This window comes from Chlorocebus sabaeus, chromosome 29, assembly GCF_047675955.1.
Source record: "Chlorocebus sabaeus isolate Y175 chromosome 29, mChlSab1.0.hap1, whole genome shotgun sequence".
NCBI classification, from domain to species: Eukaryota; Metazoa; Chordata; class Mammalia; order Primates; family Cercopithecidae; genus Chlorocebus; species Chlorocebus sabaeus.
Window position 1 is genome coordinate 15893860 of NC_132932.1, and position 125375 is coordinate 16019234.

Sequence of the window (125375 nt, forward strand, 5' to 3'; positions counted from 1 at the left end):
GATCCATTCGCCTCAGCCTCCCAAAGTGTTGGGATTACAGGTGTGGGCCACCGCGCCTGACAAATTGAGCACTTTCTTTTTCTTTTCTTTTTTTTTTTTTTTTTGAGATGGAGTCTTGCCCTGTCACCAGGCTGGAGTGTAGTGGCACAATCTCAGCTCACTGCAACCTCCACCTCCTGGGTTCAAGCAATTCTCATGCCTCAGCCTCCCAAGTAGCTGGGATTACAGGCACGCGCCACCACGCCCGACTAATTTTTTGTATTTTGGTAGAGATGGGGTTTCACCATGTTAGCCAAGATGGTCTCGATCTCCTAACCTCATGATCTGCCCACCTTGGCCTCCCGAAGTGCTGGGATTACAGGCGTGAGCCACCGCACCCGGCCAAATTGAGCACTTTCTAAGTGCCCACCTGTCAGCGTGACCCCAGGCTTTCCCATCTCAGCCAGTGGCTCCACTATCCTCTAGTTACTTTGGCCAAAACCACAGAGTCATCTTGGATCCCAATTTTTGCTTCACCCCCACATCCAACCTTTCAGTGAGTCCCATCTGCTTTACCTCGGCACGTCAACAGCAGTGTGCTCAGCACACTTCCCAGCCACCTCCCAGGCCAGGCTGCTCACCTTTTGCCTGGTCACCGTAACTACCAACAGCTGGACTCCTGACCCTTTGGCCTTGGTCTCTAAAACCCATTCTCCTCTCATCAAAGTGACCTCATCCCAGCATCATTCTGACCATTTCTCATCTTAAAGTCCTCAAAAGGGTCTTACCGGCTATTAAAATTTTTTAAAGAAATTAAGACAGAATGGCTTTGGCATCTGGCTATAAATAAAGAAGGGCCGGATGCAGCGGCTCACGCCTGTAAACTCAGAACTTTGGGAGGCCAAGGTAGGAGGGTCCCTTGAGCCCAGGAGTTTGAGACCAGCTTGGGCAACATAGAGAGACCCTGTCTTTACAAAAACAAAATTAGCTGGGTGTGGTGGCACATGCCTGTAGTCCTAGCTACTTGGGAGGCTGAGGTGGGAGGATCACTTGAGCCTGGGAGGTTGAGGCCGCATTGAGCTGAGATCATGCCACTGCACTCTGGCCTGGGTGACAGAGTGAGAGCCCATTTAAAAACAAAAAATAAAGGGGAAAAAAAGGACAGAACAGGAGCCGCAGAGACAGAACCTTGCATAAATGAGAATTTGCCGTATGACAGAGAGGCATCACCAACCAGTGGGGAAAAGACAGACTCTTTTATAAATGGCGTTGGGACAAGTGGTGATCCATATGGAAAAAGTAAAATTAGATCCCCACCTAACACCACACACAAAACTCCAGGTGGATTCAGGGCTTACATGTGAATAACAAAATTTTAACACATTTAGAAGAAAATGTAGAAGAATATTTTTGTGACCTCAGGGTAAGGAACAATTTCTTTTTTAAGTAAACTTTTTGTTTGATTACAACATGCATAGTGTACAAGTCATAAGGGTGCCGCTTGATGAAATTTCACAGTGACCCCAGCTATGTACCCAGCATCCAGACCAACCTTCCAAAGCCCCCACATGCCATTTTTTTTCTTTTTTGAGATGGAGTCTTGCTCTGTCACCCAGGCTGGAGTGCAGTAGTATGATCTCAGCTCACTGAAACCTTCGCCTCCTGGGTTCAAGCAATTCTCCTGCTTCAGCCTCCTGAGTAGCTGGGACTATAGGCACACACCACCCTGCCCGGCTAATTCTTTTTGTATTTTTAGTAGAGACGGGGTTTCACCAGTTGGCCGGAATGGTGTCGATCTCCTGACCTCATGATCCACCCGCCTCAGCCTCCCAAAGTTCTGGGATTACAGGCGTGAGCTACCACATCCAGCCTCTTTTTTTTTTTTTTTTTTTTTCCTGAGACGGAGTTTCGCTCTTGTTGCCTAGGCTGGAGTGCAATGGCGCAATCTCAGCTCACCACACCCTCCCCCTCCTGGGTTCAAGCGATTCTCCTGCCTCAGCCTCCCTAGAGTAGCTGGGATTACAGGCATCCACCACCATGCCCGGCTAATTTTTTTTTTTTTTTAGTAGAGACTGGGTTTCTCCATGTTGGTCAGGCTGGTCTCAAACTCCTGAAGCCAGGTGATCTGCCCACCTCGGCCTCCCAAAGTGTTGGGATTACAGGCGTAAGCCACTGCACCTGGCCTTTGTTTTCTCTTTTCTTTTCTTTTTTCTGAGATGGAGTCTCACTCTGTTGCCCAGGCTGGAGTGCAATGCAATGGCGTGATCTCAGCTCACTGCAACCTCTACCTCCCGGATTCAAGTGATTCTCCTGTCTCAGCCTCCCAAGTAGCTGGGATTACAGGTGTGTGCTACCACGCTCAGAAAATTTTCGTATTTTTAGTAGAGACAGGGTTTCACCATGTTGGCCAGGCTGGTCTCGAACTCCTGACATTAAGTAATCCACCTTCTTCAGCCTCCCAACGTGCTGGGATTACGGGTGCGAGCCACTGCACCCAGCTCCTCGTGCCTTTTGACAGGAAAGAATATCTTAGGCACAAAAGGTATCAGCTACAACGGAAAAAAATTGATGAGTCTGATGATATTGACATTTAAATCTTAAGTTCAGCAAAAAAATGCCACAAGATTAAAAGATATGCACAGCTGAGCACCGTGACTCGTACCTGTAATCCCAGCATTTTGGGAGGCTGAGGCAGGCAGATTGCTTGAACTTGGGAGTTTGAGACCAGCCTGGGCAACACGGAAAAACTCTGTCTCCACAAAAAATATAAAAAATAGCCAGGTGTGGTGGTGCATGCCTGTAGTCCCAGTTAGTTGGGAGGCTGAGGTGGGAGAATCACTGGAACCTGGGAGGCAGAGGTTGCAGTGAGCTGAGACTGGGCCACTGCACTCCAGCCTGAGTGACAGAGCAAAACCCTGTCTCAAAAATAAATAAATAAATAAAAGATATTTCACAATATGGAGGAAATAGCTGCAATATAACCAGCAGATTCGTATCCAGAATATGTAAAGGACTTCTGCAAATCAAGAAGAGAGACAACCAACCCAACAGAAAATTCGGCACAGGTTATGAACAAACACCTTACAAGAAAAAAAAGCCTACATGGCCAATAATCATATGAAAAAGAGACTCTGGGCTGGGCATGGTGGTTCATGTCAATAATCCCAGCAATTTGGGAGGCCAAGGTGGCAGGATCACTTGAGTCCAGGAGTTGGAGAACAGCCTGGGCAGCAAAGTGAGACCTCGTCTCTACAGAAAACAAATAATTAGCCAGGCATGATGGTGCATGCCTGTAGTCCCAGCTACTCTGGAGGCTAAAGCAGGAGGATGGCTTGAATCCAGCAGATGGAGGCTGCAGTGACCTATGATCATGCCACTGCATTCCAGCCTGGGCAACAGAGTGAGATCCTGTCTCAAAAACAAACAAACAAAAAAGGCTTTGTCTCAATGGTATCAGAGAAGTGTAAATTTTTTTTTGAGACGGTCTCTCCCTGTTGCCCAGGCTGGAGTGAAGTAGTACAATCTCAGCTCACTGCAACCTCCACCTCCTGGGTTCAAGCAATTCTCCTGCCTCAGCCTCCCGAGTAGCTGGGATTACAGGTGTGTACCAACACACCTGACTAATTTTTGTATTTTTAGTAGAGATGAGGTTTCGCCACGTTGGCCAGGCTGGTCTCGAACTCCTGACCTCAAGTGATCCACCCACCTCAGTCTCCCAAAGTGCTGGGATTACAGGTATGAGCCGCTGTGCCCGGCTGAGAAAGGTAAATTAAAACAACAAGGAAATATTATGTCTCACCCATCAGACAATTTAAAACGGAAGGAAAAATAAAGCTGATATTTTAAAATGTAGACCCAAACGAGACTCCTTAAAAACACCAGCTCTGGACTGGGCGCGGTGGCTCATGCCTGTAATCCCAGCACTTTGGGAAGCCGAGGTGGGCGGATCACAAGGTCAGGAGATTGAGACCATCCTGGCTAACACGGTGAAACCCTGTCTCTATTAAAAATACAAAAAACTAGCCGGGCGTGGTGGCACATGCCTGTAGTCCCAGCTACTCAGAAGGCTGAGGCAGGAGAATCGCTTGAACCAGAGAGGCAGAGGTTGCAGTGAGCTGAAATCGCATTATTGCACTCCAGGCTGGGCAAAAGAGTGAGACTTCATCCCAAACAAACAAACAAAAACCCACCAGCTCTGGAGAAGATTGGTAAAGTCACTTGGAAGGGACACAAAATGGCAGCTCGAAGGTCAGGTCGAGGTCAGGGTGAAGGTGAGCACATCTGTGAGCCTTCCTCTTCCAGGCAGAGACTCGACAGAAGCTCTATGAGTAACCCAGGAGGAAGGAATTGGAAACGTCATCAAGGAGATACACAAGGTATAATACACTCATACAATGGAAAATGGCCTGACAAATAAAAGAAACAACATAAAAGTGAATTATCAGTAAGATACACCAAGCAGGGCTGGGTGGGGCCAGGTTCACCTCCCCTGTTCCCCAGTCTTGAAGGTGGCAGAGGCCCTTCAAGCCACCTTGCTGGCCCACTGAGGAGTTGTGGCTGAGGAAGACACCCATCAGGGCTGACTCCTTGCTGAGAACTGGGGCAGGCGGATGGACGTGGTGAAGAGCAACAGTGAGGTTTCCCCCACATCCTTTCACCTGCCCTGCCATGTCTGCTGCTGAGTCAGGATCCATCTGGGGAGCCACTGTGGGATGTACGATGATGCGCTGGGCAGCCACCGAGGGCCAGGCAGGCTTTGAAGAGAGGCAAGAAGCTCAGAGGAAAATCAGAGGCACTCTGTCTCCACCTGCATCCACCATAAACTTAGCGGCTTAAAACAACATAGAGGGAGCCAGGTGGTGGCTCATCTCTGTAATCCCAACACTGTGGGAGGCCAAGGTGGGAGGATCACCTGAGGTCAGGAGTTCGAGATCAGCCTGGCCAACATGGTGAAAACCTATCTCTACTAAAAGTACAAAAATTAGCCGGGCACTCCAGCCTGGGCGACAGAGCGAGACTCCATCTCAAAAAAAAAGAAAAAAGAAAAAAAATTAGCCAAGCATGGCGGCGTGCACCTGTAATCCCAGCCACTCGGGAGGCTGAGGCAGGAGAATCATTTGAACCCGGGAGGTAGAGGTTGCAGTGAGCTGGGATCCTGCCATTGCACTCCAGCCTGGGTGACAGAGTGAGACTCCATCTCAAAAAAAAAAAAAAAAAAAAAAAGATATACTGAGCAGGAAAAGTTTGCAGAGGCTCTGTTAGAGAGCTGGGAGCAAGATCAGTGTCTTTGAGAGGAGAGGGAACTCCTTCTTCCAAAAGGGCTGACCCCTGGGAAGTGAGACACGGGCTGGGCCTTGAGCACTAGGGAGAACTGATGCAGAAAGAAAAAAAAAAAAGTCTTATTTAAAGGTAAAAAAGTTAAGCTCCAAAAAGGAAAAGGACTTGCCAAGTTGGTAACCAAGGTGAGATGATAACTGGATATTTGGGCCATTCTGTGCTCTTTCTCTTTTATTTCTTTTCTTTCTTTCTTTTTTTTTTTTTTTTTTTTTTTTTTGAGACGGAGTTTTACCCTTGTTGCCTAGGCTGGAGTGCAGTGGTACGATCTTGGCTCACTGCAACCTCCACCTCCCCGGTTCAAGTGATTCTCCTGCCTCAGCCTCCCGAGTAGCTGGGACTACAGGCATGTGCCACCACACCTGGCTAATTTTTGTATTTTAGTAGAGACGGGGTTTCTCCATGTTGGTCAGGCTGGTCTCGAACTCCCGACCTCAGATGATTTGCCTGCCTTTGCCTCCCAAAGTGCTGGGATTACAGGCATGAGCCACCGCGCCCAGCTTTTTTTTTTTTTTTTTTTTTTTGAGACAGAGTCTCACTCTGTTGCCCAGGCTGGAGTGCAGTGATGCAGTGGCGCAATCTCGGCTCACTGCAACCTCACTGCAAGCCTTGCAGGTTCAAGCGATTCTTCTGCCTCAGCCTTCCAAATAGCTAGGATTACAAGACAAGTAGCTGGGATTACAGCTGCCTGGCTAATTTTTGTTTTGTTTTTTGTTTTTTTTGAGACGGACTCTCACTCTGTCACCCAGGCTGGAGTGCAGTGGTGCAATCTTGGCTCACTGCAAGCTCCGCCCCTGGGGGATCACGCCATTCTCCAGCCTCAGCCTCCCCAGTATCTGGGACTACAGGGGCCCGCTACCATGCCCAGCTAACTTTTTTGTATTTTTAGTAGAGATGGGGTTTCACCATGTTAGCCAGGATGGTCTCAATCTCCTGACCTCGTGATCTGCCCGCCATGGCCTCCCAAAGTGCTAGGATTACAGGTGTGAGCCACTGCGCCCAGCCTTAATTTTTGTATTTTTAGTAGAGATGGGGTTTCACCATGTTGGCCAGGCTGGTCTCAAACTCCTGACCTCAGATGATACACCCACCTTGGCCTCCCAAAGTGCTGGGATTACAAGTGTGAGCCACCATGCCTGGCCAATTTTTCTATTTTTAGTAGAGACAGAGTTTCGCTGTGTTGTCCAGGCTGGTCTCGAACTCCTGACCTCAAGTGATCCGTCCACCTTGGCCTCCCAAAGTGCTGGGATTATAGGTGTGAGCCACCTTGCCTGGCCTCTGTGCGTTCTCTTGTGCCTCCCACCCCCCACCTTCCTTTCCTCTCTGCCCTAAGGCCCCTCCTTACTGGGGCCTGGACTGGTGTAGTGTGGCCTCACTGGCCTCCCTCTCTTCTGGGTCTCCGCTCTGCTCAGGAGCTCAGAGAGGCCAGCGCCGCAGTCACACTGCTTGAAAACATCCCGGCCGGGCGCGGTGGCTCAAGCCTGTAATCCCAGCACTTTGGGAGGCCGAGACGGGTGGATCACGAGGTCAGGAGATCGAGACCATCCTGGCTAACACGATGAAACCCCGTCTCTACTAAAAAAATACAAAAAACTAGCCGGGCGATGTGGCGGACGCCTGTAGTCCCAGCTACTCGGGAGGCTGAGGCGGGAGAATGGCGCGAACCCGGGAGGCGGAGCTTGCAGTGAGCTGAGATCCGGCCACTGCACTCCAGCCTGGGCGACAGAGCGAGACTCCGTCTCAAAAAAAAAAAAAAAAAAAAAAAAAAAAAAAAAAAAAAAAAGAAAACATCCCACAGCTCCTGACTCAAAGTCCAAACTCTTAGTAGCCTCCTATTCAAAGGAGTAAAAGAGCTGTTTATGAGGCTCACAGATTCTGTGAGCCAAGAATTTGGACAGAGCCCAGTGGGGCCCCAGCTGGAAGGCTGGAGCTGGAATCGTGAAGTTTGCTTGCTCACTTCACTGACTACCAATGCTGGTGATTGAGCAGCCGACGTCTCAGCTGGGCATTGGCTGGAACTTTTGCACATGGCTCCTGTTATGTGGCCTAGACTTCCTCACGACATGGCAGATGACTTCAGAGGTCAAACATCCTGAGAGACAGAGAGAGACGTCACCACCTTCGATGACTTGGAGGCCAAACAGCATCACTTCTGGCCATATTTTACTCATCAAGGCAGCCACAAAAGCCTGCCCTACTGCAGGGAGAGGGGAAAAAGACTCTATCCCCTATGGGAGTGTGGTAAAGTTCTAGAAGAACACATGGGACTGGAAATATTTCTGTGGCCATTTTAATTTTTATTTATTTTTTTAAGACAGACTCTTGCTCTGTTGCCCAGGCTGGAGTGCAGTACTGTGATCTCAGCTCACTGCAACCTCTGCCTCTGGGAGTTCAAGTGATTCTCCTACCTCAGCCTCCCAAGTAGCTGGGGATTACAGGCGTGCGCTACCATGCCCAGCTAATTTTTGTATTTTTGGTAGAGATGGGATTTCACCATGTTGGCCAGGCTGGTGTCAAACTCCTGACCTCAGGTGATCTGCCCAACTAGGACTTCCAAAGTGCTGGGATTACAGAGCTGAGTGACAGAGTGAGAGTCTGTCTCAAAGAAAGAAAGAAAGAGAGAAAGAGAGGGAGGGAGGGAGGGCGGAAGGAAGGAAGGAAGGAAGGAAGGAAGGAAGGAAGGAAGGAAGGAAGGAGGGAAAGAGAGGAATGAGTCAGGGCAGAATCATAGAATGTCTGGGTGCGAATTTCAATTAGGAATGCATTTGGCTGCAGGTAACTGCAAAGCTCCAACCTCCTGCAAAACAGCAGCTTTGTTCATTCATCTCGAAAACCTCAGCCATGTGTGGTTGCTGGTTTTGGTTCAGGAGGTCAGAGAGAGGATTCATCATCTTTGTCTTTTTTCTTAGAAAAACCTGTTTACCTGAAGACTTCCCCTCAATGTCACTGCCAAAGGGAAGCCTTGCAACCAGCCTGCTGGTTGCACAGATCCAACATTTGCTCAGTGGGTTTCAACCTGGGGCGAACTCTAAGGGATGTTTGGAAATGTGTGGAGTCATTTTGGGTTGTCACAATGATTTAGCTGCAACAAATGGAACAGTCTTACATGAAGAATTGTCCAGCCCTAGGAAAAAAAAAAATGTCCCATCCAAATGCCAAAATGTCTATACCCCACTGAAAAACTCCAGCCTCCATAAGTGGAGGCAGCGAGTAGGGAAGGGCTGAGATAGATGCAGGTCAGGCACCAGTACTTACTCCTGCCACATCCACCTTGTAGGGCTGTGCCAGGGAGCATGGGGATGTGCCCAGGCCAGCGCCTGGCATAAGCACATGTTGGAGTCCCCAAGGAGTGCCTAAGGGGTGCTTTGGCCAGAGCACTGTGGCAAGGTCTGAGACTGGCAAAGAATGACCCCTGGGACTGAGCAGTGGATGCAGATAGAAACCTTTGATTTTCCTCTGAGCTTCTTGCCTCTCTTCAAAGCCTGCCTGGCCATCGGAGGCAGCCCAGCGCATCACAGTACATCTCACGGTGGCTCCCCAGATGGATCCTGACTCAGCAGCAGACGCAGCAGGGCAGGCAAAAGGATGTGGGGGGAACCTCACTGTCGCTCAGCACTACGTCCATCTGCCTCACCCAGTTCCCAGCAAGGAGTCAGCCCTGATGGGGCGTGTTCCTCGCCACAGCTCCTTAGCGGGCCAGCAAGGTGGCTCCAAGGGCCTTTGCCACCTTTAAGACTGGGGAATAGGAGAGGTGGACCTGGCCCCACCCCAGTCTGTGGGTCACCACCCATGGCAGGGGAAGTGAGAAAAGTCGGCCCCGCTCACTGCTGGAGCCCAAACCACAGGTTTCATTTCCCCTGGATAAAAATGATGTTTGCTATTGTTGCATCTGATGGTAAAAGGAAGTTGTATTCACTATCAAAAAGTTTGAAAAGTGACCGGGCATGGTGGCTCACGCTTGTATTCCCAGCATTTTGGGAGGCCGAGGGGGGCAGATCACGGCTTGTATTCCCAGAATTTTGGGAGGCCGAGGGGGGCAGATCATGAGGTCAAGAGATCGAGATCATCCTGTCCAATATGGTGAAACCCCATCTCTACTAAAAATACAAAAATCAGCTAGGCGTGGTGGCGTGCGCCTGTAGTTCCAGCTACTTGGGAGGCTGATGCAGAAGAATCACTTGAATCTGGGAGGCGGAGGTTGCAGCGAGCCAAGATTGCACCACTGCACTCCAGCCTGGCAACAGAGCAAGACTCTGTCTCAAAAATAAATAAATAAATAAATAAAGGAAAATAAGAATCTAGCCTCAAGTCTGTCACCCCCAGGAACAATCACTCTAGTTGGCTGGTGTATTTCCCTCCAGTCTTTTTTTCAGTATATGTATATAAACTTTATTTATATATATTATTTTATAGCCAGCTGCTTTTTTTCTTTTAATTCTCAATGATGGGCTGTTTTTTGTTTTAAAACACTGTAGACCAGCCAAGTGTGGTGGCTCAAACTGGTAATCCCAGCACTTTGGGAGGCCGAGGTGGGCAGATCACTTGAACCCAGAAATTCAAGACCAGCCTGGGCAATGTGGCAAAACCATGTCTCTACCAAAAATAAAAAAAATTAGCCAGGCATGGCTCCATGCACCTGTATTCCCTGCTACTTGGAGGCTGAGGTGGGAGGATCACCTGAGCCCAGAGAGGTCGAGGCTACAGTGAACCATGATCATGCCATCACACTCCAGCCTGGGTGACAGAGTAAGACTCTGTCTCAAAAAAAAAAAAAAAAAAAAAACAGGCTGGGCATGGTGGCTCACACCTGTAATCCCAGCACTTTGGCAGGCCATCGTGGGCAGATCACCTGAGGTCAGGAGTTCAAGACCAGCCCGGCCAACATGTTGTCTCTACTAAAAATACAAAAATTAGCTGTGTGTGGTGGCGCACGCCTGTAATCCCAGCTACTCGGGAGGCTGAGGCATGAGAATTGCTTGAACGCGGGAGGTGGAGCTTGCAGTGAGCTGAGATCGTGCCATTGCACTCCAGCCTGGGCGACAGAGCAAGACTGCGTCTCAAAAAAACAAACAAAAACCAAAACCACTGTAGACCAAGCAAACTCAACTCTTCCTCCTCCCATCCAGTGCTCCTCTGTCCGTTTCCCCACATCACCTGTGTGATGGGGAGTGGGGGGTCACACAGTGGGGCTGAGGACTCATGGAATGACCCTTGGGAAGCCAGAATTGGGCACGGGTACACATTTCCAAGCAGGAGATTCACTGATCTGCCCACCCTGGGTCCCCAACTACACTGGGAATCTCCTCCATGAATGGGAGGAGCCTCTGTCTCACACACACACACACACACACACACACACACACACAGAGACAGAGAGAGAGAGAGAGAGAGAGAGAGAGAGACCACAGCGAACATAGGCACCGTGGGCAACTGTTTGGAAATTTCTGAGCTGCTTCTTGGAAAAAGAGAGCACTCTCATCTTCCTTGTCCTTCTCCAAAATCAGCAGAAATCAAGTTTCTCACCTTCCCAGCTCAGCCAAGATATTTCAGTTCCAGTGACGACAGAGCTGGTATGGGGCAGACGGTTACCATGGGAAGGTGTGGGTCACAGGCTGAGCTCTTAGAGCTGGGAAAGTCCCTAGGCCAAGTCAGAATCCCAGTTGTCCTCCCTGAGTACCTGCTGTGTGCAGGATGCCATGCCAAACATTTTATGAATTAGTTCATCCCATTCCTGCGATACCTCAGCAGGGGAGTTATCAGTATCCCCATTTAATGGATGAAGAAATGGAGGCCCTGCAAAGTTAAGCCACAGGCCAGCTTCCTCATGGATGGATCAAGCATCTGAAGCCAAGAGAGTGGAGATGGCCTGTCCAGACTGGGGACCAGCCGAAGGCAAGGTTTGTCCTGCTGGGCCAGGCCGGGTTGCCCCTCTCAGAGGGCACTGGGGAGTTTGCCCTGGACACAGGCTGGGGGCAAAGGCTCATATGGACATGTCGGGTTAGCTGCCAGATCCTGGGCTCTAGGCCTCCCCAACATCTTCCCAATGCACCCAGGTGACTCCTGGAGTCCAGAAAGTCCAAACTGTAGAAGGTCACCCCAACCGCCCTGAGTCTTCACACTCTGTACTTGCTGACATGTGGGGCTGCAATGGCTTATTCCACTGGGCGTGTGGGCATGGGAATGGACACATGTGCTCTGACTCCTGGCCCAACTGTCCAGTCACAGGCGACAGCACCTGGGCCTGTGGGAAGTTCAGAGCTCCAGACCTGCCTTCCCCGCTGATGCCCTGTGTGACCTGGGCCTGGTCTCACTCCCTCCCTGAGTCCCAGTTGCTCTTCTCTTCTGTGGAATCCTAACCCTGTGATTCCTGAAGGGGAGGGACGATAAAAACACATTTCTTTCCTTTTTCTTTTTAAGAGATAAGATCTGGTGGCCAGGCCCCGTGGCTCATGCCTGTAATTCCAGCACTTGGGGAGGCCGAAGCCGGTGGGTTACCTGAGGTCAGGAGTTTTGAGACCAGTCTGACCAACATGGTGAAACTGTGTCTCTACTAAAAATACAAAAATTAGCCAGGTGTGGTGGCAGGCGCCTGTAGTCCCAGCTACTTGAGAGATTGAGACAGGAGAATTGCTAGAACCCGGGAGGCGGAGGTTGCAGTGAGCCGAGATCATGCCACTGTACTCCAGCCTAGGTGACAAAGCGAGACTCTGTCTCAAAAAAAAAAAAAAAAAAAGAGGATCTGGCTATGTTGCACAGGCTGGAGTACAGTGGCTATTCACAGCACTATCCTACTATTGATCAGTACAAGAGTTTTGACCTACTCTGTTTCCTACCTGAGCCAGTTTACCCCTCCTTAGAAAACCTAGTAGTCCCCATTCCTGGGAGGTCACCATATTGATGCTGAAGTTAGTGTGGACCAGCATAGTGCATTATAGCCCAGAACCCCTGACTCCTGGGCTCAAGCCATCCTCCCACCTCAGCCTCCTGAGTAGCTGACTACAGGTGCATGACACCCCACCCTTTCACCTCTTGTGCTAATTCTTCTTGTTTTTTTTTTGAGGTGGAGTCTCACTCTGTCGCCCAGGTGGGAGGGGAGTGCAGTGGTGCAATCTCAGCTCACTGCTACCCCTGACTCCTGGGTTCAAGGGATTCTCCTGCCTCAGCCTCCCGAGTAGCTGAGATCACAGGCCTGTGCCACCATGCCCAGCTGTTTTTTGTATTTTCAGTAGAGATGAGGTTTCACCATGTTGACCAGGCTGGTCTCGAACTCCTGACCTCAAGTGATCTGCCTGCCTCAGCCTCCCAAAGTGCTGGGATTCCAGGCATGAGCCATGGCACCCGGCCTCATGCTAATTCTGATAGATTGGCAGTGACTATTTGGATCACTGTGGGGAGAAGGGCTCCGCAGCTGTGTGGTGAGTAGATTGGCAATGTTAGTGTCTGCCATGGGGTAGGAGGCAGCAGTGGTGGCTTCTGTGCTGTGTTTGCCATAAATGTAAACCCCCAAATGTCCTGTCCACGTGGACCCTGAGGGAGTTCCCCTTCATAGGACATAGGTGATATGTCCTAGTAACCCATTTCTATGAAGACTGAGCCCTTGGAAATGCTGTGGCTGTTGAGGGGTTTTACATTGGTTCTGCTTCTCATAGCCACTTCCTGTCCCAGATACCTGGCCCCAGTGTCTGTTCTGGGGTTTATCCGTGAGGTCACATCTGTTATCTTGAGGCCTTTGATCCTGAGGACTCCTATCACATAGAACAGTGGTCTCAGGCTGCCTCCTTTCCTGGCAGTGCTCCTGCTTCTAAATGCCCCCATTACCAAAACTCACACCCACTCCTGACCCAGTCAGGGGTGACATGCAAATTCAGACCTGGTTTATGTGGCTGTAATGTTGAATCAACTGACTTTCCAAACAGTGCATCTTTTTTTTTTTTTTTTTTTTTGAGACGGAGTCTGGCTCTGTCGCCCAGGCTGGAGTGCAGTGGCGCAATCTCGGCTCACTGCAAGCTCCGCCTCCCGGGTTCACGCCATTCTCCTACCTCAGCCTCCCGAGTAGCTGGGACTACAGGCGCCCGCCACTGCGCCCGGCTAATTTTTTTCTATTTTTAGTAGAGACGGGGTTTCACCATGGTCTCGATCTCCTGACCTTGTGATCCGCCCGCCTCGGCCTCCCAAAGTGCTGGGATTACAGGCGTGAGCCACCGCGCCCGGCCAAACAGTGCATCTTAAAAGCAGACACTGGGTTGGGTGTGGTGGCTCATGCCTGTAATCCCAGCACTTTGGGAGGCTGAGGTGGGCAAATTGCTTGAGCCCAGGAATTTGAGACCAGCCTGAGCAACTTATCAAGACCCCATCTCTATTTTTTAAAATAAAGAAACAATTAATTAAAAATTAAAATTAAAAAAAAAAAGCAGGCCGGGCGCGGTGGCTCAGGCCTGTAATCCCAGCACTTTGGGAGGCCAAGACGGGCGGATCACGAGGTCAGGAGATCGAGACTATCCTGGCTAACACGATGAAACCCTGTCTCTACTAAAAAAAAAAAAAATACAAAAAACTAGCCAGGCGAGGTGGCGGGCGCCTGTAGTCCCAGCTACTCCGGAGGCTGAGGCAGGAGAATGGCGTGGACCCGGGATGCAGTGAGTTGAGATCCGGCCACTGCACTCCAGCCTGGGCGACAGAGCGAGACTCCGTCTCAAAAAAAAAAAAAAAAAAAAAAAAAAAAAGGCAGACACTGAAGTCTCTGCAATGGCAAAGTTCCAGACATGTGCCAGGTGGATGGGGACACATCTGAGGATATAGGGATTGCCTGACATTCCTCACATCATCCTAGGCTGGTGTGTGTCCCGATTGGCTTCACCTCACCTTTGTCACTGTTTGCTAAGCCCTAAGCAGATCTCTGCTGTATTTCCTCCTGGAGAGTCTTGTTTGGCTGTGATAGGTGATTCTGCTCCATGCTGTTTCCCAAGCCTTCTGGGATGTAGGGCTCCCCACCCAGTGCTGAGGACCAAGGGAAAAGCCTGGTGCTTGAAGAGTCAGTCAGCGGTTCCAAAACTCCCAGACAATGACTGCAGGGGAAGACAAAAAGTATTTCTCAGGAGCTGAGGAAAACAGGAAAATTAGAGGTCCCATAATCCCACCTCTGCCCAGTACACATATCCTTTCCACAGCCCCTCACCAAATGGCTGGCCAGTTTCCACTTGAATGTCTCCAGAGACGGGGAGCTCAGTTGGAAAGGACGGAGGTTATAGATATTGTGTGTTTCTTCTTTGTGTTATGTAAATTCAAGTTTTCCAAAGTGAAACCATTCATTCCACAACTGTTGATGGAGCACCTACTAGGTGCCAGGCACTGTCTAGCCATTGGAGATACAGCAGTGAGAAAAACACAGAAATCCCTGCCCACCACATAGGCCTGATGTTCCCATGGGGGAAGAAAGGCAATAAATAAGTGACAGTACTGAGGATGTCCCATGGCAAAAAGTGCTATGGAGAGAAATGACACAAGGATGGGGGACGGGGAGTGCTATGTTTGCATTTCAGCATCCTGCAGTCAGCAAAAGTGATAGTCGAGAAAAGTCCCAAAAGAGATGAGGGAGCTAGGAGAAGCAGGTGTCATGGAAGAGAGGTCCAGGCAGAGGGATGGCCAGTGCAAAAGTGTGGTAGGAGGGAGGGGGAAACAGCAGGAAGGCCAGTGTGGCTGAGCTGGATGTGCCAGGTGGTGGACCGTGTGAATGTATAAGGAAGGCCGATGGAGCTTACATAGAAATGTCTTTCATAACACAAGGAACTAGATTTTGCCTGGGCACAGTGGCTCATGCCTGTAATCCCAGCATTCTGGGAGGCTGAGGCAGGCAGATCACTAGGTCAGGAGTTTGAGACTAGCCTGGCCACCATGGTGAAACCCCGACTCTACTAAAAATACAAAAATTAGCTGGGCATGGTGGCACTTGCCTGTAATCCCAGCTATTCGGGAGACTGAGGCAGAAGAATCGCTTGAACCCAGGAGACAGAGCTGAAGTGGGCTATCATGCCACTGCGCTCCAGCCTGGATGACAGAGTGAGACTCCATCTTGAAAAAAACAAAACAAAACAAAAAACAAATTATCCAGGCTTCGTGGCAGGCACCTGTAATCCCAGCTACTCGGGAGGTTGAGGCAGGAGGATTGCTTAAACCTGGGAGGTGGAGGATGCAGTCAGCTGAGATTGTGCCACTGCACTCCAGCCTGGGCAACAGAGTGAAACTCCAAAAAAGAAAGACAGAAATGTCTTTCATAATGTAAGAAACTATATATATATTTTTTTTAATAGGGAAGGGTTGAATTCTAGTAGAAGCTGAAACCCAGATAAAAAGATTGCGAATACCCAAATCCAATCATGGGGAGTCAAGTGAAGGCTATCCTGGGAGCCGCATGACCGGAGCACACAGCTGGAGTTCTAACAGTTCCGGGCACCTGGAGCCAAAGGGACAGGGGAACTAGGTTTTCACAATCAATTGTATTGATCTAGGAAAACTGAAACCAAATCACTATGTGGGGCAAGAGGCTTATCGGAAAGTGCTGGGCTGTCTGGTCCTAGTGGGGAGGGGGAAGGGTGTTTGTGTTCTTGGGCCTGGATCTGAGGAAGTGGGTGCAGAGATGCAATGGTGCCACCCTTGGCTGCTGGCTTGGGTGTGTGCGTACCTTCTCTGGGGACCCTTACCAAGACAGGGGCTTTGGCAGGCCTGGAAGTACCTGGGCATTGGAGAGGGTTTGGGCATTTGTTATGTAAATGCCTTAGTGTGAGTCAGTCCCCAAGAGCCTGGTTGGCCTCAGCTGCCCTGATCCTTGAGGGCCAAACTCCCACCCTGGAGCTGTTGTTAAGGAGGGTGGCAGCCAGGTCCCCACAGGACACTCCGGTCATTGTTTTGGGACTGGTACACTTACCACATGTGTTGCCCCAGCAGTGTGGGAAGCTCAGACCTGCTCTGTGACTTGGAAACTAAGCTTGGGCTGAGCCTCTGACTCCAGGCCTGCCTGGCCACCCTATCTCACCCTTCTCATTAAACAAAGTCGGAGCCACAGATTCCAGCTCTAACAGGGATTAAAGACAGGCCTAGGACAGGGAAAGAACAAATGGCAGTGACAGGAGAGGAAGTGGGAGATGAAGTAAGACAGGGCAGGACGGGAGGAGGATGAAAGGCCAGAGAGAGATACTGGCCACAAGTCTGCGCTTTCATCTTTTCTTTTCTTTTCTTTTTTTTTTTTTTTGAGATGGAGTCTCACTTTGTTGCCCAGACTGGAGTGCAGTGGCTCAATCTCAGCTCACTGCAACCTTTGCCTCCTAGGTTCAAGTGATTCCCCTGCCTCAGCCTCCCGAGTAGCTGGGATCACAGGCACACGCCATCATGCCAGGCTAATTTTTGTATTTAATAGAGATGGGGTTTTGCCATGTTGGCCAGGCTGGTCTCGAACTCCTGACCTCAGGTGATCCACCTGCCTCAGCCTCCCGAAGTGCTAGGATTACAGGTGTGAGCCACCACGCCCGGCATGTGCTTTCATCTTTTTAAAACAATTTTTTATAGAGGAGTTGTCATGCTTTGTTGCCTGGGCTGGTTTTGAACTCCTGACCTCAAGTGATCCTTCTGCTTCAGCCTTCCAAAGCACAGGGATTACAGGCAGAAGCCACCATGCCTGGCCCTGTGCTTTCATCTTGAACACTGCCCAGCTCCAGCCTAGGGTGGTCAGCCAGGGACACCACAGGAACATATGGAACTCTTAGTCCTTCATCAAGACCTGACAGAGTGGCATTGTTACAGTCATGGACATAGATCATTATCTTCCAAATGGTATCTTTGGTGTGTGTGTATTTATTCACTTTGATATTGGGTGAGAGGAATCAGGGTCACGAGGCCAGGTGTGGTGCAATTTCTCCCAGGACTTCAGGGAGAGGGGTCCTTGGGAGTCCAGGTCTCAGCAGGGACTGTGACCACCACACTCCCTTTCCACTCTCTGCCCCAGGCTCCACATACCTTCCTTGCCCAGCCCAGCAGACCTGGCCAAGGAGAGCAATTATGGCCAGGAACCGATGGCAAAAAGTTTAGTAAGGTCCATGCTCCCATCACAAACCCTTACTGGTCCCTGGGGTCAGACAGACATGGGTTCAAATGCTGCCTCTACCACTTCCTATACATGTGACCTTGAGCAAGTTATTTAATACCGCTAAGACTAAATGTTCTTTTCTATGAAATGGGTAGTGCTTACTTCATTACAGAGCTGCTGGGAGAATTAAATAAAACCTTGCATGTAAAACATTTAGCATGATGCCAGCACATAGCAAGTTGGCCATTACGATTATTTTTATTAGCATCACCATTGGCTTGACCACCTTACAATTTATTGTTGACACAGGATTTCACTGCTCAAGTTTGCATTTGTGTTTATGATTTTGTTGGCATCGAGCAGTCCTTTTTAATTGCTGCTGGCTAACAAGAAAAGAATAGAGGCGGATTTAATGCATAAATGATGCGTTGAAGCCAAGTGAAGGCCAAATGATGTAACAGCCCACTGTGCAAACAAAAATATTGCAGTAATTCAAGTAGAGAAAAGTTGGGGAGAACTGAGTCATTCCCCAGTGCATGGTAGCATGCATATACATGTCAAGCTCAAAAGCAGATCCGCTCTGAGTGGTCAGTCCTATATCGCTAAAAGTAGCAATGTGGTTTCAGGCAAACATTATCCTTCTCATTAAACAGATCTTGTTACTTTAAATTTTACTGGGTTTGCAGTTTTGTCTATATTTACTAGGTACATTTCTCCAATGTACACGTACTGCTAAGTGAAAAAAAATTGTAATATGCTGCCTTTTGATTAAAAAGGGGAGAATAGGCCGGCCATGGTGGCTCATGCCTGTAATCCCAGCACTTTGGGAGGCCAAGGTGGGGGGGATCACGAGGTCAGGAAATCAAGACCATCGTGGCTAACACCATGAAACCCTGTCTTTACTGAAAATACAAAAAATTAGTTGGGTGTGGTCGCACGCACCTGTAGTCCCGGCTATTTGGGAGGCTGAAGCAAGAGAATTGCTTGAACCCGGGAGGCAAAGGTTGCAGTGAGCCGAGATTGTGCCACTGCACTCCAGCCTGGGTGATAGAGTGAGACTCCATCTCAAAAAAATAATAATAAAATAAAATAATGGGGGAGTATAGGCTGGGCACAGTGGCTCACGCCTGTAATCCCAGCACTTTGGGAGGCTGAAGCAGGTGGATGGCCTGAGGTCAGGAGTTTGAGACCAGTCTGGCCAACATGGTGAAACCCTGTCTCTACTAAAAATACAAAAATTAGCTGAGCTTGGTGGTGCACGTTTGTAATCCTAGCTACTCAGGAGGCTGAGGCAGAAAGATAGCTTGAACCCAGGAGGTGAAGGTTGCAGTGAGCTGAGATCACGTCACTGCACTCCAGGCCAGGTGACAGAGTGAGACTCCGTCTCAAAATAAATAAAATAAAAATAAAAATAAAATAAAATAAAATAAAATAAAATAAAATAAAATAAAATAAAATAGGCCGGGCGCGGTGGCTCAAGCCTGTAATCCCAGCACTTTGGGAGGCCGAGACGGGCCGATCACGAGGTCAGGAGATCAAGACCATCCTGGCTAACCCGGTGAAACCCCGTCTCTACTAAAAAATACAAAAATCTAGCCGGGCGAGGTGGCGGGCGCCTGTAGTCCCAGCTACTCGGGAGTCTCGAGGCAGGAGAATGGCGTGAACCCGGGAGGCGGAGCTTGCAGTGAGCTGAGATCCGGCCACTGCACTCCAGCCTGGGTGACAGAGCGAAACTCCGCCTCAAAAAAAAAAAATAAATAAAAATAAATAAAATAAAATAAAATAAGGAATATAAAAATATAGATAACTCTATATGCTTGTATATGTATGTGTCTATATATTTTTTTCTTTTGGCAAAAAGAGACAACAGAGAGATCAATCCGATCCAATAAAAATTAGTACTTGGGTATGGAGAGAGAGGGACTACACAGAAGGAATGGAGGTAGAAGCAAGATTGTCTTATGTGTATTTTTCCATGTAGTTTTGACCTTCAAGTCATGTATTGCCTATTCATCTTGGATTGATGTTTGCATAGGGGCTATAAGAAGAAATGTATACCTGACATCACAAAAATAACTGACATCAGCTTATTGGGGTGTGAGTAGGGGTGGGGCGCTGCAGGAGTCTCTTTCCCGTAAATAATGTACGTGGCTTGAATCAGAGACTGACTGCCATGACCAGACAGAGCCCTGTCGTTTCTCAGGAAAATAATCTTCCTAGAGCACTACTTAGAAATTATTCCTTCTCTCTAAAACTGACAAGATCAGGGAGATCGGCCCTGCCAGGATCTCTTGAGGAGAGAACTTAGCAAGCCCAATGAGGTGGCTGTCACAGGGAAGCAGCGTTCCCACCTGTCCCCCATGTGGTCAGGCCACCAGGGTCCCTTAGAGAGCACTGCCCACTAGTGTGCCTGAAATGGGCTCTAGATCCTCTCCTCCCCGAAGCAGGCACCAGGGTCCAGGGCGACCAATGCCAGCAAGGCTCTGCCAGCCTCAGTCAGCCTGGTCCATGGGCCTCAGCGGGTTGCCTATGTAATCTGTGTGGCATCATGTGAACAAGTTGGGAAGTACTGGCCTCAGAGGACTGTTTGCTGACCTCTGACCTCAGGGCAAGAGGTCAAAGGAGCAGAAATCTTACAAAATGGGTACAAGGGCACCTCGTGGGCCACCCAGGAACCAGGCCACACCAAAGGCTGCACTGAAAGTACACAGCCATGCAAGGGGACTGGTAGCTCTCTCCCAAGAGAAAAATCACCTGCCAGCACCAAGCTGCTGTCAGAGCAGAGGCTCAGCCATGAAACTAAGCCAACAGAGAAGGGTCAGAAAAGCCTTGTGGGCCAGCCAACCGGAAGAGCATTCCTGCTTCAGGAGGAGGGAGGGGAGAACACAACCCCAGCAGCCCTCACTGCTGGTTGGCACAGTGCTGCACACTTCACCGCTGCCACTGATGATAGGGTACTGCTCTTACCCCATTTTACAGAGGAGGAAACTGAGGCCCTGGGAGGTTGAATAATTTGCCTAGGCACATTCAAGAGCATTTCAGAGCTGAATCTGAAATGAGGTCTGGGCTGATCACCAACACTGCAGCCTCCCAACAAGTCTGTGGAGGGGAAGGGCAGTTCAGCACTTCAGTAGCATGAATATTATAAAAAAAAAAAATCAGGGCAGGTGCAGTGGCTCATGCCTGTAAGCCCAGCACTTTGGGAGGCTGAGGAGGGAGGGATCACTTGACACCAGGAGTTCTAGACCAGCCCAGACAACATGGTGAGACCTTGTCTTTACAAAAGAATAAAACATTTCAGGAGGCATGGTGGCATGTGCTTGTAGTCCCAGCTACTCAGGAAGCTGAGGTGGGAGGATTCCTTGAGACCGGGAGTTCAAGGCTGTAGTATGATCTGATGGCACCTATGAAGAGCTGCTGTACTCCAGCCTGGGCAACAGAATACTGTTTCAGACAAAAACAAAGGAAACCAGAAAAATCAGCATGTACTACTATGAGAACATAGGTGAACAATTCTTGTCCAAGAAAAAGTCAAATGTGAATCACAGCTGAGCCACCCACATCATGATGGCTGAGTGAATCTGTGTCTGATTTAGCCACAGTTCAGCACTCTTGTAGAGGCAGAAGGCAGAGTGGTTGAAGTGTGTAGGCTTTCTATTCTTATGTCCCAGGTTCAAATCCTGGATCTTTATTTTCCTTAGTGACTGAGTCCAGGTCTCAGCTTCCCAATCTGTGAAACAGGGATCATAACAGCACCTGCCTCAAGGGTTGTCGTGAGCAATATATGAAGCAATCATTATAAGGCATTGAGCACAGAGCCTAAGAGCATGAGCCCGCAAATGCGCTATGAGTTTCAGCTGTTAACTCAAAGCTGTTTTTTTTTTTGTTGTTGTTGTTGCCAAGTCTCTGGCTAAAGATGCCCAAGGGCTATGGTTTAGAGAGAATCACCTGAACCCACCTAAGCAGTTGGGTTGGGGGATCCCAGGCCTGGCTGCCCTGCCAGCTCTTGTCCCGCAGAGGCCCCCACTTCGCAGGTCAGATGTGTGGTTCACCTCCTGTCCAGCCTTCCCAGGCCTGCGCAGAAGCCTACCACCTGCTTATTGGTTTGTAAGTCATTCAAGGGCTGGCGCTTATAGTCACTCAAGGTGGTGACTCACACCTATAATCCCAGCACTTTGGGAGGCCGAGGCAGGTGGTTCACTTGAGGTCAGGAGTTTCAGACCAGCCTGGCCAACATAACAAATGAAATCCTGTCTCTACTAAAAATACAAAAAATTAGCCGGTCGTGGTGGCGCATGCCTGTAATCCCAGCTACTCAGGGAGGCTGAGGCACAGGCTGCAGTGAGCTGAGATCGTGAAACTGCACTCCAGCCTGGGTGACAAAGTGAGACTCTGTTTCATAAAAAAAAAAAAAGTCCCTGCACTCTCCCAAGCCAGTCCCCTACATTTCACATCGGGAGGGTCACCTATGGGCTGTGCTGGGTTCCCACACGAACCCCCTGTATTTCTACTCCCCATGGTAGTCAGAAGAGCCTTTAAAAAGGGTAAATTTGCCGGGCACGGTGGCTCACACCTGTAATCCCAGCACCTCTGGAGGCAAAGGCAGGAGGATTGCTTGAGGCCAGTCTGGGCAACAGAGCGAAAGCCTATCTTTTAAGTTAAATTTAAAACTATAAAAATAAAACGGCCAGGTGTGGCGGCTCATGCCTGTAATCCTAGCACTTCGGGAGGCTGGGGCAGGTGGACTGACTGAGGTCAGGAGTTCAAGACCAGTCTGGCCAACATGGTGAAACCCTGTCTCTACTAAAAACACAAAAAAATTAGCTGGGCATGATGGTGTGCACCTGTAATCCCAGCTACTCAGGAGGCTTAGGCAGGGGAATTGCTTAAATCAGGGAGCTGGAGGTTGCAGTGAGCCGAGATCGCGCCACTGCACTCCAGCCTGGGCAACAGAGCAAGACTCCATCTCTAAATAAATAAATAAATAAGTTTTATTAAAGGGTAAGTCAGTCAAATTTCCAAAAGAATTTTGAGAATCCAGAGCCCATAGCTCTGATAACTAAACTCAACATCTGGACCCAGCTTGGCAAGTGCTCTGTGATCCAGCCCATTACCTACCTCTCATCTCATCTCTCCATCATGCTCCAAAAAGTGTCTGCTCCCCAAGTGTATAAGTTCATGCCCCCAGGCCCATGTCCTTGCCCTTCCCTCTGCCTGGTACACCCTTCCTCCAGATCTTTACACTTTTGCCTCTTTCTTCAGCCTCAGCTCAAACATCACCTTCTCCCAGAAGTCTTCCCCGACCACCCCAGGGATAGTAGCCCTCCCCCTCCCCCAGGCACTCTCACATTACCTTATCGTTTTCTTTCAGAGCTCTTAGGATGATCTGAACTTCTCTCATAAACTGGGTTATTCACCTGCGAACTGCCTGCTTCCCTCGCTATAACTGAAGCACTAGAAGAGGTCCTGAACCCTGTAGGCACTCAATGAGTATCTGAGGAATGAATGAATGAAATGCCTGGTGCAAAATCAACCGCCACGAAAGCAGTTTTTCTTTTCACATATAACTCATCCCTGTCACAGCCCCTCTCCTTGCTCCCCTGCCTCGCTGAGGGGCTCCTGAGAACCTCCGTAGAGGTCTCCATCAGCCAAAAAGCATCTGCACAGTCAGAGACGGCCCCTGACTGCTGCTTGCAGTGCTCCCTCCTGCCAGGTGCAGCCCCTTGGGCATGAGCCTGTAACACACAGGTTGGCACACGGCATCTGGCTTCTGTAAATGCTCTCTGCTCCCAGGTGTGCCATGCCCTACTGAAGGACAGCACTTACCCTCCTCCAGGTATTAACCGACTTTTCCCCAGCAATGTTTGTTTTAGGGATTAAAGTTTGTGGAGGAGCCTATAATTTCCAGAATCATCTGTTCCTTTCCTGGCAGCCAGCACATTTGTTATTCTATTTTCCCAAGCCCCTGATAATACCGTTCCAGACATGTTGGTTTGATGGCATCAGTCAACGGAAAGACTCTCTGAGGCCTGCTGTAGGCCAGAGGACAGGCTCTCCGGGCCACACTCAGGGGTGACTGAGCCAACTCTTCACGCCATTCCTTTCCTTCCCTGCCTAGGACGACCTTACAGCCCATGATCACTTTTCTTCTTTTTGTTTTTTCTTCCTGTTTCCTTTTTAAGTACTATAGTGACTCCTTATTTATTCAGCACAGTCAAGAAACGGACTACTCCACAGTAGTGAATTTTCAAAATAACGCCCTTCAAGCACTAAAACTTTAAACAACACATCTTCAAAGCAGCTTTGCTGAGGTATAACTGACACACTATAAACTGCATGGATTTAAAGTGTACAACTTGATATATTTTGACGTATGGGCACACCCATGAAACTATCACCACAATCAAGATAATGAACATGTCCATCATTCCCAAAAGTTTCCTCCCACCCCTCCCTGGCCCCTTCCCCAAGCAACCACTGATCTATTTTCCAAATACATCTTTAATGCTACAAGGGCCCACACACCTCCCTGCCTTAGAAAATGGAGTATGATCAACATGATTGATCCTTTCCTTGATTTCCAACACGATGGAAAGTGATGTCGGCCGGGCGCGGTAGCTCACGCCTGTAATCCCAGCACTTTGGGAGGCCAAGGCGGGTGGATCACAAGGTCAGGAGATCGAGACCATCCTGGCTAACACAGTGAAACCCCATCTCTACTAAAAATACAAAAAATTAGCCGGGCACGGTTGTGGGCACCTGTAGTCCCAGCTACTCGGGAGGCTGAGCCAGGAGAATGGCGGGAACCTGGGAGGCGGAGATCGCGCCACTGCACTCCAGCCTGGGTGACAGAGCGAGACTCCGTCTCAAAAAAAAAAAAAAAAAAAAAAAAAAAAAAAGTGATGTCCTCAGATGTCATGAGGATGCATGATTTTTTGCCCTCACTAAATGGCCCATTGTTGTGCTGGCATACTGGGCGGTTTCAAGTTTGGGAGTTTTCTCCCTCGCTGCCAGCTGTCTCAGAGCTTAGTTCCCAGCAGACAACTCTTGCTGCCTCGAACCCTGGCACACTAACCACCATCCTGTGATGTTCCCACTCCTCACTCTGCGACAGTGGTTCTCTGCTGGGAGTGATTTTTGTCTCCCAAGGGAAATCTGGCAATACCTGGAGATCTTTTTGGTTGTCATCATGGGAGCAGGAGTGCTACTAGCAGCTAATGTTTAGTGACTAGGGATGCAACTAAACATCCTGCAATGCAGAGTGCGGTCTCCCCTACAGAGTATCCGACCCAAGATGTCAATAATGCCAAGGTTGAGAAACCCTGTTCAGGATGACAAACCGATTGAAAACTCAACAAGGGGGCCAGGCACGGTGGCTCAAGCCTAATAATCTCAGCACTTAGGGAGGTCGAGGTGGATCACTTAAGGTCAGGAGTTCGAGACCAGCCTGACCAACATGGCAAAACCCCATCTCTACTAAACACACACACACACACACACACACACAAATACAAGTGGCATGTGCCTATAATCCCAGCTACTCGGGAGGCTGAAGCATGAGAATTGCCAGAACCCAAGAGGTGGAGGTTGCAGTGAGCTGTGATCAGGCCATTGCATTCCAGCCTGGGCAATAGAGCGAGACTCTGTCTCAGAAAAAAAAAAAAAAAAAAAAAAACATAAAACAAACAAAAAGAAACTATGAGGATTGAGTGATTCACATTTCTGAATCAACAGAGGGAAGGAAGGGCAGCAGGCTTGTTGAAGCTGGAAGGTCAGGGGGGTCGCAGACTGAAGAAGATCCTGGTGTGTCCCAGTTACCTCCATGCAACCCTACTAGAGGTGGTCTCTGGCTTCCTAGGGACAAGCTCTAAGGGATTCAGCTATGGTGCACCACAGCCCAGCGTTCAGCAGCTGCTCAATGAATGTCTGTCAGGTGAGACTGCACCCAAAGCATTTATTAGGTACATAATGTGGCAGCACTTGCTGGCTATGGAAGGCAAGGCAGAAGGCAAGGAGCTGGAGCTGGTGGAAGGAAGCCATTAAGTCAGCCAGTGGCTGGGATGCAGCAAAGCTAGGCAGAAGGTAAGTGCAGACCCACCCCAGTACGTGAGGAAAATGAGAAGGGCTGGCCATGTTAGGATCCAGTCCCAGCGCGACCAGATATGTCACCACCACATCACTTTTAGCTCCTCCCCCCACCCACAGACACCTTATTTGCCTGTCATATAAAGAAGGTTTTCCCAAAGTGGTTTAGCCAGAACTGGAAGAGCCCCGCCCTGTGAAGGGATAGGAGCCTGACTGTTGCAGCTGCAGCCTGTGGTGGGGAAGCAGCAGCGGCCAGGATGAATCCCAGGTGTTCTGGAGCTGGATGGTGAAGTATGTACACGCTTTATTCGATTTCGCATTGACTTAAAAGTTTAATTATTTTAGGAGTTCTTGTAGACATTCCTGAAAAATGCAGGTAAGCAAAAAGAAGGAAACAAAGATCGCAAATGTGACCCTTTCACTCGGAGAGACCACCAATGGAATTTTGTTGGGCATCCTTCTATGCAAGTCTGAATATTGTGTAGACATTCTACTTAAAACTAGGTGTGGGTGCTGCTGCCGGAGGCTTTATTTGCTGTGCCTGAGGTGGGCCAGAGATTTCACTGAGGACTCCCAGAGCACCCCAAGGAGACAACAGAAGCACTTGGAGTCAGGATGACTGGGTGGATTTAGGACTATGTTACTCTCAGGAGCCTCCCTGGATTAGCCCCAAATCAAGGATAAAGAGAGGCCTGGCCGAACTCTTCCTCCCAGAGCCCTACTGGGAAAATGGGAGCCCCTTTGCAGCCCCCACTTACCCATCAGGCCCTGCTCCTCCCACTCATCTCCAGACTTCTGTCACATGCCCAAGTCCTGCTAACTGTTGTGTAAAAACTGATAAGGTGGGATCCAGAGGACCTTGGGCCCCTAGGGCCCCAAGTCAGGAGACCTGGGCTCCAGGGTCAGTTGGGAGTGATAAAGAGAACAATACCTGCCCACAGGACTTGTTGCAATGAGATAAAGGCAGAAGTCACCAGTTGTGGTCAAATGGGATTTTTTCCAGAGAGGTCTCACGGAAAGTGGCTTTCAAATTCTTTTTAGCAGCAGAATTGTTGTAAAATACAATCTCATGTGAAACCCTAAAATATGAGACACACTGGTTGAAGCAGAGAGAGGTGCTCACCTGCTCAATCCTGTCCTCATTCCTCCCTCTGAGGGATGCACCTCTGAGAACCCAGTTTAAAGAATTTTGCCTTATGCCAAAGTCAGGATTGAAGAGGCAAGCTGGCTGGGAGAAACTGGGAAGCTCCACTTCCCACCGCCTCTGCCTGGGTGGCAGCCATCTGAGCCTAGGCTAGCCCCTCCCCCTCCAAAGACCCACTGCGGGCTCCCCTGGGGCCAGCCTCCAGGATGGGTGGGGCACCTGAAGCAGCAAGTATTGCTTTTTTTTGGGCTGACCTTTCTTCTAGGCCTGAGGACAAGTGGGAAGATAGGTGGGGCCAGCCCTGTCCCTGTTTCCCCTCAATGGAGTTCTCTTGCTCACAGCCTAAGGAAGAAGCGTGACTCACTTCCTGCCTCAGTCTGACTGCTGGAGTATTGTTCTCCCAACTGTGGCTGGCACTACCCAGTGTGGCCCCTACAAGTCTTAGTTCCTTGGTGGAGGGGAAGTCCCCACTTTGGGACAAGGCCAACTGGACTTACCTTCCAGCTCAACTTTGAGGACCCGGCATTGTTCCTCCAGTTTCCAGTTTTTGCAGTGTTTCTAAAGGTGCCCGAATCGTACCTTTGAATGAATGGGATCAGCATTCATTAAATATTATCTCCATTTTATAGACGAGTAAATTGAGGAAGTCTCTGATAAATTAACTTGTCTAAGGTGTCCCAGTAAAAAATAGTGCCCCAGGGATTTGAACGGGTTTGCTGATTTTCATCAGTTGCCTTAAGAATTACCATGATTTAACCTCTCTGGGCCTCAGTTTCCTCCTATATAAAAAGTAGACAGTGATACAGCAAAGGTACTTAAAGGAAAATGTACTGTACCCACCTCATGGGGCATGTGGTGAGGACAGAAGGGGTTGACACAGGAAAAGAGTTCTCAATGGTGCCTGGCTCACAGAAAACACTCAGTGGATTTTTTTTTCTTTCCATTACCCGGGAACCTGTGTTCAGGAGGCCACAGGCTGATCCTGTGCAGCCAGGTTATCTCACAGGAAGCGAGAAGAGATGGGCACAGGCTGCTCTGCGACCTTGGAATAACCCAGCCTGGGAAGCTCTTGGCCACATTTTCCTTCTTTTCTTTCTCAGCTCAAGCAGCGTCGGCCTCAGCCAAGTAGCACAAACGTTTTCTAGGGCCCAGGGAGGGAGAGGCTCCGGTTGGTATATTGCAAGTAGCTTGGATTCAGGTTCTGCCAAACACCCCAGTCTCTTGCAGGATCTGAGGTCTGCTGGTTGCGGAACTTTGGACAAATTATTTAAACGTTGTGCGCCTCAGTTTCCTTATCTGTAAAATGGGATTAATAATGTCAGCCTGACAGGATTATATGGATCAAATCATGTACATAAGGAGGAGATAATATAAAATGACTGGCCTGGTGCCTGGCAAGCGGTTGGTGTTTAAAAAAAAAAAAAAAGCTAAAAATATTAAAAGGAGGTGGGTTACTTCTGCTCATATATCCACCTGTCTATACAAATGCAGACGAAGTCGTGACTCCTCTAACAGTAGGCCCAGAGGAGGCTGGCCCCGCCGCCGTGCAGTCCCGTGCAGTCCTCCCTCGACCTTGGACTGGAGGACCCCAGGTCCGCCGTCCCTGGGCACTTAACCCGGTTAGGCTCAAACTCGTGGCCCAGGAGTGGGGAAGAGGGGGACGGAGAGGGTCGGCCCCCCCAAGACTCCGGCCGAGGCAGGGCTCAGAGTGGCTCCCTCAAGCCTGTCCCCTCGGTTCCGAGTTCGGGTCTCCGCAGCCGTCTTCCCGGGGAGCTCGCGGGGCGAAGAGCCGAGCCCGGGGGCGGGGGCACGGCAGCGGGGCCTCGTGCCGCGCGGCCGCGAGGACTTTGGGATCGCCTGCCCCACTTCCTACCTGCCCCTACCGGGAGTCGGAGGCAGCGGGCGCCCCAGAAGGCCCCGCAGGGCCGCCGCTCGGGGCCGGACGCGCTGGGGCGCACGGCGCTAGGAAAGCGGGCCCGGGGCCGGGCGGCATGGGCGGCGGGCGGCCGAGCCGGAGCCGGCGGTGGCGGCGGCCGGGGAAGCGCGGAGGTGGCGCCGCGAGGGGGAGGGGCGCGGCGGCGGAGGAGGAGGAGCCCGGGCCGCCGCCGCCGCCGCCGCCGCCGCTGACAGCGGCCCGAGTAAACAAGCCGCGCCGCCGCGGCCCGGCCGCTGCCCCCGCCCGCGCCGGAGCTGGAGCCCAGGCCGAGCCCTGCCCTGGTCGCCGGCCGGGCCGAGGCCGCGCCGCCGCGCCTCCCCGCCTCCGCGCCGTGACGCTGCCGCCGGGCGCGGGGACCGCGCCGAGCCCAGGCCCCCGCCGCCGGGCTCTTCGCTCGGCCGAGGGGCGCCCGAGCCGCCGCGGCGCTCGCCTGTAAAAGTTTCCCCGCTCGGGCTCCCGAGGGTAAGCAGCGAGGGCGCGGGGCCCGGGGCCCGGGGAAGGCAAGCGCGCCTGGGAGCCGGGCCCGAGGGGAGCCGGCCGGGCCGGGCCGCTCTGCCCCAGGAGCAGGCTCCGCGGCCCGGGTGCCCGGGCCGGGGAGGGTCGGGGCACTGGCGCCGGTGCAGCCCCGACCCGGGTCCCCCGGGGCCCGGCTGCCCGCCCGCTTTCGGGAACTGGCTCCGGGGCCGGCCCCGAGGGTGGAGCTGCCGGGAGCAGACAGGGCGCTCAGCAGCCCACCTGAGCGCGCCGGGCCGGTCTCGGACCCCCGGCCCTGGCCGGTACTTTTCCGCGTGGGGCCAGGGCGAGCCCTCTGACCTCAGGAAGCGCCTGCGGGGCCCCTGCTGGGGGCGGGATGGGGAGAAAATTCCGCAGGCTCCGGGTGCTCCCGCCTCCCCGCCGCCTCGGGGGCTGCCGCCGGCTCGCCCACTCCGCGGCCGCGTAGGGCCTGCGTTCCGCCCGGGGAGGGGAGGAGCGGCCGGGGGCGAGGCGGGGGATCCTTCTCCCGGGCCTCGCCCCCGCCCGCACACCTGTGCGGCGAGGACTCAGGTGCGGGATTCGCGGGCGCCGGCGGCGGGCGCAGGTAGGTCCCGGGGCTGCCTTCTGCCGCGGCCTGGCCGAGGCCCCTGTGCCCCCGCGGGGTGGCTGAACCGAGGGGCGGCCTGCTTGCCAGACAGGTCTGACGGCAGTCACTTGTCTGGTCAGAACCCGCTTTCCCATCATCCTCTACCCCATGGCCCCTGGGGTGCAGACCCTCATCCACTGGAGGGTGTTGGGATTCTTATTCTGACTTGGGAAGTGCGAGGGGAACCCAGGTGATGTGGCCTGATGAGAGCGGCTGCTGAGCAGGTGTGGACACAACATAGGAAAGTAGCCAAGCCTGGCCTCTTCTCAAGCAGAGCAGCCCTCGTTTTACTATTTCCTATATTGGAGCATTTGATTTTAAAAAGGATTCTGTGGCTTTTTAAAAAAAGTTTGAAAACCGCTGGTCTAGCAGTTTTTACCACCAAGGAAACTGAGGCCTAGGGAGAGGAAGTGACTTGTTAAGATCATCCAGCAAATAGTGGGCAGGAACTGGGAGCGATAATTTCACGGAGCCTCCCAGGGCTGGTAACAGGACCCGGCGTGGTGTCTTCTAGAGGAAGAGACTGATTGGGTGTCCAAGTGGCCCTCCCGTGGCCTGCTCTGTGGCTGTGTCAGAGCCAGACCCCCAGTGTCTGGGAAACAGCAGTGGGTCCTGGGGTAAGGCGCAGTTTGAGTGGCCCAGAGTGGCTCTCTGTGTCGGGAGATTCTGGAGCTGGAGAAAAGGGCTGTGCCCAAGAACATAGCCAGGAAGAGCACCCACAGCTCTCTCTGGCCACAGCCTGGAGCACAGTCCCATGTGAAACAAGATCATGAGAAATACAGCAAGCCTCCAGGTTTGAGACAAACTGGGACTAGAGGGTGAGTCAGAGTCTGGGATGGGGGTGGGGAGAAACCCATTCATTCATTGTTTTCAGTTCTTACTCTTTTTGGGGATCCTCCCTTGCCCCGCATGCTGTGGCAGAGCCGTCTGTGGGGGTCTCATTTTCTGGACGCCATCCCCACCCCTCACCATGGGTGGGGTTGTTGGATAGAGGGAGGCTGGCCCTCTTTCTTTTGGGGGGACTGTTCAATTGCGCCTGAAGCCTGCTTTCTTTCCCAGTGCTGCAAGGTAATTAAATAGTTGGTTAATCACTTTTAACGCCAAGCAGCTGCGGCTCCATCTACAGTGTGCTGGAATCTGGGCTAGACCCAGATGAACCCAGCCTCGATTTGGGGGCTCCAGCAGGACTCACAGCACTGTGGTTGGTGGTGGTGGGGGCAGGGGGATGATCCAAGAGGCAGCTGTGGTGGCAAGAGGAGAGAGATGAGGCCCTGTTCCTATGTGGCTCTGCCCCCAGGGTCCCCCCCCCCCGCCCACATTCTCTCTTAAATGAGGGACTTGGGAGCAGGTCCCTCCATCCCCTAGGGCTGGGGTGCCTAGCTGTCCAGCCATTGATCAGGCCAGCTTTCTGGAACCAACCACCCAAGGCACCATGGGGCTGTGGTTCCCAGGCCTGCCCTGGAGCCCTGTGGTGTCTGCCCACAGGGATGTGCAGGGGCTGTATTGTAGATGTCTCCTGCCATCAGCTGTCAGGTTATTTTGGTCCAAACTGAAAATACTCCAGGAATTGTGTGTGGAGTACCCCCAGCCTGCAGGGTGGGACTGCAGCAGTCAGGGAGGCCGGTTGTATCTAAGGGCAGCCTCTGGAGAAGCAAAGAGTTCTCTATAGTGAGCCTGCCTCTGTAGCTCCCCAGGGCCTACGTGAGCTGCGGTGCCTTCCTTTTGGTATCCGGCAAAGAGTGGCCTTGGCTATGGAAGTGGTAAGGGCATCCAGGGCCCTGCCGCTGCTCATGGAACTTGGCACTGATACGGGATACCCCCAGCAGCACTGCTGGGACCTCCCCCAGCTTCCCTCCTTCAGGGGCTTGGCTTCTGGCTAGTCAGGGGCTCTATGTGGGGACAGTTATGTGGCCCTAGGCAGAGAGGTCCCGCCGTCTGTTTGCTGAAGGAGGAAAAACAACACTCGGACTATTGATTCAGCCTCACCTTGGCGCTCCTGGCTCAGCAGCCAGTGTTTGCCCTGGCTGCCTGAGCTCGGATTACGCAAGGCTGGTGGGCGTGGAGCAAGCAAGGGGGCAGCTGGGGGCCTCCAGGCCCAGGCAGGGCAGGGCTTGGCGGCCCCAGCGTTCCCCAGGAAACAGTAAAAACGAGCCTGGGCCCCTGACTTTGCTGATAGAGCCATCTCAGCCGTAGAGGGAGGTGAAGCCTCTGTGATCGCCACCCTGCACCCCCTCAGGACATGGTCCATAAAAGTACCATCTCACCTAGGGTCACCCATTCTTTCTTCCTAGGAGCTGTGGGGCTTTGCAAATAACTCCCTATGGCTGAATCTGCTTCGCTGAACTAGGAAACCCTAGTGAGTTGTATAGATGCCATTCATTTAAAAACCTTGAAAAACCAGCATCTTATTCCTATGTAAAATGTACCTAGGTGATTTGGAGAATACAGTGACACAAAGAAGAAAATAACAATTACTTGTAATTCTCACCATCTTGAGAGAACCACTGTTAAGGTTTTATAGCGTGTGTCCTTCCAGATTTTGTTTTGGTTTGTATAAATATACATGTAAAAATAGTTTTTAAAAAATAAAATGGGATTATGTGTACGTACTGCTTTATAATGCATCTTTTTTACCTTGATCAGTTGAATATTTATTCATTTGTTGTTTCTGATTTTGAGTGACTCAGGGCTTGATAGTCTTCATCCTGCTGCTTCTGTTACACTTTTTTTTTTTTGAGAGGGAGTCTTGTTCTGTTGCACAGACTGGAGTGCAGTGGCGCAATCTTGGCTTACTGCAACCTCCACCTCCTGGGCTCAAGCAGTTCTTGTGCCTCAGCCTCCCGAGTCGCTGGGACTGCAAGCACCTGGCTAATGTTTGTATTTTTAGTAGAGATGAGGTTGCACCACGTTGGCCAGGCTGGCCTCGAACTCCTGACCTCAGGTGATCCACCCGCCTCAGCCTCCCAAAGTTCTGGATGACAGGAGTGAGACACCATGCCTGGCGCTTCTGTTACACTTCTTATATTCGTGAAAGGATTGGGTGGGATTTTGAGGGCATCCATCTGTCCATCTATCTGACTGGCCTCGGGTGCTAGATTTCTTCTGAGGAGTACTTATTTTTTTTACCCTTCTCCCCCAGATCTCATTTCAGGCCCCAATTGAAACTTGAGGTGGGCAGCGCAGCTTTAGTGCATGGCAGGGGAGGAACTGACCCTCTCCCCCCTTTTCCCTTCTTGTTCCTCTCAGAGTCGGCACTCCTCACCCTCCCGAGCCCTGCCCATCTCGTCCCCATGCCCCCACCAGTCAGCCCCGGGCCACAGGCAGTGAGCAGGCACCTGGGAGCCGAGGCCCTGTGACCAGGCCAAGGAGACGGGCGCTCCAGGGTCCCAGCCACCTGTCCCCCCCATGGAGCTGAGGTCCTGGTTGCTATGGGTGGTAGCAGCAACAGGAACCTTGGTCCTGCTAGCAGCTGATGCTCAGGGCCAGAAGGTCTTCACCAACACGTGGGCTGTGCGCATCCCTGGAGGCCCAGCAGTGGCCAATAGCGTGGCACGGAAGCATGGGTTCCTCAACCTGGGCCAGGTAGGTGTTCTTACCTGGGCTGCTGGCCTAGGCACAGGACATTGCCAGGGGGTGGGACCAGAGAAGACAGGGATTCTGGCACCAGGGAGCAGGAACTGTTGGCCTTGTTTGCTCAGGGGCATCTGGGTAGCTGGCATGTTCTGGGTGGCCAGGAGCAAAGCACAGGTGGTTCAGGCGAGCAGCATATCCCAGTGAGAGTGAGTCTTCACGGTCCCTGCATGTTGCTGGGTCCTGGACAGGGAGCAGATGCCCCGCACCCCCGACCATGGCGAGCCTCCTGTGAAGCCATTGTCCACCCCCGTCCCCCGCCTCCCTGGGGACTGACAGATGGAAAGCCCAGCTCAGTCTCCCTGCTTTATTGCAGATCTTCGGGGACTATTACCACTTCTGGCATCGAGGAGTGACGAAGCGGTCCCTGTCGCCTCACCGCCCGCGGCACAGCCGGCTGCAGCGGGAGCCTCAAGTGAGTGTGGCCCCAGCCCCCTCCTGCTGCCACCCTCCCCCTTCTGCTCTCAGGAGCCCCTCTCGCCTCCTGTTCCACCCACACCATCTCTCCTCCACTCCCCCGCAGGTACAGTGGCTGGAACAGCAGGTGGCAAAGCGACGGACTAAACGGGACTTGTACCAGGAGCCCACAGACCCCAAGTTTCCTCAGCAGTGGTACCTGGTATGCGGCCTTCTTGGCTCCTGGGACCTCCTCCCCAGATGCACCATCCACCCACCATGAGCTCTTGGACAGAGGAGACTGACTTCGAGGCCTCCTCTGATTCTTTTCCTTTCCTCCTGCTGGGCAGTCTCTTCCTGGCCCATCCTAATAAGCAAGCCTGGGGGTCGCCCTCCCAGAGTCCTCTACATTCCCATGGAGTCCAAACAGCCAGTGGCGGCCTTTCAGGAGCAGGGATGGGTAGAGGAGGAGGTTTTAGGGTGGCAAGGGGATTCTTCAAGTTGTCCCTAGCCTCACAAAGCCAATCATCTCTCATAAGTGATGGGGTGGGTGTCTCCGCAGTCTGGTGTCACTCAGCGGGACCTGAATGTGAAGGAGGCCTGGGTGCAGGGCTACACAGGGCACGGCATTGTGGTCTCCATTCTGGACGATGGCATCGAGAAGAACCACCCGGACTTGGCAGGCAATTATGTGAGGAAGTGGGGGAGGGAGGCCGTGATCCGTGGTGAGGTGTGTCTAGGGGCTGTCCTGTTCTATCAGTGAGGTCAGCCTTCTCCTGATGGTGGCCAAATCCTTCTTAGGATCCTGGGGCCAGTTTTGATGTCAATGACCAGGACCCTGACCCCCAGCCTCGTTACACACAGATGAATGACAACAGGTAAGAAGTGGCAGGCCCCTGGCCTCTGCCTCCCTTCTCCTTTATTCCACTGAGGAACAGGGCTGAGCCTGGGTGAGATGTGCCCTGCCTAAAAGGGTGAGGCTTTTTCCACAATCCTGGCCCACCTGGGGCTCTGAGGGAGGGCTTGGTCAGAGTGGAGATGGCCACAGGCCCAGTGGAGTGTAGGAGACAGGGGCTGGGCACTCAGGGGATGATGGGTGTCAGATGTGCAGATCCCTCGTGCTCCTCAGGCCACATCTGCTGGGCCCTGTTCACCCCATTCATCCTACTCATGCTATGCACTTGGCCGTGGCAGGCATGGCACACGGTGTGCGGGGGAAGTGGCTGCGGTGGCCAACAATGGTGTCTGTGGTGTAGGTGTGGCCTACAACGCCCGCATTGGAGGTAAGTGTGGGCTTGGGCCACCCTGTCTTCGGGAGGGCCCTTCAGTGGGATTTTTCCCTGCCCGCTTCCCATCTGGCTAATGCCCGCCACTTTCCCACTGTGGATCCTTTGATCACATGGCTGTTCCATGGAGGGTTCTCAAAGGGTCAAAGACTGAAAGAGTTGGACCCCTGTGGAGTGAGGGTTTCCTAGCAGGAGTCTCCTGAAATCCTCACGACCCATTGTGAGTCCTCATGTGGCAGATCCTTGATCACCAGGCTCCTTTGGGAACCGGAGACTCTTTCTAGTCCTGAAGGTGTGGTTGGGGGCAGGAGGTGTTCTCTTTTCCCTTCTCTGGGTCTTGTCTTTGAAAGGCAGAGGCAAACGGGTAGTTGGGGGTTCAGGGTTTCCCAGCATCAGCCTCCACCCTCCCCTGCTCATCCCCTGGGGTGCAGGGCTGGGTGTGCTCCTTGGGGTGGGAGCCCCGACAGCTGGACCCACTCAGCATCCCTCTTCATGCCCCCTCTTCATGGCCAGGGGTGCGCATGCTGGATGGCGAGGTGACAGATGCAGTGGAGGCACGCTCGCTGGGCCTGAACCCCAACCACATCCACATCTACAGTGCTAGCTGGGGCCCCGAGGATGACGGCAAGACAGTGGATGGGCCAGCCCGCCTCGCTGAGGAGGCCTTCTTCCGTGGGGTTAGCCAGGTGAGGTGGGGATCGGTCCAGCCCATGGGGGCAGGCTGGGTGTTTTTTTTTGGTTTATTTATTCTCATGTTTAACTTTACACAAAGCATGTTTATTGAAACATTAAGGGACAGAAGAAAAGTAAAGTGCATATACCACTTGCACTTGGCTAATTAAAAAACAAATTTTTTTTAGAGATGAGGTCTTGCTATGTTACCCAGGCTGGTCTTGAACTCCTGGCCTCAAGCAATCCTCCCGCCTTGGTCTCCTGGTCTGATTTTTTGTGTGTCTAGATAGACATATTTGGATACACACTTGATCCACCAGGGATCTCACAGGGGACAGGAGGTTCCCAGAGAATGAGGCCTCAGCCTTCCCAGTTCTCCAGCAGTGTCCTCCTGCCAACCCTCCCTCAAGTCCCAATCTTGAATGACCCCAGCCCACTCTGTCCACAGGGCCGAGGGGGGCTGGGCTCCATCTTTGTCTGGGCCTCGGGGAACGGGGGCCGGGAACATGACAGCTGCAACTGCGACGGCTACACCAACAGTATCTACACGCTGTCCATCAGCAGCGCCACGCAGTTTGGCAACGTGCCCTGGTACAGTGAGGCCTGCTCATCCACACTGGCCACGACTTACAGCAGTGGCAACCAGAATGAGAAGCAGATTGTGAGTCTTACCTGGGCTTGGGGGCTGGGGAAATGGGGCTGCTGGCTGACTTTGCCCAGCACCCTCTTTTGGAGGCTGTCTGCCTCCACCCCCATGTGGCTGGGTGATAGTGGCTCAGGCATCATGGAATGTGAACTCAGGGGCTCTCTTAAGTTCTTGGAGGTGGTGGAGCCATACCTGAAGCCTTTGAAAAGCCTAGTCTCTCCCTAAAAACATACATTGTTCTTTTTCATCTCCAACTGCTAGTTGAACCCCCTTATTCCTTTGGAAAAGGAGGCCCAGGAGGGGCTCATCATTAGCCTGTCCACAGCAAGTTAATAGGGCAGCAGCTGGGACACAGGGGTCTTGGCCCTGGCTTCTCATACCATCTGTGGTGCCCAGGGCCTGTATGCAGAGGGAGGGTAGGCAGGTGGCTCCTCTAGCCCTCTCCACCCATCACAGGCCCCAATATGATTATCTTCCTGGCAGGTGACGACTGACTTGCGGCAGAAGTGCACGGAGTCTCACACGGGCACCTCAGCCTCTGCCCCCTTAGCAGCCGGCATCATTGCTCTCACCCTGGAGGCCAAGTAAGTGGGTGGGGGCCAGGGGCAACCCTGTCTCTACCAACATTCTCTGTAGGGCAGCCCTTAGTCTCCAGCTGCTCCCAAAAAAGACTGATCCCTGACCTCTCCCTTCCTTCTTTGCAGTAAGAACCTCACATGGCGGGACATGCAGCACCTGGTGGTACAGACCTCGAAGCCAGCCCACCTCAACGCCAACGACTGGGCCACCAATGGTGTGGGCCGGAAAGGTGAGGACAGGCTGGCCCGGCAGGCTGGATGTGGAGTTAGGTGGAAGGCACTCTGTGCCTCACAGCTGACCTCACCTTCCCTGTTCCCACAGTGAGCCACTCGTATGGCTACGGGCTTTTGGACGCAGGCGCCATGGTGGCCCTGGCCCAGAATTGGACCACAGTGGGCCCCCAGCGGAAGTGCATCATCGACATCCTCACGGAGCCCAAGTGAGGGCTGGACCCAGGCTGGGAGGGGGCCAGTGGGACCAGAGTTGCAGGGGGTGCCCGCTGGTCCCTCTGGGCCAGGCTGACCGTCATGGTCCTCTCCTGCACAGAGACATCGGGAAACGGCTCGAGGTGCGGAAGACTGTGACTGCGTGCCTGGGCGAGCCCAACCACATCACTCGGCTGGAGCACGCTCAGGCGCGGCTCACCCTGTCCTATAATCGCCGTGGCGACCTGGCCATCCACCTGGTCAGCCCCATGGGCACCCGCTCCACCCTGCTGGCAGCCAGGTGCTTGCTCTGTCCCTGACCGCCCTGCCCATCACCTCCTCCTCTCACAGCCCGCGTGCTTGCCTTTGCTCGCTCACACGGCCCAGGGGGCACTGAGTGCTAGTCAGTGGGGCACTCTTGGCATTTTGGGAGGGACAGTTTTGTCCTGTGGGACTGTCCCATGTTGCAGGAATCCCTGGCTTGCACCTATTTAATGTCAGTAGTGTGCCCCACCTTGTGCAGTGCCGGTGTATCCTTCTAAAATCCCCTGGTTGAGCATGTCTGGCTCGCTGGGAAACAGCCAAGCCAGCAGGCACTTCTGGCCCTATGAGGTTGGTCTGTGTGGGGGAAGGGTGTGTGGCCCGTGTGCTGTGGGTTAGATGTCCCTAGCTTGGGGTCCCCCAGAGGCCTCAGGGCTGTGTGCACTCCCCTCCCCAGGCCACATGACTACTCCGCAGATGGGTTTAATGACTGGGCCTTCATGACAACTCATTCCTGGGATGAGGATCCCTCTGGCGAGTGGGTCCTAGAGATTGAAAACACCAGCGAAGCCAACAACTATGGTACTGGGGGCACTTGAGGGGTAGGGGTATGAGGTGGAGGGCTGGCAGGATCTAGGGCACTGGGCATGGTGCCAGCACTGTCCAACTCTTGCCTCCTCACCGCTCTGGAACAGGGACACTGACAAAGTTCACCCTCGTACTCTACGGCACTGCCCCTGAGGGGCTGCCCATACCTCCAGAAAGCAGTGGCTGCAAGACCCTCACGTCCAGTCAGGCCTGTGTGGGTCAGTAGTGGGTGCTGTTGGGCTTTGGGGGCCGGAGTCTGGGGGGATGGCGGGTGCCTGTCCTGAAGCCCAGCTCTAAGAAAAAAGTCTCAAGAGACCTAGGGCCCCTGGGGCTTTTGGGATGACCACAGTCCTGGGGCTGGGGTATTTTGGGGGTGTGGTGACTTGGCTTGGGGCTGCTATGGTCCTGGGGCTACAGTCTGTTTAGCTGACACACACTCGCCCTCTCTCCCACGCCGGCAGTGTGCGAGGAAGGCTTCTCCCTGCACCAGAAGAGCTGTGTCCAGCACTGCCCTCCAGGCTTTGCCCCCCAAGTCCTCGATACACACTATAGCACCGAGAATGACGTGGAGACCATCCGGGCCAGCGTCTGCGCCCCCTGCCACGCCTCATGTGCCACATGCCAGGGGCCGGCCCCGACAGACTGCCTCAGCTGCCCCAGCCATGCCTCCTTGGACCCTGTGGAGCAGACTTGCTCCCGGCAAAGCCAGAGCAGCCGAGAGTCCCCGCCACAGCAGCAGCCACCCCGGCTGCCCCCAGAGATGGAGGCGGGGCCGCGGCTGCGGGCAGGGCTGCTGCCCTCACACCTGCCTGAGGTGGTGGCCGGCCTCAGCTGCGCCTTCATCGTGCTGGTCTTCGTCACTGTCTTCCTGGTCCTGCAGCTGCGCTCTGGCTTTAGCTTCCGGGGGGTGAAGGTGTACACCATGGACCGTGGCCTCATCTCCTACAAGGGGCTGCCCCCTGAAGCCTGGCAGGAGGAGTGCCCGTCCGACTCAGAAGAGGATGAGGGCCGGGGCGAGAGGACCGCCTTTATCAAAGACCAGAGCGCCCTCTGATGAGCCCACTGCCCACCCCCTCAAGCCAATCCCCTCCTTGGGCACTTTTTAATTCACCAAAGTATTTTTTTATCTTGGGACTGGGTTTGGACCCCAGCTGGGAGGCAAGAGGGGTGGAGACTGCTTCCCTTCCTACCCTCGGGCCCATCTGGCCACCTGAGGTGGGCCCAGGACCAGCTGGGGTGCGAGGAGGGCCGTACCCCACCCTCAGCACCCCCTCCATGTGGAGAAAGGAGTGAAACCTTTAGGGCAGCTTGCCCAGGCCCCAGCCCCAGCCAGAGTTCCTGCGGAGTGAAGAGGGGCAGCCTTTGCTTGTTGGGATTCCTGACCCAGGCCGCAGCTCTTGCCCTTCCCTGTCCCTCTAAAGCAATAATGGTCCCATCCAGGCAGTCGGGGGCTGGCCTAGGAGGTATCTGAGGGAGGAGGCCACCTCTACAAGGGCTTCTGCACCCTCTACCTTGTCCTCCAGCTCTGGTGAGTCTTGGCAGCAGCAGCCATCATAGGAAGGGACCAAGGCAAGGCAGGTGCCTCCAGGTGTGCACGTGGCATGTTGGCCTGTGGCCTGTGTCCCATGACCCACCCCTGTGCTCCGTGCCTCCACCACCACTGGCCACCAGGCTGGCGCAGCCAAGGCTGAAATTCTGGCTGAACCCTGTGCTGGTGTCCTGACCACCCTCCCCTCTTTTGCACCTGCCTCTGCCGTCAGGGCCCAAGTCCCTGTTTTCTGAGCCCGGGCTGTCTGGGCTGTTGGCACTCACAGACCTGGAGCCCCTGGGTGGGTGGTGGGGAGGGGCGGTGGCCCAGCCAGCCTCTCTGGCCTCCCACCCAATGCTGCTTTCCCCTGTGGGGATCTCAGGGGCTGTTTGAGGATATATTTTCACTTTGTGATTATTTCACTTTAGACGCTGATGATTTGTTTTTGTATTTTTAATGGGGGTAGCAGCTGGACTACCCACCTTCTCACACCCACCGTCCGCCCTGCTCCTCCCTGGCTGCCCTGGCCCTGAGGTGTGGGGGCTGCAGCATGTTGCTGAGGAGTGAGGAATAGTTAAGCCCCAAGTCCTGAAGAGGCAGGCCAGCCAGGCGGGCTCAAGGAAAGGGGGTCCCAGTGGGAGGGGCAGGCTGACATCTGTGTTTCAAGTGGGGCTCGCCATGCCAGGGGCTCATAGGTCACTGGCTCTCCAAGTGCCAGGGGTAGGCAGGTGGTGGCACTTAGCCCCCTCCAACACTGTGCCCTGGTGGAGAAAGCACTGACCTGTCATGCCACCCTCAAACCTCCTCTTCTGACGTGCCTTTTGCACCCCTCCCATTAGGACAATCAGTCCCCTCCCATCTGGGAGCCCCCTTTTCTTTCTCCTAGCCATTCCTGGTACCCAGCCACCTGCCCAGGGGTGCCCCCTCCTCTCCCATCCCCCTACCCTTGTGGCCAGCCCGGCTGGTTTTGTAAGATACTGGGTTGGTGCACAGTGATTTTTTTCTTGTAATTTAAACAGGCCCAGCATTGTTGGTTCTATTTAATGGACACGAGATAATGTTAGAGGTTTTAAAGTGATTAAACGTGCAGACTATGCAAACCAGGGCCAGTCTCCAGTGTGGTACCATTGCTCCTGCATCGAAGCTGAGGATAGGGGGCCAGTTAGGCCCACACAGTGGCCTGCCTGCCTGCCTGCCTGCCTGGATGTGGGCCCGTCAGAAGGCCAAAGTCCTCCAAGGGGCGGGAGGATGTGCCAGCCCCTAGTGGAAGGAGACTGCGGCTGGAGGCCAGCCCCCTGGGGTGGGGCTGGTGACCCCTGGTCCTCAGGAGCTGAGCACTTCACTCCCAAAGTCCTGGTTTCCAGCAGTGTGAAGAACTGGGCCTATTGTGTCTTCCTTGGCTGAAGTGACCTGCCTGCTGTGGGCTACAGGGCTGAGGCCTAAGGTGGGGGCCGGACTGAATGAGATGACTTGCTGTGAGGAGCCTGAGTCACAAATGGAAAACTCCACACATCTCCACTCCCCAACCCCTGCCCCTTGATTGCCCCAGGTCTCCCTTGGGACAGGAAGCCCCTGCCTGGGGGTAGGAGGATGGGGACAGAGCCACCAGGACCTGTCCCTGAGAAGCAGCCACTGTTCGGGATATTTACTTGGAAATTTTATTCAAATGGAAGCTGGCGCCTGAGCCTCTCCTTAGGGAATTCCGTGAGGTGGGGAGGGCTGGGACCACTCTTCCTCTTCTGCGGTGCCCCTGGCCTGGTGCTAGGACTGCGCACCTCCCGTCAGTTCCCCCGGGACACCCTGGGCTTCCGAACTGGGCGCAGCATCTGCCTGGGGCCTCACCCTGCGCCCCCCCTCCTGACCCCCACCTTGCACCCCTTCCCGGTGTTCCCGGGGCGCTGCCGGGCCCTGGGGGCTGCGGGGCGCAGGCGGCTCTCGGCTGGGCCATTCTTTGCCGGCCCCCTCCTCCCTTCCGTTTCCGTGGCCGTGCGGCCGGCTGGAGGCTGCGGCCCAGCGCGGAGCAGGGGGGCTGGCAGGCGTCGGGGCGGTCGGGCCGGTCCCGCCCGCCCCTTCCCCTCCACAGGCCCGCCCCAGGGCCTGGGCCAACTGAAACCGCGGGAGGAGGAAGCGCGGAATCAGGAACTGGCCGGGGTCGGCACCGGGCCTGAGTCGGTCCGAGGCCGCCCCAGGAGCAGCTGCCCGCGCGGTAACTCTAGCCCCGGGGCCTGGAGGAGCGGTGGGAGCAGGGGGCGCGGCAGGCAGGGGCAGAGCAGGCGTTCCGAGGGCCGGAGACCCACCCAGGTGGGGGTAGGGGCCGCGGAAGGGCGGGGAGGGCCGCAGGAGCAGGGCTCAGGCTGTGGCCGCTTGAGGCTTCAGCAGGGGCAGCCTTGGCCTGTCGAGGACCTGGGCAAGGGTGTCCTTGTAAGGGGCGGTAGGTGGAAGGGCCTGGGGAGAGAGGCTCCAGGTTGGCTCCTGTTCCCGAACGGGGGAGGGATCCCTGACACTAAGGAAGCAATGAGGGCCAGTCCCCAGGCCAGGCTGCTGCTAGGTACCCATGGCTGCCTGTGAGAGAGGCAGGACCCCACCTCCTCCCTGTCTGTAGCCCATCCTGACCCTACAGTCCCCAGCCTCCTCTTCCCATGCCTCCATCTCCAGCTGCTGCCTTGCCCCCAGGGATGGCCCCCTTTCTGTCCCCAGGACAGCACTATGGGCTTCTCTTCGGAGCTGTGCACCCCCCAGGGCCACGGGGTCCTGCAGCAGATGCAGGAGGCTGAGCTTCGTCTACTGGAGGGCATGAGAAAGTGGATGGCCCAACGGGTCAAGAGTGACAGGGAGTATGCAGGACTGCTTCACCACATGTCCGTGCAGGACAGTGGGGGCCAGAGCCGGGGCATCAGCCCCGACAGCCCCATCACCCAGGTGGGTCTCCATGGGACTCTTGTGGGTGCTGGCTGTAACTGCCTTCTCCTTCCTCTCCTGGGGGCCCTCTGGGGCAGTGGTTGGAGATTTGGCAGGCCCAGCCTTGGGAGCCATTGTCCCCTCCTCCCTGCCTCCCCGATCTGTGCTATATAGTCCTGGGCGGAGATCACCAGCCAAACTGAGGGCCTGAGCCGGTTGCTGCGGCAGCACGCGGAGGATCTGAACTCAGGGCCCCTGAGCAAGTTGAGCCTGCTCATCCGGGAACGGCAGCAGCTTCGCAAGACCTACAGCGAGCAGTGGCAGCAGCTGCAGCAGGAGCTCACCAAGGTGAGCGGGTAGCAATGGGGCTTCAGTCAGTTCTATCTAAATTTTGAGCCTCCAAGGGGTTGTTTTGCACAAGAGGCACTGGATTCACTGGGGAAGTGGAAGTCCCTGACCGCAGGCCTGGTTTGCTCTAACCTTGATGCAGCTTCCTCTCTTCCTCCCCTATGTTGGGCTGGCTTGCAGCAAGGCCTCTCTGTGCTTTTTCTGTGCCTGGGCAAAGTGCTGGGAATGTTAAGGATGAGCGACCGGTCATTTGCCTGGGAGAAGCTCAGAATCAGTACTCACCTCCACACTGTGCCATCTGACTCTGGGTTCTGAGAGTCAGGGAGAGGAATGAGGGTCAGTCTGTTTGCCTTCCACCTAGGCAGGCTCCTCTCAGGGCCCCAGAGACTGGGCAGCAGCATGGCCTCCTGAAGGTCAAGGACTCGGGCCGTGAAGTCAGCCTGCCTAGGTTTGAATCCCACCGAGCTCCTCAGTCTAGAGGCTGTGTGATTTGGAGCTGGCTATTTATCTGGGAGCCTAGTGCCCCCATTCAGTGTGCTGGTCACCCTCCCTGCACCACACCCCTTCCTCAAGTGCAGAGCCCAGCCTAGCCATGGACCCACAGCGGCCCCTGGTGGCCACCCTGGCCCCATTCCTCTCCCCAAAAGATCATCTAATTCAAGGGTGGGCCCATTTTTATAAAGTTTTGCTGGAACACAGCTATGCCTCTTTGTTTTCATATTGTCTGTGACTACAGTGACAGAGTTGAGTAATTGTGACAGAGACCATATGGCCTACAAGCCTAAAATATTTATTTACTATCTGGCCTTTTAAGGAAAAGACTGATCTAGTCGAGGAATTTAGCTCAGTTACAGATGGGGAAACTGAGGTTGGGCCCTTGCCCAATATATCCCAGCACAAAAACAGGAGAACGGGGACGAGAACACTGATCTCGGGCTGTCATCTATTCCTACTGCCAAGAACATAATTTGCAGGACTCAGTGCAAAATGAAATTGTGGGGGTCTTTGTTAAAAGATTGTTAAGAATTTCAAGGTGGTAATAATGGAGCATGAAACCAAGCACAGGGCCCTTTTACATGTGGAGCCCTGTGTGACTGCACAGGCCGCACACACCTGCAGCTGGCCCTGCCTGCCATCAGGCTACCATTCTCAGTCCAAGGAGGGACCGTTGTAGCCTGTAGTCTACCTCTTTGCCTCCCCAAGGGGCCTGTCTTTAACAGGCCCTCTGATCTTTGACTCTCACACTAGCAGCCAGCTTTCCCAGAAGTCTCCAGGTACTCCCTGCCTGATGACAGGACCTTTGCAGGGCTTCACCCCAGGTAAGAATCTTCCACAGTTGGGGACCTGCTGCCCCTCACTGGCTTCTCCTCTCTCCCTAGACTCACAGCCAGGACATTGAGAAGCTGAAGAGCCAGTACCGAGCCCTGGCACGGGACAGTGCCCAAGCCAAGCGCAAGTACCAGGAGGCCAGCAAAGGTTTGTGGCTTCCCTTGCTGGCAGGGAGGGAATCCGAAGCCAGTGCTGACCTGTCCTTGGGTACTCAGAGAGTGGTGGCTGCCTGGGCCTCCATGCTGTCATCTATACCCCTTGCCCCCCATCCGGCAGACAAGGACCGTGACAAGGCCAAGGACAAGTATGTGCGCAGCCTATGGAAGCTCTTTGCTCACCACAACCGCTATGTGCTGGGCGTGCGGGCTGCACAGCTACACCACCAGCACCACCACCAGCTCCTGCTGCCCGGCCTGCTGCGGTCACTGCAGGACCTGCACGAGGAGATGGCTTGCATCCTGTAAGCCCACAGCCCCGTCCCCTGGCCCCCACCCTTGAGCGGCTCTAAGCCCAGCCATCAGGCCCAGAGGCAGGACCCAGAAAATCCATTGCTGGGAAAGTGCTGGCCATGTAACCACATGAGAATGGGACCTGGGCCAAGGACTGTAAACAGGCAACTTACCTCCGAATTACACTGTTCCAGGGTCCCATTATTCCAGGGTTTTATTACATTCATTGAGCACTGTGCCGGGCTCTGGATTATAGCAGAGAACAATGGTAGACAAAAACATCTGTTCTCAGGGATCTTTCATGTTAGTGGAGTGAGGATGTGAGGAGCACTAAGAGCCATGGAGAAAAATAAAGTAAGAGAAGTGGATTGGGACCTGAGAGCACGGAGGCAAGGGAGGAGGTGACAGTTGTCCACAGAGTGGTCTGGGAAAGCCTCTTGAGAGGTGACATTCAAAGAGGCCCCTGAGAGGGGCACAGGAGTAAATCCTGGGGCTATTTGGAGAAAGACCATTCCAGAAAAGAGGACAGCAAGTACACAGGCCCTGAGGTAGAAGAGTACCAGGGACTAATAGCCAGGAACCAGTGGTGCCTCTGAGAGTGAGGGAGGGGGAGAGTCATACATGAGGCTGGAGGAGTCAGGCGTCAAGGTGTACTGGGTGATAGAGGGTTCAGCAGGGCCATGGTGAGGACTTTGGCTCTGGGTGAACAGGAATGGCATGATCTGACCTCTGTTTTTTTGTTTCATTTTGTTTTAATTTTTTTTGAGTCAGAGTCTCTCTCTGTTGCCCAGGCTGGAGTGCAGTGGTATGATCTCGGCTTACCGCAACCTCCACCTCCCAGGTTCAAGCGATTCCCCTGCCTCAGCCTCCCGAGTAGCTGGAACTATAGGCATGCACCACCACACCCAGCTAATTTTTATATTTTTAGTAGAGATGGGGTTTCACCATGTTGCCCAGGCTGGTCTCTAACTTCTGGGCTCAAAGCGATCTGCCTGCCTCTGTCTCCCAAAGTGCTGGGATTACAGGCATGAGCCACCATGCCCAGCCCTGACCTCTGTTTTAATAAGGCCACTCTGGCTGCTATGCTACGAATAGACTTCAGGGGGCAAGGACAGAAGCTGGGCGGCCAGAGAGCAGGCTCTTGCAGTAATCCATATCCAAGCTTTTGGCCACTAGGATGGGGAGGTAGCAATGGAGGTGAGAAGCGGTCAGGTCCTGGGGCTAATTTGAAGATGGAGCCGGTGGGATTTCCCTATGGATTGGAAGTGGAGCGTGAAATAGAGGAGTCAGGGGTAACTCTGGGGATTTGGCCTGGAGCAGCTGGAAGATGGAGTGTCTGTTAACTTATGTAGGGAAGGGTGTGGGAGGAAGAGGTTTAGGATACAAGGGTAGCCGTTCATTCATTCATTCATTCATTCATTCATTCTTTATTTATTTCTTTATTTAGAGATGTAGTCTCACTCTTTCGCCAGGCTGGAGTGCAGTGGTGTAATCTTGGCTCACTGCAACCTCCACCTCCTGGGCTCAAGCAATTCTCCTGCCTCAGCCTCCCGAGTAACTGGGATTACAGGCGCATGCCACCATGTCCAGCTAATTTTTGTATTTTTAGTAGAGATGGGGTTTCACCATGTTGGCCAGGCTGGTCTCCATCTCTTGACCTCATGATCTACCCACCTCAGCCTTCCAAAGTGCTGGTATTACAGGCATGAGCCACTGCACCTGGCCTCAATTTTCAACTAGAGAGGTTGGGGTGTCTTAGAGCTAGCCAATGGGATATTTTGAGTAGCTGAGCAAGTACATGAGGTTGGGGCCCAGGGGAGGTACCTGGGCTGGGAGATACGGACGGGGGTGGGCAGCATGTTGATGGCTTATTTGGTAGTGGGTGTGCAGAGCTAACTGCCCAGTGCAGGGATGACTAGCTCATGTTTATTGAGCACTCCCTGTACAGCAGACACTCTGCACACAGGATCTTCATTGGATCCCTTCTTTTGAGATGGTGTCTCACTCTGTCGCCCAGGCTGGAGTGCGGTGGTGCGATCTTGGCTCACTGCAATCCCCACCTCCCGGGTTTAAGCAATTCTCCTGCCTCAGCCTCCCAAGTAGCCAAGTAACTGGGACTACAGGCATGTGCCACCATGCCTGGCTAGTTTTTATATTTGTTTTTTTCAGTAGAGATGGGGTTTCACCATGTTAGCCAGGCTGGTCTCAAACACCTGATCTCAGGCAATCCACCCGCCTCGACCTCCCAGTGTTGGTATTACAGGCATGAGCCACTGTGCCTGGCCCACTGGATCCTTATTACAACTGCCAGTGTCCCTCTTATACATATCAGGAAATAGAAGATTAGGGAGAGATTAAATAATTTGCCTAGAGTGGCATGGCTAGCATGAAGTGAGGCAGGGATCAACCCCAGCCCTGACTCCAAACCCAGGGTCCTAGGCCTGAACTGCCCAACCTTGCCCAGCCTGAGGCCTCTCTGACTGGGGATTCCATGTGGGGGGCAGGAAGGAGATCCTGCAAGAATACCTGGAGATTAGCAGCCTGGTGCAGGATGAGGTGGTGGCCATTCACCGGGAGATGGCTGCAGCTGCTGCCCGCATCCAGCCTGAGGCTGAGTACCAAGGCTTCCTTCGACAGTATGGGTAAGCCCTGTTCTTGCTCCTGCTGGGCCCAGGGCTGCCGGCCTGTCCACTGATGGGGCGCTGTCCCCCGCAGGTCCGCACCTGACGTCCCACCCTGCGTCACATTCGATGAGTCACTGCTTGAGGAGGGTGAACCGCTGGAGCCTGGGGAGCTCCAGCTGAACGAGCTGACTGTGGAGAGCGTGCAGCACACGTGGGTGGTGGCTTCGCACCTGGGCCGCGGCGGGGCTCCCAGCAGACCACGGGTGTTTATGTAGGCAGGGCTAGGTCGTGGACACTGCCCACACAGAGCTGTCACCAGGTGGCCAGGCTTGCTTGGCTCTACAGGGATGCACTGGACATGGGTTGAGGGGGCAGGAGGGCTTGGCTCTAATGCTGCCCTTCTCTTGGGTGCAGGCTGACCTCAGTGACAGATGAGCTGGCTGTGGCCACCGAGATGGTGTTCAGGCGGCAGGAGATGGTTACACAGCTGCAACAGGAGCTCCGGAATGAAGAGGAGAACACCCACCCCCGGGGGCGGTGAGTGGGCCCCTGCCTGCAGCAGCCTCTTGGGCCTCCCTCCCTCCTGCCTACCCTACCTGCTGCTGGCTACCCGCTGCAGACTGAGCCCTTTCTCACCCACCCTCCCACCCGCCCCTGCCTGCAGGGTGCAGCTGCTGGGCAAGAGGCAGGCGCTGCAGGAGGCACTGCAGGGGCTGCAGGTAGCACGGTGCAGCCAGGCCAAGCTGCAGGCCCAGCAGGAGTTGCTGCAGACCAAGCTGGAGCAGCTGGGCCCCGGTGAGCCCCCGCCCGTGCTGCTCCTGCAGGATGACCGCCACTCCACATCGTCCTCGGTGAGCTGCCCCGCCCGCGCCGCTGCCCGCCACCGGCCTGCCCACCTGGGGCTGCGCTCCTCATTTTCGCCCTCCCCCTCCCTAAGCCTGGCCACCCGCTGACGTCTGTCCCTGGCCTCAGGAGCAGGAGCGAGAGGGGGGAAGGACGCCCACGCTGGAGATCCTTAAGAGCCACATCTCAGGAATCTTCCGCCCCAAGTTCTCGGTGAGTGACGCCCAGCCTGGACCCCCCTATTGTTGTGTTTCAAATTTAGTCACTGGGATGTCCTAGAGAGGAGGCTCTGCCCAGGCTGCTTTTATTGGGAAGTTCCTCTCTTCCCTGGGATTCCAGGCTGCACATGTCTCCAGACCCTGCCACCCCTGTGACCCCTCCCTCTTCATTGCCCCTGTGTGCTAAAGGGACCAGCAACCTTGACTATTCCATGGCTCTCCCTGCTCCAGGAGTGGTTGGGGGCCTGTGGCCTGGAGGAGGAGGCACCAGCTTGGTTTGGGGTCTTCCTGCCTGGGCTTCCCTTCCCAGCTCTGCCCAGCATGAGCCTGGGCCAGTCCACTGCCCACTCCAGGGGCCTGTGGATGGCTCTGCATGCCACTCCGTGGTTGTGAGGGCTGAGGGCATATAGAGGGGAGAGAGAGACCCCTGGCTGCCCCCATGGCCTCTTCAACAAGCTGGTTGAGTGAATCCTCCTCGATCCTCCCTTGCCCAGCTCCCTCCACCGCTGCAGCTTGTTCCGGAGGTGCAGAAGCCCCTGCATGAGCAGCTGTGGTACCACGGGGCCATCCCAAGGGCAGAGGTGGCTGAGCTGCTGGTGCACTCTGGGGACTTCCTGGTGCGGGAGAGCCAGGGCAAGCAGGAGTACGTGCTGTCAGTGCTGTGGGATGGTCTGCCCCGGCACTTCATCATCCAGTCCTTGGACGTGAGTGGGGCTGGGACCCGAGCCTTCCAGGCCTCACTCTAACCCTCCCTTCCCTTCTCCAAGGGGAATGACCTTTCAGGTAGGGGATAGCTGCCAGGTCTTGAATGCCTCCCTAGCAGGGCTGGCTTAAAGGGGCCACAGAGACCACCCAGTCCCTGCAACAAAATAGAGGCTTAAGTGTGAGTCCTCCCTGGTGGGGCAGCAGGATGTCATGTGCTATCAGATGGCATCTTTTCTGGAGGTCTCTCTGTCCCTGGTCCTGGGCAGGCTGTTTCTCCCCTGCTGCTCTCCCTTTCCCCTCCCAGGGCTCAGGCCCCCTCAGAATGGAGGCTGTTGACCCCGGGTCCCCTGCCCTGCAGAACCTGTACCGACTGGAAGGGGAAGGCTTTCCCAGCATTCCCTTGCTCATCGACCACCTACTGAGCACCCAGCAGCCCCTCACCAAGAAGAGCGGTGTTGTCCTGCACAGGGCTGTGCCCAAGGTGAGCCTGCACCCAGCCCGGCCCATGCCACCTGTGGCAGGGCTTGGGGAGTGTGGGTCAGGCCCACCCAGCGTCTGAGCAGAAAGGGCTTTCCAGGCCTTCCATCTACATACAAGGTGCAGAGTGAGTGACCCTCGGGGCCAGCCTCGTTCTAGGTTTGGAATGTCAGGGCCACTCCTACACCATGGGCTGTACACACCAGGCTGGTGCTCACCTGATCAGGGCACCTGCCTGGACCCCGTATCATTTCAGTGTGCTCCCATGTGGTCCCACCCCTGGTCACATATGGAGGCATCAAGAAATGGAGGACATAGCCCTTCTAAGGGCCCAGCACCCCTTTTCTTCAGACTTCTGATCCCCTAACTCCTCTCTTCCCCAGGACAAGTGGGTGCTGAACCATGAGGACCTGGTGTTGGGCGAGCAGATTGGACGGGTGAGTGCACCTCTGCTGGTCTCCTTGTTGCTGGCGGCTTCTCCTGAGTCACGCCTGGGCCCCCTGCGCTGCCACCCAGAGACCTCCATGCCCCATCTGGTTCCCCACTTGTACCCCAACTCCCTGCCCAGCCCCCACCACACACTGTCCTCCGGGAAATGGGATAGTACCTACTCTGAAAACTCCCAGCAGACAGCTCTGCCAGCACCCTGACCTCATTACCCCCACCCAGGCCGCCCCCCTCGAGCTCTTGTGTGCACACAGGGAGACACCGTGTTACTGTAAGCCATAAGATACCTGTTTAGGGAAGAAGTCACTTTCCTAAAAATCAGAATGCTTTTCAAACCCAAGGGAGAGTGATTTTTGGATTTCCATGTCACTTCTCTCAGGGAGGGTGGCACATTGGAGGCAACTTTCCCTGCCTGCCCCGTGTGCTCTCTAGGTTCCCCAGCGAGGGACAAACTCCCAGAGAACCTGTGTGAGGTGTCCGAGCACGGGGGCTGAGTAAAGGATGGGTGGGGAGCAGAGAAGAGAATTGTGGGACTGGGAAGGCCGTGGTAGGAGCCCAAGACCATTTCAGGGGAACTTTGGCGAAGTGTTCAGCGGACGCCTGCGAGCCGACAACACCTTGGTGGCAGTGAAGTCTTGTCGAGAGACGCTCCCACCTGACATCAAGGCCAAGTTTCTACAGGAAGCGAGGTGGGTGATAAACTAATGATCACCACGGGTCCCGCATACACAGAGGTTACACTGCATGGCACAGTGTAAAGTGCTTGACCTCTGTGGTGGCGTTTAATCCTTGAGGTCCCCGCATTGCAGGTAGTAACCCCTTATAGTGCCGAGGGGTAGAGGCTGCCCCAGGTCACATGTCTGGGTCTGCTGGCCTTGGAGGCCAAGCTCTTCTCCCGTCATCCCTGGGGGGCCCTGGGGAGATGGGCCTGGCCACATGGAGTCTGAGCAGCAGTGCTCTCCAGGATCCTGAAGCAGTACAGCCACCCCAACATCGTGCGTCTCATTGGTGTCTGCACCCAGAAGCAGCCCATCTACATCGTCATGGAGCTTGTGCAGGGTGAGCATGGGGTGCTGAGCTCCAGGTAGGGCGCACAGCCTGGCCAGGTGGCACCCCTACGGCAGGAGGCTCAGCACGGGTCCTCCCCACCTGCAGGGGGCGACTTCCTGACCTTCCTCCGCACGGAGGGGGCCCGCCTGCGGGTGAAGACTCTGCTGCAGATGGTGGGGGATGCAGCTGCTGGCATGGAGTACCTGGAGAGCAAGTGCTGCATCCACCGGTGAGTGGGTGGTGGCCACAGGCCCTGCCAACACCTCCGACCAGAGTCAAGAAGTACCTATACCTCTAGGGCCCCTGCTGGACTATCAGGCATCAGCTCCAGAGCGGGAGTGGGCCTCTCTGGTAGACAGGGGTACCCGGAGCTGGGAGCAGCTTTTGTCCTTGGCTTTTCTAGAGTGTTCAGCCAGGGCTGGGCAGGCAACTATTGGCCAAATGAGCCCCTGCCCTGTCTCACCCAGGGACCTGGCTGCTCGGAACTGTCTGGTGACAGAGAAGAATGTCCTGAAGATCAGTGACTTTGGGATGTCCCGAGAGGAAGCTGATGGGGTCTACGCGGCCTCAGGGGGCCTCAGACAAGTCCCCGTGAAGTGGACCGCACCTGAGGCCCTTAACTATGGTACCTAGTCCCTGTCCACCCTGGACTGCATGGCCAGAGGCAAGGCCTGGGTCCTGCTTCCTGCCTCGCCCTGGTCCCAGGGAGGGTCCACTCATGTTGCCTGGCCTCCTCTGCAGGCCGCTACTCCTCCGAGAGCGACGTGTGGAGCTTTGGCATCTTGCTCTGGGAGACCTTCAGCCTGGGGGCCTCCCCCTATCCCAACCTTAGCAATCAGCAGACACGGGAGTTCGTGGAGAAGGGTAAGCACCCTGTGATGACAGCAGCCTCAGGCTGCACCCTCTTCCAGATGCTCCAGCCAGACTCTTCCAACTCCCTTAATGCCAACCTTCCCACCAGGCAGAATAAGAATAACCTGGCCAGTGGCTCACGCCTGTCATCCCAGCACTTTGGGAGGCTGAGCTGGGTGGATCACTTGATCCCAGGAGTTCGAGATCAGCCTGGACAACACAGTGAAACTCCATCTGTACAAAAAATACAAAAATAGGCTGGGCGCGGTGGCTCACACCTGTAATCCCAGCACTTTGGGAGGCCTGACCAACATGGTGAAACCCCGTCTCTACTAAAAATACAAAATTTAGCCAGGTATGGTGGCACGTGCCTATAATCCCAGCTATTTGGGAGGCTGAGATGGGAGAATTGCTTGAACCCAGGAGGCAGACGCTGCAGTGAGCTGAGATTGTGCCACTGCACTCCAGCTTGGGCGACAAGAGCAAAACTCCATCTCAAAAAAAAAACAAAAACACAAAAAGTAGCTGGGTGTGGTGACATGTGCCTGTAGTCCCTGCTACTCGGGAGGCTCAGGCGGGAGGATCACTGGAGCATGGGAGGCAGAGGTTGCAGTGAGCTGAGATCATGCCACTGCACTCCAACCTGGGTGACAGAGAGAGACCTTGACTGAAAAAAGAAAAAAACTCGGGCACAGTGGCTCACGCCAGTAATTTCAACACTTTGAGAGGCTGAGGAGTGTGGATCATTTGAGTCTAGGAGTTTGAGACTAGCTTGGCCAACATGGCAAAACCCTGTCTCTACTAAAACTACAAAAAATTAGCCAGGTGTGGTGGCACAAGCCTGTAATCCCAGCTACTTGGGAGGCTGAGGCACAAGAATTGCTTGAACCTGGGAGGTGGAGGTTGCAGTGAGCTGAGATCGCACCACTGCGTTCCAGCCTGGGTGACAGAGTGAAACTCTATCTCAAAAAAAATAAAAAATAAAAAAAATAGAATATCCCTGTAGCTACTACTGAGTGAGCACCTGTTCTGTGCTAGACCACACATTATTTAATTTACTCATCACTACATGTGTGGTAGGGATTAATATGTCCCTTTCTCAGATGGAAAAACAGGCTGGCAGAGGACACACAACTAGCATGTGGTGGGATTGGGATCAGAAGCCAGGCCTGTTTGTCCTTTGGGCCCTTGGTGGAGAACAGTGCGTCCTTCAGAACAGTGCATCTTAAGCAGCTCCTATGGCTCATGGTATCCCTCAGAGTCTGCTGAGGACCCTCAAACTCCCTCCTCATGCCTGGTGTGCTGTGCCTCTCCTCACAGGGGGCCGCCTGCCCTGCCCAGAGCTGTGTCCTGATGCCGTGTTCAGGCTCATGGAGCAGTGCTGGGCCTATGAGCCTGGGCAGCGGCCTAGCTTCAGCACCATCTACCAGGAGCTGCAGAGCATCCGAAAGCGGCATCGGTGAGGCTGGGACCCCCTTCTCAAGCTGGTGACCTCTGCAGGCCTAGGTGCAGCTCCTCAGCGGCTCCAGCTCACACGCTGACAGCTCTTCACAGTCGTGGACTCCTGCCACCAGCATCCACACTGCTGGCAGGATGCAGCTCCGTGTCTTCTCTGTGTCCCTGCTGCTGCCAGGGCTTCCTCTTCCAGGCAGAAACAATAAAACCACTTGTGCCCACTGAACGCTCCTGGCATGTGCGCTCCTCTGGAAGGCAGGTCTCAGAAGGCATGAGTGCTGGTATGGTGGCCGTGGGGAAGGAGGAGGACAGGCAGTATGCGTGGGACATGATTTAGTAGCAGCTGGATGTGAGACATGGGGAGGGGGAGAGATCAGGATGATAATACAGGCTATGGCCAGATGGCGGTATCATCCCCAGAAATAGGATTATAGGAAGAGGATCAGAGCTTTGAGGAGGATGTGAGTTTAGAGATGTTGCATTTTATTGGAGATAAAAGTGTGGGTGAAGCCAGGTGTGGGGTAGACACCTGTAGTCCCAGGTACTTGGGAGGCCAACGCATGTGGATTGCTTGAGCCTAGTTTGAGACCAGCCTGGGCAACATGGTAAAACTCTGTCTCTACCAAAAAAAAAAAAAAAAAAACAGAAAATTAGCCAGACATGGTGGCACACACCTATAGTCCCAGCTACTCAGGAGGCTGAGGTAGGAGGATCAGCTGAGCCCAGGAGGTTGAGGCTGCAGTGAGCTGTGATCATACCACTGCATTCCAGCCTGGACAACAAAGCGAGGTCCTGTCTCAAAAATAAATAAATAAAAATAATAAATAATTAAAATGTAGATGAATAGGTCTGGAAGCCCAGATGGAGGTGAAGGCTCATCATAGATATGTGAATCATTGGCTTATGAATATTAGAGGATAGCTGACACTATGGATGTGTACAACACTCACATAAAATTCAGGAGGAGACGAGAGTTCCACTCAAAGGATACTGATGTGGCTGATGAAGAAAATGCTTTTGAGGAAGTTGTTTCTCAAGATGAATTTAATGAGGAATCAGATGGCAGACTGGGGAGCCTTCACCTCCTCCCCTAAGTCTCAGTGAAACCTATAAAGTCATCTGAAATATTAACATCACCAAAAGCGAAGTTTGAGAAGATAAGGAAGTGTGAACATACTAAAAAACGGAAAGTGGGAAGTATTTGTAATACAGAAGAACAGGGAAATGAGAAACTTGAAGTAAAATGGCCATCCCTCAAGAAAGTTCAGGAAATAGTTAACATCGGCCAGGGGCCGTGGCTCACATCTATAATCCTAGCACTTTGAAAGGCTGAGGCAGGTGGATCACCTGAGGTCAGGAACTCGAGACCAGTCTGGCCAACACAGTAAATCTCCATCTCTACTGAAAACACAAAAAAATTACCCAGGCGTGGTGGTGTGCACCTGTAATCCCAGCTACTCTGGAGGCTGAGGCAGGAGAATTACTTGAACTGGGGAGACTGAGGTTGCAGTGAGCTGAGACCGCGCCATTGCACTCCAGCCTGGGCAACAAGAGCAAAGAACAAAACTCTGTCTTAAAAATACAAAACAAAACAAAAATCTATTTTGAAAGAGATGAGAGAGAGCCCTATAACTTGTTTAAACAAGAGGAAGTTGTGTTGTCGTGTAATTAAGTAAAAATACTAGGAAGTGAAATAATACCTCCAATGGAAATGGTAGAAAGCAGAACTGAAACACTTCTGCTGGGTAGGGTATGGTAGATCTCCGCACGCCACCACTCCCATTGCAACTTCTAGGGAAAAAGCTAAGATGAAAATGTCTTTTTTTTTTTTTTTTTTTGAGACGGAGTCTTGCTCTGTTGCGCAGGCTGGAGTGCAGTGGCGCAATCTTAGTTCACTGTAACCGCCACCTCTCGGGTTCAAGTGATTCTCCTGCCTCAGCCTCCTGAGTATCTGGGATTACAGGCACACACCACTACGCGTGGCTACTTTTTGTATTTAGTAGAGACGGGGTTTCACCATGTTGGTCAGGCTGGTCTCAAACTCCTGACCTCAAGTGACCCGCCTACCTCGGCCTCCCAAAGTGTTGGGATTACAGGCATGAGCCACCACGCCTGGCCGAAAATGTCTTATTTTTAAAAAGAATGAAGAGTGGTCACAGAAATAAAGAATGAATGGACTAAAATTTCAAGGAGGAAAGAGCCCTTCCGAGTTGAACTAGTGATAAGCAGCTATTTTCTTCCCTGAAACATTTGCCCATTTGGGACATGAGGATCAGACTTGTCCCAAGCAGAGAGACTCTACTGGGGAAGAGAGAAAGGAACAGTTTTTGGTGGTTGCAAGGACTTGCTATGGATTAGGACCTAGAGTAGCACAAAATGCAGAGCGTTTTCCCCATGGGACATTTGCTGAGTTCTGAGGCAGTGCAGGAGACTGAGAAGACAAGTCCTACAGTCTTGCAGTGTTTAGAGAGGAGGCCCAGAGTGAACAAATAGCTGGCCTCCCCAACATAAGGTATTTGCCAGGTTTTGCACCTGTGTGGGTTGGGAAGCTAAAGAGCTCCCTATAAATCTCTGAAGAGCAGAACTTTAAGATCTGAGAGAGACAGAGACTGACCAGTCTTTCAATCCAAAATCAAGAGGGTCATTCCTAAGGAACAAGGACAACCAGGAGGGGATTGAGTTTTACTGGAACTGCAACACTGCCCCAACCCAGTTTAGTACTTAATTGCATCGAGGTGACTAGCTCCTATAGGGAATAACAAGATTTGAAGCCCCTATCCTTTTATACCCAATATGTGACATACAATTAAAAATCATAAAGCATGCAAAAAATGGAGAAATATGGGGCTAATACACAAGAGAAAAAATAAACAATAAAACCAGACCCACAGACGATCCAGATATTGGAACTGGCAAAGATTTTTAAATAACTATGGTTAATATGTCAAATAGAGAAGAAGATGGACAAAAAGAAACAAATGTACAGAATGTCAACAGAATTGGAATCTATTAAAAGAGAATGAAAAGAGCCTATTGAACTGAAAAATACCTCTGAAATTACAAACTCATTGGATGGATTTCATAAACATTGATAGAAGTAAAGGATAAAATCACAATCGCAGTTAGAAATTAGTCATATCAGAAAAAAGAATTAGTGAACTTCATAGGTTAATAGGAGGTACCTAAACTGAAGTACAGAGAGGAAAAAAGAGTGGAAGCTAAGAAACATGGGACCATATGAGTAATTCAAGTTACAGAAGAAGTGGAGAGAAAACTTAGGTCCAGAACAAGCAGAAAATGACACAAACATATATACAGCAATGAAAACAAAACACTAATATATGCACCAACATTGATGAATGTCAAAGACATGTGGCTGGGCACAGTGGCTCATGCCTATAACCCCAGCACTTTGGGAGGCCAAGGTGGGTAAATCACTTGATGCCAGGAGTTCGAGACCAGCCTGGCCAACATGGTGAAACCCTGTCTCTAAAAAAAATACAAAAATTAGATGGGTGTAGTGGCACGTGCCTGTAATCCCAGCTACTCAGGAGGCCAAGGCATGAGAATCACTTGAACCCAGGAGGCAGAGGTTGCAGTAAGCTGAGATCATACCACTGCGCTCCAGCTTGGGTGACAGCAAGACTGTCTCAAAAAAAAAAAAAAGACATACTGAGTAAAGAAGCCATACATGAAGGAGTACATACTTATTATTCTATTTTATGAAGTTCAAGAACAGGCAAAACTAAGTTACAGAGAAGTCAAAGCAGTGCTTATGTCTGGAGGGTACTAATGGAAAGGTGTGAGAAGATGTAGGGGAAAAGGTTCACCATGGTGCCCTTACAACCATGTATGTCTCTACATGGGCCACATAGGCAAAGCTGGACGACAGTCTGACAACCACTATGCTGTGCTTAGGGACTGCTTGACCACTTGACACAGGGGAACCTTTTGGGTAGATGGGAATGTCCTGCATTTTGATCTGGGTGGTGATTGTGCTTGTGTATGTATTTATCAAAACTCATCAAGCTGTACACTTAAGATTTGTGCCACCTAATGTAAACTGTACCTCAGTTTTTAAAAAAGAACCACCAGAGAACAAACAAGAATTCTTGAAAACTGAGATTATCAGGCCGGGCGCGGTGGCTCATGTCTGTAATCCCAGCACTTTGGGAGGCTGAAGTGGGCAGATCACCTGAGGTTGGGAGTTCGAGATGAGCCCAACCAACATGGAGAAACCCCATCCCTATTAAAAGTACAAAATTAGCTGGGCTTGGTGGCAGATGCCTATAATCCCAGCTACTTGGGAGGCTGAGGCAGGAGAATCGCTTGAACCCAGAGGCAGAGGTTGCGGTGAGCTGAGATCGTGCCATTGCACTCCAGCCTGGGCAACAAGAGCGAAACTCTGTCTCAAAAGAAAATTAAGATTATCACCAAAATGAGGCTGAGTGCGGTGGCTCACACCTGTAATCCCAGTACTTTGGGAGGCCGAGGTGGGCAGATCACCTGAGGTCAGGAGTTCAAGACCAGCCTGGCCAACATGGTGAAACCCTGTCTCTACTAAAAATACAAAAATTAGCCGGGCATGGTGGTGTGCGCTTATAATCCCAGCTACTCAGGAGGCTGAGGCACGAGAATCACTTGAACCTTGGAGGCAGAGGCTGCAGTGAGCTGAGATCACGCCGCTGCTCTTCAGCCTAAGTGACACAGTGAGACTTTGTCTCAAAAAAAAAAAAAAAAAAGAATTATCACCAAAATGGAAAATTCAATAGAAGGGCTGGAAAATAAATCTCCCCATGAAAAGACAAAGAGGATGATGAGCCCAGTCTAGGTCTAACACCCTAATAACAGGCATTCCAGTGAGTAAACAAACCTAGAAAGCTGTTCCTGATGGTGATAAAAGAAATGGCAGTCGAGTGCAGTGGCTCATCCCTGTAATCAGAGCACTTTGGGAAGCTGAGGCAGGAGGATCAAGGCCAGGAGTTCAAGGCTGCAGTGAACCATGATCACACCACTGCACTCCAGCCTGAGTGACAGACAAGAGCCTGTCCAAAAAAAAAAAAAAAAAAAAAGCTGGGCACTGTGGCTCATACCTGTAATCCTGGAACTTTGGAAGGCCAAAGTGGGAGGATCGCTTGAGTTCAGGAGCTGGAGACCAGCCTGGGCAACACAGTGAGACCCCCACTCTACAAAAAATCAAAAAAGTAGGGCCGGGCACGGTGACTCACACCTGTAATCCCAGCACTTTGGGAGGCCGAGGCAGGTGCATCACCTGAGGTCAGGAGTTCGAGACCAGCCTGGAGAACATGGTGAAACCCTGTCTCTACTAAAAACACAAAATTAGCCAGGTATGATGGTGTGTGCCTATAGTCCCAGCTATTTGGGAGGCTGAGGCAGGAGAATCGCTTGAACCTGCGAGGCGGAGGCTGCAGTGAGCCAAGATCGCACCATCGCACTCCAGCCTGGGCAACAAGAATGAAACTCCGTCTCAAAAAATAAAAATAAAAAAAATTTAAAAATCAAAAAATTAGCTGGGTGTAGTGGCACATGCTTGTAACTCTCAGCTACTCAGGACGTTGAAGTGGGAGGATGGCTTGAGTCCTGGAGGTCAAGGCTTCAGTGAGCTGAGATGGTGCCACTGCACTCCAGCCTGGCAAACAGTATCTTGTCTCAAAAAAAAAAATAAAATAAATGGTCGTTAAATAAGAGATGGCATTCATCATTCTCAGCAAACTAACACAGGAACAGAAAACCAAACACCACATGTTCTCACTCATAAGTGGAAGTTAACAATGAGAACACATGGATGCAGAGAGGGGAACATCACACACTGGAGCCTGTCGGGGGTTGGGGGCAAGGTGAGGGAGAGCACCTAATGTATGTGGGGCTTAAAACCTAGATGATGGGTTGATGGGTGCAGCAAACCACCATGGCACATGTATACCTGTGTAACAAACCTGCATGTTCTGCACATGTATCCCAGAACTTAAAGGAAAATTTTTAAAAATGAGATGGCATTGTATATCTGATTAATCAACTAAAACATTGTTTAAGCAATATCCAACAGTTTGTTATTGATGGTGTAAACTGGTACAGTCTTTTGGGGGAGCAATAGTGTCATCAGTCATTTCTGTCCTTATCTTTTGCCCGGGTAACTTCATTGTTGCAAATTCATCATAAAATAACGTCTTAATCTGTTTGGGCTGTTAGGACAAAATACCATAAAGTAGGTAGTTTATTAACAACAGAAATTTATTTTCTCACAGTTCTGGAGGGTGGGAAGTCCATGATAAGGCACAAGCGGATTCATTCAGTGTCGGGTGAGGGCCTGCCTGTGGTGCACAGACAGTGTGCCTTCTAGCTGTGTTCTCATGTGGTGGAAGGAGCCGACTCTCGGGTCATTTCATACCGGCACTAATCCCATTCATGAGAGCTCTCCCTTCAAACTCTGTTCACCCCCAAAGGCCCACCTCCTAATACCATCATCACCTTGAGGGGTTAGATTTCAACATGAATTTGGGGGATCATATTCAGATCATAAGTTATATATAACTTAAAAAGAAGAAAAATGTGGAATTCATGGAGATGTTCAGGGCAGTATGGATTACACTGAAAAACTGTCAACAACCTAGATGCCCAGTAGAAGGGAAACAACCAATAAAAGTCTGTGTCTCGTTGACGCGCTGGCAGGAAACACAGAGCAGGCAGGGAAAGGAAAGGGACTCGAGGAACGCGCTGTACCAACAGGAGGCAGCACCCCTTTGCCCGAGAGGCGCAACCACAGAAACCTAAGGCTACCTGGGCTGGAGCGGGGTGAGGCCGCGGAGAACGCACCCCTCTAGGCAGCTGCCGAGACGGAGGCTGGCGTTTCGACCACTGCCCGACAATGTGCTTACTCAGGTAGGATTCCGAAAAAAATTCAGTCGCGCGTCCCTTCTGAGGTTTCGCAGCTCGCCAGGCCCGGCCCGGCCTGCTGCGGCTGCGCACTGCGGCCCAGCGGAGCGGGCCCGGGAAGCCGGAGCTCCTGTCAGCTCAGCCGGGCGCACGCAGGCCGGGGCGGGCAGCGCGGTTATCCCCGCCCCGCACGCTGCTCTGCCCAGCAGCCTCAGAGGCTGGCGGACCCGCGCGGGGCAGGCGCAGCGGAGCGCGCCGGCGGCCCTGGGTTCAGCGGGAGCGCGGCTGCGGCGCGCGGAGCAGAGGGCTACGGGTGGGCGGGCACCCGCCTTCGCCTGCGTCGCTGCCTGCGCCGCTGCCTGCGCGCGGGCCGCAGCCCCCGGGCATGTGAGGACCGGCAGCTCGGCCGACGGGGCCCGGAGCGGCTCGGAGGCCGGGCGCTGACGGTAACGGGCCGGGTGCGCGCGGGGGAGGGCTCTGGCTGCCCCGACCGAGGCCGGGCTCGGGCTCCGGCGGCGGGAGCGCGATCGGCGCTGCGGCGTCAGAGGGGCCGGGAGGGGGCTGGAGGCGGCCTGAGGCCCGGACCGGGCTCCTGTCTCTGCGGTCCCCGGGGCCGACGGAGTCGGGGCGGGTGGGGAGGCAGCCGGGCCGGCGCGCGGGCGGCCAGAGACGCGGCGGCAGGTGCCTGTCCTCTGTGATCCAACTCTCTCCCCAGCTCCACCCACACTGGCCTGGACCCAGTCTCTAACGGCTAAAAATATTGCCCGAAGGCTCCCGAGCAGACTCAGATCGCGCTAAGTAGGGCACAACGCAGAGGCGACAGAGCTCCTCGGCCCCAGGGCCCGCGGAGCAGACTCCGGAGCGCCGTCCCGCCCACGCTCTGCTCGGCAGTTAGCGTCCTCCCTCCTCCTGAGCAGGCAAGCGGGGCCTGAGGGCGGTGGCGGCTGGGGGCACGGGTCCCCTGAAGTTGCCTCGCAACCGAGCACTGGACCCGGTCTCTCCCTTCCCAGGGGGCCTTCGGCGTCACTGTAGGCTTCCTAGGGGTCCCCTAAGTGCTCTGCAAACCGCGGCTGGAAGTTTCCCACTGCAGGAATCAGTATACGAACAGGGAGAACACATAGGGCTTGCTTTATGCTAGAAACACAAGAATCTTTCTTCTTTATTAGAAAGAAATGCATTCTGTGTTTCTGAGAAAGGATTTGTGCCAGGCACTGTTTCCGGTGAGTGCCAGTTTGACCCTAAAGGGCACTGAGAAAGACTTTCCTACTAGTCTCTTTGGGTTCTGGCTAAACTTTTAAATCAAACAAAATAGAAACCAGCTTATTCACCTGAAACTAGAAGCACATGGTCGAGGAGCCTGAACAGGCACCTCCTATCTAGGCAGGGAAGCTGTTGTAATCAGGAGCTTGTGTGGCACACTCCAGTCAGAGCTGGGTCTCTCATCCTGGGCCCATTTTTCACAGCACCAGCCAAAGGAGAACGTCCTCTCCACCCTAGGGGCAGAGCTGCTACCAGGACCAGGTGGGGCCAGCCCCAGATGTGCTACTTGTGCTCTGAGTCTCAGCAAGACAATAAAATCAAAGCTGGGTCAGGATCCCCAACTGGTGTTGGGTTTTGGCATTTCAAGGCTGGCTTTTTATTAGAGCCAGGCAAATGGGTGTTCCTTGGGAACAGCCCTTAGGAACTCACTGGGGCATTTGGTGGAAAGGTGCCATGGGGATTTTGCATGCTGGAGGTACAGATGGTGTCCTTCCTGCCAGGTGTATGTGGAGGCCAGTATGAAGCTGAAAAAGCAGGTGACAGTGTGTGGGGCTGCTATCTTCTGTGTGGCAGTCTTCTCGCTCTACCTCATGCTGGACCGAGTGCAGCATGATCCCACTCGACACCAGAATGGTGGGAACTTCCCCCGGGTGAGTCGTGCCTGGTTGCTAATTTCTTTGTATACAAGTCACCTGGGTTCAGGGTATTGCCCGCCCCCCTCCCCCCGCCGACACCCCCCACCACCCCACTGGAGGGTAATGTCAGTACAGGACAGGAGTAATAGTCAGGTTTTGTAGAAACCTCAGCTAAAAACAGTGATGGCGAAAAGAAGGAAGGAAGAAAAAAAATGTCAATGGCAATGAGTATTGTCGCTCTGTTCTCCTGAATTCTTTTCTTTTCTTTTCTTTTTGAGGCAGAGTCTTGCTCTGTCGCCCAGCCTTGAGTGTAGTGGTGCAATCTTGGCTCACTGCACCCTCCGCCTCCCTGGTTCAAGTGATTCTCCTGCCTCAGCCTCTGAGTAGCTGGGACTACAGGAGCCTGCCACCATGCCTGGCTAATTTTTGTATTTTTAGTAGAGATGAGGTTTCGCCATGTTGGCCAGGTTGGTCTTGAACTCCTGACCTCAGGTGATCCACCTGCCTCGGCCTCCCAAAGTGCTGGGATTACAGGTGTGAGCCACTGTGCCCAGCCCCTCTCTTGGCAGACAATGCTAATTGATTGCAGCGTTCTTTGCCATTAAGCCCCACTGAAATCCTTCTCAGCACAGACAACACTGATTGTTGAGAACAGGTATGTGAAAGGAAATCTTTGCCATCCCTGGGCTAGACAGTGAAGGTTCTCCCAACCCAAGTGGAGTGTAGTCCTCAGTGGTGAGGTGCACAGCTCCCTTTGTCTGAATGGTATAATCTATCCCTGTAGGCTCATGGTCTGGCTTTAACTGATGAGGGAAGAATTGTAGTTATACCTCAGCTGGTGAACCCCAAGCAGAGACCCTCCCTGTGGCATAAGGAGCTGTGTGTGATTGCTTTTTGGTTTTTTGGCAGAGCCAAATTTCTGTGCTGCAGAACCGCATTGAGCAGCTGGAGCAGCTTTTGGAGGAGAACCATGAGATTATCAGCCATATCAAGGACTCCGTGCTGGAGCTGACAGCCAATGCAGAGGGCCCGCCCGCCATGCTGCCCTACTACACGGTCAATGGCTCCTGGGTGGTGCCACCGGAGCCCCGGCCCAGCTTCTTCTCCATCTCCCCCCAGGACTGCCAGTTTGCTTTGGGGGGCCGGGGCCAGAAGCCAGAGCTGCAGGTAAGAGTCAGAGCTGGCAGGGAGGTACAGCGGCCACAGTTGGGGCACTGAGCTGCAATTCACCTGGCAGATGCTCACTGTGTCGGAGGAGTTGCCGTTTGACAATGTGGATGGTGGCGTGTGGAGGCAAGGTTTCGACATCTCCTATGACCCGCACGACTGGGATGCTGAAGACCTGCAGGTGTTTGTGGTGCCCCACTCTCACAATGACCCAGGTGAGGGCCCCGCAGACTCCTGGGAGCTGAGTGTGGAGTGGGATTTCTGATGGCCAGTGCAAGGGAGGGATGTCGAAGAAGATGGTGGGATGGTGGCATCCTCAGGGGATCTTACATTGGCTCCCTAGGCTGGATCAAGACCTTTGACAAGTACTACACAGAGCAGACCCAACACATCCTCAATAGCATGGTGTCTAAGCTGCAGGAGGACCCCCGGCGGCGCTTCCTCTGGGCAGAGGTCTCCTTCTTCGCCAAGTGGTGGGACAACATCAATGCCCAAAAGAGAGCGGCAGTCCGAAGGCCAGTGCCAGGCAGAGAGGCGTGGGAGGGCATCATCTGAGCCCTAGGCTGGGTGGATGGGTCTTACCTTAAGCTGTGGGTGCCAAGGTGGCAGGGAGAGGCCCAGGGAGCTGTGGCAGAGATGAGTGATGGTGGAGGGAGGGAAGGCAAGAACAGATAGAGGTTCTGAGATAAGCGGGGCCAGAACAGCAGGGAGGTTGGCTGCAAGGAAAGGAGGGCAAGTGTATGTTCTCTTGGTCCTGGGCTTGGGAGAACTGGTTCAGTGAAGCCAGTGCACACAGGCCCTGACAATTTCTTGTTGCCAGGACTGGGCAAAGCGTCCTGCTCTATCTTGAGTGTGAGTCCTTAACTATAGGCTGGTGGGAAACGGGCAGCTGGAGATTGCGACAGGAGGCTGGGTGATGCCGGATGAGGCCAACTCCCACTACTTTGCATTGATTGACCAGCTCATTGAAGGACACCAGTGGCTGGAGAGAAATCTTGGTGAGTCCAGGCCCAGGCATGGGGGTCTGCCCCCTGGACTGGGCCCATAGTGCTATGGCAGGGGGCTGTAAGGCACAGGGATCAGCAGGTGGTGGTTCCTTTCTAGACAGATCCTATCATGTGGGCCTGGTGTGATGTAATCTGTCCACTGACTACCAAGACAAGAGCTGGGGTCTCAGCACCTGGGAGGCTGAGAGACCAGGCCCTGAGGTATGTTCAGGGCCTCTCTGGCTTCCATGCCCTACCCAGGTGCAACCCCCCGCTCTGGCTGGGCAGTGGACCCCTTTGGATACAGCTCCACCATGCCTTACCTGCTGCGCCGTGCCAACCTCACCAGCATGCTGATTCAGAGAGTGCACTATGCCATCAAGAAGCACTTTGCTGCCACCCACAGCCTAGAGTTCATGTGGAGGCAGACATGGGGTAAGGCCAGGTAGGGTAGAGGGGGTCAACGCACCATAGTCTTCACTGGGGAAGAGCAGGGATATCAGAACTAAAACCCCCACTGTTCTTCAGAGCAGACCTGCAGGCACTGGTGTGGACTGCCAGAAATGGTCCCACCCTCTGGTTAGGGGAGGGTCACATTGACCTCTGGCCTCTACAGGGCCTGCTGTCCCAAGGGCTTCAGTGTGCCCTGTGTGCCCATCCCCTGAAGGAGCGCCTCATGTCTTTCCCCCGGCCTACACACACTCTCCGGCCCTAGGTCCAGTTACAGCCTCATGGTCTATCAAGGCTGCCTTTTGCCCAAGCAGATCCTTGCCCTCCTGACATCCAAAGGCTGCCTGCTGGTGTTGACCACGTGGTGTGTCTTCTGCAGACTCGGACTCCAGCACAGACATCTTCTGTCACATGATGCCCTTCTACAGCTATGACGTCCCCCATACCTGTGGCCCGGATCCCAAGATCTGCTGCCAATTTGATTTCAAACGCCTGCCTGGTGGGCGCATCAACTGCCCTTGGAAGGTGCCACCCCGGGCCATTACAGAGGCCAATGTGGCAGAGAGGTATCTGCTTCCAGCCCTTTCACTTCACAGAGGAATCAGGAGGCCTGGCTCTGGTCTGGGCCATGCCACATGGAGGGTGGGCTCAGATGGTGAGTTGAGGCTCACAGCATCTGCAGCAGCTCCTTGCTAAGTCTCCTGAAAAACTGGAATGGCTCTAGCAACCACCTTTCACAGAATGCTTTTATTTTCTCACGTGAGTACTTTTTGGTGCTCTAACAAACTGCCAGGGCAAGGTGACAGCTTAGAGGTGAATGATTCCCTTGTTAGGCATTGTAGCTTACAAACTTCAGGCTCTTGTGCCTTCACTTAGTGCCAGTGTTCTGACTTGGCTTTAAGTCAACCACGAGAATCCTGTTCAGATCCATATTCAGTCCCGCAAGATAGCCTCCAGCCTCTGAGAAAACAGACCTGTCCCCTTTGAGAAAATTTAGGGACCCCTAAAGATATCACTCTTGTTGAAATCAGGGCCCAGGCGAAAGTGTTGGTGAAGAGTTGATCCAAACGGCAATTTAGTCAGAACCTTAAGAATACAACAAGTTGGACTGGTTTTTATGTTGCAATGCTCTGATTTCTCCCTGATGTCCAAGAGTTGAAACACGTGACCAAAAGGGAAATAAAGTGGTCTTTTGTTTCCAGAAGTCTAAATGCTGATTCCAGGCAAGAGTCTAGGGCTATGAAGGCATGATGTTTCTTAAAGCGGCAGTTGTGATCAGTGAGGCTGGCCTAGGTTTGTAAGAACAGGCCCTGAAAGGTAATCATTTTCTCCTTTGAAAGGCTTACTAGACTGATAAGTTAGGGGAAAGTAGTATTTGAGGAATCCTCTCATGAGAACAAAGTAGAAAAGTACAAGCTGGGCCAGCGCCTCTAAGTAGATTAGTTGACTCTTTGGGTTGTGATATTTATAACATGCCAATTAAAGCAGGAAAGGGCTTCTGCTGATATGCCACAGGGCTGTTTTTCTACTGATTTTGCCAATAATTTGGATGAAAAGAAAATAAATGTTTATATATAGTTCCTATTATGTACCAGGCACTGTTCTAAGTGTTTAACAAATATTCATTCCATTCATTTAATTTTAATTTTTTTTTTTTTTTGAGACGGAGTTTCTGTCACCCGGGCTGGAGTGTGGTGGTGTGATTTCGGCTCACTGCAACCTCCACCTCCTGGGTTCAAGTGGTTCTCCTGCCTCAGCCTCCCAAGTAGCTGGGATTGCAGGTGTGTGCCACCACACCTGGCTGATTTTTGTATTTTTAGTAGATATGGGGTTTCACCATGTTGGCCAGGCTGGTCTTGAATTCCTGACCTCGGGTGATCCGCCTGCCTTGGTCGCCCAAAATGCTGGGATTACAGGCGTGAGCCACTGCGCTCAGCCCATTCAATCCATTTTAATTCTCATAACATTATATGGGTACCTACTGATGTTATCCCTATTTTGCCAGAAACGGAGGCTCAGAGAGGTTACTTGCCCACGGTCACTCAGCTAGTACTTGCGGAGGTGGTGTGATGTGGCTCCGGGATCCAGACGCTTAACTCTGGTGCTGCATCACTAACTTGTGGGCAAAATGAGGCGGGAGTGTCAGAACAAGGATCCCAAAAGATCTCAACAGCCTAAGCATAAAAAACAACATTCCAGCTGTCAGAACTGCCCAGAGAACACCGGATTTCCCTGGGGCTGGTATTCATGTGCAGGAGGTGTCCATCTGCGCTGAACCACTCCTTGATGGACGGGATGTCTTCCAGGGGCTTGCTGGCGGGATGGCTGTGCGTGGCGCTCTTTTACTGATGACACTTCATGTTGGTCCCATGTTTTTTTCCTGCCCCAGGGCAGCCCTGCTCCTGGACCAATACCGGAAGAAGTCCCGGCTGTTCCGAAGCAACGTCCTCCTCGTGCCTCTTGGAGATGACTTCCGATATGACAAGCCCCAGGAGTGGGATGCCCAGTTCTTGAACTACCAGCGGCTCTTTGACTTCTTCAACAGCAGGCCTAACCTCCATGTACAGGTGTGAGGGGAACTTGTCTGGGGAGGGGACCTCGCAGTGCTGCAGCCCACCCCTTCCTGTGAGACCGTGCCCTGGGTTCCCAACTCCAAAGCAGGGGTTCCTTCCCAACTCTTGGGCAAGGTGCCTCTTTTGTGTCAGAATTAATTCCCAGGCTCCCCCACTTCTGTTAAGTCCAGAATGGCAGGATGTACAGTTCCTGCTTCTGAGGCCAGAGCCCCTGCCTCACCCTTGACTGCAGCACTGTGGCCACAATTTCCAGGAGGCTCTGGAACTGATGGGAGTGGGTTTTTGGGGTTCCCACAGGCCCAGTTTGGCACTCTTTCTGACTATTTTGATGCCCTGTACAAGAGGACAGGGGTGGAGCCAGGGGCCCGGCCTCCAGGGTTTCCTGTGCTGAGCGGGGATTTCTTCTCCTATGCGGACCGGGAGGATCATTACTGGACAGGCTATTACACTTCCCGGCCCTTCTACAAGAGCTTAGACCGAGTCCTGGAAGCCCACCTGCGGTGAGACCCTGTCCCCACTTCCAGGCTGGAGGGGGAGAGTCAGCCTGTGGGATTTAAGGAGGGGCTGGATCGGCTCAGAAGGGAATAGCTAGGCCCAGAGGCCAGGGCAGGTAGAGAAGGGGTGGGAAGGAAGGAGGCTGGACTGGCAGAGCGTGGGTGGGCCCTGGGGAGTGGTGCAGGCTGGCAGCTAACTTCTCTTTCTGGGCAGGGGGGCAGAGGTTCTGTATAGCCTGGCTGCAGCTCACGCCCGCCACTCTGGCCTGGCTGGCCGGTACCCGCTGTCTGACTTCACCCTCCTGACGGAAGCTCGGCGCACATTGGGGCTCTTCCAGCATCACGACGCCATCACTGGCACCGCCAAGGAGGCCGTGGTGGTGGACTATGGGGTCAGGTGGGAGCCTTCTCTTCTCCCTTGTCAGGTCCCCCGCTCACTGTCCCAAAGAAGGGATGTTGGGTGGTCAGGGGATAGGTCGGCCTAGGGCTTGTCCTGCTGACAAAGCAGACGGCTTCCCTATGATCATCTCTCCTTCCCTCTCCTGCACCACCCACAGGCTTCTGCGCTCCCTTGTCAACCTGAAGCAGGTCATCATTCATGCAGCTCACTATCTGGTGCTGGGGGACAAGGAGACCTACAACTTTGACCCTGAGGCGCCCTTCCTCCAAGTGGTGAGCCCCTCCTGGGTCTGCATGGGGACCCTCCGGTGTGTGCAGGTGGCATCCCAAGAGCTACTGGATGAGGGTGCCACTCCTCTTTTTCCTTCCCCATCTGAGTTCTGTGCCCAGTGCAGCTGCTGGTCCGCACCCGGGGAAGGCAGGGTGGGAGGAGGCTGAGCCCATGATGGTTCTTCCCTTCTGGCCCACTGAATTCCAGGATGACACTCGCTTAAGTCACGACGCCCTGCCAGAGCGCACGGTGATCCAGCTGGATTCCTCGCCCAGGTAAGCTGGACTACACCAGGTGCAGAGAGGCAGAGCCATTCCCTGGCTTTCAGGCCCCTCTACCCCAGTGTGTGCTGAACCACTGCAGGGTGCTTGCCCTGACCGGAAGTAGTGGCCTCCTGGGTCAGCCCACCTTCTATGCACAGGTTTGTGGTGCTATTCAACCCGCTGGAACAGGAGCGGTTCAGCATGGTATCCCTGCTGGTCAACTCGCCCCGTGTGCGCGTCCTTTCGGAGGAGGGTCAGCCCCTGGCCGTGCAGATCAGCGCACACTGGAGCTCTGCCACCGAGGTGGTCCCTGATGTCTACCAGGTGAGGTGCGGGCTCGTCAGGTGAGCCTGGCCCTCTGCCCATCATGGGCCCCTCCCCGCCTGGCGACGCCAGCTTCCCACCCTCCTGCTTGTGGCCCTGCTTACTCCCCAGGCTGAGGACAGGTGTGCTGGGAAGGGGGTTGTCCAGCAGACAGGTACTCTTGGGATTTGAGTCTGTCCTTGAAAAGAAGGGGAAGGTTGGTATGGTAATAGTAATGGTAAAAATAGCAGTTATAATGCCCCATCATTCAGTCAATCGATGTATATCGAAAGCTTAATGTGTGGTTACCACTTCACACTTTTTCAAATATCACTTGAGAATCATAACGTCTGAAGAGGAAGAAAGGGCAAATTGGCCGGGCGCGGTGGCTCAAGCCTGTAATCCCAGCACTTTGGGAGGCCGAGACGGGTGGATCACGAGGTCAGGAGATCAAGACCATCCTGGCTAACACGGTGAAACCCTGTCTCTACTAAAAAATACAAAAAAACTAGCTGGGCGAGGTGGCGGGCGCCTGTAGTCCCAGCTACTCGGGAGGCTGAGGCAGGAGAATGGCGTGAACCCGGGAGGCGGAGCTTGCAGTGAGCTGAGATCCGGCCACTGCACTCCAGCCTGGGCGACAGAGCGAGACTCCGTCTCAAAAAAAAAAAAAAGAAGAAAGGGCAAATCATATCACCTCCACTTTGGAGGCGGGGCAGAGGCCCCAGTGGGTACAGGGACTTGCTCACGCCCTCTGTTAGTAAGCAAATGCCCCAGCACCCCTGTGGCGAATGCCATGCCCCCACTTCCTCACCCCTCCTGTGCCCACAGGTGTCTGTGCCTGTCCGCCTGCCAGCCCTGGGCCTGGGCGTGCTGCAGCTACAGCTGGGCCTGGATGGGCACCGCACGCTGCCCTCCTCTGTGCGTGTCTACCTGCACGGCCGGCAGCTGTCTGTCAGCAGGCACGAAGCGTTCCCTCTCCGCGTCATTGACTCTGGCAGCAGTGACTTCGCCCTCAGCAACCGCTACATGCAGGTCTGGTTCTCAGGCCTTACTGGGCTCCTCAAGGTAAAAGGCCAGGGTGGTGGGGAAGGGCCAGGGGCCAGAGCAGGGCGTGTGTGGTGGTAGCACTGTGCAGAGTGGCCTCCCGGCCCCTTGAGCATTCTGCCACCTGACCCACAGTGGACCCAGGCCTGGGACATCTCAGCTCCAGCCTGACAGCATGGGGAAGCTGGGCGTGGCTCCTTGGGGAAGCTAGTCCATGTCCTCCCAGGAGGCAGGCCTGACATGCTGGTGTGGGGCCAGGGGTCAGGGCTGTGTTTTTTGGCAGAGCATCCAAAGGGTGGATGAGGAGCAGGAGCAGCAGGTGGACATGGAATTCCTAGTCTATGGCACCCGTACGTCCAAAGACAAGAGTGGAGCCTACCTCTTCCTGCCCGATGGCGAGGCCAAGGTACGCTAAATATGCCTTGAACAACCTGGCAGGCCCTGGGAGGTCTCACCAGCAGGGAGGGCAGGAGGGGGCACAGGCCTTCCCACAGGTTTATTGCTGCCTGCCAGGGGCCTTGTCTTTCCTGTTCAGCCCAGGAATATCTAGGAATAGGTGCTCTCTTGCCCAGCCCTGGGCTGGCACCTCCCTGCTTTGCCCTCTGTGCCATAGTTTCAATAGCAGTCTGCTCTTTCCCCAGCCCTATGTCCCCAAGGAGCCCCCTGTGCTGCATGTCACTGAAGGCCCTTTCTTCTCAGAGGTGGTTGCATACTACGAGCATGTTCACCAGGTGGTCCGGCTTTACAATCTGCCAGGTGAGCCCCGCCCATGAGGAATTATCTGGAAGGAGGTGTGGGTTCTACAGCTGTGGCGTGTTCTTCCTTCTGCTGCTTCTCTGTTCATACCTCTGTTCCATATCATTTGAGACAGGGATGCTCCATTCTCTTGGAGAAAAAGTCATCCAGAAATGCCCTGGGAATTTCTTGGGAGGGTGGACAGAGCCTCTCCCCAGCTCGGCTCTGATCCCCCAACCCAGCCTCTTAGCTGTGGTTCAGCCTCACACCTCTCCATGCCACCACTTTGTTCCTGTGCCCAGGGGTGGAGGGGCTGTCTCTGGACATATCATCCCTGGTGGACATCCGGGACTACGTCAACAAGGAGCTGGCCCTGCGCATCCATACAGACATCGACAGCCAGGGTATCTTCTTCACAGACCTCAATGGCTTTCAGGTGACTCCTGGGCCTGGGTCTCGGAGACCCCACACAGTAGAACTTGGACTGTGCTTTTGACCGTATCACAGGCCCTGGGGGATGATCTGTCCTGATGGAGAAAGAGGAATGAAGAGGCGAGAGTGATCAGGGACTCCTTCCATCTGGGGTCTGCTTGGGGCCCACCTGGTGCCCTTGATCTGCTGACCTTGCCCCCACAGGTGCAGCCCCGACGGTATCTGAAGAAGCTCCCCCTCCAGGCCAACTTCTATCCCATGCCAGTCATGGCCTATATCCAGGACGCACATAAGCGCCTCACACTGCACACTGCCCAGGCCCTGGGTGTCTCTAGCCTCAAAGATGGTGAGTAGGGCCCAGAGCTCTGCAGAAGGTATCAGACAAAAAGAAGCCTGTCCCCACCCTCAAGGGCTCCCCTCTCTGTTTACCTCCCTTGCCTCTTTCTGGTCTGCATCACCTCCATGCTTGGAGAGGGGGTGAGCCATTCAGAGCTCTTGGCACATGAGGCAGGCACCTGCTGTCCCCCTGTGCCCTGGTGGAGGCAGCAGTATAGGCAACTGGGTCCCCTGAAGAACTATCAGGGTTACGACTCTTGGGGCCAAAAAAAGAAAAAAAAATGTCAAAAAGCAAAGCTAGGCACAGTGGTTCACTCCTGTAATCCCAGCGCTTTGGGAGGCCAAGGCAGAAGGCCAGGAGTTTGAGACCAGCCTGGGCAGCAAAGCGAGACCCAGGCTCTACAAAAAAAAATTTTAAATTAGCTGGATGTGGTAGCACGTGCCTATCGTCCCAGCTACTCAGGAGACTTGAGATGAGAGGATTGCTTGAGCCTGGGAGTTGGAGGCTGCAGTGAGCCAAGATTGTGCCACTGCACTGTAGCCTGGTGACAGAGAAAGACCCAGTCTGAGAAAAAAAGGCAAGAAGCATCAGGATATTGAACAGTGATTCTCAGCTGAGGTGTATAACCCTCTTCTGGGCAGGGATGAGAGTAGGGACAGCTTGTAAAGTGCACTCAGTGTTATGAAATATTAAGGAAATGAGAGAAATAGATACTGTTTTCCTACTAGTGATCATTAAAAGAGAGACTGACATTTTTTTTTTTTTGAGATGGAGTTTTACTCTTTCACCCAGGCTGGGGTGCAGTGGTGCGATCTCCGCTCACTGCAACCTCCACCTTCCGGTTTGAAGCGATTCTCCTGCCTCAGCCTGCTGAGTAGCTGAGATTACAGGCGCCCACCACCATGCCCAGCTAATTTTTGTATTTTTAGTAGAGATGGGGTTTCACCATGCTGGCCAGGCTGGTCTTGAACTCCTGACCTTGTGATCTGCCTGCCTCAGTCTCCCAAAGTGCTGGGATTACAGGTGTGAGCCACCGTGCCCGGCCAAGACTGATGTTCTTAAGAATCAAAATGGGCATTGGGAGCACTGGCCTGGAGTCAGACCCGGGCAGCTGGTCATGTTGGCAATCTCTGTGTGGCCCCCATATCCTCAGAGCAAAATGAACAGTTTGCACTTAGTGGCGTCTGAGGCCCTTGAGATCTATCTCTGGGAAGAGCCCTTGCGAAGGGCTGAGTCGAGAGCACCCAGTCAAGGCTAGGCATGGTCTGATGGCTGGTGAGTGCAGGCGCCTGACTCCCTGCTCGGAGGAGTGTGCCTTTCTCTGCCAGTAACAGCCCCTGGTCCATCTATGTCATGACTCCTAACAGCAGCCCAATATCCCTGACTGGATTTTCTCCTCTACCCCTCTGGGATGTGGTGTGTGAAAAAATGACTGTCTTCTATACAAGGGATCCATTTTAGGATTTTCAGACATCTTTCTGTGATTGTTCTGGGTAAAAAGACTGAGCAACTACGCAAGTCAGTAAGGACTGGAGAGGTGAAAGGGAGAATAGGGCCATATGTCCCTGTGGAATGTAGGGCAGCTGGTGTGGTTTCCCTCGAGATCTTGTATAAGAACAGCTGCACCCACCTCCAACACCTGCACACACGGGGGCCTCTGTCCCCAACACATCAGCCATGCACTGAGCCCCTGCTCCAAGCATACTCTAGAAAAGAAAGCAAAAGTGGTCACGTGCCATCTCTTTTTCCTGGGGCAACCCCAGATGACACTTAATATGAACCTCTGCCTGACTTGCCATCTGGCTGTCCTTTCCATAGCCCTACTTTTAACACACAGGCAGTCAGAGTTTGAATCTGGCCTGCTGGGGCTGTCTGGCTGTCCAGTGTAGAGCAAGGGCAGGAGAGCCTGTGTTTTAGTCACAACAAAACCTGCCCAACCTGAGCAAACCTGCCCCAGATTACGGAGGTATGCAGCAACACGATCAGTGGCTGTTGATCAAAGTTTTTTGTTTCTGGTTTATTTCGTTGTATGTAACCCATCCTGATTCAGTTTCCTGCCTGGGCCCCTAGGCCTGGTCCCTACTCCTGAATCCCAGAGCTTTGGGGGTAAACTGCCAGGGCCAACCTGCCCCTTTCTGGGCCTCATGCTTTCTCATCTGCAAAATAAGGCTGCACAGGACCAGCCCCTCATCAGGTTCCCTCCCAGCTGTGGGAACCCGTGACCTCTCCTGAGTGATTCAGCTTCTGTCTCTCGAGCTGGGCTTTTCCCTCAGGGTCTGTGGCTGGGATTCTCCTTCTAAAGGTCAGTGTCTGCTTGGGGGTGGGGGCAGGCCAGCACTCACTGTTTGCTTCCCCAGGCCAGCTGGAGGTGATCTTGGACCGGCGGCTAATGCAGGATGACAACAGGGGCCTAGGCCAAGGGCTCAAGGACAACAAGAGAACCTGCAACCGTTTCCGCCTCCTGCTAGAGCGGCGAACCGTGGGCAGCGAGGTAACACCTGGGGCTGACACACAGGGAGCCAGGTCTAGCTAGTCCCTGGGGGTGGCCTGAGGGGTCCAGCCTAGCGCTCGAGGAAGGTAGCTAGAGGTGGACAAGGGAGAGAGAGTAGGGCTGAATTCCTGGGGTTGGGGGAGGCAGTCTGGCGTTTTGTGTCCCATCTCACGCAGCCTGGCACCTTCCTTTCCCAGCAGCGCCCTGTCGCCTGTGCCCCTCATGTTCATCTCCCACCTTCCTCTGTGCTGCCCTCCTCTGCCCTATCCCAGCATTCTTTAAGCCTGTGCTCCAACCCGCTCATCTCATGGCTTTCTTTGCCCCACCAGCCTGACTTTTTCTCCAAACTGGCAGCCATGTTTAGGGGCTTGATCTTTCACAGCAGCAGGAGCGGTAACCGAGAGGTAAGGGGTCGGCTCTGGGAGCGGGGAACTAGTACGAGCAAGGCATAGCTGCGCCGGAGCCCAGGTGACAGAGCCCGCCGCTCAGTCACTCGTGCATCAGATAGATATTGAGCACCTGGTTTACTGTGAGGACCCAGAGGGACATAAGTGCAGACAGTGCTGACTCTCCCAGGAGTTTACTCGTGAGTAGGGGTGGCAGAGAAGCCATGTGTATAAAAATGCAAGGTAGAAAAGGGCTCTGTCTCACTGATCCCGAGGAGCAAGGTAATAATGTGGGCTAAGGAGATTGAGGTCGAGGAGGTGTCACCCAGGTGTGGCTTTGATGAATAGGGGTGTGATTTGAAGATGTGAACCAGGGCACAGGGTAGGAGGCAGGAAAGACAGCAGGCTGGGGAACAGCAGTGAGTTCCTTAGTTACACTGGAACTACACTGTCCAGTACGGTGGCCAGTAGCCCTATGTGGCTATTTAAATACTACTAAATCAAGTAAAAAATTTGCTTTCTTATTCCACTGGCCACACTTCAAGTACTCAGTGGCCACAAGTGGCTAAGTGGCTGCTGTATTAGACCATGTGGTGTCACATATTTCCATCCCTGCAGAATGCCCTCTTGGCTGGTGCTGGGCTACAGTGCTGGGGGGAGATCAGGGCAGATGGCAGAGCACCTTGAGTGCCTGCTAAGAGGTCGGGACCTTATCCTGGAGGCTAAGGAAGGAGCTGAGCAAGGAGGGACACCATCAGAACTCTGCTCTCAGCATGTCACGCTGACAGTAGGGAGCAGGTTGGACCTGTGGGAAAGGAGACTGGAGGAGGGTGACAGTGGGAGGCTGTTCAGGCAGGACATGCTGGCTGCTTGAACTAGGCCAGAGGCTGGAGAAGTTGCAGGTGGCTATGAGGACACTGCCGAGGTGAGACGGAAGAGGGTTTAGCATTACCTGGGAATGCAGAGGGAAGTGAGAGATGCTGGGCGCTTGGAAGGAGAGGGATGCCAGGGACAGAAGTCCAGAATATTCAGCCCAGTGAGTCTGACGTCCAGGTGAGCTGCTAAGGAGTAGCCCTGCTGGCAGAGCCCCGGCAGCGCTGGGCCTGAGAGCCCGGCTGGCACTGTGGATGTGGTGTCACGCATGAAGCCACAGAATTACCCGGAGCACTCTGGATTGGAGGCCCGTGCTCCATGGTGAGGCCTGTGTCTGCCTGTCTGCCATCCTCCCTGCACTGTGGATCTGTGTGTGAGGGGAGATATGGCTGATGGGAGTGGGTTGCTCATGATAGTGTTATGTGAACAAGAAACTAAAACGTGGAAAAGAAACGGCGGCCGGGCGCGGTGGCTCAAGCCTGTAATCCCAGCACTTTGGGAGGCCGAGACGGGCGGATCACGAGGTCAGGAGATCGAGACCATCCTGGCGAACACGGTGAAACCCCGTCTCTACTAAAAATACAAAAAACTAGCCGGGCGAGGTGGTGGGCGCCTGTAGTCCCAGCTACTTGGCAGGCTGAGGCAGGAGAATGGCGTAAACCCGGGAGGCGGAGCTTGCAGTGAGCTGAGATCCGGCCACTGCACTCCAGCCTGGGTGACAGAGCCAGACTCCGTCTCAAAAAAAAAAAAAAAAAAAAAAAAAAAAAAGAAACGGCATAGTGAAATAGCCCTCCGAGTTGGGTGAGATGGCAAATGTCCACACTTGAAGGGTTAGGGGAACCTCGCCTGGAGCCAGGCACACCCTTGAGTCCAGGCACACCAGGAAAGCTCTTTCCAAAGGAACTGACCTGGGTGTGCTTTTATCCTGCCTCATCCTCTCCCCTCAGCCTGGCTTCAGTCCCTCACCAATATCTCGGGTCCATCTTGCAGGTCCAAGATAGCCACTCTACCAGCTACCCATCCCTCCTCAGCCACCTGACCTCCATGTACCTGAACACCCCGGCGCTCGCTCTGCCTGTAGCCAGGACGCAGCTCCCAGGCCCTGGTCTGCGCTCATTTCATCCTCTGGCTTCCTCACTGCCTTGTGACTTCCACCTGCTCAACCTACGTACGCTGCAGGCTGAGGTGAGTGTCCCTCAGTGTGACACGCTGAGAACAGAGTTCTGATGATGTCCTTGCCTGCTCAGCTCCTTCCTTAGCCTCCAGGATAAAGTCCAGACCCCTTAGCAGGTACTCGGCTCTGAACCTCCAGGACCAGGTTCTGGTCTTTTCTTACCCACATGCCTCCCTGTGCCAGCACTGCCTTTGGGCAGAGGTGCTGCTGTATCTCCAATCTCTGAAAGCCCTGCACCCACTTCCTTGGGCACTATCTGTCATCCAGGAGGACACCCTGCCCTCAGCGGAGATGGCACTCATCTTACACCGCAAGGGTTTTGACTGCGGCCTGGAGGCCAAGAACTTGGGCTTCAATTGCACCACAAGCCAAGGCAAGGTGAGTAGGGTGGGCAAGCAGAACACCTGGGAATGGTAGGCGTGAGCTTGGTAAGACTGGGCTGAGATTCGGTGACAGGCTGGGAGAAGAAAGTGTCACTCCAGGGCTTTCTGGAGAGAAGCGGGGAAGCTGTGGACATGTTTTCAGAGCTCCCGAGGCCTAACAGGGGAAGTTCCAGACAAGGCAGATCGCTTGAGAACTGTTGTTCCCTGAGCAGGGACCTCTGTCAGGCAAAGTAGAAAACACCAGAAATAGAAAACCAGAACCCATCCTGTTAGTTACTTTGTAAGCTCATATCAGCCGGCACTGATAAATGTCCCCGGGCACCAGGTCCTCTGCTGGGCTCCAGTGTTTCAGAAGTGAACCAAGACATGGTCACTGTTCTCACAGAGCTCACAGCTCAGTGGAACGATTCTTACCGGGAGATCTGTAGGCAGGCTTTAGGGTTGAGCAAATCTCAGCAAGCCCATGATACTGGATGCACACTCATGTGTAAGAAGCCGTGGTGTTGCTGAGAGGGGCCAGCTGGAACTGGAGTGCAGTGGCATGATCTCAGCTCACTGCAACCCCCACCTCCCGGTTCAAGGGATCTTCTGCCTCAGCCTCCTGAGTAGCTGGGATTACAGGCGCCTGCCACCACGCCCAGCTAATTTTTGTATTGTTAGTAGAGACTGGGTTTTACCATGTTGGCCAGGCTGCTCTCGAACTCCTGACCTCAGGTGATCCACCTGCCTCTGCCTCCCAAAGTGCTGGGATTATAGGTGTGAGCCACCGCTCCTGGCTGAGATTCTTAAAGAGTTAACAAATTGTAGATGAACAGCTGCATTCTTTAGTGTCTCGGCACCCAGCACAACCCTGCACCTTCTCTCCTCTCCACAGGTAGCCCTGGGGAGCCTTTTCCATGGCCTGGACGTGGTATTCCTTCAGCCAACCTCCTTGACATTGCTGTACCCTCTGGCCTCCCCATCCAACAGCACTGACGTCTATTTGGAGCCCATGGAGATTGCTACCTTTCGCCTCCGCTTGGGTTAGGGCTTCTTGTGGCCTGAAGAGAAAGTTCATTTACAGAGATGGCCTCTTAACATGAAGATCGTTGGACAGGCCACATGGGTATCCCATCCCGATCTGCCTCCCAGAACTGTGACACACTGGGCTCTGCCCTCATTTTCTGTTTATTGCTGCTGCTGTGTTTTGGGGGCAACCCACAAACCCAGTGATGGGTAAATAGGGCAGATGTCAGTGAGATCAGGGAGAGAAGGCCCTTGGTCAGAGTGGGCAGTGCCAGGCTCTGCTTCAGGTTGTGCGTGGACACCCAACTGGGCACAGGGTCAGGCACCCATCCTTTTTCCAAAAGGGGATATAGGAGAAGTGGAAGCAGAAGACGTAAGGGAGGCTAAGTGGGTAACAGCCTGGCATCAGGGTCACTGTGGGCAACAGCCAGCTCTAAGGGAATCCTGTGGTTACGTAGAGACTCCATGTCCTGGTGTGATGAGCAGGATCAGAGTGACTCTGGGAGGACAGGGATGGGGACCCAGAGTTAGCAATGGGGGTGGAGCAGTAGAAGGAATCACTGTTCTCCTAGGAGTCTGAAGGCCTCGCTGCTTTCTGTGATGGCTTTGCTGTAAGTGCTGCCTGGCCTGCATGCATTGGCTAAGAGGCTGCAGAGTGGCAGGAAGGACTCGCTAGAGATTGTCATGGCCAGAGGTCATAGGTCACTTCGGGTAGCAAGACCCCTGGCAAACTAGGCACTTGGCCTATGTACTGATTTGTGGGGTGGTGGCAGGGGCATGGGATCCTCCACCCTGCCTGAATCCTCTTTGGCTTCTATGCTCTGTACACTGCTGTCCCCAAGAGCTCGCTCTTATTATGGCAGGCGGTGGGGATTGGTCCTGCTTTCTTTCTCTGGAAAGGAAAGCCTCCAAGACCCTATGTGCTTGGGCAGCTTGAGAAGGCGTTCAGCATCACGCCTAGCAGGCAGGCCTTAAAGCTTCACCTTTGGTCTATCCTGCAGAGGTGTTCAGTTACTGGCACAGGGGACTAGGGGTATGTAGAGTATATGAGGAGGCAGTATGGCTGTGCAGGAGCCTTCATTTCAGCTTCAATTAATAAAGAAAATTTTATGATAGCTCTATAGATGCTGAAAAGATATTTGGTAAGATTTAAAATCCATCCCTTATTAAAACTCTTAGTAAATTAAGTCTGGAAAGAAACACCCTAATCTAGATAAAGGTCTGTTTCAGAAACCAACAGTTACTGGCATTCTGAAGAGTCAAACGCCACAGGCATTCCCATTAAAGTCAGAAACTAGCCAAGGGCATGCTATTATTCAGCAGTGTCCCGGCCCTACTAACCCCTGCAACAAGCCAAATGAGGAAAATAAGGAAGAATTATAATTGTCATTATTTGTAGACAATAAAACTGCCTACCTGTAAAACCTAAGAATCAACTGAAGACCTGTTAAGAGTATTCTGTAAGTCGACCCAATGATACACATCATGTTCCTGTCCACATACTGGTTTTCCCCACATCAGCTGATAAATTCAGTGTAATTCCAATGAGGTTGGTACTTTGGAATTTGACAGTTCTAAAGTGCATTTGGGAGAGTGAATGTGTGAGAACACTAAGACTACTCTGAATGATAATGAGTGGGGGGTAGACTGCTGAGGGGGAAAAGGCACACATCCTGCCAGGTTCCCAGAGAACTCTCATGCCACCATTACCTCAGGTGTGACTTGGAGGGGGTCAGACAGACAGGAGAGTCCAGAAACAGACCCAGGGCTACAGGAATTTAGTATATGGTAAGAGGGATGTTTTAAGTGGGCAAAAAGGTGGATTATTTAATAAACAGTACTTTGAGACAACTAGCTGTCAAAGCTAGATCTCGGCCAGGTGCGATGGCTCACGCCTGTAATGCCAGCACTTCGGGAGGCCAAGGCAGGTGGATTACTTGAGGTCAGGAGTTTGACCTGCCTGGCCAACATGGCGAAACCCCGTATCTACTAAAAATACAAAAATTAGCCAGGCATGGTGGCATGTGTCTGTAATCTCGGCTACTCGGGAGGCTGAGGCAGGAGAATCACATGAACCTGGGAGGCAGAGGTTGCAGTGAGCTTAGATCGCACCACTGCACTCCAGCCTGGGCGACAGAACAAGGCTCCATCTAAAAAAAAAAAACCACAAAGTAAGTTAGGTCTCTACCTCACAGTGTCCATACAAATTAGTTCCAGAGGGAAGATACACTTAATTACAGATATACTTAAGTAATATACAAAATTACTCAAAAAATTTTATACCTCTGGTGTGGGACAGTCTTTTCTAAACTTTAACATGAGACTTAAAAGATATAATAAGGGAAAAGATAAGCAGATTTTGCACCAAAAAATATCAAAAGTCTCTGTGTGATGGAAAACATCAAGGTTAAAACACAAATGACAGATATGGAAGAAAATATTTGCAGCACATAGAAAAATCGAGTACAATTACTTTAGGAGAAAAGCTTGCTTCAGGGTCCTTAGAGAAAGTCACTGGGGACTGCCAAGCAGCCACCTAAAGGCAAGAGCGACAGGGCTGAGTTCTTCCAGGTCATCAGAGTTGTTGCTGCCCCTATTAGGCCACACAGTGGAACCCTGTTTATATCATAGCAGAAGAAATAGGATTATCAATGTGAACTGCTTAGCATGGTGCCTGGTATATACAAGAGCTCCACAAATGTGAGCTATAATCCTATTAGTAAAGGATGCTAAGCAGTTCTACTGTGGCAGGTGTCATTTGCTAGTAGAATTTGTAATCAAACAGGAGGGGAATCTATGAACACCTAGAAAATTAGCAGAATAAAGGATATTATCTTTGGAGGCTTTAGATGTGCAATGAAATTATTTGTCTGACAGAAACGAGTGCTTAATTCTATTTACTAGCCTTTAAAATGACTGAAGGCAGGCCAGGTGTGGTAGCTCACGACCGTAATCCCAGCACCTTGGGAGGCCGAGGTGGGTGAATCACCTGAGCTCAGGAGTTGGAGACCAGCCTGAACAACATGGCAAAACCCCATCTCTACCAAAAAAATACAAAAATTAGCCAGGTATAGTGGTGTGTGCCTGTAATCCCAGCTACTCGGTAGTCTGAGGCAGGAGAATTGCTTGAACCCGGGAGGCAGAGGTTGCAGTGAGCCAAGATCGCACCATTGCACTCCAGCCTGGGTGACAGAGCAAGACTCTGTTTAAAAAAAAACAAAAAAACAAAAAAACAAAAAACTTAAGGCAGTATGGCTCAAGGTGTGATTCAGAATCACCAGAATTGCTGTTGAAAGTACAGATTTCTGGTCTGACTAGAGCTTCTCCTTCAGCCTGGAGGCTGCAATGCAGATGTGTAGGGCAGACCCACAGCTGCCCTGAGACTGCCATGTAACAGAAGCAAGAAACAAAAGCTGACTTCAGTGCACAGATTCCCGGGTACAACCTTTGAACTGGTCTCTGGGAGTAGAGGCCAAAGAATTTGCATTTTCAACAAGCTCCCAGGTGATTCCTGTGCGTGCATAATTTGGAAATGGCCCAACTTTTAAAGCAAGCAGCAACCCTTTACCACAGAGCTGTGGCACTGAGACTTCACAGTTCTTTTTTTTTTTTTTTTTTTTTTGAGACAGTCTTGCTTTGTTGACCAGAATGGAGTGCAATGGCACAATCTTGGCTCATTGCAACCTCTGCCTCCTGGGTTCAAGCAATTCTCATGCCTCAGCCTTCCAAGTAGCTGGGACTATAGACATGCACCACCACACCTGGCTAATTTTTGTATTTTTAGTAGAGACGGGTTTTCACCATGTTGGCCAGGCTGGTCTTGAACTCGTGACCTCAAGTGATCCACCTGCCTCAGCCTCCCAAAGTGTTGGGATTACAGGTGTGAGCCACTGCGCCCGGACAGCCTCAGTTCTGAGGGTTACCATCAGAATGAACCAAGACATGACAGAAGCCATTTCAACCACTGGAGATGGATCGGATTCTATTCCTACATTTACTTGGAACTGTCCAGCTTTCATGAAGAAGGAAGGGCTATAGGGCCAGTTGGAACCACAGAGAGAAAGGCTCCAGTTGAACCATTAAGAGCTGGTCCTCTCATGTAGGGTGAGCCAACCCAGACGGTGTCCTCATATGGCTTGCCTTGGGGTAGGTAAAACATAAAACTTTGAACAATTGTGCAGGGAGAGCAGCATCTTTAATTTGACCTGAACCTGACTTGCTTACCTTGCTCTGTCACTGTGGTTAGTAATGAGGCATCTGTGCACTCACAGAGGGGGAAAATCAGTCTAGGATGGTGGGAATGAGGCTTACCATCCACAATAGAGATCTCTGAACAAAATCTTTGTTCTTCCCTAACAAAAAAGTGTGTGAAGGACAAACACTTCAAGGGGTCATTCTCATTTTCATAGTGAGAAGAGATAAGATACCAGATCCTTCACAATGACCCTCAATTTTACTTAGGGTCAGTGAGAAATCAATTCAGATGGTAACAGTCACCAGGACGAACTGGGTCTGCAATCTCCCTTCATTTTGGCTCCTGACTTTGGATCTCCCTAGTTGAGAATAAACCTGAACTAAAAATCCATGTAGTTTGGTAGTCTGGGCACAGGAAACCAAAGTGGTGTTGGAGATGCGGACTCTCCGGCATTCGGAATGTGACAGGGTTGAGTGTGGAGACCTGGAGAAGGCCCCTCAGTGGAGGAGGAAGCACTGGTGTTTCCCAATCAGCATGCCTCCTGTGAGTTTGAATATTTGTGTCCCTCTCAAATTCATACTGAAACTTAACCTCCAATGCAGCATATTAAGAGGTGGGGCCTTTAGAAGGTGATTAGGTCATGAGAGCTTCTCCCTCGTGAATAGGATTAAGCCCCTAGTGAAAGAGGCTTCACACAACCTGGCTTTTTTACCGTGTGAGGATGCAGTAACAAGGCACCACCTTGGAAGAAGAAAGCAGCCCTTGCTAGACACTGAACCTGCCAGCACCTTCATCTTGGACTTCCTACCTCTAGAACTGTGAGAAAATGAATTTCTGTTCTTTATAAATTACCCAGTCTCAGGTATTTTGTCATAACAGCACAGACTAAGATACCCAGAGACTTGCATTCCAACTAGAGGCACAAGCACACCTATAATTCTGCCCTCTCAACTCCCAATGCCAAAAATTGCTAAACAAATATTAAAAATGTAAAAACAGGCCAGGCGCGGTGGCTCACGACTGTAATCCCAGCACTTTGGGAGGCCAAGGCAGGCACATCACCTGAGGTCAGGAGTTTCATTCAGACCAGCCGGACCAACATGGCAAAATCCTGTCTCTACTAAAAATACAAAAATTAGCCAGGTGGGGTGGTGGGCACCTGTATACCCAGTTACTCGGGAGGCTGAGGCAGGAGAATCGGTTGAACCCAGGAGGCAGAGGTTGCAGTGAGCTGAGATCTAGCCATTGCACTCCAGCCTGGGCAACAGAGCAAGACTCCGTCTCAAAAAAAAAAAAAAAAAAAAAAAGCAAAAACAGTCAAACTCAAAGGAAATCTTCTTTGATAAAGAATGGAGAGAATAATGCAGCCATTAGCAGAGGCTGAGGCTATGCAGCTTGAGAGAAGTAGAGACTAGTTCAGGATGGTAGGTGCTGGGACTTCAAAGTCCACATGGGACAGGTAACCAAGTGTAACGTCAGGGGATCAGAACCATACTCTGAGAGGAACACAGACAGGAAAAATGTAAGCTGTAAACACAAACAGGATGACATGCAAGCAACCTAAAATAATACTTTAAAATATCTATATGTGCAATCACCAAAGAGCTAAAGGAAGATAGTCTTGCAATGAGAAAATGACTGAAAAGCAAATAAGATTTTACAAATTATACATGCTGGAAATGTGAAAATACAATTATTGAAATATGCTTTATGGGATAAACCCTAGACTGGAAGCAGATGACATGAAAATTTAGCAGGTCTGGAAAACAACTGAGGAATCACCCAGAATGCACCACAGAGATAAAATAAATATAAAAAAGAAGCTAAGATGGAGGATAGGCTGAGAAGCTCTGGCATAATGTTTCATAGCAGTTTTAGAAAAAAAGACTAGTGAGAATACAGGGAAGAGAAAACAAAGATGGTGAATTTTTCAGAACTGAAGAATGATATGAGATCTCAGAATCAAAGAGCTCATTAAGTTCCAAGAAAGGTACATTTAAAAAAACGGGCCAGGTGCAGTGGCTCACGTCTATAATCCCAGCACTTTGGGAGGCCAAGGTGGGCAGATCACTTGAGGTCAGGAGATTGAGACTAGCCTGGCCAACATGGTGAAACCCTGTCTCTACTAAAAATACAAAACAAAAAACAAAACAAAACAAAAAATGTAGCTGGGCATGCTGGCACACACCTATAGCCTGTAATTCCAGCTACTTGGAAGGCTGAGGCAGGAGAATCGCTTGAACCCGGGAGATGGAAGTTGCAGTGAACTGAGATCATGCCACTGCACTTCATCCTGAGTGACAAGAGCACAACTGCGTGTCAAAAAAATAATAATAACCTCATGTAGATATATTGCAAATTATGTAAGATAAAACCTAAACAAGACCAGGCGCGGTGGCTCACGCCTGTAATTCCAGCACTTTGGGAGGCCAAGGTGGGCGGATCACTTGAGGTCTGGAGTTTGAGATCAGCCTGCCCCCATAGCAAAACCCTGTCTGTAATAAAAATACAAAAATTAGCTAGGCTGGTGGCACATGCCTGTAGTCGAAGCTACTCAGGAGGCTGAGGCAGAAGAATAGCTTGAACCAGGGAGATGGAGGTTGCAGTGAGCTGAGAACGCACCATTGCACTCCAGCCTTGGCAATACAGTGAGTGAAATTCCCTCTCAAAAGAGAAAGGCAAATATAAGAACTTATTGAGAAACTGCAGGAATGAATATAACCTGTTATACAACCATGGTTTAACTGTAGATTTTATGCCTAGTATTTTTTTTTTTCCCCGAGACGGAGTCTCACTCTGTCACCCAGGCTGGAGTACAGTGGCATGACCTTGGCTCACTGCAACCTCCGCCTCCCGGGTTCAAGTGATTCTCCTGCCTCAGCCTCCTGAGTAGCTGGGACTACAGGCGCCCACCACCACGCCAGGCTAATTATTTTGTATTTTTAGTAGAGACGGAGTTTCACAGTGTTAGCCAGGATGGTCTCAATCTCCTGACCTCGTGATCCGCCCGCCTCGGCCTCCCAAAGTGCTGGGAATACAGGTGTGAGCTGCTGCGCCTGGCATAGCCTAGTGTGTTTCTTTGGAACTTATTAAAATGTCTCTGGAGGCTGGGCGCGATGGCTTCATGCTTGTAATCCCAGCACTTTGGGAGGCCAGATCCCAAAGTTGTCTTTAGTTGTATTTTAGACTCTACTAAAAATACAAAAATTAGCTGGGCATGGTGGTGTGCACCTTAATCCCAGCTACTAGGGAGGCTGTGGCATGAGAATCGCTTGAACCCAGGAGGCAGAGGTTGCAGTGAGCCGAGATTATACCACTGTACTCCAGCCTGGGCGATACAGCGAGACTACATCTCAAAAAAAAAAAAAAAAAAAAAGGAAAAAAAATCTCTGAAACAGTTCATGTCCTGTTTTGTTACTGACCTGTGACTCTGTAAAAGTCTACTTTTGGACCGGGCACGGTGGCTCACGCCCGTAATCCCAGCACTTTGGGAGGCCGAGACAGGTGGATCACGAGGTCAGGAGATCGAGATCATCCTGGCTAACACGGTGAAACCCTGTCTCTACTAAAAATACAAAAAATTAGCCGGGTGCGGTGGCGGGTGCCTGTAGTCCCAGCTACACGGGAGGCTGAGGCAGGAGAATGGCATGAATCCGGGAGGCAGAGCTTGCAGTGAGCCAAGATCGTGCCACTGCACTCCAGCCTGAGCGACAGGGTGAGACTCCGTCTCAAAAAAAAAAAAAAAAAAAAAAAAAAAAAAATCTACTTTTGCAATTTGGATTAATAAGTTTATGAATGCAAATTGGAGATGCTGTTCAAAAAAAAAAAAAAGAAAAGAAAATAGAAAAGTCTTACAAAGGAAAGACAGTCAGAGTGATAGCAGACATCTAGTTAGCTACAATAGACACCTAGAGTCCATTCAAACCTAGAGAAAACTCCACCTTGAATTTGCTCTCAGCTACACCATTCAAGAGCAAGGGGGAAATGACATTTTCAGACACACAAAGACTCAAGAGTTTGCAATGTACAAAACTTTAGTGGAAGAAAATAGGTGTACTTAAGCAAAAAGATAATTTGTCTAGGGGCATGAACTGATGAGAGGGAGGGTATACCTAAATATTGGCTATACATGTAATACTATTTTATAGTTTAAAAAGAGGCAGGAACTAAAATTCTAGATAGCAATACTGTTAAGAGTTATTCAAAGCTGGGTGCGGTGGCTCACGCCTGTAATCCCAGCACCTTGGGAGGCCGAGGCAGGAGAATCACGAGGTCAGGAATTTGAGACCAGCCTGGCCAACATGGTGAAACCCCATCTCTACTAAAAATACAAAACATTAGCTGGGCGTGGTGGCGCACGCTTGTAGTCCCAGCTACTAGGGAGGCTGAGGCAGGAGAATAGCTTGAACCCGGGAGGCGGAGCTTGCAGTAAGCCCAGATTGTGCCACTGCACTCCAGCCTGGGCGACAGAGCGAGACTGTCTCAAAAAAAAAAAAAACTTATCCAAGGGGTTCTTCTTGTTGTTCTTGTTCAGAATATAAGCACACCTTGTGATTCATATGCACAAAGAAACATATGGGAATGTTGACTGCAGTGCTATTTGGTGTGGTGAAAAATGAACAACAACTAATTGTCAAAAGAGAATGCACACATAAAATACTATCTGTTAATAAAATACTATTAAGTAAACTAAAGGAATGATGTAAATATATACATGTATCAACAGAAATCTCAAAAATATTGGTGAGGGTAAAGGAAGCTGCACAGTGAGATGTACTTTCAACATACTTAAAAAAGCCGCCGGGGCACAGTGGCTCACGCCTATAATCCCAGCACTTTGGGAAGTTGAGGTGGGCGGATCATCTGAGGTCAGGAGTTTGAGACCAGCCTAGCCAACATGGCGAAACCCCATCTCTACTAAAGATACAAAAAGTAGCTGGGCATGATGGTGTGCACCTGTAATCCCAGCTACTAGGGACGCTGAGGCAGGAGAATCACTTGAACCTGGGAAGGGGAGGTTGTAGTGAGCCGAGATTGTGCCACTGCACTCCAGCCTGGGCGACAGAGCAAGACTCTGTCTCAAAAACAAACAGAAAATTCAGGCGGGCACAGTGGCTCAGGCCTGTAATCCCAGCACTTTGGGAGGCTGAGGTGGGCGGATCACCTGAGGTCAGGAGTTCAAAACCAGCGTGGCCAACATAGTGGAATGCCATCTCTACTAAAAAATAAAAAATAAAAAAATCCAAAAACAGGTACTAAGATGACAGACCTTGCAACATATGGTGCTAGAAAAACTGGACATCCACAAGCAAAACCATACATCATATATTTTGTATATGGTGTATATACAAAAAATTACACCATATACAAAAATTAACCCAAAATGTTCTTGCCACAAAAACAAAAAATTGGGTTACTACGTGAAATGATGGATGTGTTAATTTGCTTCACTATAGTAATCTTTTTACTACCTGTATGTAGCCTCATAATATCATGTTGTATACCTTATGCCAAATTAAATCGATTTAAAAAGAAATGTAACCCAAAATGGATCAAAGACTTTACCTTTAAAAGCTAAAACGGTAACTTTGGGCGGCCAAGGCAGGTGGGTCACCTGAGGTCAGGACTTAAAGACCAGCCTGGCCAGCATGGCGAAACCCCATCTCTACTAAAAATACAAAAATTAGCCAAGCGTGGTGGCGCACGCCTGTAATCCCAGCTACTCGGGAGGCCGAGGCAGGAGAATCGCTTGAACCCCGGAGGCGGAGGTTGTGGTGAGCCGAGATCGCGCCATTGCACTCCAGCCTGGGTAACAAGAGCGAAACTCTTGTTTCAAAAAACAAAGCAAAAAACCAAACCAAAAAACTAAAACGATAAAGCTCCTAGAAGAAAACGGGAAAAACTTCATGGCATTAGATTTGGCAAGAATTTTTTAGCTATGACACTAAAAACACGGGCAACAAAATATATAAAGTGGACTACAACAAAGCCATCTTTTGTAACAAAAAAAAATTGTAATCCTACTCCCACAAAACTAATTTAAAAAAATTAAGTACAAAGTTCTCCAAAATGTACCACACCCCTGGGGATTACACTGAACTTTGTTCATTTGTTTTCTTTTAATTCGGCTTTTTTGGTTGCCCTTCACCTACTTTTTCCCAGAGCCCTCCGTTGGGGCCTTCACTTGGGCAAACAACTAACCTAGTGGAACAGCTTTGACCTAACAATTTCCTCGTACCGAAGATGATCGCTTTTCCAGACAACTTAATAAACTTTGGCTTTAATGGATGACTGGATGCAGAAAAAAATAAATAAAAATAAACCTCAGCTGCTCAGCAACGACTAAAAAAACCACCAGCGGGCAATCCCTCCCCATGGCCACTGAGCAAAATTCCACCACCTCCCCTATACTCCGCCTACTGACGGGCTCCCGGGTTCGGACAGCCCCGGGCCACTTCCGGGCCTTCCCGGAAGTCCCTCTCGCTTAGCAACGAAAGTAACCCGCAATGCGGAAGGGCGAGGGGATTGCGAGTCACCGAGTTTCCGGCGCGGCTTGAGGTACTGGGGAACCGCAGTCCCCCACCGGCCCAATCTTGTTGCTGCTGGGGTCTCTCCCGTGCCCAGCGATGTTGTCAGTAAGCGGGCGGCACTCCCTTCTAATAGGTCTTTTCTTTTTTGAGATGGAGTCTCGCTCTGTCGCCCAAGCTGGAGTGCAGTGGCACGATCTCGGCTCACTACAACCTCCACCTCCCGGGTTGAAGCGATTCTCCTGCCTCAGCCTCCTGAGTAGCTGGAATTACAGACGCGAGCCACTGCGCCCGGCTAATTTTTTTTGTATTTTTAGTAGAGATGGGGCCTTGCCATGTTGGCCAGGCTGGTCTTGAACTCCTGACCTCAAGTGATCCATCCGCCTCGGCATCCCAAAGTGCTGGGATTACAGGCGAAAGACGCCGCGCCCGGCCCCCTTCCACCTTTTTTGGCGGGGAAGGGTGCTACCATTTCTTGAGCACGTATGTATCAGGCTCCATCAGGCACGTCACAATCTAACCTGATAATTACACAACCCACTCACTGATAAGGAAGCCAGGTTCGGAGGGGTTGAGGCCCCCAACCTGAGGGAGGTGACTCAGGGACACACAATTAGTCCTGCTTTGCTGGAGGACAGATATGCAGCCTAACACTCCCCCATTCAGGAGGCTGGAGAAGAAGCAGCAGCAGCTTAAACCTTAACCCAGAGTTTTTATTTTCCATAACGTCTTAGGAACTAGTACTTATATAATCTCAAGTCCCTGAGGGGCCAGAGATCCCACCATGCAAAATAGCAAATAGACCCAAGACTTGGGGAGAGGCAGTGAGTGCATCACAGATGGATGGGTACATCTGATTCCCACACGCGGGGCTCAGCTTAGTTAGTAGGAGACCTTCAGATTGAGAAAAAATGCAAGTCTTTTTTTGGCCTGTAGTATCTGGGAAGGATGGAGGGAGTTCGGGAGGCACAGAAAAGATGGTGTATGAATCCTTTCCGGCCTGAATGAGGCTGGAGTTGTGCCTCTGGACAGCTTCAAGCACTGATCAGAGTGTCAGCCCCCGCTCCTTGAACAGATGCTTTAGCGCCTCTTCCAGTTGCTGGTTTGTTCCCTGAAGCCCCTTCACCACCTGCGCTGCCCACTCGAAGTATTCCTGGACTCGATGTTCTGACCATCCTGCGTAAGAGTCGACAGAAACTTGCTAGCGTGATGTCAAGGAAAGCACTGCCTTTTCCCCACTTCCTGGCAAGCCTGGTTCAAGGCCATGAGTTCCTGATGGGATGAGCTGTCCTGAAAACTTCCCCTTGGCCCAGCTATTGTATTTTTACCGTATGAAAGAAGAGTAAATAGTGGTCCAGTAGGATTAATTTGGGAATTAAGAATGCCCAGGGTTTTTCAGGGGAACTGATCAACCTGTGTCTTCAGAAGGCGGCACTCCCCTACCCTTTCCCTTAGAGCCCATAGGAAAGCGTACCCTCTGGGGTGCAGCGATTCAGGTCCCTCAGATTGTACAGCTTGTCTGCCAGTTTCACCAGTTTGGCCCCGGGGCTACTGTGGGGCGCTTGCTCCACCTGCAGCCGCTTTCTCTCCAGCTTGGGCAGAGTCTTGTCATCTGTTACCTCCTCCACCAGGCGCCGCACCTGTGCCCCAAAGTGTAGCTCCACCTCATCCAGGGTGGTGTCTGTGTCCTCCACCGTGTCATGGAGCAGGGCCGCCTGGGGACAAGTTCCCACTTAGCCCTGAGATGTCAGCGAAAGGATGCCCATTGCTGAATGGGGCCCCTGATCCCCATCCCAGACTCCTGGCAGAGAAAGGGGAAAGTTACCTGTAACACCACAATGTCAGTGATTCCCGCCTCGTGGGTCAGGATCCGAGCCACACCTGATGGGGAGGGGCAAAGCAGGAAGTCAGGTCGGAGATAGCTCCAAGGCGGTGTGTTGTGGGTTTTGGAGAGCCAGATGTGGCCCCTCCTGGCCTCTCACTAGCTGGGTGACCTTGGTCAAGTCCCTCACCCTCTGGGTGTCAACCGACAAAGGGAACGATCATGCCTACCGCTCCAGTTGTTACGAGGCTTAAACGGTATATCGCACTAAGTTCGGGACAAAATAGGTGCTCAATGAGGTGCACGCACCCCACGTTTCCTTCCCAGTCCCCACCCCCGGTGCCGCAGCCGGTGCTCCGCGGCCGACGAGCCCACCGATGGGGTGGTTGATGTAGGGGGTCCCTTCGGGGTCCTTCCGCCGCTGCTGCCGGTGCTTGCGAGCAGCGAAATCGGCAGCCTCCAGCAGCTGGGCTGCCTCGGAGCCCATCGCGCTGATGGGGCGGGCGACGGCGGCAGCGGGGGCCAGGACGGAATGTTTACAGCGCCCTCTGGCGCCGGGGAGGCCCGGGGATCGTGGAGGCTAATTCAGCGGGCTGAGTTGGGCCTGCCCCAGATGAATTCCTCTAGAGCTGACATGCCCCGGCGCAGAGAGCAAGCGATGTGGAAAGCTGCCTTCAGCATCGCAGCCGCTAGCTCAATGTACTCTGTTGGAGGTGCAAAAAGAACATAAGCCTGGCTCTCTTGGAGCCCACCGTCTGTGAAAAAGAGGAAGACAGGAAATAAGGCAGTGGTCTCACAGTGCGCTGAATCCAGGGTGGGAAGGCTCAGGGGACTATGGGAGTGGGAAGAAAGGACAATCCACCTACCTTCAGAGTCAGAGACAGCCTCTCCCAGAAGCTCCCCCCATGAACAATCTTCAACCTGTCAAAGCTCTGAAAACTCTCCAAGTGTTCTAAAAATAGTTCTCCCTGCAGGGATGGGCCAGGTTCTGTGGGCAAGGGAGCCTCACCTTTGGACCCAGGAGACCCTAGGGCCTGACCTGAAAAATCAGAGCCTTCACTGGGAGCCCTGCCTAATTGCTTCAGACTTAGGCTCCCAGGTAGCTGTGACGTTTCTGCAGGAACTGCCTTTGTTCTCAGTGTTGCAGAAGAAATTCACATTGCCTTCTTATGCCATGAGAGCTCCTATTTCAGTCTCTAGGCACCTTCTGTGGGCCCCTGGGGTGATGAGTGTTGTCATTGCTGTTCTGGGAGCATGATGTTGTCAGGCTTGGGTAGGCACTGGAATAACATTTAATTCTGCTGGCTGGTGGCCTTGAGCCTTCCGGAGAAATTCCCTGTCTTAGGGCAGCTGAGGGGTAAGAGAGACCTGATGGTCCCTATGGAACTCCTCTGTGAGAGGGGGTTCCCTATTAGCTAAGTATACTCTAATCCGACAGGTAGCTTTTGTGTTCTGGCTGGTAGCTGGGGCAGATGAGGCCCAGGGGAAAAGCTAATAAAGGACTCACCCTTGGTTTTCAGCTAGTCTTGGTGGTTGCCATGTAGCAGAGGTTAGGGAGGGAAGCCCCACATGCTGGAAGTGAGGTCTTTGGGACCTGAAATAGAAGGGTCAGAATTCCCAGAGCTTCCGTGGCAGCCTGGAAGTTGGAGAATGGGTAGAAACATATTTGGCTCTAAATGCTTGTTTGTTCTTCATACTAATGGCTCAGCTGCTCTCTCATCCCTCATTCTGTCCTCTAGTCCTTTGAGCCTTCTCTCCTTCAGCAGTTTGGCAATGCAGGCCCCACGTTTTCCAACAGGAGATGGAAACCCAGTCCCTGTCATCTCTCTCTAAAAGCCTGTGATAGAGAAGCTTCAGACTTGTATTAATGGTGCCCGAGGGCCTTGGGGCTTTGATTTTTATTTCCTTATTGTATGCAGTCATGGCCTAGAAAGAGAGATGTTAGAGTTCCCAGGACCAGGACAGAGGTGGTGGTGAAATCTCATGGGCATCTGGAGAAGAAGGTCAGGCCCCTTGCTGACAGGCCTATCCTTGGGGCTACTGCTGCTCTTCAGCTGGGTGACCCTTGTCCAGTCAACCTCTCTCTCAGGTACAGCACTTACCCCTGTGGCCCACCTGCCTATCGTGCTATGGGCTATTCCTGGGAACTGGAACTGATGGGGATGAATGGAAGGGCGCCTGCTCTTCCGGTAGGGGCTGATCTCTTTTACTCTCCAGTAGGGGTGGAGTGGGCTGTGGAAAGATCCCTCCTGCTTATTTCTAGCCCCCCAACCTCTCTCTTCAGCTGTGGTCCACCACCCTCACTTGTGCCAGACCACCCGGGATGTCAATGGCCACTACTACCCTGGTTTCTTTTGCCCTCGTCTCTCTGATTCTCCAGAGGAAGCCTACTGCTGCCACCTGCAGGCTGCAGGGGGCTCCTGCTGCACCCGGGCTGAATTTGAGGCCCTGTACCAAGTCAACCTGTCCGCTCTTCCGCCCCCGCCCATCCTCAGGTGAGATCTCCAACCCCGGAGCCACTGGAACATCGACAGGGTGTTCCAATAACTGGGGCTCTGTTCCTAAATTATGGGGTGGGAGGCTTGTAACTTACAGACTAGTGAAGGGACAGACCGCAACAGAAAATCATGTAGATCATGATTACAATTACAAGGGAGAAGTTCAGGGGGCTGTGCAAGCGGGTAATGGGGAGCCATCCCGAATCTGCCCATGGGTGGCTCTAGGATGAGCTCCTAAATTCGTATGCAAATGTGTGTATGTAAGACTACACTTATTTGGGGATGGAGTCCCGAGCTTTCTCCGGACTCCCAGGGGTTCTGTACTCCCACAGAGCGCAGCAGCCAGAGCGCGGCCAGGGCCGGGATCCAGATACTTTTTTCTCTCCTGCAGGGGCCCAGGACAACTCCTAGTGCTGGGCCTCTACAGCCTACTGGTTGTGACCCTGATGACCGCAGACCTTGTGCACTTCTGCTGCGATCGGGGCCGGGGTCGGGGCTGGAGCCACCGCAGGCCTCCCTCTGGGTCTTCCGCCGTGAACTCCCTGCAGGTCTCCGCGGGGACAGCTTAGGCGCGCCCGGAGCTTGCCTGCACCTGCGATCCAGAGTCGAGTGCCCCGCCCCTGCCCGGGCGCGCTAACTCTTTAGCCTTGCCCCTTTCTGACTCCACCTCCGACGCAAGAGTGGGGCGGGGCAGCTCCCGGCAGCGTCCGGAGCTAGACTCGTCCCGCCCCAGAGACTGCGCCTGCGCGGGCACGGGACAACCTCTCCGCGATGACTGTGAGTGGTCCAGGGACCCCCGAGCCCCGGTCGGCCACCTCCGGGGTGCGTACCCAATCCCCGCGCCATCACCCCTTCGCACACGCCCTGACCATCCCCGGCCTCCTTCTCCCCATCCATGAGGCTCGTGCCCATCCCTCCTCTTCTCCAGGGCTCTGCCCCGAACCCCCTCCGACGTTTCCGCCCCCTTTCTCTCTACAGGCCAGCTCAGTGGAGCAGCTGCGGAAAGAGGGCAACGAGCTGTTCAAATGTGGAGACTACGAGGGCGCCCTGGGGGCCTACACTCAGGCCCTGGGTCTGGACGCGACGCCCCAGGACCAGGCCATTCTGCACCGGAACCGGGCCGCCTGCCACCTCAAGCTGGTAAGGGAGCCTGGCGCTCTTCCCCTCGCCTGCCGGGGCCCCAGTTCGCCCATCTCAGCTGATGCCTGGGCCCCAGCTGGGAATTCAAGCTCCCAGGCCATCCCTGCTTGCCAGATGTCTTTTGCACCTCAGCGTGAAGGGGGATCGGGTGACCTTGGACAGCGAGAGTACCCCTGCTGCCTGATTAGTGCCCCGAAAGGGAGATGACCATTCTTTCAGGCTCCTGTCTTTCTCTTACAGGAAGATTACGACAAAGCAGAAACAGAGGCATCCAAAGGTAGGGGAATGGTGGACCCTCGTGTGGAGCTGTAGGGCTTCTGTGGTGGGCAAGGACTCTGGGACTGCTGCACCATCACATTCTCCTCCTTTGGCCCCAGAGACACATCTGCCTTCTTTCTTTCCCACTGCCTCGGGCCTTTCCTTTTCTGCAGCTACCCTCACCTTTTCTGAGGCTGAAGCACCGAGCCCCACATTCGTCCCCCTACCTTCTTCTGGCCTTTCCTCGAGATCTTTCCCTACTGCTCTTGCCTGGAGATGGTGGCCTCATGGGTGCTGACAGCGCTCCTGTTTGTGCTCAGCCATTGAAAAGGATGGTGGGGATGTCAAAGCACTCTACCGGCGGAGCCAAGCCCTAGAGAAGCTGGGCCGCCTGGACCAGGCTGTCCTTGACCTGCAGAGATGTGTGAGCTTGGAGCCCAAGAACAAAGTTTTCCAGGAGGCCTTGCGGAACATTGGGGGCCAGATTCAGGAGAAGGTATGTGAGTGACCCAGAGAGGTGGAAGCTTGACCTGTGGTGGTGAAGGGATCTGGGCCAGGGGTACAGACACAGTTCTCCAGACAAGAGATACTGATGGCAAGTGAACATATAGAATTCTGGTTAACCTTGCCTGTGGCCAGGGAAAAGCAAATTAAGATGACAGCGTGTTACTGTTGATTTGGAGGTCTGTTTGGCAGACATTTAAAAGTTTGTATACTTTTCGAGAAGGAGAGAGGCAGACACATCAGTGGTGAGGCTGGTACAGCTCTTTTGGAGAGTACTTTAGCATATCAAATTTGAAATGAGCGTATCTTTTGATCCCATATGTTTACTTCTTGCTGTTTCTCTCATAGAAACCTTGCCCACATGCACAAGTAGACATGTGTCTGTTTATTTCAGCCTTTTTTGTAGTAAAAGCTTGGAACTTGCCTAAATGCCCAGCCATAGAGGAATGGCTGAATAAATTGGGTAATGTCCTTACTACAGACTCTTATATAGTTACTGAGAATGGGTAGATACACACATATTGAAATGGAAAGCTCTGGGACACTCGTTGAATAAACAAAGCAAAATAGGCAGGGCATGCTGTCTCATGCCTGTAATCCCAGTGCTTTGGGAGGCCAAGACGGGACGATCACTTGAGGCTAGGAGTTTTGACACCAGCCTGGGCAGCATAGTGAGACCCTGTTGCTACCAAAACTTAAAAAGTTAGCTAGGTGTGTTGGCACACCCTTGTAGTCCCAGCTACTTGTGAGGCTGAGGCAGGAGAATCCTTTGAGCCCTGGATTTTGCAGTTACAGTGAGCTATGATCGTGTCACTGCACTCCAGCCTGGCTGACAGAGTGAGGCCCTGTCTCTTTCGAAAAAGAAAAGAAGAAAAATATATGATAACACATATAGTATTATATCATTTATGTTAATGATCCCCTGCATAGCAAAATAATGCTATATTTTTTCTGTGGGTACACTTGGGTATGTAAATACAAAGGAAAATATTTAATTTAATTTATTTATGTATTTATTTATTTATTTTTTGAAACGGAGTCTTGCTGTGTTGCCCAGGCTGGAGTGCAGTGGCGTGATCTCAGCTCACTGCAACCTCTGCCTCCCAGGTTCAAGCAATTCTCCTGCCTCAGCCCCCCAAGTAGCTGGGACTGGGACTACAGGGGCGTGCCACCACGCCCAGCTAAGTTTTTGTACTTTTAATAGAGACAGGGTTTCACTGTGTTGGCCAGGATGGTCTGGAGCCCCTGACCTCGTGATCTGCCCACCTCAGCCTCCCAAAGTGCTGGGATTACAGGTGTGAGCCACTGCACCCAGCTGAAAATATTTTATTTTTAAAATTTATTTTTATTTTTATTTTTTTTGTTTATGTATTTTGAGACAGGGTCTCACTCTGTCACCCATGCTGGAGTACAACCTCTGCCTCCCAGGCTCAAGCGATCCTCCTACCTCAGCCTCCCAAGTAGCTGGGACAATGCGTGTCACCACGCTCACCTAATTTTTATATTTTTGGTAGAGACAGGGTTTTACTGTGTTGTCCAGGTAGCTGGTCTTGAGCTCCTGGGCTCAAGGGATCTACCCACCTCAGCCTTCCAACTTGCTGGGATTATAGGTGTGAGCCATGGCACTGGGCCAAATATGCATTTTTGTTTCTTTATTTTTTCAGGAAAATATTTTATTTTATGTATTTATTTTTTTGAGACTGAATCTCACTCTGTCGCCCAGGTTGGAGTGCAGTGGCGTGATCTCAGCTCACTGTAAGCTCCACTTCCTGGTTTCATGCCATTCTCCTGCCTCAGCCTCCAGAGTAACTGGGACTACAGGTGCCTGCCACCATACCCAGCTAATTTTTTCGTATTTTTAGTAGAGACGAGGTTTCACCATGCCAGCCAGGATGGTCTTGATCTCCTGACCTCATGATCCACCTGCCTTGGCCTCCCAAAGTGCTGGGATTACAGGCATGAGCCACCATGCCAGGCCTAGGAAAACATTTTAAAAGATATACATCAAAATGATAACATTGCAACCCCTGGGGAAAAGAATGGGATTGAGAGGACTTTCCAAAGGAGACTGCATCACCTGTTCATATTTTTTTAATAAAGAGAAGTTGTATAAAATATATATGTTTTTAAATTAGGAGAAAAAAATCTAAAGACCATTATGAACTATAACCAAGCTCAAATTCACCAGATAATTTGATGTTAAAATGCTGACACAGTGGAAACAGATAACATGATGGCAGACACCTCACTGAAATGTTGAAACCTGGGAAAGCAAATAGGTTTTCTCTCTCAGTGCCAACTCTGATTGGCAGTGGCTGCCCAGAATCCTATGTTGAGAAGAATTAGGAAGCAGATTGCCTGAGCTGAGCAGGGGAATATGCTATGACTGGTTAGTCATGGCTGCCATGGGTGCGAGAGAGAAAGGCAGGTGGCCCACATGCTAGGCTTGTGCCACCATCTATGCCCAGGACTCTGGGGGGTGGGGGTAGGCCTAGAATGATCTTGCCCATTCAGATTATTATTATTGAGACAGAGTCTCACCCTGTCACCCAGGCTGGAGAGCAGTGGCAGGATCTCTGCTCTCTGCAACCTCTGCCTCCCAGGTTCAAGCGATTCTCCTGCTTCAGCCTCCTGAGTAGCTGGGATTACAGGCGTCTGCCACCACACCCAGCTAATTTTTGTATTTTTAGTAGAGACGGGGTTTCACCATGTTGGCCAGGCTAGTCTCGAACTCCTGACCTCAGGTAATCCGCCTTGGCCTCCCAAAGTTTTGGGATTACAGGCGTGAGCCACTGTGCCCAGCTCAGATTATTTTTAAAACAGTCTAAAGAGATTTCTGGAGCTAAAGGAAGTGTTAGCAACTACCTCACAATCTGCCAGCTCCCTGGCAGGAGTTATAAATGCTTAGTTCAGTGCCATGGGCAGCCCATTCACACTGCCACAACGTAGATGGCACCACTGTGAGTGGGTTGCTTTGTAGCTGACAGGATGCCTCCCCTCCTGAAAGGCACTACAGCATGGGCGCTTCCCCTGCTGCCCAAGCAGGAAATTGCTCAGAAAGAAAAACAACTGCGGGAAATTTAGGAGGCACTGCCAGGCATGTCTCTTCCTGCCCAGGGTAGCTAGGTGCTAGCCCTGAGCCTAGACATCTTCACTGTGCCTCCCAGAGTGAGGAGCTAGAGACAAATGAATAGGGAATATGATGTCTCTGGCCAAGAGCCATGATTTCTTCCATGCTTTGTTGGTTTGTCTAGGTGCGATACATGTCCTCGACGGATGCCAAAGTGGAACAGATGTTTCAAATACTGTTGGACCCAGAAGAGAAGGGCACTGAGAAAAAGCAAAAGGTATAGGCCCCGGGCTGAGTCAGTAAGTGAGCTCCCACAACAGCCACCCATCCATAGTACCCTTCACCCATGTAGGCCCCAGAAGCCCCTGCTGCCCTGCTCTGCAGCTCCTCCAATCGTGCAGCTGGGCTCATGGGGCCTGGATGGGAGGTCTGAGGGTCTGGGGCTTTAGCGTGAACCAAGGAGTTCACAGAGTGCCTTGCTGGCCAAGCCCTGTGCCAGGAGCTGGGTGTACGGAGGTAACTGAGGCACTGTCCCAGCCCCTCAGGCTGTGCTGGGGACTCATTTGCTCTAACCATCAATTCTGAGAGAAGGCTCTTCCCTGTACTTACAGAGGAAGCTAAACTTCAGAGAGGTTATTTTTTGGCCATGATCACTCAACTGTGAAGTGGAAGCAGTGAGGTCTGGGGCTCAGGGCCCCTGCTCACCAGTGCTGCGTCCTATGCTACGTGTAGTGTCAACATTATAATGTACTTCCTTTGACGTAGGCTTCTCAGAACCTGGTGGTGCTGGCCAGGGAGGATGCTGGAGCAGAGAAGATCTTCCGGAGCAATGGGGTTCAGCTCTTGCAACGTCTGCTGGACACGGGAGAGACTGACCTCATGCTGGCAGCTCTGCGTACACTGGTTGGCATTTGCTCTGAGCATCAGTCACGGGTAGGTGGAGTGGAGAGGCTGGTTACTGCTTCAGTCCCTTTGTCTGTCCATCCGTCCCTCCGTCCACCTATCTGCTCATCTGACCATCCACCCATCTGCCCATCCATCCATCCATCCACTCTTCCACCCACCCTCTACCCCTTATCTTATTCTAAAAAGAACTTAGGCCAGTCATGGTGCCTCACACCTGTAATCCCAGCACTTTGGGAGGCTGAGGCAGGTGGATCACTTGAGGTCAGGAGTTTAAGACCAGCCTGGGGGACATGGAGAAACCCCATCTCTACTACAAATAAAAAAATTAGCCAGGCGTGGTGGCGTGCGCCTGTAATCCCAGCTATTCAGGAGGCTGAGGCACGAGAATTGCTTGAACTCAGGAGGTGGAGGTTGCAGTGAGCCGAGATGATGCCACTGCACTCCAGCCTGGGTGACAGAGCGAGACTATCTCAAAAAAACAAACAAACAGACAAAAAGAACTTAAGGCAGAGTACAAGGAGATACGTGTAACAAGAGAGAAAAAATAAAAATGGGGTGAAAAAGACCAACATAAATTAGGATGAAGTGGGGCTAGCAAGAGCAAAAATAGTCCTGGGGTACCCCAAGCACTTGCTTTGTGGGGGGCTTACAAGTGTGAGCCCCAGCTTTCCTGCAGCCAACTCCCAAAAACACATTGGTCATTGACTCCTTCAATGTCCATATGGCACAAGCAAGCTCATTGCCCAGAAAAGGGCACTTGTCCTTGCTCTAAAGATCAAATTGTCATTTCCTCTGGAGCAGAGAGTCCTCATAGTGAGTGATGTGGTCAGTGATGTCACCACAGCATCTTTTTTTTTTTTTTGAGATGGAGGCTCACTCTGTCGCCCAGGCTGGAGTGCAGTGGTACAATCTCGGCTCATTGCAAGCTCCGCCTTCTTGGTTCATGCCATTCTCCTGCCTCAGCCTCCCGAGTAGCTGGGACTACAGGCATCCGCCACCACGCCCGGCTAATTTTTGTGTATTTTTAGTAGAGATGGGGTTTCACCGTGTTAGCCAGGATGGTTTTGATCTCCTGACCTTGTGATCCGCCTGTCTCAGCCTCCCAAAGTGTTGGGATTGCAGGCGTGAGTCACTGCGCCTGGCCACCACAGCATCTCTTTACCATTGAGACAGTGACCAGACACGTAGGGCTTGGCCCCAACATGATTCTCAGCACGGATGGTGGTGGCCCAGCATGGACAGTTCAGCAAGAACGGTCCTGCTCCTGGGCCAGTGTGGTGAAGTCCACGTCCCCCTCTTACCTGAGCTGGCTTGCTCCAGGGGAGAGGGAACCAAAGACTAGACCCTTGGTTGCTTTTAGGGGAGCCCACAATTCCTAGATAGGAGTGGAACTGTGAAATAGTCAATGAAATCTCTTTAGGCTGAGCTTGGGCTGCATTCTGGGTCTCACAAGGCTAAGATTGGTAAAAGCATATGCATTCTGTTCCCTCCTGCCTTCTGGTCCATCCCAGTTCACAGTCTTGGCCAAGGACACTCAGCTGCTAAGTGGAAGCAGTCAGGATCAGGGCTCAGTGAACCAAGCAGGCCTTCTAGGGTTCTCCAGCTTAGAAACGGGGTGGAGAGGTCTCATGGGCCCATTCTGTGCACATCCACATCCCCAGGGTGTGGAAAGAACCTCAGGGTTTAGATTGGGGAAGAACTAGACCATTAAGCCTTGTGGTCAGGTAGCTTTGTCTAGGTTTAGGTCTTTTTCTTGGGGAGACATGAGCTGAAGCAACTGCTCCCAGGGTCACAGTATACTGTGTCTTCTGTGGCGCCAAGGAGAGGTAGTAGGGCATTGCTCTGGAATGTTTCCTTTAGGAAGTCTTTCTAACAAAATTATTCTGCCATTACCCTGGGTCATGCCGTCTGTTCTGTCTTGTTTTCACCTGGAGCTGGGCCTTCCACCCAATTCTCTCCTTCTGGCCATATTCTCTAACTTACAGTTAGGGATATCTGTGGCTGCCCTTGACCAACTGGAAGCTTCTGTCCACCTCTCCCACCCCAGACAGTGGCAACCCTGAGCATACTGGGAACTCGGCGAGTAGTCTCCATCCTGGGTGTGGAAAACCACGCTGTGTCCCTGGCTGCCTGCCACCTACTGCAGGTTATGTTTGATGCCCTCAAGGAAGGTGTCAAAAAGGGATTCCAAGGCAAAGAAGGCGCCATCATTGTGGGTGAGTGGAAGCAGGTCTGGGGTCTTTAGGATGTTACTGTCATGGAAGGGATGGGGCTGAGCCAGCCAGGCCAGTTTTTTGGGGACTAGAATTGGAGCTGCAGGTTGTTTGGAATACGGTTTGGTGACATTATTTTACTCTAGATTCTCAGCAGCCAAAGTGTCTCAGGACAAAGCTGGAGCTCAGTCTGGAGCCTGGGATGTGGATCCCCCCTTCCCTGTGTCTCCCTGGTTTGTTGAAGTTCAAGGGTCAAACAGGGCTGGGCTGCTGTGGAGCCCACTGATGTCTTCTTGTTGCCAGATCCTGCCCGGGAGCTGAAGGTCCTCATCAGTAACCTCTTAGATCTGCTGACAGAGGTGGGGGTCTCTGGCCAAGGCCGAGACAATGCCCTGTCCCTCCTGATTAAAGCAGTGCCCCGGAAGTCTCTCAAGGACCCCAACAACAGCCTCACCCTCTGGGTCATTGACCAAGGTAGGTGATATAGTTCACAAAAACTTGCTTGGGCAGCTGAAGTTTGTTTATCCTTAGGAGTAGTAAGAAAAGTTGTAAGTGGGGCCAGGCATGGTGGATGATGCACTTTGGGAGGCAGGGGGTCACTTGAAGCCAGGAGTTTGAGATTAGCCTGGGCAACATAGCGAGACCCTGTCTCTCTGAAAAATTTAAAAAATTAGCTGGGCATGGTGGTGTGCGTCTGCAGTCCTAGCTACTCCAGAGACTGAGGTGGGAGAATTACTTAACCCTGGGAGGTCAAGGCTTCAGTGAGCTATGATTGCATCACTGCAGTACAGCCTGGGCAACAGAGGGAGACCCTGTCTCAAAAAAAAAAAAAAAAAAAAAAAAAGGAAGAAAAGTTGTGATTATCTCCAGCCATGTGTCTGCACTGAAGTGCGTCCTTTGGCCTAGGAGGATGCTGGAACTGAGAAGATCTTCCAGAGCAATGGGATTCAGCTCTTGCAACACCTATTAGACATAGGCGCTACCCTTAGGGGGCTCAAAGTTAGACTCTTCTATCATATGTGCGTGCAGATACATGCACATTGAATGGGCCTGCAAGCAGCTTAGCAGAGAGGCTGGATTAGCTTTCTGTATCTTTTTTTGTTTTGAGATGGAGTCTCACTCTGTCGCCCAGGCTGGAGTACAGTGGCACAATTTCAGCTCACTGCAGCCTCCGTTTCCCAGGTTCAAGCAATTCTCCTGCCTGAGCCTCCCGAGTAGCTGGGATTACAGGTACGCATCAGTATGCCTGGCTAATTCTTGTATTTTTAGTAGAGATGGAATCTCACCATATTGGCCAGGCTGGTCTCGAACTCCTGACCTCAAACAATCCACCCACCTTGGTGTCCCAAAGTGTTGCGATTACAGTCATGAGCCATTGCGCCTGGCCCCTGTTTTTTTTTTTTTTTTTTTTTTTTTTTTAGTGAGCATGTATTACTTCCATACTTAGAGGAAAAAATAAAGGTAGATATATCAATTCATCTCTCTTTTCCCCTAAAACATAAGAGCTGGGTGCGGTGCTTCGTGCCTATAATCCCAGCACTTTGGAAGTCCGAGGTGGGCAGACCATGAGATCAGGAGTTTGAGACCAGCCTGGCCAACATGGTGAAACCCCATCTCTACTAAAAGATACGAAAAATTAGCCGGGCATGGTGGCACGCACCTGTAATCCCAGCTACTCTGGAGGCTGAGGCAGGAGAATCGCTTGAACCTAGGAGGCGGAGGTTGCAGTGAACCGAGATCGCGCCATTGCACTCCAGCCTGGGCAACAGGGCGAGACTGTCTCAAAAAAAAAAAAAAAAAAGATAAATAAGAAAAGCTCTGCAAAGGCCCTGCATGAGCAGGGCCTTTCACAATGATCCTGTGAGGTGTGGATATTGTGTTCACAATGATCCTATGAGGTGTGGATATTCCTTTCCCCTTAGTTTTACAGATGAGGAACCTCAAAGCTCCAGAGCATTTGGCCCCAGGGGCAGGGTTGGCATGCAGGCCTCACTTCTGAGGTCCTTCCCGATCCTATAGCTGCCTCCCTTAGGTAGCAGATCAGCTAAGCAGATTCTCTGGGCTGCCCTGGACGCAGTTGTCAGAACTCTGTAGCCTTCTTGTCTTGCTTTTCTCCGCATCTCCTAGGAAGCCTCTTCCTTTTACTTGTAGGGGTTGTAACTAGTGTTCTAATTTCGAAATGGGGTGTCTTTTCAGGTCTGAAAAAGATTTTGGAAGTTGGGGGCTCTCTACAGGACCCTCCTGGGGAGCTTGCAGTGACCGCGAACAGCCGCATGAGCGCTTCCATTCTCCTCAGCAAGCTCTTTGATGACCTCAAGTGTGATGCGGAGAGGGAGAATTTCCACCGACTCTGTGAAAACTACATCAAGTAAGGAAGTCTGTTTCACCTCCTGTTGCCAGGGATTCCAGCAAAAAAGTTCTGACTCCTTGAGGAGGGGCAGAAATGAAAGGTTTCCAGCAGAAAGAGTAGGCTTAGGGAGGACTAGTTGGGGGCTGGACGAAGGGAAAATGGCCCCAAGGCCCACTTCCTGTTCCAAAGTGGCCTCCCCGGGGAGGTTCTTTCTAAAATCAATGTTCCAGTAATGCAACAAATGCCATCAAGCACGTACTGGGTTTACCAAGCACTTCCTACGCATCTGTTCTCACACAGGTGAAACATGACGGTCCTAATTATTTTTTTTGAGACGGAGTTTCACTCTTGTTGCCCAGGCTGGAGTGCAATGGCACGATCTCAGGTCACCACAACCTCCGCCTCCCAGAGTTCAAGCAATTCTCCTGCCTCAGCCTCCTGAGTAGCTGGGATTACAGGCATGCGCCACCACGCCCAGCTAATTTTGTAGTTTTGGTAGAGATAGGGTTTCTCCATGTTGGTTAAGCTGGTCTCGAATTCCTGACCTCAGGTGATCCACCTGCCTTGGCCTCCCAAAGTGCTGGGAATTTTTTTTTTTTTTTTTGAGATGGAGTTTTGCTCTTGTTGCCCAGGCTGGAGTGCAATGGTATGATCTTGGCTCATTGCAACTTCCACCCTCCCAGGTTCAAGCAGTTCTCCTGCCTCAGCTTCCCAAGTAGCTGGGATTATAGGTGCTCACCACCACACCCGGCTAATTTTTGTATTTTTAATAGAGATGGGGTTTCACCATGTTGGCCAGGCTGGTCTCGAACTCTGACCTCACACCTGAGGTGATCTGCCTGCCTTGGTCTTCTAAAGTGCCGGGATTACAAGCGTGAGCCACTGTGCCTGGGCAACAGTCCTTATTCTTAAACGAGATTATAGGCAGGGCGCGGTGGCTCACGCCTGTAATCCCAGCACTTTGGGAGGTGGAGGCAGGTGGATCACCTGAGGTCAGGAGTTCGAGACCAACCTGGCCAACATGGTGAAACCCCATCTCTACTAAAAATAAAAAAAATTAGCCAGGTGTGGTGGTGGATGCCTGTAATCCTAGCTACTTGGGAGGCTGAAGCAGGAGAATCGCTTGAACCCAGGAGGTGGAGGTTGCAGTGAGCCGAGATCACGCCATTGCACGCCAGCCTTGGGGACCGAGTGAGACTCTGTCTCAAAAAAAAAAAGAAAAAAACAAAAATCAAAGGAACTTACAGCTGTTGGAGAGAAAACTGATGATAAATTATGAAATAAGCAGAATCATTTCAGAGCTTAAGTCCAGGAAGGGACATCAATGGTGATGTGGGAGTAACCTGTGTTAGATACTATGTATCTAATGAAAGATACTAAGATACTATGCTCGAATGAAAGTGTCGATAAAGAAAATCAGCCACTATTGTCCAGGTGGAAACGTCCTAGTCCTCCCATTGGCAACTTTCCTGCTGTTTCTGCCCAAGTAGTGCAGGTGCCTGGCCAGTGGAGGGGAAGGGAGGAAAGAAGAGTCCCTTTATGTTGGCCTTGGTGTGACAACTGTCACCCTGTGCCCCTCAGGAGCTGGTTTGAGGGCCAAGGGCTGGCCGGGAAGCTACGGGCCATCCAGACGGTGTCCTGCCTCCTGCAGGGCCCGTGTGACGCTGGCAACCGGGCCTTGGAGCTGAGCGGTGTCATGGAGAGTGTGATTGCTCTGTGTGCCTCTGAGCAGGAGGAGGAGCAGCTGGTGGCCGTGGAAGCTCTGATCCACGCAGCCGGCAAGGCTAAGCGGGCCTCATTCATCACTGCCAATGGTGTCTCACTGCTGAAGGACCTATATAAGCGCAGTGAGAAGGACAGCATCCGCATCCGGGCGCTGGTGGTGAGACGGTGGGCCTGGGGTGGGTGGGCAGGCAGCCAGGAAGGGGTCCTGGTCCAGCTGGTATTGCAGGGTGCGGTCCCAGCACACTCTAGATGAAAATAAGGAATATTGTAATTCTAAAAAAATTAGCCAGACTTGGTAGTGCATGCCTGTAGGTCCAGCTACATGGGAGGCTGAGACAGGAGGACTTGAGCTGAGGAGGTTGAGGCTGTAGTGAGCCACCCATGTCACTGCACTTCTGCCTGGGCAACAGAGCAAGACCCTCTCTAAAATGAATGAATGAATGAATGAATGAATGAATGAGATTCTGGGCCTTGTTGTGGCCAGAGATGTGGGCATGGCTCCTCCCACCACAGGGCTTAAGCCTGGGCCTACAGGGGTCATGCAGCGTTCCCGGGAGCTGGTGGTTTGGGGGTTTGGGGACTACCTGGCCCTCCATGAGCCTGTTGTGGCTGTGCACCCTGTGGAAGCTGGTCTTCCTCCATGGGGCACTCAGTCCTGGATTTCTCCATCCCATAAGGATTGTGGCTGTGGCTGAAGCACGTGTCCTCTCCCCACACACCTCTCCACTACACCTGCAGAGGGCTTCTTTGTGCGACATGGAAGGAAACAGAGCCATTCTCAGTGTGGCCTGGGAAGGGGTTGGGCCCATGACGGTCCAGTGGCCAGCACGTCAGTGTCTGCAGATGCTGTGTCATGTGGCCACCCACTAGCTGATTTTGCTGCCACATGCTCTGGGTGGTGGTCTGGAGGGAGAGGGTGCTGATTTGTCTGTGTAGCCTCCAGTGGGCCATGGCAGAGTGCCAGGGAGGGAGTCCAAGCCAGGTATGGAGGAGCTTAGCTCCTGCCTCCTTCCCCAGAGGCCAACTGGTCTTGCCCTCTTCCTCCAGGGACTCTGTAAGCTTGGTTCGGCTGGAGGGACCGACTTCAGCATGAAGCAGTTTGCTGAAGGCTCCACTCTCAAACTGGCTAAGCAGTGTCGAAAGTGAGTCGTCTGGCCTTGCTGTGGTCCCCCACCTGTGGGATAGATCTTAAGACACGAGGGTCTGGGTGGGAGTTGGGGCCTCCTCCCTGTCCTGCTCTCTGGCTTAGGCAGGGGCTGCAGTCTGGATCCTGGTACGTGAACTGCTTCTATACATTGAAAGGATGCCCAAACCCTTGGTTTTTCCCCCTTGGCCTTGGTGTGTTCCTCCCTACCCCCAATCCTGAGGATTGTCCACTATCCTGCATGTCCCCAGGTGGCTGTGCAATGACCAGATCGATGCAGGCACTCGGCGCTGGGCAGTGGAGGGCCTGGCTTACCTGACCTTTGATGCCGACGTGAAGGAAGAGTTTGTGGAGGATGCGGCTGCTCTGAAGGCTCTGTTCCAGCTCAGCAAGGTAGCTCTGTGGTTCCTGCTGTCAGCCTGGAGACACTGTCTAGGATTGGAGCTTATCAGGCTTTCATGGCAGGGCTTGGCCAATGGGGTCTTTTGACTCCAGGGAGGAGGGCTGGTGACTGAGTGGCTTCTCCGTGTAGTGTGGGCACGTTGGCCAGCACCAGTGGTGTTAGCAAGGACGTTCTTCTTGGAGGAGCTGGGGAGGTCAAGTTTGTAAGCTCCCAAAATCTGGGGCCTGGGGAGCTTTCTGAATTCATCCTGTATCCAAGGGTCCCAGCTGAGGGTGGAACTGGGGGCCTGGGCCTGGACAGCATTTATCTGAGTGCTGCTCTGCCCCGGGATGCCCATGTGAATGCCTCTCTGTCCTGGCAGTCTGAGGAGAGGTCAGTGCTCTTTGCGGTGGCTTCGGCGCTGGTGAACTGCACCAACAGCTATGACTATGAGGAGCCTGACCCCAAGATGGTGGAGCTGGCCAAGTATGCCAAGCAGCACGTGCCTGAGCAGCACCCCAAGGTGAGGGGCCGCCAGAGGGGCTGGAGGGTTCCCCACCATGGGGACCAGCTAACCCAGGGTATCCACAGCAGAAAACCTCTCTTTTTTCTTTCTTTTTTTTTTGAGATGGAGTCTCGCTCTGTCGCCCAGGCTGGAGTGCAGTGGCGCAATCTCGGCTCACTGCAAGCTCTGTCTCCCGGGTTCACGCCATTCTCCTGCCTCATCCTCCTGAGTAGCTGGGACTACAGGCGCCCGCCACCACACCCAGCTAATTTTTTTGTATTTTTACTAGAGATGGGGTTTCATTGTGTTAGCCAGGATGGTCTTGATCTCCTGACCTCGTGATCCGCCCACCTCAGCCTCCCAAAGTGTTGGGATTATAGGCGTGAGCCACTGCACCCAGCCAACAGCCTCCCTTTTAAGCCAGTTTGTTTCCCTTTGTCTGGCTGTTTTATTTATTTATTTTATTTTTTATTTTTTATTTTTATTTTTTGAGTCTTGCTCTGTCGCCCAGGCTAGAGTGCAGTGGTGTGATCTTGGCTCACTTGCAACTCTGCCTCCCGGGTTCACGCCATTCTCCTGCCTCAGCCTCCTGAGCAGCTGGCACTACAGGTGGCCACCACCAAGCCCGGATTATTCTTTGTATTTTTAGTAGAGACAGGGTTTCACCGTGTTAGCCAGGATGGTCTCAATCTCCTGACCTCGTGGTCCGCCCGCCTCGGCCTCCGAAAGTGCTGGGATTACAGGCATGAGCCACTGCGCCTGGCCTGTCTGGCTGTTTTATTTCCCAGTTCCTCAACTGCTGCTGTGAGAAGGGTCCCCCTTTCTCTGTGAGTCAGTCCAGGCCCCTCTCCTAAGCTGTCTGCTCCCCTAGGACAAGCCGAGCTTTGTGCGGGCTCGGGTGAAGAAGCTGCTGGCGGCAGGTGTGGTGTCGGCCATGGCGTGCATGGTGAAGACGGAGAGCCCTGTGCTGACCAGTTCCTGCAGAGAGCTGCTCTCCAGGTAAGCCAGCCTTGGTGGGAGCCAACCTTTCCCAACTCCTGAGCCTCAGGGCTGCGGATGTGGCTCCAGAGGGTGTAGGTTCCAGTGCTGTGGGCCTCTTAGAGCGACAGGGGCTGCCTGCCTGGCTGCCGTCCTTGCTGGGCCCAGAAGTGGAGCATCTGCCTGCCAGAGTCCCAGAGCTGCCTGCGCACCACTGCCTTCTCCCCACAGGGTCTTCCTGGCTTTGGTGGAAGAGGTAGAGGACCGAGGCACTGTGGTTGCCCAGGGAGGCGGCAGGGTAAGCTGGTTTACACCCCCCTTCCTGATGGCTGAGCCGTCAGCCTATAAAACATGACTCAGCAGCTGCCATGCTAGAGCTGGGTGTTAGATGTGGGACAGAAAAACATTCATGGCCAGAGGAACATTGTCCCGCTGAGAGAGTGACACGGAAGCAGGCAGGCTCCTTGGCCCCTCCACACTGGTGGCTGTGAAGGTCCTAGGCTCTACTATTCCTTTGTCTCATTTACCTCCATGGCCCTGGTGCCCAGCACAATCCATGTCCATCCCTTATTAGGTGTTTCAGGAAGTGTTTGGGTGCAGAGGGTCTGTACAGGGAGTCAAGCCTGGGGAGAGGGAGGAGGGTAAAGGTGGGACGGTCAGGGACTGGGGGCCTGATGGTTGGGGTCTTACACTCCCAGGCATGTCCTAAGCAGTGACGGGCTTGTTCCTATAGGCACTGATCCCGCTGGCCCTGGAAGGCACGGACGTGGGGCAGACAAAGGCAGCCCAGGCCCTTGCCAAGCTCACCATCACCTCCAACCCCGAGATGACCTTCCCTGGTGAGCGGGTGCGTATCTTCCTGCCCCGGCCTTTCTACTCCCTCTGTCCCTGATGGCCTGTGGGCTGGGCTGTAGCTCCCCTTTGGGACCAGCAGAAAGTTTCAACTTTGCCAAACCCTGGGGCAGGGAGGACAGCAGTACTCTCTTAGGGGTGGGCTCCTCCCTGCAGAGTTGGTGGGGCTTGTGGGGCCTGCAGCAAGTACCCGACAGGTGGGTGCATGTTGCAGATCTATGAGGTGGTCCGGCCCCTTGTCTCCCTGCTGCACCTCAACTGCTCAGGCCTACAGAACTTCGAGGCGCTCATGGCCCTAACAAACCTGGCCGGGATCAGCGAGAGGCTCCGGTAAGGTCCCTTGGGATTGCGGGGCCTGGACCAGGCATCAGGATTTGGAATATCCCCCACAGCAGTTTACACAGTGGGAAATGCTCCCCGGTCATTGGCTTCTGTGAGCCTCACAGTGACTCCTCTGCATCATTAGAGAGGAGGAGACAGGCCGAGAGGCAGCATGGCACGGCAGACTCTAGAGTCAGACTGCCTAGCTTCCCTGATTGCAAATGGGTAACCTCAGGCAAGTTATTTAACTGCTGTGCCTCAGTTTTTCCCTCTGTGAAATGGGATGATTATAGTACCTACCTCATGGCATAGTGATGAGGAGAATAAAATGAGAAAATACACTTAAAAGTACTTACTACATGGGTACCTGGCCCCTAGCATTGTGCCATATCAGCATGTTTTAGTTTTTTTTTTTTTTTTGAGATGGAGTGTTGCTCTGTTGCCCAGGCTAGAGTACAGTGGTACAATCCCAGCGCACTGCAACCTCCACCTTCCAGGTTTAAGTGATTCTCCTGCTTCAGCCTCCTGAGTAGCTGGGATTATAGGCGCACGCCACCACGCCCAGCTAATTTTTGTATTTTTCTAGAGACATGGTTTCACCACATTGGTCAGGCTGTTCTAGATTTCCTGACCTTGTGATCTGCCCACCTCAGCCTCCCAAAGTGCTGGGATTACAGGCATGAGCCACTGCGCCCGGCCAGCATGTTTTAGTTTTATTACTAACTGTGACTTTGAACATATTACTCATTACTTAGCCCGTTTCCTATTCTGCAGAACAGTAGTGATGATGATCACACTAGCACCTTTACCGTAGGGCCATGGTGAGGATTAAGTAAGATGATCCAGGTGCCTGGTCAGGGTAAATACTCAGATGAGGCCGGGCACGGTGGCTCACGCCTGTAATCCCGACACTTTGGGAGGATGAGGCAGGAGGATCACTGGAGCCCAGACGTTCAAGCCAGTCTGAGCAATGTAGTAATACCTCGTCCCTATTTAAAAAAGAAATTAAGGAGAACATCAGGAACAATAGCTAATGGATGCTGGGCTTTTAATACCTGGGTGATGGGATGATCTGTGCAGTAAAACACCATGGCACACGGTTACTTATGTAACAAACCTGCACATCCTACACATGTACCGCTGAACTTAACAGTTGGAAAAAAAATTAGCAAGGTGTGGTGGCATGCACCTGTAGTCCCAGCTACTAGAGAGGCTGAGGCAGGAGGATCACTTGAGCCTGGGGGATCAATGCTACAGCAGTGAGCTGTGATCATGCCACTGTACTCCAGGGTGACAGAGTGAGATCCTGCCTCAAAAAAACACAAAAGCAAAAACCCTCAAATGTTAGGCGTTAACCTCACCATCACAACCACCCTGGTCTTCTGCCTCCTAATTTTGAGTATTTTCCACAATCCTATGCTATTTCCCAGGCCTGGTTAGAAGGCTAAGAAGCACTGTAGTTCCTGTCTGGTGCAAGAGGGTCCTTAGACATTGCCAAGAGAAATCCTCAGCCCAGGACTTGATTGCATGAGAGTGTGGGTGCAAGGGTGGAGCGGATGTAGAAACTCTGATGATGCTGCCTGTGTTAGTCTGTTCTTGCATTGCTGTAAAGGAATACCTGAGACTAGGTAATTTATAAAGAAAAGAGGTTTAATTGGTTCATGGTTCTACAGGCTGTATAAGTATGGCATCAGCATTTGCTTAGCTTCTGAGGAGGCCTCAGAGAGCTTTTTCTCATAGTAGAAGGCAAAGCAGGAGCAGGCACGTCACCTGGTGAAAGGAGGAGGAAGAGACAGTGGGGGGAGATGCCACACACTTTTTTTTTTTTTTTTTGAGATGGAGTCTCCCTCTGTCACCCAGGCTGGAGTGCAGTGGCATGATCTTGGCTCACTGCAACTTCCACCTCCTGGGTTCAGGCGATTCTCCTCCTTCAGCCTCCCCAAGTAGCTGGGACTACAGGTGCGCACCACCACGCCCAGCTAATTTTTTTTTGTATTATTAGTAGGGACAAGGTTTCACCATGTTGGCCAGGCTGGTCTCGAACTCTTGACGTCAAGTCATCTGCCTGCTTCGGCCTCCCAGAGTGCTGGGATTACAGGTGTGAGCCACCACACTCGACCGAGATGCCACACACTTTTAAACAACCAGATCTCATGAGAACTCATTATCACGAGGACAGCACCAAGCCATGAGGGACCCATCCCATGACCCAGTCACTTCCCATCAGGCCCTACCTCCAACACTGGAGATTACAGTTCAACATGAGGGTTAGAAGGGACAACATCCAAACTGTATCCCTGCTGCTTCCTCCTGTGGCCCTGCAGGCAGAAGATCCTGAAGGAGAAGGCTGTGCCCATGATAGAAGGCTACATGTTTGAGGAGCATGAGATGATCCGCCGGGCAGCCACAGAGTGCATGTGTAACTTGGCCATGAGCAAGGAGGTAAGGGTTGATCCAGGTGCTCATGACAGGTGGGGATGCAGAGGTACCTGTGCCCTGGCTGGGCTTTGCACCCAGCTGACTTGGTCCACTCCCCACATCTGGCCACAGGTGCAGGACCTCTTCGAAGCCCAGGGCAATGACCGGCTGAAGCTGCTGGTGCTGTACAGTGGAGAGGATGATGAGCTGCTACAGCGGGCGGCTGCTGGGGGCTTGGCCATGCTCACCTCCATGCGGCCCATGCTCTGCAGCCGCATTCCCCAAGTGGTCAGTGCCTCTTCTCAGTGGGGGAGTGGGGACGGACCAGGAACTCCCAGCATGGTGGCAGCTGAAGGGGGCAGTCCTAGGGTATGTGGGTGTGTCCCTTGCCAAGTTTGAGCCTGTTGCTTGGGGGTCATATCTACCCTGTTTCTCACAGACCACACACTGGCTGGAGATCCTGCAGGCCCTGCTTCTGAGTTCTAACCAGGAGCTGCAGCACCGGGGTGCCGTGGTGGTGCTGAACATGGTGGAGGCCTCAAGGCAGATTGCCAGCACCCTGATGGAGAGTGAGATGATGGAGATCTTGTCAGTGCTAGCTAAGGGTGACCAGAGCCCTGTCACAAGGGCTGCTGCAGCCTGCCTGGACAAAGCAGTGGAATATGGGCTTATCCAACCCAACCAAGATGGAGAGTGAGGGGGCTGTCCCTGGGCCCAAGGCTCATGCACATGCTACCTATTGTGGCACAGAGAGCAAGGACAGAAGCAGCTTTGGCTGGTGGTGGCTGGCATGCCCAGTACTCTCGCCCCTCCTCGCTTGCTGCCCTAGGATGTCCTCTGTTCTGAGTCAGCGGCCACGTTCAGTCACACAGCCCTGCCTGGCCAGCACTGCCTGCAGCCTCACTGCGAGGGGCCCTTTCTCTGTACTACTGTAGTCAGCTGGGAATGGGGAAGGTGCATCCCAACACAGCCTGTGGATCCTGAGGCATCCTGAAGGGCACACACATCAGCAGCCTCACCAGCTGTGAGCGTGGCCTGAGCCTGCTATCAGGCCTGCCCCTCCAATAAAAGTGTGTAGAACTCCACTGTGTGCCCTGTCCTTGGGCAGGGAGGGCTGCTGTGGGTGGGAGTCTCTGAGTGTGGATGAGTATGGGTGTGAGCTGGGCATGGGTGAGTGTGCAATGGAGCTTCACAGTGGCAAAGCCACCTCCATGGAAGGAATCCAGTGGATTCCCCAACCAGGGCCCAATGAATTGCTTCTTAATCCTATTGGAGGGACAAAGAGTAAGCCTAGGAAGCTAATCAAGAAACTCGCCAGACATGGTGCCTCAAGCTTGTAATCCCAGCACTTTGGGAGACAGGCAGGTGGATCACTTGAAGTCAGGGGTTTGAGACCAGCCTGGGCAACATGGCAAAACCCTTTCTTTTTCTTTTTTTTTTTTTTTTTTGAGGCGGAGTCTGGTTCTCTTGCCCAGGCTGGAGTGCAGTGGCTGGATCTCAGCTCACTGCAAACTCCGCCTCCCGGGTTCACGCCATTCTCCTTCCTCAGCCTCCCGAGTAGCTGGGACTACAGGCGCCCGCCACCTTGCCCGGCTAGTTTTTTGTATTTTTTAGTAGATACGGGGTTTCACTGTGTTAGCCAGGATGGTCTCGATCTCCTGACCTCGTGATCCGCCCGTCTCGGCCTCCCAAAGTGCTGGGATTACAGGCTTGAGCCACCGTGCCCGGCCAAAACCCTTTCTTTATTAAAAACACCAAAAAAAAAAAAAAAAAAAAAAAAAAAAAAAAAACTGAGCAGAGTGTGATGGTGTGCATTTGTAATCCCAGCTACTCGGGAGGCAGAGGCTGCAGTGATCCAAGAGCGCAGCCTCCCAAAGTGTCGCCTGGGCGACAGAGCCAGACCCTATCTCAAAAAATATTAAACTATCCTAATAAATCGTTTAGGGTACAGACTCACATATGCTGGGCCTTCAACACTTTTGTCTTTATATTGGAAGCCGTCTGTGGCCTCTGCGGAGAGGGCGCTTGGGGGGGGGGTTGGGATTGGTGGCCAGCTGAGCCTGGTTGAAGGACGGTTTGGGCCGCGCCCACCACCCTAGCCTGTTTCAAGGAGGGGTAAGCCCAGCGTGAGGCTCATTGGCTCGACAGGGGCACGTGATGGGTTCTGAGCCAATCCGTGGAAGGTAAAAGCTGCTTCCTGTTTGGGCATCTGTCCGCCGCGGGTCTGGTTTTGAGCTGCTGCGGTCCCGGACTGAGGTGGGTGGCGGGGTCCGCCCGTCTTGGGGGTCACTCCTCGTCAACCCTTTAGCTCGGGTCTTAATGAATGTCCTCTCGGCGGTTCTAATCCGAGCTCTACCCCCCCGGGTTCCTTCAGGGGCGGGACCACCTGGTCCAACCTCTGCCTTGGTCCAACGCCTCCCGGAGGTTTCAGTCCATTTCACAGACCCGGCGTAGGCCTTGGGACCAGAGCGGCCCTGGCAAGGAGGTGAACAGGGCTGCGGCCGTCGCGCCCCGGGCAGCGACGTCACCGCCCTTGCCGGGGATTGGCCGCCTCGCGTCGCACGCCCTTCATACCTTTTCTCCCCGTGACTGTCGGCGCCCGCTGGGCGGGAGGCCTATTCGGAGGCGGCAGCTCTGCGGCTTGGCGTTTCCTCCAAGGCTGCCCACCAGAAGGACCTGTCCAAGAGGGTGGAGGGCATAGGGTCAAGATCAAGGTCAGAGGCCCCATTAGGTTGGGAGAGGACACGGAAGGGGTTAGGAGCCCAGGAACTGGGGTCGCAGGAGAGACCCAAGATCTGACTTCAGAGGCCTGAAAATGCCATTGCAATTCTGCTTCAGCCCGGGTGCGGCGGCTTACGCCTGTAATCCCAGCATTTTGGGAGGCCGATGTGGTCGGATCGCTCGAGCCCAGGATTTCGAGACCAGCCTGGGCAGCATAGCGAGACCTCTGTCTCTATTATATAAATAATTAAAACAAAAACAAAAAAACCTGCTCCAGCCGAATCTGCTTGAAGTGGCGTTGCTGTTGTAACCGCCAGACTGTGTTTCTCTCCCCATTTAAGGATTAGCTCCTTGGGAGCAGACAACTGTCCTCACTGGCACAGAGGAGGAGCGCTCAGTAAATTCTTGCTGGACGAATAAACGACTAGATAAGGTACAGTTGAAATCGTGTCTGTATAACTTTCTCAAAGCCAACAAGATGTCCAAGGATAATTTTTTTGTCAACGCTAAATACTGGATTCAATAAGCTCATACTGTGTGTTTATCATGGCATGTACTCACACCAAACCCTTTATTTGCATTTATTACAACTCTGTGAGGTAGGTTGAAACAGCACCGCCCCCACTTCCCTTTGTAAACTGAAGAAAGGCAACTGAACTCAGGTTAATTGGCCAAGGTCACAAGGCCCCGCTAAGTTGCAGAGGCACTGCCTCCCAAACGCTCTTCTGCGTTCCACTGTGGGGTGAGGGGCAGAGCACTGTGTGTGGAGTTCGTGGGACCTGATTTCAGTCTTCTGCCCGTCTCTGTCTAGCTATGAGTGTGTAAGGGTTATTTTCTCTGGGAATCGCCTCTGTAAAACGACCATTTTGGTTCCCAAGATTACATGGGATAAAGTGCCAGATGCTGGGAAGCTGCGGGACGGGGTGGGGGTGTCGGGGGCGCTCGGATCCTAGTCCAGTGCCCAAAGGACAGGCCACTTCGTACCCACTTTGTGGCACGCTGAGCTTGAGCCAGAAGGGAGGACAGGGAAAGTGCCTCACTAAATATTTGAGAATCTTTGTAAATCCGGTAGGGCATTAGCTAGGGCGCCTGCTCAGCGAAACGTTGGGGCACGGACTCTGCCTTTGTGGTTAGGAGAATGATAGTTTCGCTATTTTATAGATAAGGCAACTCCAGCCCCTGGAAGGCCAGAAACTTGCCAGTGTCCCACTAGCGGGCTCTTTACAAGAATCTCCCTGGGCCCGCCGCAGCCAGGTGGCGGACTGCAGAGCGCGCTGCTGGGGCATGGCGGAGGAGCGGCCAGGGGCCTGGTTCGGCTTCGGTTTTTGCGGCTTCGGGCAGGAGCTGGGCTCCGGACGCGGGCACCAGGTGCACAGCCCCAGTCCGCTGCGGGCGGGCGTCGACGTCTGCCGCGTGAGCGCGAGCTGGAGCTACACCGCCTTCGTGACTCGTGAGCGCTCCCCGCCCCGTCTCCACTTATTCCAGCAGCACTCTCCAGTCGCCTCCCCTCACCGCTGTGGTCAGTCCAGGGTGTCTTCCCCATTCAGGCCGCCAGCCCCACATTCTGGGTCGGCCCCTTCCCAGGAACACCTCCCGACCCCGCCTGGATCATTCTGGCCACCCTGCCCCAATCTAGACCAGCCCCCAGCGCCGCCCCCAATTCTAGGCCCTCGGTGCCTGTCCCTTCCCCTCCCTAGCCCTCTCTCCGCCCGGCAGGTGGAGGCCGCGTGGAGCTGTCGGGCTCAGCCAGCGGCGCGGCGGGCGGCTGCAGGGACGCGTGGGCCTCGGAGGGGCTCCTCCTGGTGCTGCGCGCTGGGCCGGGGCCGGACGCGTTACTGCAGGCCTGGGCGCCCGACTCGGCGCTGCGTGGGGAGCCCTTGTGGGCCCACAATGTGGTGCCCGAGGCCGTAGAGGAAGACGATCCGGGCGGTGAGGCCCAGACTGGGAGGCTACCCCTGTTGCCCTGCGCCCGTGCCTACGTGAGCCCGCGGCCTCCCTTCTACCGGCCTCTGGCTCCGGAGCTGCGGGCGCGCCAGCTGGAGCTGGGCGCCGAGCACGCGTTGCTGCTAGACGCCGCTGGTCAGGTGTTCTCCTGGGGCGGGGGCAGGTGAGCGGGGGCCGGGAGCAGGTGAGGGCTGGTGATTGGAGAAGCAAGCGGAGGGGGTCCCCTTAATGTGACTGTAGCTGACGAGGGTCTCCCTTGTTTAGGCATGGACAGCTGGGCCATGGGACCCTGGAGGCAGAGCTGGAGCCACGGCTATTGGAGGCGTTGCAGGGCCTAACCATGGCTGAGGTGGCCGCAGGGGGCTGGCATTCTGTGTGTGTGAGTGGTGAGTGACTTAGTGCTTCTCCGGACGAGCTCATGATCTTGTGCAAACCTTCCTCCTCGTTTTCCAGTTTGGGTGGGTGACCTACCCAGGCCTCCTTCCAAATTCATCCATCCATCGACAGTCAGTTTTGACTCCTAAATACCTCTCACCCTCGGCCTCCTCTGCTTGCACCATCGCCCACTCATACCTGGACTCTGAAGTTTGTTCCTAGCTTCTCTGTTGCTGGTCTCACTGCCCCTCCTCTCCTCTCCCCACCTGCTACCAGTGAGGACTGTCTTTTAACAGTGCTTCTGAGGGAGTATGGAGTGTGAGGGGGCAGCTGGGCCAAGGAGAAGGGAGAAAGCTGCAGTTGCCTAGGGGACCATGACATGTGGCACAGAGTGGACACTGGGGTGCCCAGCAGGTACCAGGATGGTGATGAGTGTGTCCCTGTGGTGGTGCCACAGCTGGCCGGAGTGAGGAGTTTCACTTGGTGATCCAGGTGCAGCTCCTTCATAGGCTGTTAAGAGTCCATGCAGAGAGGGTGAGGCTGGGAACAGATGATCTTTGCCTGTGTCCGGGGCTCTCAATTCTCGCTTCTACTTAGATTACCTGGAATCTTAAAAGCTACCAATGCCAGGGGGGCCGGGCGTAGGGGCTCACGCCTGTAATCCCAGCACTTTGGGAGGCCGAGGCGAGCGGATCGCGAGGTCAGGAGTTCGAGACCAGCCTGACCAACATGGTGAAACCCCGTCTCAAAAAAAAAAAATACAAAATTAGCTGGGTGCAGTGGTACGCACCTGTAGTCCTGGCTACTCGGGAGGCTGAGGCAGGAGAATAGTTTGAACCTGGGAAGTGGAGGTTGCAGTGAGCCGAGATCGTGCCACTGCACTCCAGCCTGGGCGACAGAGTGAGACTCTGTTTCAAACAAAAACAAAAAACTACGAATGCCTGCCAGGTGCGGTGGTTCATGCCTGTAATCCCAGCACTTTGGGAGGCCAAGGCGGATAGATCACGAGGTCAGGAGATGGAGACCATCCTGGCCAACATGGTGAAACCCCATCTCTACTAAACATATAAAAATTAGCTGGGCATGGTGGCATGTGCCTGTAGTCCCAGCTACTCAGGAGGCTGAGGCAAGAGAATCGCTTGAACCCGGGAGGTGGAGGTTGCAGTGAGCCGAGATCATGCCATTGCACTCCAGCTTGGGCAACAGAGTAAGACTCAGTCTCAAAAAAAAAAAAAAAAAAAAAAAAAAAAACTACCAATGCCTTCCCCGGCACCATATTCTCATGGAACCAGTCTGGGCTGGTTGCCAAGCTCAGGAAACCCTGGGCTGAGCCTGGCCACCATGGCAAAACCTCGTCTTTGTACCAAAATATGAAAATGAGCTGGACGTGGTGGCTTGTGCCAGTGGTTCCAGCTACTCGGGAGGCTGAGGCTGGAGGATCACTTGAGCCGTGAGCGGAGGTTGCAGTGAGCGAAGATCATGCCACTGCACTCCAGTCTGGGTGACAGAGTGAGACTGTCTCAAAGAAAAGAAAGAAACAAATCCTGGGCTGGAGAGAAGAGCGACTAGAGGGCTGGAAACAACCCACTGAGACGCCCTGCACTCAACGCCCAGAAGGAGTTTGAGGCCTTTAGTGTAGAGATTGAAGCATGGACGCATCCCGCCAGACTTCCTAGTTTCAGATCATTGCTGGGGCCCTGGGACCTTGGGCCTGGTACTTAACCCCTCTGTACTTCAATTGTCGTGAATAAAATAGGGATCCTGCGTAAATGGCGATACTGTCATAAAACCACCTGTAGGGCTATTGTGAGAATTAAGTGATTATATTTGAAAAGCACATGAAACATCAGCATGGATTAAGCACTTCATAAAATCAGCTATTAGAAATTTTTAGAATTAGGCAGCTGTTCCAACCAAAAAGCTCTAGTGTTGTGGGAGGCCAGAAAGGGGAGAGCCGTACATGGCTTTCAACAGGACTGCTGCGGGTGCTGTTGAAAAAGGGGCACAGGCCGGCTCAGTGGTGGTTTTATTTATTTATTTAGAGGGATTTTGCCATATTGCTGAGGCTAGTCTCGAACTTTTGAGCTCAAGTGATCCACCCATCTGAACCTCCCAAAGTGCTGGGTTACAGGCATGAGCCACCACACCTGGCCTTGGCCCTGTGGTTTTGAAAGGGAGACCGCCGCGGCACTTACAGGGATACGTTTCTAAAATGCGGGGCAATTTGGCAGCATAAAAATGGAAGTGGAAGGTCCACTAAGGGCCTTAAAGGGTGATCTGAAGGCATTGAGGGAGATGGGAACCTAAGACAAGACCCTGGGGCCTGAGAGGAAGCACCTTGGCCTGGAGTGCCGCCTTGGTCAGGGCAGGCTTTAGTTGTCCCCATGAGCGGATGGAATGGGGAAGGGAGTTTGGATGTATGCAGGGGGTTCACAGTCTGTTTCATGTGTCCCCTTGATTTCTTTCAGAGACTGGGGATATTTATATCTGGGGCTGGAATGGATCGGGGCAGCTGGCCCTGCCCACCAGGAACCTGGCAGAGGATGGAGAGACTGTCGCAAGGGAAGGTGAGGGTGAACTCGGCTCCCACAGCTGTCTCCCCAGGATGTGGCTGTCATTCCTAACTCCTGGCTGTATGCTGGCCTCAGAGCTACACTGCTCAGATGGAGCATGTGAGCCCCTTACGGGAGGGAGCATTGGCAAGGCTGATGCCGGTCTTGGCACAACACACTTGTGTGGTAGTGCCAACCCTGCCTGTAGAATGTAGGGGTTGGGAGCACCAGATTTGGAGCTAGACAGTCATGTGCTTCAGAGCTGTTGTGGTAATAAGTGACAGCGTGAATAAGGTTTAGCTCAGGGCTCAGTTGGCGTTCACATCATTATTATTATAATTCTAAAGCCACAGGACTGAATGAAGATGGTTCTCAGGTGAAGAGAACGGGCCGGGTTGAGGATGGAGCCCCTGCCCCCTTCATAGCTGTCCAGCCCTTCCCAGCATTACTGGATCTCCCCTTGGGCTCAGATGCAGTCAAGGTCAGCTGTGGATCCCGGCACACAGCTGTGGTGACACGTGAGTGGGGCTGGGAGGCTGGTTTAGGATGGAGCAGGAAGGCACTCCACGCCACTCGAGCTGCTGTGGAAAGGGGTGTGGTTGACGGAAAAACTTCTGTTATGAGGCTTCTGTGGCTCATACAGAGCAGCTACCTTGCTCAGTGGATAAGCCCCAACCCCCGTGTTGTTTCACAGTAGTTCCCCAGCCTGTCAAGCTCAGAAGATTCTTCCTTCTGGTGGGAGGGTGATGCTCTCTGTCCTCCGTACATGGCCACAGACATATTCCCTGCCTGGACAGCAGAGTCTGTCCAGTCCAGCATGGAGGAAGACTGTGGCGCTCGGTAGTTGGGGCACACAGGAAGATCCGCCACTTTTTCCGTTGGGATCCTTTGCCATGCTACATGTGATCAGCCAGTTGTTGAGAATATGTTGTTCTATGCCAGGCACATCTCATGACGATTATAATGTGCTAGCGGTGGGCTGTGCCAAGCCAGGCTGGATAAATGCCTTGCCAAAGAACAGTAGTGACAACTATTGATTGTTCTTTTGCTTTCAGGAACAGGGGAGCTCTACACCTGGGGCTGGGGTAAGTAAAAGGATTGTTTTTGTGACCATGAAACCAAGGGGAAGAAAGACCTGGGAGTATAGGGCAGGTGACAGAGCCACCAAGACTAGAGGAAGCAGGGGCCTCGGCCAGGTCACTGGGAGGACCAGGACTGCTCCCTCCCTGGGGTTGGAACAGATGTAGGCACACTCAGTCCGAGACCAGACAGGGGAGACATGGAGAGGATATCGGTACCACCTGCCTACCTGTCTGAAAGACTGTCTTAAGGGAGTATCCAACCAGCATTTACAAAGCAGCTTTTTGTGGATGTGACACTGGGTGGATAAAAAGGTATGATGGAAATGTGTGCTCTGAACATCTTAGCTTGGGTAGCAGGGAAGTCTGGAGGAGCATCTTGCCTGGAGTGGCTGGTCGCCACTAGCCTCTTGGGGATACCCAAGTTTGCCTGGCTCTGGGTCTCCTGGAGTCACAGAGCAGTGGGGCATAATCCCAGCACCTCATTTGATAGTCTGGGCCCCTTCCTGGAGGGAAAGAAGCAGCAAGACCCAGTGGAAACTATGGCAAAGGGGCTGCTTTCACTTTAGGTAAATATGGACAGCTGGGCCACGAGGACACCACCAGCTTGGATTGGCCCCGCCGTGTGGAATACTTTGTAGACAAGCAACTCCAAGTAAAGGCTGTCACCTGTGGGCCCTGGAACACCTACGTGTATGCTGTGGAGAAAGGGAAGAGCTGACATGTGTATGTATATGTATATACAACACCTGTGAAACCCCCCGTTCAGGTCAAGGAAAACCGTTGCCTGCACCCCAAGGGCCCTGTATTTGCCCCTCCCCATCACAGTCCTGCCTTTCACCCTCAAGCACCATCCTAAAATTGTCTGCACTTTAGAAACACCTGGAGAACATTGAAAACTCTGCTGCCTAAGATCAGCGTCAATGAAACAATGAAATCAATGAAACAATGAAATCAGAGCCTCTGGGTGTGTGGCCTAGATACTGGTAGATTCAAAGCTCCGCCCACCTCACCCCAGGTAATTTGATGTGTAGCTGAGATTGGGGCACATTCCAGGTCATCTTCCTTTGTCAGTCACTTTCCTGCTTTCGTTTGAATTTTACCAGCCTTGCATGCATCCTTATACAACATAGTTGTGTTTGCTTTTGAGTATTAGATAAATGGAATCCTGTATATGCGCTTTTGTGTCGTTTTTGTCACTCAGCATTGTGTGATCCATCCTTGTTGGGTCCTGGAGTTCTTTCATTGTTAATGCTATATGGTGTTCCGTTGTACGAATAACACCTCAAGTGATACGGTTTTGTTCATGGTCATTTTGTTTCTGATTTTGGTCATTCCACATAATACTTTGAGCAGTCTTCTGCACACGTGCACAGGTTCCTTTGCAGAACATTGAGTTGAATTGCTAAGTCAAGAGATACCTTTAATTTTACTAGATAACTGTTTTCCACCAGCAGGGTGGTGTCTACTGTGGCTGAAATGTCAGGTAGATGCACACTGGTTTTAATTTGCATTTCCCTGAATACTGATGAGGTTGAGTAGCTTTTCATTTGTGTATTGGATGGCTGGCATGGTGGCTAACACCTGTAGTCCCAGCACTTTGGGAGGCTAAGTGGGGTGATTGCTTGAGGTGAAGAGTTCATATGTTTCTTGGCCATTTGAAGTTTTTCTGTTGCGAAATGCCTGTTCAAGTTTTCTGGCCTTTCAAAATGTTCTGTATTTTCCTTAGTGATTTTTCTTTTCGATATTTCAGATCCAAGTCTTTTGAGAGTTAGTATTCAGAGTATCTTCTGCTACCGTGTAGTTTGTTGTTTCAGTCTCTCCTGGTATTACCAATTTTTGTTTGATACTTAGGTGATGCTTACTCCATGCCAGGTAAGGCTCAAAGTGCTTTACAAGTATTAACTTATTTTGATAAAGTAAGTTTAACATCAGTAGTTTTCTTTATGGTTAAATTGTATTTGTGCATGTGTGTGTCTGTGGTTTAGCAAATGTTTCCCACCCATGGGGTCTTTAAGTTTTTTTTTTTTCTCTTTTTTATTGTGGTAAAATATACTGAACATAAAATGTATGTTCAATAAAAGAGAAAATTTTAGCCGTTTTTAAGTTCATAGTTCAGTGACATATGCATTTACTGTGGTGCAACCATCACTATGCATTTCCAGAACTTTTTCGTCATTCCATGCTAAGACTGCACATTAAACACTTAACTCCCCACTCTCCCTTTCCCCAGCCCCTGGCAACCACAGTCCTAACCTTCTGTTTCTATGACTACTGTAAGTGCCTCATGTAAGTGTAATCCCATAGTATTTGTCTTTTCATGACTGGCTTATTTCACTTAGCAGCATGTCCTCCAAGTTCATCCATGATGTAGCTTATGTATCCGGACTTCCTGCCTTTTAAAGGCTAAGATTCTGTTGTACGTGTATGCTGCATTTTATTCATCCGTGCATTGGTGGATAGTTGAGTTGTTCACTACAGTGAATAATGCTGCTGTGAACATGGGTGTACAACTCTGAGTCTCTGCTTTCAGTTCTTTTGGATATATACCCAGAATGGAATTGCTTGTGTGGTAATTCTAATTTTTTTTGAGGAACTGCCCTACTGTTTCCCACAGAGGCTGCATCATTTTACATTCCCACTAGAAGTGTACACGAATCCTAATTTCTCCACATCTATACTTGTTTTCTATTTGTTGGTTAATAGCCATTCTAATGGGTATGAAGTGGGTTTCATTGTAGGTTTTTTTTTTTTTTTTTTTTTTTTTTTTGGACAGGGTCTCTTTGTTGCCCAGGCTGGAGTACAGCCTCCACCTCCTGGGTTTAAGCCATCCTCCCGGGTAGCTGGGGCTACAGGCACGTGCCACCACATCTGGCTAGTTTTTTGTATTTTTAGTAGAGATGGGGTTGTGCCATGTTGCCCAGGCTGGTCTCGAACTGCTGGGCTCATGCGATCCACTTGCCTTAGCCTCCCAAAGTACTAGGATTATAGGCATGAGCCATCACGCCCAGCCAAGCCATTTTTTAAATTGGACAGAAGTCAACAAAGACGACAAAAGGATGGCAAATAAGCATATGAAAAGATGCTCTACATCATTAGTCATTAGGGAATTGTAAATGGAAACAATAGTGAGACACCGCTTCATACACAGAACAACTAGAATTATATAAAGGCTGAACATACCAACTGTTGGTGAAGATGTGGAGAAACTGGAACCTTCATACATTACTGGTAGGAATGTAAAATGGTACAACTGCTTTGGCAGGCATGTAAAATGCTACAACTGCTTTGGCAAACAGTTTGGCATTTCTTTTTTCTTTGAGATGGAGTCTTGCTCTGTTGCCCAGGCTGGAGTGCAGTGGCACAGTCTTGGCTCACTGCAACCTCCACCTCCTGAGTTCAAGCAATTCTCCTGCCTCAGCCTCCTGAATAGCTGAGCTTACAGGTGTGTGCCACCACACCCAGCTAATTTTTGTATTTTTAGTAGAGATGGGGTTTCACCATGTTGGCCAGGCTGGTCTTGAACTCCTGACCTTGTGATCTGCCCACCTTAGCCTCCCAAAGTGCTGGGATTACAGGCATGAGCCACCATGCCAGCCCAGTTTGGCATTTCTTAAAAAGTTAAGTGTATACCTACCACAGATGTGATCCAGCCATTTCACTCCTAGGTATTTATCCAGAAAAAAATATATATCCATACAAAAACTTGTATATGAATGTTTATAGCAGCCTTATTTTTAATAGCCCAAAACTGGAGAAAAGCCAAATGTGAAAAATAAACCTAATAAATAAACCTGTAGAAAATGCAAACTAATCTGTAGTAACAAAGAAACTGGTGGGCCGGGTACAGTGGCTCATGCCTGTAATCCCAGCACTTTGGGAGGCTGAGGTGGGCGGATCATGAGGTCAGGAGATCGAGACCATCCTGGCTAACACAGTGAAACCCTGTCTCTACTAAAAATACAAAAATTTACTGGGTGTGGTGGCATGCGCCTGCAGTCTGAGCTACTTGGGAGGCTGAGGCAGGAGAATCCCTTGAACCTGGGAGGCAGAGTTGAGATCGCGCCACTGCACTCCAGCCTGGCAAGAACGAGACTCCATGTCAAAAAAAAAAAAAAAAAATCAGTGGTTGCTGTGCAGGGTGAGGCTGGGAAGGAGGAATGAGAAAGGGGTGCGAGGAAACTTCTGGGGTAGATATGCTTGGTTAACTTGACTGTAGTGATGGTTTTTCTGTCTTACCCTTCACATGTGTACAGTTTATATCCATCCTCCCTCAGTAATGTTGTTGAAGTTGGGCAGCCTCCCCATATCGAGACAAATGACATTGAAGCCAGAAGCTTCCTAGGACTCCCTTTGCTCTTTACACATCAGGGGTTAGGTTTTACATTTCTCACAAAAAATTAGTGAGAATAAGAGATATTCTTAATTTAGAAATGTACCAGAGAGTATTTTAAAAATCACACTCTGCCAGGTGTGGTGGCTCACGCCTGTCATCCCAGCACTTTGGGAGGCAGGCAGATCATCTGAGGTCAGGAGTTCAAGACCAGCCTGGCCAACATGGTGAAACCCTGTCTCTACTAAAAATATAAAAATTAGTCAGGTGTGGTGATGCGTGCCTGTAATTCCAGCGAATCAGGAGGCTGAGGCAGGAGAATCGCTTGAACCTGGGAGGTGGAAGTTGCAGGGAACCAAAATAGTGCCACTGTACTTCAGCCTGGGCGATGGAGTGAGACTCAAAAAAAAAAAAAAAAAAAAAAAAAAATCACATTCCTGACTAAAAATTTCCAGGAGGCCGGGCGCGGTGGCGGTGGCTCACGCCTGTAATCCCAGCACTTTGGGAGGCCGAGGCGGGTGGATCATGAGGTCAGGAGATCGAGACCATCCTGGCTAACAAGGTGAAACCCCGTCTCTACTAAAAATGCAAAAAATTAGCTGGACGTGGTAGCGGGCGCCTGTAGTAC

At 52.5% G+C, this 125375-nt stretch overlaps 7 protein-coding genes and 1 long non-coding RNA gene across 29 annotated transcripts; 5 read left to right on the top strand and 3 right to left on the bottom strand.

Moving 5' to 3' along the window:
• Window positions 1-25323: 25323 nt before the first annotated feature.
• On the bottom strand, window positions 25324-31856 carry LOC103231184 (uncharacterized). The gene is made up of 8 exons (XM_073012911.1): window positions 31661-31856; window positions 30867-30915; window positions 29480-29789; window positions 29290-29393; window positions 28492-29255; window positions 27459-27914; window positions 27116-27197; window positions 25324-26553 (listed from the first exon to the last, which is right to left on the bottom strand). Exons 1-6 carry the CDS (start codon window positions 31854-31856, stop codon window positions 27886-27888), a joined length of 1452 nt encoding a protein of 483 aa, XP_072869012.1. The 3' UTR covers window positions 25324-26553; window positions 27116-27197; window positions 27459-27885.
• On the top strand, window positions 28129-40790 carry FURIN (furin, paired basic amino acid cleaving enzyme). 5 transcript variants are annotated; one of them, XM_037987666.2, is made up of 16 exons: window positions 28129-28237; window positions 32921-33256; window positions 33621-33719; window positions 33828-33923; window positions 34263-34391; window positions 34502-34578; window positions 34895-34983; window positions 35500-35672; window positions 36107-36319; window positions 36788-36888; window positions 37009-37112; window positions 37205-37322; window positions 37430-37609; window positions 38027-38151; window positions 38265-38375; window positions 38619-40790. In XM_037987666.2, the coding sequence occupies exons 2-16, from the start codon at window positions 33080-33082 to the stop codon at window positions 39209-39211; spliced, it is 2385 nt and encodes a 794-aa protein (XP_037843594.2). In that variant the 5' UTR covers window positions 28129-28237; window positions 32921-33079; the 3' UTR covers window positions 39212-40790. The 5 variants fall into 5 exon arrangements, with proteins under 5 accessions (XP_037843594.2, XP_007988647.2, XP_037843593.2 ...); XM_007990456.3 differs by lacking the exon at window positions 28129-28237 and adding an exon at window positions 28905-29016; XM_037987665.2 differs by lacking the exon at window positions 28129-28237 and adding an exon at window positions 29169-29632.
• A 661-nt stretch (window positions 40791-41451) lies between these two features.
• Window positions 41452-53606, top strand: FES (FES proto-oncogene, tyrosine kinase). 6 transcript variants are annotated; one of them, XR_012091802.1, is made up of 19 exons: window positions 41566-41891; window positions 42383-42604; window positions 42758-42931; window positions 44311-44407; window positions 44537-44720; window positions 47214-47351; window positions 47425-47544; window positions 47748-47870; window positions 47998-48184; window positions 48306-48389; window positions 48889-49098; window positions 49458-49580; window positions 49960-50013; window positions 50594-50712; window positions 50988-51082; window positions 51179-51302; window positions 51541-51698; window positions 51815-52280; window positions 53246-53344. XR_012091802.1 is itself a non-coding variant. In XM_037987661.2 (19 exons), the coding sequence occupies exons 2-19, from the start codon at window positions 42392-42394 to the stop codon at window positions 52094-52096; spliced, it is 2388 nt and encodes a 795-aa protein (XP_037843589.2). In that variant the 5' UTR covers window positions 41577-41891; window positions 42383-42391; the 3' UTR covers window positions 52097-52438. The 6 variants fall into 6 exon arrangements, 5 of the variants coding, with proteins under 5 accessions (XP_072869104.1, XP_072869102.1, XP_037843589.2 ...); XM_037987661.2 differs by lacking the exon at window positions 53246-53344 and having other exon boundaries at window positions 41577-41891; window positions 51815-51937; window positions 52035-52438; XM_037987660.2 differs by having other exon boundaries at window positions 41581-41891; window positions 51815-51937; window positions 53246-53606.
• A 6501-nt stretch (window positions 53607-60107) lies between these two features.
• MAN2A2 (mannosidase alpha class 2A member 2) lies at window positions 60108-79371 on the top strand. Of its 4 annotated transcripts, none has more exons than XM_073013004.1 (25): window positions 60108-60280; window positions 60990-61191; window positions 62035-62184; window positions 63079-63336; window positions 63407-63551; window positions 63680-63851; window positions 64207-64334; window positions 64584-64757; window positions 65152-65338; window positions 67162-67339; window positions 67643-67845; window positions 68054-68236; window positions 68397-68511; window positions 68717-68784; window positions 68931-69096; window positions 69904-70140; window positions 70403-70525; window positions 70761-70875; window positions 71157-71290; window positions 71491-71632; window positions 73981-74114; window positions 74444-74518; window positions 76364-76558; window positions 76815-76925; window positions 77805-79371. In XM_073013004.1, the coding sequence occupies exons 3-25, from the start codon at window positions 62053-62055 to the stop codon at window positions 77955-77957; spliced, it is 3528 nt and encodes a 1175-aa protein (XP_072869105.1). In that variant the 5' UTR covers window positions 60108-60280; window positions 60990-61191; window positions 62035-62052; the 3' UTR covers window positions 77958-79371. The 4 variants fall into 4 exon arrangements, with proteins under 4 accessions (XP_072869105.1, XP_072869106.1, XP_007988640.3 ...); XM_073013005.1 differs by lacking the exon at window positions 60108-60280 and adding an exon at window positions 60411-60720 and having other exon boundaries at window positions 69904-70107; XM_007990449.3 differs by lacking the exon at window positions 60108-60280 and adding an exon at window positions 60412-60720.
• LOC140710680 (uncharacterized) lies at window positions 71276-77451 on the bottom strand. Its single transcript, XR_012091803.1, has 3 exons — window positions 77345-77451; window positions 73254-73329; window positions 71276-71381 (listed from the first exon to the last, which is right to left on the bottom strand). It is a non-coding gene; the product is annotated as an uncharacterized lncRNA (long non-coding RNA).
• Window positions 79372-89349: 9978 nt separating the features above from the next.
• On the bottom strand, window positions 89350-91012 carry HDDC3 (HD domain containing 3). 2 transcript variants are annotated; one of them, XM_007990441.3, is made up of 4 exons: window positions 90789-91012; window positions 90483-90538; window positions 90132-90372; window positions 89350-89833 (listed from the first exon to the last, which is right to left on the bottom strand). In XM_007990441.3, exons 1-4 carry the CDS (start codon window positions 90964-90966, stop codon window positions 89703-89705), a joined length of 606 nt encoding a protein of 201 aa, XP_007988632.1. In that variant the 5' UTR covers window positions 90967-91012; the 3' UTR covers window positions 89350-89702. The 2 variants fall into 2 exon arrangements, with proteins under 2 accessions (XP_007988632.1, XP_007988633.1); XM_007990442.3 differs by having other exon boundaries at window positions 90855-91010.
• Window positions 91013-92762: 1750 nt separating this feature from the next.
• Window positions 92763-112828, top strand: UNC45A (unc-45 myosin chaperone A). 2 transcript variants are annotated; one of them, XM_007990446.3, is made up of 21 exons: window positions 92763-92974; window positions 93369-93754; window positions 93956-94117; window positions 94358-94394; window positions 94696-94871; window positions 98134-98226; window positions 98715-98882; window positions 100903-101071; window positions 101372-101542; window positions 103265-103436; window positions 105000-105300; window positions 106191-106285; window positions 106539-106680; window positions 107052-107192; window positions 108046-108173; window positions 108384-108450; window positions 108886-108999; window positions 109219-109334; window positions 111650-111767; window positions 111876-112031; window positions 112183-112828. In XM_007990446.3, exons 2-21 carry the CDS (start codon window positions 93749-93751, stop codon window positions 112438-112440), a joined length of 2790 nt encoding a protein of 929 aa, XP_007988637.2. In that variant the 5' UTR covers window positions 92763-92974; window positions 93369-93748; the 3' UTR covers window positions 112441-112828. The 2 variants fall into 2 exon arrangements, with proteins under 2 accessions (XP_007988637.2, XP_007988636.3); XM_007990445.3 differs by lacking the exon at window positions 92763-92974 and having other exon boundaries at window positions 93678-93799.
• Window positions 112829-113880: 1052 nt separating this feature from the next.
• Window positions 113881-121587, top strand: RCCD1 (RCC1 domain containing 1). 8 transcript variants are annotated; one of them, XR_005236834.2, is made up of 10 exons: window positions 113881-113999; window positions 114806-114897; window positions 115626-115983; window positions 116181-116571; window positions 116673-116794; window positions 119252-119350; window positions 119683-119816; window positions 120391-120420; window positions 120984-121140; window positions 121291-121587. XR_005236834.2 is itself a non-coding variant. In XM_037987674.2 (10 exons), the coding sequence occupies exons 3-9, from the start codon at window positions 115749-115751 to the stop codon at window positions 121133-121135; spliced, it is 1200 nt and encodes a 399-aa protein (XP_037843602.2). In that variant the 5' UTR covers window positions 113881-113999; window positions 114806-114897; window positions 115626-115748; the 3' UTR covers window positions 121136-121140; window positions 121291-121587. The 8 variants fall into 8 exon arrangements, 7 of the variants coding, with proteins under 7 accessions (XP_037843602.2, XP_072869122.1, XP_037843608.2 ...); XM_037987674.2 differs by having other exon boundaries at window positions 119683-119853; XM_073013021.1 differs by having other exon boundaries at window positions 119683-119853; window positions 120984-121587.
• Window positions 121588-125375: the final 3788 nt, after the last annotated feature.

Excerpts from the sequence above, each read along its gene's own strand:
- LOC103231184 (XM_073012911.1), bottom strand. The coding sequence starts at position 31,856 with ATGGCTCTATCAGCAAAGTCAGGGGCCCAGGCTCGTTTTTACTGTTTC. Across the intron at positions 29,256-29,289 it reads GACCGGCCCGGCGCGCTCAG|CTCCACCCTCGGGGCCGGCC; the intron begins GTGGGCTGCTGA and ends TGCTCCCGGCAG. Across the intron at positions 27,915-28,491 it reads CCGACTCCCGGTAGGGGCAG|ATAAGGAAACTGAGGCGCAC; the intron begins GTAGGAAGTGGG and ends CCCATTTTACAG.
- FURIN (XM_037987666.2), top strand. The coding sequence starts at position 33,080 with ATGGAGCTGAGGTCCTGGTTGCTATGGGTGGTAGCAGCAACAGGAACC. Across the intron at positions 33,720-33,827 it reads GGCTGCAGCGGGAGCCTCAA|GTACAGTGGCTGGAACAGCA; the intron begins GTGAGTGTGGCC and ends ACTCCCCCGCAG. Across the intron at positions 33,924-34,262 it reads TTCCTCAGCAGTGGTACCTG|TCTGGTGTCACTCAGCGGGA; the intron begins GTATGCGGCCTT and ends GTGTCTCCGCAG.
- FES (XM_073013001.1), top strand. The coding sequence starts at position 42,392 with ATGGGCTTCTCTTCGGAGCTGTGCACCCCCCAGGGCCACGGGGTCCTG. Across the intron at positions 47,871-47,997 it reads AACACCCACCCCCGGGGGCG|GGTGCAGCTGCTGGGCAAGA; the intron begins GTGAGTGGGCCC and ends CCCTGCCTGCAG. Across the intron at positions 50,014-50,593 it reads TGGGCGAGCAGATTGGACGG|GGGAACTTTGGCGAAGTGTT; the intron begins GTGAGTGCACCT and ends AGACCATTTCAG.
- MAN2A2 (XM_073013004.1), top strand. The coding sequence starts at position 62,053 with ATGAAGCTGAAAAAGCAGGTGACAGTGTGTGGGGCTGCTATCTTCTGT. Across the intron at positions 68,512-68,716 it reads AGGCGCCCTTCCTCCAAGTG|GATGACACTCGCTTAAGTCA; the intron begins GTGAGCCCCTCC and ends ACTGAATTCCAG. Across the intron at positions 76,559-76,814 it reads TACGTACGCTGCAGGCTGAG|GAGGACACCCTGCCCTCAGC; the intron begins GTGAGTGTCCCT and ends TCTGTCATCCAG.
- HDDC3 (XM_007990441.3), bottom strand. The coding sequence starts at position 90,966 with ATGGGCTCCGAGGCAGCCCAGCTGCTGGAGGCTGCCGATTTCGCTGCT. Across the intron at positions 90,373-90,482 it reads CTGACATTGTGGTGTTACAG|GCGGCCCTGCTCCATGACAC; the intron begins GTAACTTTCCCC and ends ACTTGTCCCCAG. Across the intron at positions 89,834-90,131 it reads GAATCGCTGCACCCCAGAGG|GATGGTCAGAACATCGAGTC; the intron begins GTACGCTTTCCT and ends ACTCTTACGCAG.
- UNC45A (XM_007990445.3), top strand. The coding sequence starts at position 93,749 with ATGACTGTGAGTGGTCCAGGGACCCCCGAGCCCCGGTCGGCCACCTCC. Across the intron at positions 108,174-108,383 it reads TGCAGAGAGCTGCTCTCCAG|GGTCTTCCTGGCTTTGGTGG; the intron begins GTAAGCCAGCCT and ends TTCTCCCCACAG. Across the intron at positions 109,335-111,649 it reads GGGATCAGCGAGAGGCTCCG|GCAGAAGATCCTGAAGGAGA; the intron begins GTAAGGTCCCTT and ends GTGGCCCTGCAG.
- RCCD1 (XM_073013021.1), top strand. The coding sequence starts at position 115,749 with ATGGCGGAGGAGCGGCCAGGGGCCTGGTTCGGCTTCGGTTTTTGCGGC. Across the intron at positions 116,795-119,251 it reads GCATTCTGTGTGTGTGAGTG|AGACTGGGGATATTTATATC; the intron begins GTGAGTGACTTA and ends GATTTCTTTCAG. Across the intron at positions 120,421-120,983 it reads GCTCTACACCTGGGGCTGGG|GTAAATATGGACAGCTGGGC; the intron begins GTAAGTAAAAGG and ends CTTTCACTTTAG.